Source organism: Equus quagga, chromosome 3, assembly GCF_021613505.1.
Source record: "Equus quagga isolate Etosha38 chromosome 3, UCLA_HA_Equagga_1.0, whole genome shotgun sequence".
Taxonomy (NCBI): Eukaryota; Metazoa; Chordata; class Mammalia; order Perissodactyla; family Equidae; genus Equus; species Equus quagga.
The window spans coordinates 101,399,901-101,527,999 of record NC_060269.1 but is presented as its reverse complement, the minus strand read 5'-3'; the positions used below and the strand labels follow the sequence as shown (position 1 = coordinate 101,527,999).

The 128,099-nt window shown below is 34.9% G+C and overlaps 2 protein-coding genes, 1 long non-coding RNA gene and 1 pseudogene across 5 annotated transcripts; 2 read left to right on the top strand and 2 right to left on the bottom strand.

The window, feature by feature from the left end:
- The first annotated feature begins 12,327 nt into the window (after positions 1–12,327).
- LOC124236810 (UDP-glucuronosyltransferase 2B31-like) lies at positions 12,328–28,751 on the top strand (annotated as a pseudogene).
- A 64-nt stretch (positions 28,752–28,815) lies between these two features.
- UGT2A3 (UDP glucuronosyltransferase family 2 member A3) lies at positions 28,816–38,409 on the bottom strand. Its single transcript, XM_046655759.1, is given in 7 exon segments — positions 28,816–29,122; positions 29,554–29,773; positions 30,402–30,489; positions 33,051–33,176; positions 34,929–35,074; positions 37,688–38,181; positions 38,183–38,409. Coding segments are annotated over 7 exon segments (1,608 nt in total).
- Positions 38,410–49,964: 11,555 nt separating this feature from the next.
- On the top strand, positions 49,965–98,860 carry LOC124237299 (uncharacterized). The gene is made up of 4 exons (XR_006887973.1): positions 49,965–50,220; positions 84,626–84,749; positions 97,626–97,726; positions 98,840–98,860. It is a non-coding gene; the product is annotated as an uncharacterized LOC124237299 (long non-coding RNA).
- LOC124237298 (UDP-glucuronosyltransferase 2A2) lies at positions 56,661–117,106 on the bottom strand. Of its 3 annotated transcripts, XM_046656781.1 has the most exons (8): positions 117,066–117,106; positions 112,768–113,539; positions 99,002–99,631; positions 67,767–67,915; positions 65,191–65,322; positions 63,484–63,571; positions 62,796–63,015; positions 56,661–58,127 (listed from the first exon to the last, which is right to left on the bottom strand). In XM_046656781.1, exons 2-8 carry the CDS (start codon positions 113,483–113,485, stop codon positions 57,848–57,850), a joined length of 2,217 nt encoding a protein of 738 aa, XP_046512737.1. In that variant the 5' UTR covers positions 113,486–113,539; positions 117,066–117,106; the 3' UTR covers positions 56,661–57,847. The 3 variants fall into 3 exon arrangements, with proteins under 3 accessions (XP_046512737.1, XP_046512739.1, XP_046512738.1); XM_046656783.1 differs by lacking the exon at positions 99,002–99,631; XM_046656782.1 differs by lacking the exon at positions 117,066–117,106 and having other exon boundaries at positions 99,002–99,755; positions 112,768–112,837.
- Positions 117,107–128,099: the final 10,993 nt, after the last annotated feature.

Below are 128,099 nucleotides of genomic sequence, written 5' to 3'. Positions count from 1 at the left end.
GGAGACTGTCAGGGTTTCTACTCTGCTGTGAAGTATGTTTTATGTCACCAATTTACTTTCATATTACACGTCTGACTTTGTCCTCCTTGGAATATAAAACATTATTTTTTGTCTTCGATTTGAAGATTGCCTTTGATTTGGAAACTAATAGTGACATTACTTGATTTGTATTGTAACACTTTGTGGCTCCAGAAAACTAGCTGATTTTGACAAGTTGGCATGATTGATGGTATGGTGGAACAAAAGGAAATTATTGAAATTCAATACATACCTTTTAAAGTCACTTAAATTTAAAAAAGAATTCTTTCCTACGTTAGTTTTACCTATGATATCCATATTTGGAAAGAAGAGACAAAACTCCTAACTATACTGCAGATACTTGGGTGGGAAAAATGCGTTTCTCAGAGATGCTATTTGTTATGGGGATGATTTGGTAAAACGCAGTGAGTTCCTGATTAGATGGAGAAATCATCTAATCAGGAACTCACTGAGTTTTACCATTTCTTCATCTTCCTTTCCTCTATCACTTCTGCTCCTCTCATGAACTCTACTGTGACCACTATACCAGGCACAAGTAATTAGGCTTCTTGTTAGCTAGCATTAGCAGAAATCTGCAGTCAACTTAGAGACATAAATTGAATTTTACTAGAAGTAAGGCTTTCTCTTCCTTTCTTTTCTAAAAAGACCCTCTTCAAATATATTTTCCAATTCTTCGCCCTTGAGTTCAAAGAATTATTCAATCTAGCTGTGATAGCATGATCTATTAAGCGAGTTCAGTAAGTGATTTACCACAGAGTTTAATATTTATAACCCAAAGCTTAGTAGACCTACAATTATAGCTCTGTCTTAGAGCAATATGAATTTATTAGGAGGATGCCTGTTTTTTACATGAATACTAGCAGAAATAAGAGGCAGATAAAAAATGTATTCTCAGGAAATTAAGTATAAAGAAATATAGGAGAAAAAAGATATTTTCTCAATTTATGAAGATTTGAAATAATTGAATAATTATAATGTTTTCAAGTATAGAGTTAAAAAGTTTAAACACTAATGTTGCTTGGTTTAATATCTAATTAATGTAATCAAAGCAATAACTTACAATGTTGCTGAAATATTAATTCTGGCAATAAGATAATGTTCTTTAATATAATAGTCTTTAAAATCATAGCTTAATCTTTAGTTATTTTATGTCAAAGTCTAGATATCCTTTCACTTTTTCATTACTTTAAAATAATGTAACATAAAAGAATTAAAGTAAACTCGAGATTTGATACTTTGTTAGCAATTTCTGAGTTTGTTCAAAAGAACTACCCTAAAAATAGATGATATACCTTATCTTGTAGAGACAAAAGCTTTTCTTAAAAACAAATATTTACCTATTTAATCATCTACGCATCATTATATTAAATATATTAACATTCTAGTAATAATTTTTGATATACCGAGGCTAAACCTTTGTAGTGTATTATATTTTATCCAGTTTAAGTTTTAATAAAAACACAATTTTCAGGAGTTTAATGACTTCTGACTTTCCTATTCAGTTAAAATAACATTTTAAATACTTTATCTTTGAACTACTTACAATTCCTATGTGACTGTATTATAAAATTCTACTCAAGTTTCTTCTGCATCATAAAGTAACTGAAAATATAACAAGTAGATGTAAATATTTTGTACACACTCACATGAAAATATATGTGAACAAAAAGTCATGTTCTGCATGTTATGAATAAAAACTGATTTGTATTGTTGTGTGTTTGGACTTTTTAACTTCCTTGGCTTTTACAATGAGGGAAATATTTGTTTCTGTCATGTGTTACATATTTTACCACAAATAATGATTCTCCTGTAGACCCAGATCTACCACACTCGCTAAATCAGTGGAGTGGTATCCATGATATTTAAAGTATTATACAGCTGGGACTGAGAGGAGTCTTCTGCCTATGGAACAGAGAACCTAAGTTCTGCAGTGGGCACTGAATCACTGCCTACCTTCTACTTCTCACTTTCATTTTCTCCCTGGGTTCTTTGCTTCTAAATCCCACTCCAGTTCTGCCATTGTTCTGGATTATGGCTATAAACCCAGCCAAAGAAGCTGAAATCCTAATCTCTCACTCTCAGTGCCTGCAAATCATTTCCCCCAAAGACGATCCTTTCATCCACTCTGATGAAATCCCCTCATAAATGATACCAGTAACCCATATGATATCATGAAATGAAGGCATCTTTCACCATTAAAGCAACTGTCAGATAATAAAATCATGATCATTCCATGAAGCAAAGCCACCCAACTGTCCTAGAGATACATTGTGCTAATTAAAATGCCTCATTGGAGCTCCTATCTCCTTTCGAGGAAACTCTAGACATAGGGTCTCAGCTGCAGGTAACGGTGGAGTCGGTGGGGGGAGTATTAAAAATCTCCTACAGAGTTGGAAGAAAGTAGATCTTTCTTCTTTTTTAATATAAAACTGATATTTTATGAGTAATTAGTATGAACTGGAGGAGGATTCACTTTCCAGGTGTCATGAGGGTGTTGCGAGAGAGGTAGAAGAAACAACCTCTGTTAGTATTCCTCCTGCACCATCACTTTCCAGTTAGTGGTGACTTTCCATTCCAGATGTTCATAAAACCCAATGCCAAACACCTGGAGAATCCTTAAACTTAAAATGTGATTTCATCCATGCCTTTATATGTTTAGAAGACTAGAAGAGGAGGACGCTGGTCCACAACTAGTTACTACTCTTAGGTCTCAAAGACATAAATTAAGCAGATTATCTGCCAGATTTTTTTACATAGCAATGACCCCACTACCAAATCATGTCAATCCTAAAAACGTTATGAATGCAGACCTGACCATGGACTTGTCCCTCATTCCTGAGTCCATATAACAGATTGCTATGAGGTGTTATTCATTTTTTCTTCTTACTGGAAAATACAATGCTTATGAACCACATGTTCCAAGTTCTTCCACTGAGCACGTCTTAAGACATTGCTCCTCTAATTGCTTAGCTGCTTTGTGATTTACTATTTTATATCAACATAGATCAGAATTTGATTCCAATTAGAATCCCAGATGAGATCTCTTTACTAGATTAAATTAAGCAGGGCCTATTAACGATTGTGCTTGCATTTGGGAGAAAGAAAAATATTTAGATCTTCTAAAGGTTATTTGATAATCACTTCAAATTGACTAATCTCTGTAGACCCAAAACACCACTATGGTACAAAAGAAAGAGTGAGAACTCATAAGGGTCAAACAAATAGTAAAGATTTCCCCTAAGTGCTTCTTACAATGGATTTAGTAGAACCATGAAATCATCTTATATTATTTCTCTGATCCCACAATGTAGATACACTTGATACCTGACAGAATGTCTTTTTGGATCACCTCACTTGCGTGGTAGCAGCCTCGTGGTTATCTTCGTGGAGGTCTAGAGTCTAGCACCAACTCTGGGCCAATATAAGGGTAGTGACTAACTAATGATTTATGATTTGTTGTTTAAGTTTGAAGGTCTTCCCTCTCTTTTCCCATTAGCCTCCAAGGCCAGTTTGTTTATTGATGGCTTACAGCAACTGATGCAACCTACGAGATGGGCTGGTTTGGTAAAAGGACTAGAGGAGCACAAAGGACCAAATTAGCCATTTTTTCTTGTACAATCAAGAAAATTCATCAAACAAATCTTGGTGGTTCATATCCTAATGCAAAGTGTGTCCTGTAAAAATAATAGAGAAGCCTGAAGATCTGTGCCTGGAAGTCCCTTCAACCCTTGGGTTCACCTTTACTCTCTTTCTCTAACTAACTCTATAAGCTCTAATTTTCCTGCATTTAAAGCATTACGTGAGTATTCTTTATAGAGTCCTGTGAGTCCTTTCAATTATCCAAGCTAGAGATCTTCATGAAAGGCCAAGTGGAGGCCACTGGAATATCCTGCCACTCACCTTCCATCAAGATAATAAATCACAAGCACTGGCATAAGTCTCAAGTGTTTTCAGCTATTCATGCTACTATCAAAGACTAGGAAGATACAGAGGATATGATCCCTGTCTTTTAACACACCTATTATGAGAACTAAAAGTTAGACAGGTCATGGAAACAACTATGATTTATTACAAACCTAATTAGTTAGTGATGCCAATCACAGGTGCAAGTTCAGATGTGATATTTTTAGTGAGGCAAATCAAAACAGCTCCTGGCATCAGGTATTTAGCTATTAATCTGGAAAACGCTTTTCTCACCTATACCTACCAACAAAGATAATCAATGCCTGTATTTACTGTGGCAATAGATACCAGTTTACAATATTCAAAGTGTGAAGATATTTTGGACCTACATAAATGCGTATCAGAGGTCATTCACTACAAAAGAAACACTTAGTCATCCGAAGGACATGACAGCCTATTCTGTGGATTTCAGTCAGCTTCTTCCTCTAGCCTACCTGCTTCTCACAATTACAAAATGGCCCTGGTAACATGGGCTACATAAATGTACATCCATTTTTAGAAGCAAATTTGCTTTTGCCACTGCGTGTGTTTAATATTCTAATAGATAAAGCCAATATTGAGCCCCCAATTGCCGAGCATCATTTCCTGAGGGGACCAGCCATGCTGTGAGTATTAAAGTGATACATTGGACCCTTTCCAGCCTGCATAGGGAGTTTTTGGTCCTCATAGGGTGATACACATATTCATAGTACAAATTTGCCCTTTCCTACCTTCAGTTTTTCTTCCAGGACCACTGCTCACTAACTTAGTGACTGCCTTTTCCCTTGTGATGGTATACCACACATCACCTCTGAATAGGGAGCACAGTTTACAACAAAGGAAGCATGAAAATAGACTAACTGGCCTTAATATTAGTGTTGTACTGAGTTTTTGATTTTAATTTTACTCAGATTGTAGCAAAACTCAATTAATTGAGAGGTAACATAAAGCAGTATATCTAAGAAATCACACAAACCACATATTAAGCACTTACAGTTAAAAATTTCTTGCCTTCAAATGATAAGTTGATAAACAAACAAAAAATATGGGACAAGGGTGTAAGACTCAAAAATCTCCAAGTTGGTCTCACTGCCATGAATGAGAACAGGTGTTTTCTGCTTACTGATGTTTCTTAGGGAGACACAGAGAGCCAAGCACCTGGACTGCTAGATGGGAATGGCTTCATGATGGTATGGCAGGTTGGGCTTTTGTACTAGTTAGGCACTATATGTTCTTGTATGTTCTTGTGACATTTCACATTCTTTGGTTCAAAATTTTTTAATTGAATTAGCTCATTAGAGTTTCTTCGTTATTCTTAAATGTGCTTGTCATATTCCTAACTGTTCAGTGAGAGGTAGTTACTTATTTATCAGGATATTCAGATTCACTTGGGGTAACATAAATCAGTAAATGAGCTTAAGGCCAAATTAAGTTTACTCCTAAGGAATATTCCACATAAGGCAATTATAAATAAGATCCTTTTGCTTGAAGAAGGAATGCATTCATCAGCAAACAGTCCTGTAGTTTTAGAAGTTGAACCTGGACTCTGTCCTCTACCTGAACCAACAGACAAAGAAAGAAATTTAGGATGTTGCTAAGCAATGAACAAAGAGCACTATTTTGGGAATCCAGGAGATTCATTTGGGATGTCTGTTAATAATACCATGCCCAATAGTACCAAACAATGGGAAGCCACAACACCCAAAAAGGCCAGTATCACTAAGAACTGGGCACTTATAACTGCTACCTTCTCTTGACTTTAGATTGGGTTGGTATCAGCTCTTTCAGTTGTGAGTCCAAAATTTCTGCACTATCCTTTGATGATTCCCCTAAATTCTGATTCCATGTACAGAAACAGCTACAGATTTGATATTAAATTTTGAAGTATGTTTGCAATGAAACTGCTGAAAAGAAGCAAATATTGAAGAAGACATTAAAATATTATGTGAGGCTGTGCCATTTACACAAAATATGTATCTGTAGTTAAAGGCACTACTACAGATAATCAGTGTGTTTAAAGAATAAATCTCCTCCTAAGAAAATTTATATTTTAAATTTTATTACAGTACATTTCTGCTGTTCACAACAAAATAATGCTATTTGGGAAAGTCACTTGTTTCACAACTTAACGTATTTTTTTGTAATGGCTTTAATGATGCCTTACTTAGATGTTCTCCCTCCATACGAAGCCTTTAATTATGCATGTTACCAATCTAGTTTATCCAATGAGATTAAAGTCTTTGAGTGTTTATTCTTTCAAAATATATATTTTACTTATATCTTCCCAAGTTGAAACAATAAAAATATCTAACTTCCTTTAAGAAATGTTGTGTTATTGAAAGAATTTTTGAAAGACAGTTGTATATGAAGCTATTATTCCACATAAAAAAAGATTTCTCATTCTTTCTATATTTTCTCAAATACCTTTCTTTCTTCTCTCTCATATCTTTAATGCATAAACATTGAGTCTTTCAGCAGAGGTGATATTAATAATATATTTTCCTCTACATTCAAGTTTAGAGAATATATTTTTGTAATCTATAACAAAATATAAAATTATAAATGTAGATGCTCTGTATTGGGAAGAATTAGAAATCATCTCACAAAGATTTAACAATTTCTCACAAAAATCATTTTATGCTAGGAAAGTTCTATAATGAGGAAACTGTAAATATCTCAATTGATCAAGAAGTTCATAATCTAAGATCTACAATGACAAAATAGTCTACTTCTAGCAGCCCAAATTTATTTCAAAATAAAACTCTAATGATATGTAACTGTCAGGAAAGTTTACAACAGGATTTGCATGAATTCATCTAAAAACTATGGAGCAATTTTAGACAAAAATAATATCTTTAAACTGAAACACATAAGTTTGATATATTTCCTAATTAAAATTATTAGTAAAAATTATTTCATTCAAACATAAACTATAATAAAATCCAGAAGATAGAGGACGGCTTTTTAATACTTCTTTGCAATATTTGTTAAATCTTTGTTAAAAATCTTTGTTAAAGATTTTTCCAATGATTATCCTTAAGCACATCTTTTTTTTTTTTTTATTAAAGATTGGCACCTGAGCTAACAACTGTTGCCAACCTTTTTTTTTTTTTTTTTTTGCTTTTTTTTCCCAACTCCCCTCCCGCCCGCCCCCCGTACATAGCTGTATATCTTAGTTGCGGGTCCTTCTAGTTGTGGCTCATGGGACGCCACCTCAACGTGGCCTGACGCGCAGTGCCACATCCATGCCCAGGATCCAAACCCTGGGCCGCGGCAGCAGAGCACGCGAACTTAGCCACTCGGCCACGGAGCCAGCCCCTAAGCACGTCTTCTAAACATCAATGTGTTATTAGGTTGTTTCTTTTTTTTTTTTTTTGAGGAAGATCAGCCCTGAGGTTAACATCTGCTGCCAATCCTCCTCTTTTTGCTGAGGAAGACTGGCCTTAACACCCATGCCCATCTTCCTCCACTTTATATATGGGACGCTTACCACAGCATTACCATGCTTTACTTGCCAAGTGGTGCCATGTCCGCACCCAGGATCCAAACCAGCAAACCCTGAACCGTAGAAGCAGAACATGGGAACTTAACTGCTGCGCCACCGGGACGGCCCCCATTAGGTTATTTCTCAACCAGTCATCCTTTAACATTTCTTGCCTCTCTAAAGTGGTGAGGAATTTGGCAAAATTCCATTCCATGCTGCAAGAGAGAGTTTTGAATGAGAAGTATATGTAAAATTACTGACCTTATTAAAGAATATAGAAGAACTAGCATATTTAATGAAAAAATGTACTTACACTTGAACATACCTCATATAAAATTTTCCATAGACAAAAAAACCCAACAAAATAGGCATAAAATCCAGAAAAAAATAAAGAACCCTACTTAGGTCTTTTCAACTACACACACACACACACATCACTACATGATATTGTGGTTTTGATTTCTTTCTCTTAATCAGATATTCTAAAGAGCTCTAGAGGACCATGACCATGTATGTGATTGACTAGCCACCATCTAACATACCGTACACTATTCCCTAAAACTGGGGTTAAAAATGTGAAACAATCATTACTCAAATAATCAAGTGAAGCATTTCAAATAATCTATTCTATTTTCCTACCTTTGTGCTTTTGCTCACATTATTTTTGTTGTTAGCAATTTTATTTCCCTGTTTATGTACAATATTGCCTCATCTCACAGGAAAAGATGCTAAAATCATTCAAGAAAAAAATCATCCTTTTCTTCTTTCACATTTATATGTCTCAGTTTGTACCATTTAAAACTGACACGTAATGAAGAAGAAAACAATGTATTTCTTTCTATGTTCTTTTTCCTTAAGATTTTAAATTAATGCTAGTATATTACTTTAAAAATTCCCTAAAACAATCATTCTTCTTAATCATATTTGTTATGAACCACAGAAGAGCTAAAGACATTTGACCTACAGCCAATGAATTCATCCGTTATCAATAATAGTCTCCCAATATTGTTGGGTGCTTCCTGGCCTAAATGTTAATCATTTTGTTCTTTGTTAGAAAAAAAAAAGTACTCATTTTGTTCTCTTAATTTTACTAAGTCTGGAAAAACAAGAGGGTGCATTTTTTCTAATATATATGTTCAATAAGTCACTAAATATCTATATTAAGATCCTCTTCTTGTTACAAAATTTCCTCAGATTCTGCTTTAATTTATCTACTCAAGAGTAGTCCAAGATGTTTGGACTGCTTAAGAATAGGTATTAACTTCCATTTCTGGCCCTCACTGTGTAACTGTGGCCAGGCTAACTCTCTACCATAAACAACTAGACAAGTGGACAAATTACATACAACAGCTATTTTCAGACATTGAACATTAGGCATCACAAAACATGATAACTAAGAGACAGGAAATTGATGAGGTGAACCTTAAGATCACTCCAGCTTTCTGAGTATAGTCACTTTCCAGATTACATTGTGAACAACAGCAGGATCTTCATCAGAAACTGGGGGGATCATGGCACGAGGAGAAAGAAAGTAGAGTTTGAGGAGACTAGACATCTGGAGTAGGATCTGGGTAATTTGGAAATTCAAAAACCCTGCACTATTTTCTACTGAAAATTAAGCTGCTCAGAGAGGACTTTGTTTTGACCTGCAAAAATCAATTTTCACATATGACCTTAAACTATCTGGATTTTTAACACCGATTTTACATCTCTCAGCCTCCTCAACTGTTTAAACTGCTAAAATTCCAGGTTAATGGAAAGTGACCTTTTCTTTCTTATCTGTATATCTGACTTATGCAGATAAGAAAGATAAAGAAATTCTCAGTATGCGTGGTTATTCTTGTCAGGGTAAATAGCTGGATGGAAGATATCCAGTTTTGGAAACTGGCCCTAACTGTCCAGACAATGGTGCCATATAAGGGACACAGTGTTTGATTCTATTGCTAGCAGATTTGAAAACTTGACATTCAGTTTAAGGAGTAGTTAGATCAGCTTTGTTAAACAACAGCACATACATTTGGGTCCATGCATAGTCTCACCCTTTGCCGCTATGGCCACTTGCTAAATTGCTCTTGGGGTTGAAACTGGGATGGTTGATGATAGAAGCTGGCTGAGGTCAACTGGCTGAATCATTTTGCCTACTTTATTGTTTAGCACCTGTTTCGTGGTGAATTCTCTCTGGTGAGCATTAGCATGGTGTCCCATGGTCAAGTGTTCCATCTCTAACAGGGCCCCACAGCATGTGAGGATTTGTTTTTCCAAATGCATGTAATTATTCAGTCTAGATGGCATCATCTTGCTGTGTTGTGGTTCTCCCATTAGGCTTGCCACAGACTCCACACAGCTAGTGTCGATCGTTCAATGCCCTTTTCATGGCCTATTTTGTCCCTAGGGCTGTGTGCTCTATTACTGTATCCATAGCTTTTCATTGGTTAGAGGTGCTGACTGCAAATCTGATCTTGTTGTTCACTGTGATCATTGTGACCACTTGAGTTCTGATGATTGAGTACTGTCACTTGGTCACTTGTATTTTTGGATTGGATTCTGATTAACATCAGTGAGCTCAGTTTTATCACTACCAAAAAGCCTGTGCCTCAGAGGACAGCCACACTGAGCGTTCCTGATAAAGTCTGTAGACAATCATCTGGTAGATTTTTCAGACTAACATAGCATACATATCTAATATATCAGACTGGGCCACTTCTGAGGACTCGAAGGGTTCAGGAGAATCTGGGATTACGAGATTCTCATGTACAATTAATGATTTATCAGACGCCTTAGGATTCTGCTCCTTCTCAACCAGAGTCTTGATCTTGGTAAGAGATGAAACTAGGTTGGGAATTTAAGTACAATTGGAAATGGTTTATCTTTAAATGATACAGCATTTCTGGGGGCCTTCTGTAAGAAATGAGAATCTCTTTATATGCTGCCAAGGGGGCTTCTATGACTTTCACATTTAGGCTTAGGTTGTTGGTTAATAGTTTTCATTTTTCCATTACACAAACGTCTCCAAACACGAACTCAGCAGAAACAATCATCTACCTCCATTTTCCTCATAATTTCTACTTTTCCCATATTTATCAAATACCTGATATATTACAACCACTAGTGATTTTCCTCCCAACAGTATATAGTCCCAATTCACTATCACTCAAAGTAGTAAAAATTTCATAGTTACCACAGTTCCAAGGCTAACTGTGTTCCACCTACTACCAGTGAGTCCTTACTACAACTTGTGGTTAATGATCCAGCTCCGAAATCTGATCTCAGTGTCTGCTTTCTTTTTTCACCCTTGATATTCATGATCAAAGTTTGAATGCCCTCAAGAAGCAGACTCTGAGCTGGAGAATAGCTTGTAGGGAGATTACTAAGGAGCGCTCTTGGAAACAAAGTCTGTCAGAGTGAAGGGTAGGAAGACTGACAGTGAAAAAAATTGGAACATAATAAAGTTTCGGCATAGGTCTCAACCAACACTCTGGGAGCTCTGAAGCTAAAGTCACCTTTAAGAGTTGGCCCAAAGTGAAATGAGGAAACCAGGCATCAGACATGAACTTCCCTAGGAAGGGGATATCGCTTTAGACTAGATAGTTCTCTTCAGCAGAGGCAGCCCTCAAGGACAGCTGGTAGATGAGGGACGCCAGCTGACAATCTTCTTATCAATTTGGGAATAATTTCTATATTCCAAAAAGGGGAATCTGGGTAACACATCAAAACATCCACCAAAAGACATTACCAAGATTGAAGAACATAGCAACTTTGCTGGCAATGTTCTGCTTAGAATCAATGATCAAATTCATTTTAAGAGACATTCCCTCTCATTTTAGGTCAACAGATTATTAACAGCATGAAAACAAATCTATCCCATGACATGCATCTATCCCTTCCTACTTCTAATTTGATGGGAGTTTCTGGTAAGATTTTTTGTAGATGAAATTTACCTGGATTACAAAGGCAATCTACAAAACAAAATTCAAAATAAGGTGCTTAGAGGATAAATACTTTCTAAGAGTAAGAGTCGAAGAAGGAAGAGTGACATAAGGAATATTGCAAATGTTCAGAAGAGAAAAAGATCATAATTTGGAGGCAATATCTTCAAATAAAGGAAAGAATCTAAAGTGGTACTCGACAGTCTCCGTTGCTTGGGTAAAAAGGAAAAAAGAGAAGGAGTGTATACAGTCAGAAAAACAAAGACTAGAGAAATGAAATAGAGTTAATATAACAGGTTTAAAAACATGGAGGAGTAAGTTCAGAAAGCTTGCTTGGAAATGCTCAAATAAATCAGAATAGACTTGTGCTGACACAATGCTGCTTTCTTATCTGGAGACTCTGTACTTGCAAGATAATGTCCTCTTAGCCTAGAGGCAGTAGAGTTTACAATGATGTAGGGATTTTTTATATGCAGATACAAGCTCAAGATCATTTACTCTTTTCTTTATTTGCTTTGCAAAACCTCTACTGTGAGCTCTTTTAATCATTGTGAACTTGATATGTACCAGTTATATTTTAACTACTTAATTGGTTCTTTCCCAGATGTAGATGAGAGCCACATTGAAGTTCTGAGACGTTTATAAAGAAAGAGTAAACTTTACCAGGATGTCTATGAAATGAGCCTCACTTTTTGCACTGTATTATTGTTTAACTTGTGGGTTCTGTGGAAAGGTGCTGGTGTGGCCAATGGAATATAGTCATTGGATCAATTTAAAGATGATCCTGGACAAAGTTGCTCAGAGGGGCCATGAGATGACTGTTCTGGTATGTTCAGCTTCTAGCCTCATGCATCCCAATAATCTACTCTTAAATTTTGAGCAAATTTACCAAAGGGGACATTGTGGGCCTATGATTCAAAGATGAAAAAATAAATTATGAATATTCTGATTATATTCAAAAGTTCTGTGAAGGATGCAGTTTTGAACAAGAAATTGCAAGAATCCAAATTTGATATTGTTCTTGGAGATGTCATTGCTCCCTGTGGTGAGCTGCTGTCTGAACTTCTTAACTTACCTTTGGTCTACTCTCTTCGATTTACCACTGGCGATACATATGAAAAAGTCTGTGGACAGCTTTCATTACCGCCTTCCTACATACTTGTCATATCAGAACTTAGTGACAAATGCCATGTATGGAGAGTGTGACAAATATGCTGTATTTCCTATTTGTCCACTTTACATTTGAGATCTTTAACAAGAAGCAGTGCGATAAATTTTGCAGTAAAATATTAGGTAAGTCAGTGGTTTCTTTACTACATTTTCCCTACAGTAGATGGAAAGGCACCTTACTTTCTTCGTGTGTGTAAGAGTGTATATGTGTATATTGTCGACGAAAATAATCCATAACCAATCTATAAATGAAAATTTGGGTGAGTTTATTCTGAGCTGAAAGCTGAGGACCATAGCCCAGGGCCTTCTTCCCAAAGGAAGAAAGGGCACCGAAGAAGTGAGGTGCACAGAGTGGTTATCTACCCCCAAACAGGGTGTTTCACATATGATTGAAATGTCCCTCCCACAATAGTCACAAGATTGCCCTGTCGGCACAGTACTTGATGGACACAGAAGGTAGTGGATCTGCTATCTTGGTGGGCATAGCAGGAGGCAAGTCTATTGTCTCAAGCTGGGCGGTCACAGGTGAGGGCAGCAATCAGCTTCTAGCCTAAGGAAAGATGCTTAATCCTTAAAGAAACGCCAACATTGGGAGGGTGAGGAAAGTTGCACCTTTATCTCAAGGGCCTTTGTTCTGGTCATAGGGAATATCTAAAGCAGATACACAATGCATGCTCAACAGCCACGGTCAGGCCCTTTTGGAAAGACCAGGTCAGGCAGAATTAGCTTTATACCAAATGGCTTCCTCATATTCTCCAATATATCCTATTGCTTGCCATTTTTATTTGTCTATATATATATATATATATATATATATATATACAAAATTAAAGCAAATTTATATTTTCTTAGTTTGAGCACCAAAAGGGACATGTAATAATTTTTCAGTCAAAATTTATCAATCATTGAAGAAAGCTTGTGCAAATTATTCTAGAATTCTGTAACACTGGAGATGTAACTCCAATTGACATTGACCTACTGTATTAATATTCTTAGGATTTGTTTATTTAAAGAGCTATACATGAACTATGTTTTTCACAAATCATAATCTCTCTGTTATTTGTTGTTGTATATCCATCCACCCTAAAATTTAGAGTTTGAAACGGTAACCATAGTTTTTGCTCATGAACCTGTGGACCAGCAATTTGGGCGGGGCTCAGTGAATTGTTGCTTCTTTGGGTCTTGCTTGGGCTCACTCATTAGGCTACAGGTAGCTATCAGTTTAGCTGGGTCAGAATGGTCTAAGAAAGTATCACTCAATTGGCTGGGGTTTGGCAGATTAGCAGGACACCTTGTCTCCTTCATGTGACCTCTCCTATAGTCAAGTTAGTGCTTTTTCAGATAATAGCAGAATTCCAAAACAGCTTGCACGAATGTTCTAGGCCTAGAACATGAATTTCACTTCTGTTACCTTCCACTGGGGAAACAGGTCATGAGACAAGTTAAAATTCAAAGGATGGAAAAATAGCCTCTGCCTCTTGATAGAAGAAGCTGCAAAGAATAGGGAGCCATTTTTAATACATTACAGTAAGAAACTTCATTAAATATATTTAAAAATTAAGAGAAGGTCAGTTGTGATGAAATACATTTTCCAATCTGGCTTTAGTAAAAAATATACTTTATGTATAAGAAACAATGACTAATTGTATAAACTTTATGTTTACTTGTCTTTAAAATTAAATATTTCTATGAACTTACAGCTAAGTACCTTTCACCTTTCAGAATCAAAGTCTCCGATACCCTTCTTCTAGATTCAATTTTTCTATTATTTTGTTTTTGAAGATTGGCACCTAAGCTAAAAACTGTTGCCAATCGTTTTTGTTTTCTCTGCTTTATCTCCCCAAATCCCCCCTGCATACAGTTGTATATCCTAGTTGCAGGTTCTTCCAGTTGTGGCATGTGGGATGCCACCTCAATGTGCCTGACAAGTGGTGTCATGTCTGCGCCCAGGATCCGAACCAGCAAAACCCTGGGCTGCCGCAGGTTGGGTTAGAGTGCATTAACCCAACCACTCGGCCACGGGGCCAGCCCCGACAATTTTTCTGTTATTATATCTGAATTGTTTCGTCTGTCTAATCATCTAATATCTCTATTAAAAGGGAAAATCCTTAGTTGTGGATGAGTCGTCCCTGAGCATTATCTAGCATTACTCCTCCCTTCTCAATGAATTAAAAATCATCTGCTAAGTAAACCTAAAACTTTGGGAATTACTTTAGAATTATCAATGTCTATTTTCTGATTCTACAATTAATATTTCCCCTCATCTCAAAAAATAAAACAAAATATGAGGGTATAGTATATTTTTCATATCTGAATGGTATCTAATCACGATTCTGTGAGCACATTAATTCAGTAACAAACATTTATTGAGCTTCTGCTATGACTTTGGTTTCCAGGAGTCAGAAGGAAATATGGCAACATTTACTGAGAATTTGCTCTTTTCCAGGAAATCTTCTACATCCTTTATATTTATTAACTCACAGAAGACACACATAGAAATTCTTTTAATAGGCACTACTGTTATCCTCATTTTACAGATGTGGAAACTGAAATATAGAAAGTTCAGGTAACTTATCCAAGTTCTCATGGGAAGAAGTGTTGGGGATGGGATTGAAACATAGCAGTCTGGCCCCTGGACCTAAATCCATTTGCATATTGCATTAATTGATAGAAAAGAAAGAGACTTCCTTTAAAAATTCACATGTTAATTGAAGAGACATTGTGCTAAGCATCAAGCATCCTACAATAAAAAGACCAAGAAAGTTAGTTTTTCTTGCTATGGATGGTCTTTTAATCATTTTCCATTGCCAGTGTATATCTTTCAACTACACAAACTTTGCTTTGCCTCGAGGGGTGCTCCATCATCACTATATACTCATATATATAAAGCATGTTTGTTGGGCCCTTTTGTAAAAAATTTGAAACCCAAAAAAAATCCCTTTAAAATGGAACTTAAATATACTTAGCATTAATGTAATAATTATTATCAATGAATAAGAAGGTATGAAAGGTTAATTTAAGATTACAGGGGAAATAAGGATCTGAGTTATAAAAACACTAACTTTTGACTATATATATATTGTATGAGGGTATGGAAGGCAGTGGCTTGGAGAATAAAACCAAAGAACAAAGTCTCAAAGTGAAATTTGCTAAAAATTAATCAAGGATCATGAGTCATAGAAAATACGCTCTTACATGATATCCCAGAGCAAAGGTATGCAAAGTTATGTGAAGGAAAACGAGGCATCAAATGGCAAAAGATCAAAGAAGAAAACTGGTTGGTAAGTGGAGTGAGAGGGTGGGTAGGTCTGCCCGCAATGAAAGACTAAACAAATAATCCAAAGACCAAAGTTTCTAAGATTAATCTGCTAAAAAGTAATCAGGAATCATAGGTCATAGAAAATAAGCTCTTAGATGAGGTTCCATAGTCAGGGCATGCACAGTAATGTGAAGGAAAACAGGGATCAAATGGCAAACAATCAAAGTAGAAAGCTGGGTGGTGGATGGGGCAGGTGAGTGGGTTGGAGGGTCTGTGGGAACGTAAGACCAAGCAAATAATCCAAAGCCACAAAGAAGCTCGGGGAACATTTTAGGTAAATAAGGGGACACTGGGGCAAGAGACTGATACAAATAAGCTTTTCCAACAAAGTCAGTTTTCCATCCTGACTTTTCAGAAGTTTTATGTCATTCCTTGAACAGGCACCACCACAGAAGTGCTGATTTACTGTAGAGATAGAACTTGACACAGGAGATCCCCTGGCCATAAACACTTAAAAGAGAATTTTTAGGTTTGGCTGGTGAATCTCCCTTACCACCCATTCCCACATGCTTGATAATGCTTACTTTAGTCTTTCCATATAAATAACTTTTCTGTATAACTTTTCTGTGTAGAGGCACGAATTAGGTATAGGAACACACTTGATAGACTGCATGATGGTATAGTGCCTCAGAGCCCCATTCTTTCCTTGTAGTTATCAAGCAGCCCTCCCTTTACATTAAATCACAAAAATCTATCCACGTCAGAATGTTTCAAGTTTCTTCAGAAATAAAATATAAATGACATGGAGATGGAGGTGAAAGACATCATTTCATTCAGTACATCTCATTCATCATGCACTTTCCTGATCACAGATGGTCCGGGACTTTGGTCCTGAAGGAAGCTTTCTTCCGCAAAACATACAAGGGAAAGTGAGTCTTTAAGCTGTGGAAGGGAAAGTTCATTGTTTCCTGGTGAGATCTGTATCATTAGGGAGAACACTTGAGACACTGGGGTTTCTCTGCTTTCCTTTCCGTATACCCCTAAAGGATACTCAGCTTCCCACGTGTAACCTGTTTATTCTCTGGTGCAACTGGAGACCAGATTGAGATGAGTGTGAACAACGCAAATCCTCACGCTGCAGATCCACATTTAATGTGGGAGATCATTATGATGTTTAGAAAGCGATTTCTTATTTAACCAATTTACTTCAATCCTAGGGGATTTCCTTACTTCAATGAGCAGCAAAGTGGATTCTTAGCTGGGCCCATGTCCCATGTGAAACTGTCACATGGGCCTTACCCAGAGACTCAGAATCATCAGTTAGTGAAGAAAATAAAACATTTTTAAGACACAGGATTCAGTAAAGCTGTCACAAATATCATAAAAGAGGTGCAAATCTAATGCTATGGACATGGAAAATGAGATGATGGTCATTTAGAACATAATATTCATCATATATACTTAATTACAGAGAAATATTGACTTTAGAATGTAATGTCTCAGTTATCTTGAATTTGTAATGCATGAAAAGGAATCAATCTTTAATGAATATTTGAACTTAGAAAGGCTGTAGAGATGAGAGTATATTAGCTATTCAGTCACTTACATGGTCTTCTTTTTGCTTTTTTTGGTTGTTTAAATATTTGTTCATATTTTAAATCACTGGCATATTTTGAACATCTTGACCTACAGAGACCTGAAACTTTATTCCTATATTTCCTAAACAAAAGGATATAAATTCACAGATATAAGTAATTTTCTTTCCCTATTTTCCAGGAAGATCCACTACATTGTGTGAACTGATGGGGAAAGCTGATATATGGCTGATAAGAAACTATTGGGATTTTGAATTTCCTCGTCCACTCTTACCTAATTTTGAGTTTGCTGGAGGACTCCAGTGCAAACGTGCCAAATCCTTGCCTAAGATAAAACATTGGTCTCTGGAAAAGAGCTTTTCTTTCCCATTCCAGATATTGTCTTATAGAAAAGACACGGGGCAATACATAAAATTGCTTCATCCCATTCCCTCACATATTATGCATTTCATTTTTCATTATCACGGAAGATTCTGGGCTACATAACAGTTGTTACAAGGATGAGAGAAATGCAGGATCATGTGGATAGAGCCACTATAAAGCAGTCTTTCAGTGTCCAACACATAAAAAAGGATAGCTTTTTCAACGAATGTATATTCTGTGTCTACATTAGATGCTAGATTCTGCACTCTGCACTGAAGAAGAGGCGAAAGACAGAGGCACAGTTAATCCCCACGTGAGCTTATAGACTGGTCAGAAAAACTATAAATTTTAAGCAATTATATGCAATTCATAATAAAGTACAAAATAAATGTTACAAGTAAGACTGAGGTGATATGGGAGCTCTTGTCGTATATTATTCATGTAAATCACAATCAGGTGTTTAAAAGAATCAAATTCTGATAATGTTAAATTAAAGGTGATGCTCTGCCTTGTTGTATGGTTCTCATACTGTAAACAAGTGTTCCTTTCCCAGTCTATTTAATGCCACATTTTTTAATTTGTGTGGTTTATTTGATGATTGCACTGTTTAGAATGGCCCCCAAGGATGGTGCTGAAGTGCTTTCTAGTGTTCCTCAGAGGAAGCAAGAAGACTACGATATGCTTTAGGGAGAAAATATGTTTGTTAGATAAGCTTCATGCAGTTCCATGAGTTATAGCACTATTTGCTAGGATCTCAATGCTATCAAATCAACAATATATATTAAATAAGGTGTCTTTAAGCAGAAACACACATAAAACAAGGTTATGTGTTGATCAGTTGATGAAAATGCTATAACAAGAGGCTTGCGGAACCTAGCCCTGTTTCCGCTGGGAGCAATGATTCAGTATTCACTAATGATGTGTTTGCAGCAACTTCACAGAAGATAACTGCTGGGAATAATAAGAATCTACTACATATGCAAAGCCCCTACACAGAGCCAAGCACACAGTGCTTAATAAATATTAGCTATTGTGATTTCAATTTGACTAGTGATCCTTTTAATAAAAAGAAATCATTTTACAAAACAAAGCAGATGAAAACGTTAAAACCTATTTGATACTTTAAGCAGTATCACCAGTATCTAGCCTGGAGTGTTTCCTTCTGAGATATATATTTGAATACGTACATATATGAGTGCGTACTGGCGAATTCCTGATGCTGTTTCCAAAAGCATTTCTGAATGCACTCCAGCATTTGATTTGGTCTTATATGAGATCAAATAACTTCATGGCTCAAAATAGAGCAGAGAAGATTGTAGGCTGCTAATACAGTTTGTGAAAATCAGCCTCTCTCCGGAAGTAGCCATAGTGGGGCATTCAGTAGTAGATAAATTACATATGATATAATTCCATTTCAAACATTTAAATTGCCTGATCTCACTAGCTGGCTTGGAAATAAATATAGTAAGTAAGATATCAGGGAGGAAATGCCTAGTGTAATATTAACCTGCACAATAGGTCACAGAGTTAGACATATAAATGGAAGTTTTCAATAATTTTATGTCATAGTCTCCAATTAGTTCATACACAACTGATTTTATGTCTCACCCATTTAAATCACACTCTCAAGGAGTAAAATCCACCTGAAATAAACAATATAGAAGCAAAATTTGTCACATTCCTTATCAGTATGGGTTTAGTTCCCTCGAAATATCTGAGCCAAGATCAGATAGAATCAAATATATACTCAAGATTGAAGCATTCTATATAAAAATAATATTAATACCTGTCGTTGCACCTTCATTAGGACTTTGAATGAAAATAGGAAGAAACAAACTGCAAGAAGTTTTGAAAAGCTGTCTCCTTACTATGAGATGAGATTAGTGTAACACGCCAATATTAGCAGAGCATGTGCCAGAAAGCAAAAGGATATGAGACATTAAGAAAAGGAAAATTATTTCATAAATTCATAAATCTTTGTGTCTTTCAGTTAATGTAATGTCACCAGAAAAAAAAGGTTAATAACATCAGTGTCTCATCTGAGGATTCATGTAGGGGATCTTTTGGTAGTAGGAATCTGAAACAGCTGGAAAGGTTGTGGCAAATAAATTGAAGGTCTTATTTATGTGCATATAGATGATTTAACAGGAACAATTTCCTTCTTTTACCAAAGCAAGTATATGTAGCCTGCAGAATCAGATCACATTACATGTAGCCTTTGTAATCTGGAAAGCCTACACACCAAAAGAGACTTCCTGAAAGACTGCCAAGGACAGTGGATCAATTCTGTAACAAATATATTGGACATGAAGCGACATATAAGTTCAAGAAGGCTTTTCACTTTATTCAAGGAATTCTGTTAGGAGTTTAGATCCTTTTAAATTCTTAAGTCAACTCTTTATTCCTCGAAAGAACATCAGGGCCAGGCCAGTGTTATAGTGGTTAAGTTCTCATGCTCCACTTCAGATGCCTGAGGTACGTGGGTTCAGATCCTGGCATGGACCCATACACTGCTCATCAAACCATGCTGTGGCAGTATCCCACATATAAAGTAGAGGAAGATTGGCACAGATGTTAGCTCAGCAACAATCTCCCTCAAGCAAAAAGAGGAAGATTGGCAACAGATGTTAGCTCAGGGCCAGTCTTCCTCACCAAAAAAAAGAAGAAAAAAAAAAGAACATCAAAAAAACCCCAACCTGTTGATTGAAGAAAGATAAGTTTATTTGACTTATTACAGGAAGGGGGAACAGCACCTTGACAGGGTTTCATTTCTGTTCCAGAAAAGGGAAGTCAGAGGAAGATAATTCTAAGATGTTGGGGCCTATGTTGGTGATATCAAGGAGGGCTTTGAAAGTAGGGAATGGTTATAACTGAGCAAAGTCTATGACATAAATTTGGATTGCTGGACACAGCAAGGTCAGGTCTGGAATCTTGTGTAGTGAGAAAGCTATGTGTTTTAATCAGTACACTATAAAATAGCTGATCACATCTTGTCATCCTGGGACTAATTACTAAGCTATTTTTGCTGGGTGTTATCTAATGCAGGACTAGGAAAAAAATTCCTAGTCCCAGTGTTTTTTGACACATGGAATGCTCTTTTATGCACTCATTTAAGAAAATTAACCATGTGTGCCACAATGGTCACCGTTTATTCAATGAAGTCTTTCTCTTTACTAACATCTCTTCTTGAGAATGGATAAATCATCATACTTATCAGGTGCTAATTATACCTCGCCTACAAATTTGCAATAGTTTCTTGATTAGTTTTCTCCCATTTTCCCCTATGTCAAACTACCTTCTTTGCTTCTCTGTCAGAGAGTTTTTTCCAAAGATGATATAGGAAATCCTCACTACTTTTCTTTGGTATAGTATCTATTTTATCAAATTGGGCTCTTTTTTAGGGCAACTATTTTTTATTCAAAATATCTAGGAATAATTATATAACAATGTTAATTAAAACTTTCAATAGTTGTAAAAATCTAAATTCTCATAATTCTTAACAGGTTTACTGTACTTTTAATGTCATATTTAGTGAATTTCATAGTAGCTTAATGACCTCTGGTGGCTTAATGGTATGAGTAATATTTGCGGTAATGTTGAGACATGACTATAAACACGTTTACAAGCCCTGTTGTGTCTCCTCCCCTTGAGTTTTGGCAGGCCTTACAGCTGTCTCAGCAAAAAGGATGGAGTTGAAGTGATGCAGCTTCAATTCCAAGCTTGGTTAGAAAATGTGATCCATTCTGCCACTGTCTCTTTCTCTCTCTGTCCACTCACTTTGGAGTGCTGTGCCACACCCAAAGTTTCTGGGTCTAAGAGATTATGTGATGGAGAGATTGCACAGAGATGCCTAAGGAGTCCGTTGTTGTTTCAGTCCCCAGCAGTCTGAGTCTTCTCAAACCAATCTTAAGGGATCTCTTGCACATACACAAAAAGAAAACTATGCAAGGTGATAGATTAATTAAATTGATTGTGCTCAATACTTAACAATATGTAATATATCAAATCATCACATCATACACTTTAAATATAGACCATTTTATTTGTCAACTACACCTCAATAAAGGTGGGGGAAGAAAGAAATTCTTCTCTCAGTTCCCTCCAACTGCTTTTTTCTCTTTCAACAGTAAATGGTTAAGTCAGCAGTACCTTGTTTTACTGTCGAGTGTCAGAGAAATACTTGATATCATTTGTTGGTTCCTGTAATTTTAAGTAAGTTACATGACAAAAAACTACCTACATAAATTTATCAATCTAACTACACATTTGTAGCTTTTACAGTAGTCCCAGCCCTTTCATAACTTTATCTCCTTGTGCCCTTTAAACCAGCCTTGCAAATTCGCCCAGAAAACAACCAATCCTCATTTTTCCTTTATAACACCATTCTTCCCCATTCCCAGAAATTAGATTAAGGGAATCTACATTCCTTGCTAGATTCTTGGCCTGAGTTTTTAATCCATCACCGGGAAAGGAACTACTGGCAAGTCTGCTTTAAACACTGTTTGACGTGGCTTGAAAGTCACTGTGATGAACCCATCATGGCAGTTGTATCTCAAATGTGCAAGCACTTACTTGAAGCAGGCACACTGAGGATAGTCCTAAGATAATTAAAAGTTCCTAGTGTTTTTGAGACCCACAATCACCTGTAATTTAGTAGTAAAATCTAAAACTTAAAAACACTAAAAAAGGCATTATCTTAACCTAGAATTAGTTAACTCATTAATATTCATAACATACAAAATGTTTTATTTCAATTTAGGAACTGCTCCTGTTATTAAGAACTCTGTTGTAAAGAAATATAAAAAAATAAATTAACTAACCCTAAAAAACTCAAAATATTTTCCACTAAATCCTGATATAAACATAACAAAGACTATAAAAAGTTATTCATTTAAATATATGACGACTTTTTAAACTCAAATCTTGTTTTAACACTCATCAAGAATTTAGATGAGATGAAGAAGGTACATTGAAAGAGCATATATTGCAATAGCCTAGACAGTGCTATTAACTCTATTATGCTGCATATGTTTTGTGATAAAAATGCCTTTTTCATTCCAATGTGGACAGAGATTTTGCTTATGGCCATCTGTAGCTAATTCTCAGCTGAACTCATTCTTTTGTATTTAATGAAGGCCATGCCATGTGTCCACATGTGAGTATTTAAGGCAACGCAGTTACAAAAGTTTTTGTGCACACTTTGCATTTTCTGTTTGACACATCATCAGATGAGTTGTCCTTGTGCCTGGGTTTGTTCTCATGCTCTTTATCTTCCCCAGACCCGTTCTGCTTGGGCACTGGCTGAGGTCCCTTCCTTCTGCTTGTGTACACTGAAGAGGTATCTGGACAGAGAGGCTTGGGACATATAACAGACAGAGGCCACATTTGGGCTCTGGCAGGAAGAACCATATGATTTGTGCTGCAGGATGTACTCATAGAACTGCGGGAGATCTTTTGTGGTGAAGCAGCACACAGCACATTCGTGAACCCTACAAACACTTCTCTTTGGCTTTTCCACTGATAGGGTAATGCTTCCTCTGGGAGATGTGAACTTTAAAACTCTTTCTTCCACCTTCCCATTTAGACTGGTAAGCTTGGCATCTTCTTTTGTTTCTGTTTTTTCATCATTTGTTGCTACTCTTGGTTATTATTTTTCAGAGTTTTTTGTTATTAGCTTTTAGAATACTTACCAAAATTTATAATTTTGTATTAGAATGATAATGCGTTTATTTTAAAATCTTCAACAGCAATTATTGATAATTGTTATACACTGTGTATGTTGCCCAAAATCAGAGAACTTTTCACATGCTGGGCCATCTGATTGGAGAGTGGAGGTGTGTGACCAAGATAATTAATCATTAGAGGTAATGGTTTTATAAAATTAGATTTATTCAGCATTTAATACTATTCTTACTTCAATCCTGCTCTATTTACTATGTACACTGGCTTCTCCACTTAAATTTCACATTCAAATGTACATGCATAATTGCCTTTGTATGTGTTTAATTTTCCCAAAATAAGTATTTAAAAAAACACTTCAATTCAGTCACGGTATTGAAATTATTCTGTTATCCAAAGATTATATTGTGAGTTACCCTCTAACAACTTGTATATGAAATAAAATGCAAAGGAGAGACTAGAAATCACGTATATGAGGAACGCATGCATGTGACAAGCAAAGAAAAAATATCAAAGCTACTACAGTCCTCATTTCTGTAAATTGGTCATGATGTCATTGTTGATATGTGTGGCTTCCTTCTTTAGTTTCCATCTAATATTTTCCCTTGCCTTCAACCAGAAATTTTTCTGGGTTCTTTATCTGGGGAGGTAACCCATATCTTCCTTCCTAAAAGGTCTGAGTCTTTAATCATCCTGACTTTCTGGTAGCTGTTGGTGTTCCATTAACATTTAAATTTGCATGGAAGTAAAAGAGGCATTCCAGAGAATCCCCTGGGTTCCAGACATAGTCCTACTTACCTCCACTGTGGAGCAACAACTAAGCTTTGCCTTAGTAATCAGAATGAATCATCCATACAGTATATTGACATAGATTAACTGATTTTTTTTTCTTTTTTGTCTATTGTTTCAGTGGCATAAAAAGCCCTAAATAGCTAAAAGGTGGCTTTATCTTTCAATTCAATGGAACCATTATTGTATCCTCTGGTGGAAGCATTCTACAGTGAAGATTAAGATGAGTTGCTGGAATGCGAAGGCCTAGAATAGTGTGTTCCAAGGACATTTGAGCCTACTAATGTCATCTTCACAAGGCAATAATGACACCCACCATGTGGAATTGCTGATAAGTACAAGTTAGTGTATGAAAATCATGTAATACGATTCTTGGTAAATTGCTGTGCATAGGAAATGGAAGATATTGTTATATCACTAATGCAGTATTAGTAGTATATTTGTTAATTAAATAGAAAAACAAATAATGATGTTAAATCATAAGTTATTTTCTTTTGCAGAAAGCAGAAATGGGGGAAAATAAAGATAGATGTTAAAGAGAAGATGGCCATTCATGAATAAGATTTTTGAGGTGGATACAAGACATACAGTGGAATATAAGGGCAAAGTAGGGAGCAAGACATTAACAATATTGTCTTCTTACCTCCACTTTATCACAGAAAACTGTTTCTGAGAAAGAGACATTAAATAAACTGGTTCCTGAACAGGCCAATAGATGACATCATTGGACTAGATAAGATTAACAAAATAAGGACCTGGTGAATGTAGAAACAGAGTGTGACTAAATTAATTTGCACTAGTTAATGACATGGAACCAAGGGATGCCACTCTTTTCATAGTATAAATATTTTGGAAGGAATCTTTTAAAATTTATTTATTTTGCACCAATTTAATTAAACTGTAAGTAGGTTTTAAAGACACAGATAGTTAACATTTAATTTAGACAATGAGTAACAGAATGGCTGATACTTAATATATGGATCTTGATGCCATGTCTTCTTCAGGCTCTGTGTTAACTCCCTTGCCCATTCACCATCAAACTGTTTACTTCCTAACCTGAATGCTACTTTTGGAGCATTGTCTACAGATTTTGTCTTAGTTCGTGTGTCGCATTTTATAATCTAGTCTCTGCCCTCATTATTTCACTGAAATAGCTCATACCAGGTTTAGCAATAAAATCTTAATTCAGATAAAAATGTATCAGTTGTTTTGCTTACATGACCTAGAATTTAATACTATTTTCCTTCCTCCACTGAATTTCTTACTTGGTTCCTGGTTTAGCATACCCTCCAGGTTTTTCGCCTACCTTCTATTTGCTTTACTCAGTGTTTTGTTGCCTTTTTTTTTTCTTTTATGGCAGCCTTTGTTGATCTAGTAAACGTGAGTATTCTTTACTTATTCACTAATTTATTTAGGAATTACCAGGCACCTTTTGTGTCTTTCACTGGTGTTAGTCTCTATATGCCTCATCATTTTTGTTGTTCCCTTCACTATCCACACATTTTGTAAGTATTCTCTTTGTTAAAATCTCCTTACTGGAATCATTTGGAGAGAATTTTATTATCCACAGGGAAACTGAGTTATTCTGAGTTGGAATAATCACTTCAGCGTGATTAACATTGAACTGACCGTCATGTTAAAAGAGGGTTCAAAGCTTACTAGGCTCTTCTTGAATATTGGGAGCATCAATTCCACATATGTGTATGTGACCATAACCTATTTAAGAAGTAACCTGTAAATTACCAATTTTTAGTGCATCTAGGGCATGAGTGCTCTCTACTATGTATCCAGGCTGCATTAGAAACTATTCTGTGACAATCCTTATGATTCAGAAAATATGATTTTATATACTGTATCTGTGGCAAATAGAAATGCTAAATCTCTGACAAACCTTAAAAAGGGAATTGTAGGATTTTGGAGCAAAACCATGCCATATTCTCCTGACTGCCCTTCTACATTTGGGAAACAGCTCTTGGGTTTTTACTGAGCTCTAGTAGAAATTGAATGAATGGTGATACAGATTAGTAGGGCTCCTTTTTAATACTCTGATGTCCAATCATAAAAGTCATCATAAAGGTATAATAAACCAGTAAAAACAGATCATCCCTTTGATCCTGAGTGAATAAACTTTTGGATCATACCGCTAATTGACAAACATTGAGCAATGGAGGAGCTGCCCAGGATAGAGAGCAAATGGAATTTTATGGACAAAAAAAAAAGTTAAATTATAAGCTTCAATCTGCTGAGCAACTCTAGGAGCTGGTACTGTCAAGGCTGTGCCAAAGTAATGAGGCTAATGGTGCCCAGTCTCTGCTTTGTTAGAGATGAGAGTTTCCTTCTCTGAACAACTATAAGAATGACTGCTAAGGGAAGTCCATTCTCAGCCTTTTTTACCTTAGTCTATTCTCCAAGGACTCTGACTAATGCAGTTTGCATCGCCCAGGAGTTTTACCAGCTGAGTTTGATGAGATTGAACCAAAGGTGAGACCTACAGATAATCATGGCAGGAGGAAAGTAATCAGGTATTATCTTACCTGCTCCTTCTCTGCTTTGGCCTCATCTCACTGTAGTAACTGTGTCCCTCTACAACACCAGGTCGGCGATGCGATCCTGCAACCACGCTCTATATTTCCTGGGGTATAATATTTCTCTTGTCCTTTCCACACTATGGTTAATAGAGAGTTTCTTCTGTACACTGATAATTCCTTGTTTATAACCTTGGCTATGCCAGAATTTCTGGAAGTTGTCAAATCTAAAGTCTCTAGAGTTGAATTGTCTTAAGTAAATACTGTTTTCTGTTGGGATCATAATCGATGTACAGACCTTCTTAATTTCTCTAAACATATGATTTCTTCCAGTCCCATGGAGGAATTTATCAAGGCTATATATTATGGATATGCAATTTGAGATTTCTGGACCAGAGTGCCTCCCTGAATTCTAGACGTGATCTATCTTCTTGGACTTCCAATAGGCATATAAAACTCAGTACATAGCAAAAGGAGTTCTTAAATACCTTCAATGGCAGATAGTTAATTTGGTGGAAAAAAGAGGGTACTACAAGCCTAAATCAAGTCTGATTAAAATACAAATAGTAATCTTTCACTAGAGCACTGCATTGATAAATATTTAATATACCATATCTTGATGAGGCAGTCTTCTAATATCCTGTATTCTTAAATAACAATTAATTGATGAATTAAAACTTGTAGAAAATGGCAACTGTAAAAATTATAATGATCTTAATTATAGAGTAAATATTTCTCTTTTGCTGTAGGAAACTATTTCTTTGATTATATAGAATTATTAGGTTATAAATACTGGTGATTTTTAAATACAATGAATTGACATTGAACTTTAAGGTTATCGATTGCACTGGTCTTTCAAAAATCTCATTAAAGTTACGAAATATTTTTTCTATATTTCTTACATTTATTCCTCTTAAAATAATCTGTTTACCTTTAGAACATTGCTATATCTTCACTTACTAATAGAAAGAAATCATTCCATTGATTCTCTTTATTGTTTTAAGTCAATGCTCAGAATTGTCCCTTATAAATAAAGGACACACAAGAAATATTTGTTGATTAAAGGCAGAAACAGGCCAAAGTTGTCTGGTAGAGCTTGTTAGGGACTGAATTGTGTACGCCCACAATTTATATGTTGATTCCAGCCCTAACCCCCAGTATGACTCCATTTAGAGACAGGGCCTTTAATAAGGAAATTAAGGTTAAATTAGGTCATGAGGGTGAGACTCTAATCCCACAAGATTGATGCCCTTATCAGTAGAGGAAGAAATACTAGATATCTTTTTCTGTCCATGAGCACACAGAGGAAAGACCAGGTGAGGACAAAGGGCAACAGTGGCCATACACAAGTCAGGAAGGGAGGCCTCACCAAAAACCAACCCTGCTGGCACCTTGATCTTGGACTTCTGGTCTCTAGATTTGTGAAAAAATAAGTTTCTGTTGTTTATGCCACTGAGTCTGCAGTATCTTGTTATGGCACTTAGAGTAATATGGAGCTCTATGGAAATTTTGTACACTTTCCCAAGTATGATGTCCCATTACCATTATTTTCAATTTTTGTCCTAATCCCAATAACATTGGGTAAGTAAAGAGGTTTATTTTTATTAAAAAAGGAAATTATATTTTTCATAGCAAGTTAAGCTCCAAAGATTCATATGGTCCATTGCAACTTGTGAATTATACTATTCTGAGCACCCTATATCCATGAAATTTAGTTCATATTTTATTCTCTCCAGCAATCAATGTACTGTGAATCAGCATGTTGTGAGTCAACACTTAAGGTTATAAAATGAAAATAATGATATCATGAATAGAACTTTTAGAGTTACTAGTGTCCCTGTGTCAGAAAGTAGGCAAAGAGAAAGAAGGTAAAGACATCTGGGACTAGAAAAAGGAAGAATGGGACATGTTCACTAGTTAATGATCTTGTTGAATTCTAGGCTTTCTCTGAAGGCTGAGGTAAAAGAAAGGAAAATTTGAAAATGTAAGGGAGTGCTGTGTTCTCACTAAGCTCTTTGTGGCTAGAATGAACGGAATCGTCCTCTCAGGCCTTTGCTGAACTTGGAAAGATCTGTTCCCTCTTTACCTTCTTTCCTGCTTTACCTAGTTTTTGACAAGAAAACAAAAAACATCTTGCGACCAAGAATACAGCAGTTGCTACACAGGCCAGCAGGAACCCAATCACATCCAAAGAGTGGTACTGAAACCAGGTGAGGTCGTGGGAGGCTGGCCGCAGGTGTTTGGCTCCTTTATGGCACATGACAAACTCGATCCAGAAGACTGCTCAATCCAGGGGCTTTACAGGCTGATCATGGTGAATCCTTCATAACTTCATAGCGTTCTCCTTACAACTGGATAGTAAATACAAAGAAAAATTAATGAAATTTTGTTTCTGTAAAAGCTCGTTATGTGATACATATTATAAAAATTAATCTAAGAGCCATAGAAATTATTATTATAAGAACTTTGTTCTCTCCGTAGGATTTTAACAGGCACAGTAGGGAGATTGAAAAAATATATATTTTTAGCAGAATGTGGTTAAATACAGACAAATAAAAAATTGGAATTAACTAGTTGTTAATTCAAGTCTAATTTTTCCTAGAAGGAAGTTTGACTCTATATGAACTACAGTTTCGAGGAGATGTCCAGCACCAAGATGGTGAATGACTCAGGACTGTGGGAAACGATCTATTAAAAGGTCCATAAGCATGATTTTTAACATTTTTCTCATATGGTGCATAACACAACCAGTGGTAATCCTTTAGAGAGCAGTAGTACTTACAAAGGATCATTAATGACTGCTCTCAAAGTGCTGAGCAAATCTGCACTTGTCATCGTGTTCATGTTCCACTCTACAGCTACTCCTTTGGCTTTCATGTGAATGATAGTGTCATCCTGATCACCAACCATGGCAATCCCTACCATAGGGACTCCATGATAAATAGCTTCATAGATTCCATTTATTCCACCATGAGTGAGAAAAGCGTTGGTTTGGGGATGACCTAGTTTGGGGATAGAATGAGAAGTAGGGTAAAGATTTCATTATAATATTGTAACAGAATTTCAGAGGCAGAAGAAGAAAATCTATGGGATAAGTCACTGAAGAAGGCAGTATTTTTGGGGCCAGCCAGGTGGTGCAGTGGTTAAATTCACACGTTCTGTTTCAGTGGCCTGGGATTGGCTTGTTTGGATCCCAGGTGGGGACCTACGCACCGCTTACCAAGCCATGCTGTGGCAGGCATCCACATATAAAAAGAATAGAGGAATATGGGCATAGATGTTAGCTTAGGGCCAATCTTCCTCAGCAAAAAGAGGAGGATTGTTGGCAGATGTTAGCTCAGGGCTAATCTTCCTCGAAGCTGACCACATCGGGTATGTCCACCATAGAAAATTGCTATCTCAGAAAAGGAGGCATTAATTCCTCCTGTGTTGCCTTAAACTCTTATCTGAATCATAACAACTATGCATCTATAAAATTAATGGTCAAATCTTTAGTTATATATTTTAAAATTGAAGGTTAAATGAGAAACATTTACAATTATTAAATATTTGTTGTATTTATTAGCTGTTAAACAATTATTCCACTTGTCCATAACCCAAATATACAGCTTTTCTTCCCCGTAGTCTTACCAAGAAGATCATTCTGGGGTATCCAATCCTAGAGGTGAGTATTGGCTCCTAATGTGGCTGGTTTCTTTCCTTTGTATTTCCATAAAACCTGTGCAAGATGGTACATATATTTCACAAGTAAAACCATAGGATAATAACATTTTAAGGTTGTAGAGTTATTTATAAATCATGAATTCACCTTACTGTAGGTGATAGTTGAAAGGGGAGTACATAGGTGTACTTTGTAAACATTGAAAGAAATAGTAGGACTATTTACAAACACCTTTCTAAATGGGCTTGTGCTAGTTGTCTATGAGGTTTACTATTATCATTTTGACTATTATCACTTACAAGCTTCTAGAAGTGAGATTACAGGTGAAGAATCAGAAAATAAAGCAGTACTAGTCTAATCAATCAGAGTGTCAGAGTTAAAAATTGTTATGGACCCATGATTTCTGTATAAATTTAAGTCACTGATCATCCTAGCTCTATCTTAAAATTAGTTTTTCTCAACAATGTAATTTGCTTTATATTTTATCTACTTGTCTTTGGATAATTGCTTATCTTTTCTTTCTTCTTTTCTTCCTACATCCTTCTTTCTTTCCTCAACTTCTTTCTTTTACTACTGTTCCTTTTTTTTTTAAAGTAAGAATGAGATAATGTGTTTCTTATAGGCCATTATTCAATGAAGTATCTTATTTGGTTTTGTTTTTGTAGTTAGCATATTTGCCTACATGGAATTTAACCAATATAAAAAGAGCTCTTGGGTATTTTATAAATAGCAATAAATAAAATCGCTAAAATTTGTATACAAAATCTATAATTGTGGTGATAAAATTAAAATTAATTAAATATCATAAATTAGGTCATGAAAATTGCCAGACTATCACATTAAAATTCCAATTATCTTTTAATTCTAGAAAATTCTAATTAATTAGAAAGACTAAATGAATCAAGGCTTGTAATTCTATGCTCAACTATAATGCATCAAGTCCTAATTCAACCAAAAATGTGGAGGGCATTCTTTAGCATGATCCATCTCTATCTTTTTTTATTTCAGTTCTCCTTTTTCCTGGTCCTTGGAGTGAATATGCTTAAGAACTACATCGAAAATAATCAGCATAGGCCTTAAGATTTCAAAAACTAAAATATGAGCAAAGGGCTTAATGTTTTCATCTCTATTTCATTAAAAACAAATGATTCCAAAAAGGTGTGTTTCCATAGTAATGGTAATGCCCAGTAGGCAAATGATCAAATGTGCCTAAACACACGATTGTAACGTTTTACAAGTTTTTGTTTAATACTGGTGCCTGTTATGTTAAGCATAAAATGAGATTCAGCTTTCAAATGGAAAGACAATTGGAAAATAACTGCCTACAAGATCAAAGGTTGTATAGTAGTCCCCCCATGCGCCCCATCCGTGGTTTCACTTTCTGAAGTTTCAGTTACCCAAATTCAACTGCAGTCTGAAATTATTAAATGGAAAATTCCAGAGATAAATAAATCGTAAGTTTTAAATTGCATGCTGTTTTAAGTAGCATGATAAAATCTCACTTCATTCTGCTCCATCCTGCCTGGATTGTGAATCATCACTTTGTTCAGGGTCTCCATACTGCATATGCTACCCACCTATTAGCCACTTAAAGTAGTACCCCCTTATCCATGAGGGGTACATTCTAAGACTCCTTGTGGATGTCTGAAACTGAGGACAATATTGAACCCTATATTTAGTATGTTTTTGCCTATACACACATACATATGATAAAGTTTAATTTATAAATTAGGCACTGTAAGAGATTAACAATAATAACTAATAACAAAATAGAATTACAGCAATATACTTTGATAAAAGTTATGTGAATGTGGTCTCTCTCTCTCAAAATCTTATTGTAAAGCACTCATCCTTCTTGTGATGATGTGAGATGATACAATGCCTATGTGATGAGATGAAGTGAGATGAAAGATGTGAGCATTGTGACAGGAGCATTAGGCTGCTACTGACTTTCTGATGATATGTCAAAAGGAGAATCGTTGAGTCTGATGATGTTGATGGTTGGATGTCAGGAGCAGATGATGTCAATTTTTTTTTCTTTCCTTATTAAGCTGAGAATTTTCACCTTTTCATTTAAATGAAGCACTTTACGGCTCCTCTTTGGCAGATCTGAATTGCCAGCAATCTCTACTCTTGCTCTTTGGAGCCCTTATTAAGTAAAATAATGGTTACTTGAACACAAGTACTTCAATACTGTGACAGTCAATCTGATAATTAAGAGGGCTACTGAGTGACTAACAGGTGGGTAGGGCACAGAGCATGCATAAGATGGACAAAGGGGCAATTCACATCCAGGGCTGGACAGAGCAGGAAGGTGTGAGATTTCACCAGGGTACCAAGAACAACAACAATTTAAAACTTATAAATTGTTTATTTCTGGAATTTTTTATTTAATATGTTTGGATGGCAGTTGATTGCAGGTAACTGAAGTAGCAGAAAGTGAAATTGAGGATAAGAGAGGACTACTGTAGTAGCTTTCTACCAGATAGACATAAATCGGTATGTATGTGTATTGGAAAAAACAGTATATATTGTGTTCGATACTATCTGTGGTTTCAGGCATCCGCTGGGAGTCTTGGAATGTATCTTCTACAAATAAGAAAATTTACTGGGCTTACTTCCTGTGGAATCTGGGCAAGGGCTGAGGCAATAAGATTGGTCTTTTCTTCTGTGAGATTTTGGATTATTGTACCCAAAGAAAACACTACAATACCATCCGAGTTTTGGACAAATTCTTCCATTTCCTGCAGAGAAAAAATCCCTCTGTTACAAAGGTGCAGCATCACGGGAAATAAAATAAAGCTTGCTTACACTACTAAAATGAAGATTCATGGGAATTGGAGGCATGGCTAGACCGTTTTTATCTTTTGACACCTAGAACCATCTAGTCTTTTTAGGAGTAAGTATGTGTCTAAAACATATGGCTTAAATACATAACCATTGATTTCTAAATAGTCATGGAACAAAACATTATACAAAAAGATAAGGTGATAAGAATACAATGTTTTCCATGGCTGATGGACATGGTTTCCTACCAGGTTTAATTTTGTTAAAAACTGAGTGGCTTGCAAACTCATCAAAGGATTTCTCAAAAGAAAGTCTCAAAGTGGGTCTGATTTATGCTTCTGAAATTATTATTATGACAGTTTACATCTAACAAATCATTACTGTGTTGATCTACCTTTTCTTTTAGATATGGCTTCCATGGTAATTTTCCCATGTTTAGGTCTTCCCTTATTAATAGGGCTAAGAAGATATCTGTTAGAATTGTGATATATAGTAATGTAGTGTAAAAGGAGAGAACATTTAAACTATCACTATAAATTACTTATAAGAGACAGTGATTATCTGGCATGCTGATGTATAAAAGTCCCACCTCAGCAAATGCTATCTGCATGTTCTTAACTTGAGCCCTAGCACAGAATTGGTATGTAGTTTCCTCTGTAAATTAAATCCCCTGCCTCACCATTTACCATTGTGCACCTTGGCCGTGGTAAACGCTGGGTTTTTGGGCTTAGTCACATCATATTGTATGAGAATGACATCCTCTAGACATGTGTCATGTATTTGTTGTGAAACCTTTTGTGGCACCTCTAGAATCACCATATTCTCCAACTAAATGTTGTTAAATGATCAGAGAAGAGACGATGTCAAAGTTGAAAGTAAACTTGTATTTTCAGCTTCATTAATGTAAGAAGAATGTCTCCCACGCCTCAGAAAATATCGTCTTATTTTGGTTTATCTCCCCAGACACAAGGAGTTTGAATAAAATTTATGTATGTATGTATGTATGTAAATATATGTGTACCTATGTATTTATATATGTGTATATATGTGTTCATATATCTGTGAATGTATGTATAGGCATATATACAGAACCATATATATATATACACACATATATACATATATACTAAATTCATTGGGTTCTTGATTGGAGAACCTCTAATTGCTTTTTAATCTGTGTATCCAGTGACTAGAATAATTCTTACATAACAGCCATAAGCTATGATTGTTACTCATACCATATAAACTTCTTATAGTAAATTGATGAACAGGTAAGTTGAATTTAGAAGCGGATAATTTCCCCCTTCTCTCATCATTTTATCTAAGATGATTTTGTGAACTTACATGACTTATTATTGTATATGTGTGAGTGTGTGTGTGTGTGTGTGTGTGTGTGTAAAAACGAGAATGTAAGGATAAAAAAAAATTTGGCATGGTAGGTTGTCTAGAGAATAGAATCTATCACTATCAAATAAATATTTAAAATGGAAATCCAGGAGTCTTCCTTAATTTTTTCTCTTCCCCCAGCTCTTACTTTCTCTCAATCACTAAATGCTGTTAAACTCACCCCAAAGTGTTTCCTGAAAGCATTTTTATCTCTCTACCATCATGATGAATGCCCTGTTCATGACCCCATCATGCTTGTAAGGAAGACTATAGCAGTCTGCTTAGTGACTTTTATGGTTTTAGTCACTTCAATTATTATCCACACGATAAAGGTTTGGTGGGTTTGCGTGCAATCCTCCAACAAATTCAAAATTAGGTAAGTATGGAAGAGGAAACTCAAAATCCCAATACGTTTGAATTAGCCAAATTTCAGCTTTACCCAGAGTTTCACATAATGTAGTGGGTCTTCCTGGAGAAAACAAAAGGGTTGGGTGGAGGGAATTAGCCTATAAGTTAAATGGGAAAATTGCAACACAAATTTACTGATAAACTGCAAGTGAAAAATGAGTTTAGATCCTCTGGAATAATATGGCTTCTAGCTGTGAAATGAAAAGGGGCATTAATGCAATAACGTGGATTAATAGAAAGAAAGAAGTAAAAATGAAAGAATGAATGAAAACAAAAAAGAAGAGTTAAATGTAAATTTATTTTCACAACATGAAATAAATAAAAAATTTAACCACAACTCCAAACTACAAATAAATGTACTACTCATTTTTCTCCAATTGAATGGCAGATTAGCCCCACAATACCTACACCAAATCACCTCAATGGTTTCTAGTCTTCCAGACAAGGATATGTCCATGCCACCCAACTTGTTGTAATCTCAATATTAATTATGTTATTTTAAGATCCATCAGTATCATTCCACCTTATCCTTGTAAGTTCTGTCTCATCACTTCAATTGATGGGCCATTATTTTATTAGTAAGGACTCCTGGAATAATTCATACTCATGATGATCCTCTTTTTGGGACATGAGGTACCCAAGTATATACTATGATTATCACATACTTACTTTATTGTTGTCTTTAAATGATGTGTTTTAAAGTGGACACATCCTAAGTAATCTTAGGATTTTTATGCAGAAGAATTGTTAATTGCAAATAGCCAAGTCAATCATTTCTATTTACAAAAAAAATGTTTTTTATGTTTAATGTTTGAAATTATGTCCGAGGTCATACAGTTCAATGCCTATCACATCCTGCCTTGATTAAAAACCCCTCAGTGATTTTTTTTAAATTAGTCATTCTCTTGTTTCATTTAATTGTTTTTTCTACCTAAGTAATTTTGTTTACATGACCTTAGGCTTCATTTTAGAAAGATAGAGCTTAACACAGTTAGAGAAATGATATATTTAAAGCAATGATTCATGATAACAAGTATAGAAGAGATGAAAGGAAAGAGAAAGAAAGTGAATTTAAGTACAAAAAGTAAATAATCTTGTGTTTTCTTTGAAATATTACACGAGGAATTACAGACATAAAATTGACCAATACCTCCTTTCCTTTAGTTATATCATTCACATACAATTGAGTTATAATCAGAATGGATAATTCTATAAAATATGTATAATTAATTTATTATTAAACTTCAGCTACCAAGTAGATATTATTATCAAATGCATCTATTATTTTAAGCTACCCAGTGAGTCAAGTGAAATGGTTTGTAATTTTAAAGAATTCTTAGGGGTTGCCTAAATGCATGGCCAGTATAGCTTTTGCTTAATAGAACATGCCCTTTTCGCCTTCTTCATTGATAATGTTTTTATTCTCTTGTTGTCAGCTGGAGACTTTCCAGTGGTCTTTACTCATAATCCTATTACAGCAAAGTGTGGGAGTGACCTATTATAGTTCTATCTCTTCAGTTTATCTCTGAGAGTAGGCTTGAGGCCAAGATTCTTGTCTTTTTTACCTAAATCTATAGAGCTTAGCATGTAGTCTGCATCCAGGCAATGCATACTGATTTTGAAATTAATTAATTATAGCAGATAAAGCCAAATCATGTCTGAATCAAAGGAATTTTCAAGTGGATTCCTTCGAACATTGGTTCTGTGAAAAATAAATGTATTCAGTGAATTAAATCAGACCATACTTTTAGTGTCTAACATGATCCTTTGTTAGTTCATGTCTGTGCATACGTCTCAAAGATAGCTCAAGTAGAAGACCATCTAAATCGACTGATTCAGATCACAGCCAAGTGTGTGAAATTGCAAAGCAAACTTTTTAGTAGAAAAGTCAAGGAATTAAAAATAGGTAGAATAAATGTATATCAGCAAAGTAAAAAATAAAAGTAAAATCTACTCTTTTACCGCTCAAGACACGAAGTCTTTTGGAATTTTCTAATTACTTTTTCAGGTTTTTGTGTAGCACTCCCCCAAGAAGTATAAAACAACCTAGTAATTTTTTCAGTGACCAAGCATGATGAATCTGGTTTCCGAAGTTTCATCTAAAATTGATGATAGGGATAATGGTGGGCACCCCGTTCCAAGAGCAATGACATAAGATTGAGAATAATCACAATCAATTATCAAACATTTTTTGAGCAGATTCAGGTGAATTAAATACATTTTCTTTGTTATTTCAGCTTACTACTGGTATCAGGCAAGTAGGTTATCTTACTCTTAGAATAAACCTTATCCTCTCTTTATCAGGAATAGCTACAACTTCCTCTAATATGGAAACTCATTGTACTGGACTTATATGTAATATCCAAATATAACAAATGAACTTCTAGAAGATTAATATTTTTTGTGTTTTGTATTATTTTGCATGAATCTAACAAGTATCAAGGTATCTTATGGGAAATGGTTTGACTACTGTAAAGAAAAAGTAACCATGGCAAGATATTTTTTGTCCCCATTTCCACTTAATTTTTGATAACTAATTCATTGCCATCACTTGTAGAGTTTAAATGGAAGACAGATATTTTAAAATGTTTTCCTTTCATTTACCTAGATTTCACTTAAATCTTTCTAAGTTTCATTTGATAACAAGTTTAAAATGAAAAGCAGAATCTCTTACCTAATGCTTCACTATAAAACTGGTCCCAAAGATGGATATCACAATCCCAGATCCAGAAGTCAAAGAAAACTGAAAGCATTGTATTTTTCACTCTTTCTAGAAAGGTCATTCTATCTGTTAGTCCCAGCATGTGAACAGGTGCATAAGAAGACGGAGCTGGCAGTTTCCCACAGTGTTTCTCCTTCATGCCTCCTACAGAGTCTCTCAGTGTGAGGACAAAAGGGACTGCTAGCAATTCAGCCACCCGCTCTCCACAGGGTATCACAGGATCTATAATCATGACACTAGAGTTGGTTTCCTGGAGCTTCTTCGTGAGTGTCTGATTGTAGACTACACACTCACACATGATTTTCAAACTTCCAGTTATTTCAAAGAAGTAGTCTGTCAGTTTTATAGCTGATTGCCAGGGTGCTATGCTTGGCAAAACATTCAAAATTAGGTCCAGAAATTTATCATTTAAGTTCTCAGATGATTCTTTGTCATATGGCAAATAATACCTCAAAGTTCAGTGCAGAAGGCTTCTTGTAGTCAATGAGTTTAGTATATGAATGAGTCAACACTGTTACCTCATGGCTTCTCTCTGTGAGTTCCTCCAGAATGGTCTTTACAGTAAGCCAATGGCTCATGTCACAGGGCCACACAAGAACTTTCCCACAGAATCCACAGCCAGTGCAACAGAGCTACAGCAGCACAACTGCCAGAGCCCACTTCTCAGACACCATGACGAGAGCTCCCTCACACACTGCTCTGCAGAAGTTTCAGCCGAGCACAAAGGTGAAATGGCAATGGAGACACAGGACAAATTAAACACTAATTTTTAAAGATAAGCTTTTCAGTTGCTAGCAAATTTATTGTTTGTTGAGTGAATAAAACAGAAATGCAAAAATATCTGGGGAAAAATATTCCAAACTTCTAGAACTTAAAAGTAAAATACATGAAATAGAGATGCATTCATTCTCTAGATTGACAATGAGGGCAATAATAAATAAAAATCCCCTAAGTTAATATTTCACACCCAGACACACCCACACCCATATACACAAACACACACTAACACTCATTCCACCCTATATTCAAAGGTTCCAGGTGATTTAAGTGAATACATATTCCACATCGTTTTCGCTATGTGGAATAGCAACTAAATTGCTTAAATACATTTGGATATCCATGGGGAATATTTTGATAAAAGTCATATGAATAGTACAAGGTGTTCAGAATTCTGGAGAAAAAAATACAATTACTCCTATATGGAATAATTAGGAACAGTTTTAGCAAGGCAGATAACAAACAAAGTGAGATGAAATCTTTGGTAGGATATAAGCAGAGTGTGGCAAAGGACATATTTCACAATAAATAGAAGAATGAGAAAAGTTCATGGATATATGGAAAGCATTTCAGTGTATATAAATCACAGAGAAGTCATGGGAAGTAGGTTGTAGAAGAAAGTTAGATTGAAATAGGAGAAATTAGGCAGTCTTGATTAATATATTATGGGCTTGGATTTTAATTTACAGGCAAAATTATTTACTCAAGTTTTAAAGAAAAGTAATCTAAAGATCAAAATTTTCCTTTAGCAAACAACTCTGGCAGTGAAACATAGACTGGCATACAAAGACAAGAGTTTAAAAAAAGGAGAAAATGGTTGAAAATGTGAATTAGTAAATTAAATGTAGGATCATGGCAGCCTGAAACAAGGACTGATAATAGTAAATGTGAGAAATACAGTTGAAATTTGTGATGACTGATTAAATATAAGACTGGGAAAAAAATGTATAAGAGTGAGGATATATGGCTTTGTACAAAGATGTAAGAAACGTGATTTTCGTGTAAATGAACAAAATGTTGATAATATAATTAGGTAAAATATGATACACAAAATTAGCAGCAGATTTAGCAGTTAATATGATCTATCTGAGATTTTTTTTTTCTGCAGCAATTGAATTAATAAAACAACGCTATGTAAATGTTTATATGCCCCTTGGATATTCAAATTTAGGCAGCTAGTAATGTTTCAGAATATGAAGTAGGTAATCATTCGTCTATCTGCTCATCTATCTACCCCTCTACATCAATAATTAATGAACATCAATGTAATTCTTTTTGCATTAACTCACTCAATAAACATATTCTACCCCCTACTAAATCTAAATTTTTACAGAAGAGTTATAAGCCGTGATGGATATTCACACCACACAAACTTTTACATTACTAGACAAATCTTTGTGGAAGAGAACAGTTTTTCCCATCTTATATCACTTACATGAGATGACTTTGTGAAAAATTTTGACTCATTGTGTGGTATGTGTGTGCACATGCACGTATGTGCATGTTTATGTGTGAAAAGTGGTATTAGAAGGATAAATACAATATTACAGAATGGAACATTATCTGGGGAGCCATGAAAAATGTCATATGTCATTCAGTATGTCTAAGAAATGTTGATTCATTATCCTCTATAATTACAACTCTCAAAAGAGATTGGATTGCAGCTATCTCTAGACTAGAAAAAAAAGAGGATGTTCTAAATCTTGAAGTGAAATTTCAAACTTCAATTTTCAAACACAATTTTCCATAAATAGAAATAAAGAGCTCTCCTGGAAAGCTATTTACCTTGCAACTTTCCTAAAGAGATTTTTCTCCTGTTCCTACAACCCAAGTAAAATGTACCCCCTTGCCTTAGTCCCTGTTAGATAAATACCGTATTTTTAATCACATTTATTTATTACTGTCTTTTCCTTCTCATTACTATTTCCTTCCAAAATCCCTAACACTCGACATTTCTTCTCTGAAGAATTGAAATGTGTTATACAATTTTCCTTTTTATTTAAAAAAATCTACCATTATGCTGGTAAAGAACCAACCCAACGTTTGTTTCGCTTATTTCCGTAAACTCTCCTTTATGCTATTGACCCTCAATCTATTTCTTTTTCTGTTTGCTGAGACTGAGAATTTGTGTTATCCAAATGACTTCTAAAAATCCCCACTTAAATATTGCTTTGACTCCTCAAAGTGAATAAATCCAAAAGAGAACACAACATATTAATCTCAAAGAAGTTATTCCTCCTATTGTTTACTATTCCAGTAAAAGCCATCACTATCCAAATAAACACACAATATAGAAATGCAGGATTCCACCTTAATTCCTTCTCTTCTCTGAACATTGAACTCCTTGAAATCTTTGAATTTACCCCATAGTGTCTCATGAACGTATCTTTATCTCTCTACCATAATAGTAAATACTCTTGTTCTGATCTCAATCTCACTTGTTAGGATTACTAAAGCAGTCTCTCTAGTGATTTATATGGTTCTACTTTCCTACACCTACAATCCAGTATCTACACTTTAATTCCACTGACATTTTAAGATGCCACTTCATTCATGCCATATTTCACCTAAAATTCTCAATGCTATTTCTAAAAGAGCTCATATCACTTATAAGATCTCCTGTGATGTGGAAAATGAATTAGGAGGCACGTCACCATTATTGAGGCGGTAAGTTTTAGGGAATGCCGGGTGTCGTATCATAAGGTATATAAAAACTCCACGATAATAGGCTTACCTTAAGTAAAATGTTGGTGGGTTTGCAGTGCAACCCTCCAACAAACTCAAAAGTAAGTATGGATGAGGAATTCAAAATCCCAATATGTTCAGATTAACTAAATTTCCACTTTCTCCAAGTCTTAACATAATGTACTGGGTCTTCCTGACAAAAATAAAGGGTTTGGTGGACCCAGTTAGCATATAAGTTAAAATGGGAAAATTGCACCAGTAATTTATTGATAAAGCTACTAAGGAAAACATAAGCTTAGGTCCTCTGGAATAATTATGGCTTATAGATATAAAAAGAAAGGGGATATCAAATCAATAATACAAAGGAAGGAAGTAAGGAGAGAGAGAGAGAATGAAAGAGAGAAAAAGAGAAAGGAAGAGAGAAAGGAAGATGGAGTAAGGTAGAGAAGGAACAGTTATATGGTAGCGTACTTTTGCTATAATGAAATCAACTAAAAATTTAACCACAACTCCAAACTATTGATGAATTTATGACTCATTATTTTCATCCAATTAAACTGAAAATGTTAAATTAGTTCCACCATATCTGCAACAAATCACTATCAATGATTTTCTAGGCTGCAGCCAGGGATGTATTCCTGTCCTCAGCTTGTTATTGTCTCTGGTTCTCTCAAATGCTCGAAGGATCTTTTGAATATCAGTCCATCTCAACTCCCTGAGTCTAATCTCACTATTTCTCTCTCTTTTTGGGGGGTGGGGGGGGGGGGGAAGATTGACCCTGAGCTGACTACTGCCAATCCTCCTCTTTTTGCTTTAGGAAGCCTGGCCCTGAGCTAACATCCGTGCCCATCTTCCTCTACTTTATATGTGGGACGCCTACCACAGCATGGCATGCCAAGTGGTGCCATGTCCGCACCCGGGATCCAAACCAGCTAACCCTGGGTCGCCAAGAAGCGGAACGTATGCACTTAACCACTGCACCACCAGGCCTGCCCCTCACTACTTCTGTTGATGGGCCACTATATTCATAACAAGAATTCCAAGAGTATTTTACAATTTTCCTTTTTACTTAAAAAGGAAAACCCACAACTACCAGCCTTTTTGGATTTGAGGAATTCATGTATGTCCTGAACTGCTGCACACTTGCTTTGATGTTGATTTCAATTGATGTTTTTTGAAGGAAGATCCAGATGAGGTATTAATTTTAGGATTAACGATGTTCAAATTACTGGGGAAATCATTTAGATGCAAAAAAATCCATGCTTTTCAACTGAACTAAAGAGAAAAATTCAAATGAGAGTACTTTTCTCTTTAGGATTCTAAAGAAAATTGGTGGTGATACACACCCCAAGGTGAAAGTCTCCTTTTAGAGTCATCACATTTTAGTGTCCAAAGTTAAGTCTGAGGTCGTACAGTTCAATGCCTTTAATTTAATGGTGGAGAAGTTTTTCCTGAGGACACTCAGAATGAAATCGCCAGAGGTTGATGAGAACTGCATCTCACAGCTTCTAAGCCAACGTGTTTATGTTTTCTAGATGCCTCATTCCACATGCCTCACATTCTGCCTTCACTACCAATTCCATTAGTGATTTTGGTTTGCAAGAACTCTAGGCCACATTTTGAGAATGACAGAGCTTATAACACTTACCAAAATTCTATATTTAAAGGGGTGACTCACAATTATAAATATAGAGCATATCTAATAAAATAATAAAATTGAGTGAAACTATACAAAAATTAGTTAATTTCATAAGGCTTATTTGAAATGTTACATGTGAGGTATTGTGGATCAAAAGAGTGAATTAGATGTGATTAATAATCTTTTTCCTTCAGTTATATTATGCACATACACTGAAGTTATAAACACAGTGTACTAATATAGAACATATTTAATAATCAGTAGTTTGTTAAATTTGAGCTACTAAGTATACATTTTTAGTTAACGACTATGTTTTCCAAGACCATATAGTAAATCAAATGAGATGGTTTTAATTTCAAAGAATTCTTGGAGATAGCCTGAACACAAGACCAAATGCTTTACTTTGGATGAGGCAAAAGGGAGCGGGTCTTCAGTGGTTAGCAACTACCAATATTTCAGATACAAGTCATATTAGGTAGGTAGATATCTAGGGACAACTTTTACTAGGCTGTTTATGTAGGATCAAGTTATTAAGTTCTTGCTAAACGCATGTGAGCAACCTGTGTACAATCTCTTGATTATGTGATTTAAACAGGAAAATATTTGTTCTTCACTTCCTTAATATCCCGAGTTCAGATTCTAGGTGTCCTTACCTAAGTATATGGGCAAGAACAGCAGCCCAAGTGATGAAGAGATGCCAAAGCAATGAGATGATCAGTGCCTTTATGCCTGGATGGATCCTTCAGTACAGCTTCCTTCCTTCCTTCAGACATTTATAGTAGAGAGAAATAAGCTTCTATGCAACATCAAGCATGATATTTTACCTCTCATTTTACTGAAGCTTGTAGTGCTGTGTCTATTATTTTAATCCAGATGAGAGACAATGGCACTTTGAATGAGGGAAAGCAAATGTAGGTGATGAGAATGGTGCAAATTCTAGATATACTGGGAGGTAATGCTGACAGATATTCCTGGCCAATTGTGAAAGAAAAAGAGAGAGATAAATAATGAGCCCAGTATTTTTCACCTGAGTACTTGAAGGGACTAAGTTGATTTTTACTGAAATAAGGAAGATTCCAGGATCTCTTGTTTGGGGCAGGGTAAAAGTAGGAGCTCAGTTTTAAATAGCAAATATGTAACACGCATGTGAACATTCAAAAGTAGTTGTGGAGATGGCAGTTGGACTTTAAGTCTGCAGTACAGGGTAGATAAACCATAAATTTCATAGTCAGTGACATACAAATAATAATAAAAACCAGATAGTTGGGTGAGACCATCAAAGGAGTTAGTAATATTAAAAACATAATGATTAAAAACAAAAAAGAAAACTGAGCCAATTCAAACTTAAGAGACACACAAACTTGAAATGTGGCATGGTCCTAATACACACTAATGTTCTTATATTATTAAGCAATGTGGTAAAGAAATTAATCATCTTCTTGATTTTTAAAAATATGTCACTAAAATAATACATGATTGAAGAAAAATAAATAAAAGAATTTCATGAAAAATAATAAAAACTTCAACTGTTCCTTAACAATGTAATAAAAAAACAAAAAAGAAAAAAGAATTGAAAAAATCAGAGAAATAGAAACACGTAAAATGATTGCAAAAATAAAATATATCAGTTATCTTAGCAAATGCAATTGGATGAAAATTTCCAAGTAAAACATGTAAAACCTAAATTAGATTATAAAAATTCAGTTACATAATTGTTCAAAGAGGCACACCTAAATATTAGTACAGTGTGTAATTTCCAAATAACTAGAAGAAAAAATTGGAAAAGTTCAGCAAAACAAAAACCAGTCTATCAGTTATAAAGACCAAAATAAAGATGGGGAAATATAAACACTAAACCAGAAAATCCATGAAAAGATATTGAACATGAAATACAGTGGTTTCCAAATAAATAAAACTAGTTGAAAATCTTGTGTTTAGAAAATACCCATAAATAGTAGATTTTAAAAAGACTAATTATATTCTGGATAAAAAGAATCTAAAACATTAAAGCATATAAACATTTAAAGTAAGTATATAAGAAATATATCACATAGATACTTGACAAAATAACACAGATGTTGTTATACTGATATTAAAAAATAATTGATTTTAGTTAAAAATCATTACCAAAATTAAAAGTCATTTAAAAATAAAATTTTCAATTCACTAGGAAATTATAATAATTCTATGTCAATGCATAGAATATCACCACCTTAAACTCTATAAAGCGAACATTGACAGAACTATAAGGAGAATTTAAAAACCCACCATCATGGGGAGAGCATTTATCACAGATCTTTCAGAAACTGACATAACAAGTGACATGTCAGCTGTAGAATATGATAGATTTGAGCAGCAAAGCTAACACATTTGATCTAATATGTATATATAGCATTTTGAATCAACAATCAGAGACTACACATTCTTAGGTAAAATATTATTGATTGGTTGCAAGTATAACTAACTCTCTTGCGTAATGAAAAAAATTCAAAAATATTTGAGAAAAATTGTTCCAGCCTTCTAGAACTTGAAACCTAAAATACACAAAATAGAGGTGCATTCAATATCCAGGTTGGTAATGAGGAAAATAAGAAATTAGAAACTTTGAAAGTTCATTTTCTTCACATACCAACACTCACACATGCACTCACACACACATTCTGCACAACCTAAGTTGGAATGTGTTAGGTGTTTAGGAGAATGTAAATCCCCAACTGTTTCTCCCAGGAGGACAATCAAATAGTTTAGTGATAACATCCCTGAACAATGTACTCTGAGCAATATTGTGATGGTCATATAAATGGTGCAATGTGCTCATAAATCCAGAGAAAAACACTATTATAGGAGCAATGAGGAAAAGCTAGTGCCACGGCTCATAAAGGCTGAGGCTTAGTTTGATAGTAGTAAATATGAAGAACAGAGTTGAAATTTGTAATTACTGACTACCTCTGAGACTGGAGAAATGCATAAGAGCAAAGGCACTGATGTGATTTCTACTTGAATGAGTAAGAGACTGATAATATCATTAGGTAAAATGTGATACACAGGATGAGCAGCAAGTTTGGAAAAAATATGCTCCATCTGTGATTTTTAGCCCTGCAGTGATTGATATAATGATAAGACTTCTCTATGGAAATGTTTGTATATTTATGGAGACTCCTTTTTAGGCAAAGTGATGGAGTTTCAAGGAACAGATTGGATAATTATAGATCAGCAAGGATATAATAGGATTTTTGGTGGAACTGGTAGGGAACGTGGTACTTCACAGAGAAAGGAAAAAAGTTGCCTAAAAAGATGATGAGAGAACCTAATTTCTCAGAAGAACGTGAAGCATTTTTCAAATCTTGGGTAGGAAACATTCTTTCCAAGTTGGATACAGCCCAGAAATGATAGGAATATAGACTATATCACTACTGGGAAAAACGTAATTGGATGAAAGCACCTTTAATAATACCAAAGACTGAAGTCAGGCTGGAAGATTACATCTGGAATATGTATGACAAATAAAGGGTTAATTTCTAATAATAATGTAAGAACTTGTAATAATGTGTAAGAAACTTGACCCTATCCAGGGAGGTCAAGCAGGCACTCACATATGATTTGGTGAGATAATACCATTTTTTTTCAAATTTTCTGGAGACTAGGTTGCCAATATAGACCAAATTTGAAAATGTGTTCTTTCCCAGGAAGTTACTGGAAGACACAGGAGAAAGAAAAACAAGAGGAAAATACCGGGCACCAAAAATTGTGCACCCAACCAAGAACAGTGGCAAAAATATATTGCAGGTTTAGAAATGTGTATAATGGCTAGAATGTAAAAATCCCAGATGGGAGATTGTACTTTGAGGATTCTAAGAAAAATAACTGTGGAAAATAGGGAATCTTATTGAATTGATCTACAGGTGCTCCTCGAAATAAAATAAGATTAAGGTACAGTGTATAAGTAAAAAGATAGGCAATAAGGAATTCAATGAAGAACAAGCAAAAAATAGTTAAAGTTGCAAGACAGAAGTGTAATCAAAATGAAATACTAGACTGCAGTGAAAAAAATTTGCAATGATTTGCTGACAGTGGAGATTTAAGATAATTTAAGGAATGAGTGGAAAATAGATGGAGAGATTTAAGGGAAGTAAAAGTCAGGTATGAAAATACAATATAATTGGCAATATGTGAACTTAATAAATCCAGAAAAACAGCTTATATTATGATTCATTATGGAAAATGGATATGACTCTATTTTAGAAGTCTGAGATATTTAATAGTGTTTGTCTCTGTGGATGAGTCCTTCAATACTCTTCAATTAAATTAACAGTCAACATGTATCACTATATTAAACAATAAGAACAAATTCTAACAATATTCAAATCTTTCAACTAGAAATCACACTGTCAGAAATGTACTCTAGAATTTATTTAAAAATATGTCCACCAGTGATGTTCACTGAACCATTATCATTGATAATACCCATGTCAAATGACTAATATGTCCATGAGGTGTTCCTGATTAAGAATATTATGATACAACTATATGGTGAAATGTTCTCCTTCATTAAATAATAACAGAGGAATCGTGCTTGTGCTCATATAGTCAAGGAGTCCATAGACAGTATTAAGAAAAATATTGAGGTGAATTTTTTGATTATATCTGCTGTGTTGTAGTAAAGAAAATTGGGTATTGAAATCCATTTTAGATTTACTATGCAGACATATGCACAAATTTGGGCAAATTATTGTGGTATATTGATGTAATGGGATGTTACAAAAGTAAAAATGAACAAAATACAGTTTTGTATGCAAAAATGTAAATAAATCAGGAAACATATTGAAGACGTTAGATGTGAGATATTTTATAATCAAATTGCTTTATTGACACGGTTGCAAAACCACACAGACTTTGCCTCATTAGCCAGAGGTGGGGAGAAGGGATCAGGGGTCACATCTGATGAGTAATTATATGGTTAATTATTCTCCAAATGAGTAACTCCAAAGCAAGATTTAAAGACTTCCAGTTTATAGTCTCTGATGTAGTGATATTTGTTCTTCTATGGCCTGTGCAAGTACTGAATTTGCTTTTCCAAAAGTGAATCGGTAGGACCAGCAGTTAATCCAAGAAAACAAACAGGATAGACAGCAGGTAGGACGAAGGACAATTAAGGTGTTAATGAAAGAGTTTTAGAAAGGTCATGTTAATTTTAAGAAAATTTCCCTGGATTAATACTGAAGCAAGTATGGAATTATATTGATATTTTAGGAAAATTATAGGAAATAGACAAGCTTATGTGAAAAGGACTTATTTTCTTTGCTTTGATAAGTATTTGGTATTTATCTCTGAAGCTGGAAATCAAGAATAATTCCCCTGCTGCTTAGGGTCACTACTCATTTGCCATGAATGATGACTGCAAGTTAAAGAAGTGTCTCCCCCGACCATGTGGGATGGCTGAACATGGAGAAAGAGAAGTGTTACCGCAGATGGAGAAGAGGGAATACAAAGTGGTTCACAAAGTCTGGACACACTCCTAGTAAAACAGGAGGGGAGTCACTGCCTAGAGCCGGGACAGGACGTGGAGTTCACCAGGAGTGCCAAAAGGTTTTTGAAGTGCCGCCAGGTGTAGTGTGGTGGCAGAAAAGATGAATCAAGTGTTTCTCAGTCTATGGAAGAACATGTGTGTAGCTTGAGTCTACAACACTTGAGTGCACATGAAACTTGAAGAAAATGTGAAAAAAAACATACTTTATCTTATCTTTGCAAGAAATCAAACTGTTTACTTCCTAAACTGAATACTACAAACTTGCCTACAAGAGTAACTTCCTTTCCTCCTCCTCCACTTTACATTGAATGAATGTCTATGATGAGACTCATTCCTGTTAAGGTTACGCTTCCTGACATCCTCACCTTGTCTACATTATCCCTCTCCTTTCCTATATCTTCAACTTGTCCTCCATAACGGCTTTTTTTTTTTTCATTGAAGAGCTATACATTCATAACTCAGAAATATCTAATGTAATATCTAATGTAATTTTTAACAGTATTGATTCTGGGCTCCAAGTGTTTATGCTAAACCCTCTCCAAACTCTAACCAGTAATATCACACTGGAAAAATTATTTAATCTATTTGTGCCTCAATTTCCTCATCTGTAAAAATGATATCATCTTCCTATAATGTTGTAAGAATTAATGAAGCTAATACGCTTAAAGCACTTAGAATAATGCCACGTGTTTACATGTTAACTTTTTTCAATCCACAGCTTTATTTTATGAAATTTGTCTATACATTTCCTCTTATTACCTTACTTTCTATTTTGTAATCCATTTTCTGTTTCTATTATTTCATGGAAATAGCTCATGCCCAGAATGAGCAACAAAATCCGTAAATCAGATAAACGAAACTTTTGGTGATTTTGTTTACATGACCTAGAATTCAGTACTATCTAATTTCATATACTGAAATTCTAATTTTGGCTTCTGATTCACCACTTCTCTAGGTTTTCTTTTATCTTGTATTTACCCTATCTCAATCTCTTTTTCTGATATGGCAGCCTCTGTCTACCAATAAACGGGAATGTTCTTTATTTATTCACTAAATCAGTTAATATTTACCAGATACCTTCTGTATACCCAGGTGACTGACCATGAGACACTGGGGATTTGGTTACAAACAAGATAGATGAAGGACCTTGCTTTTCATTACCTATATTTTATTGGTCAATACATATTTAAGAAAAAATAAACAAGATAAATAGAGTAGTTTTAGAAAGGAATTATATGTGGTGGGAAAAGATTACTTTAGGTAAGAGGAAATTTAAGCTGAAATTTGAATAATTAGACAAGAACTGGAAAAAGCATTCAAGAGAAAGGGGACAAAATGTGAAAAGAGCCTGAGTGTGAGCTTTTTTCTGGCTGGGCAGTACAGGAAGGGTCCATATATCAGGAGCACAGTGTGCCAGAGAAACAGTAGTGGGGCAAAAGGATGAGGTGGACCAGAGTTTCCTCATTCAGGAGGGTGCCTAAAGGACATGGTATTGAAGTGTAGTTAATGATTAAAGAGTTTGGAATTGAACAGCAACAAATTTGATTTAAGGTTTAAAAGATCACTCTGGTTGCTGGCTGAAGAACGGATTGTGGAAAAAGAGGGGCAAATGTGGTAGCAAGAAGTATAGTCAGGAGACTGAAGAAATCCACTTAAGAGTTGATGATGAATTCAAAGAATGCTGTTGAGAAGGAACCAAAAGGACTTGAGGCTGCTGGAATGCAGGTGCAAGCTTGAAGGAACAAATGGAAACCAGAGTCATCATAAAGTTTTGATGCTAACCTCTAATGGAATGTGCTGCCTTTTGGTATGAGAACTTCAAAGAATGGAAATGTTGATTACGTGACTTGCAGAGAGGTGAGAACTAGGCATCATGTTTTTGTTTCCATTATTAAATAAGTTAAAATCTCCAAAAAATGAAACAGACACCTATGTCCTTATGTAGTCACTGTCTGCTAAGTCTTGCATCCACTGTGTGGGTAAACTTATTCATCCTTAAAGATTTTAGTCAAGCGTTATGAAGCTGAAATGTCCTCCTTTAATTTTCTTTCCCTCCTCTCATCTCCATTCAACCTCCCCATCCTCCCACAGGGAAAAAAGTTTTATGAGCTTCCATAATATCACTTGCTTCACTGTATATTGCTTGTAATTTTCCTTGGTCTGAGCAAGTAAGCCCTTGTAAAATTTAAAGTCAGATTTGTGGATTCTAACAGCATTTCATGTATGCTATTTGATTGAATGTCTTCAAAATAAGAAATTAACACCTCAGGAAAAGTTTCCTGGGTTAGTAATAACTTCTACTTTTGCTAGTCTCTGGATGCCTCACCCTTTTTTTCAGTTCCCTTCACACTGTCCAGATATTTTCGAAGTATTCTTTCCATTAAAGTGTCCCTGTTTGAAACATCTGAGGTGAATTTTGTTATCTGAATGGAAACTGAGTTATTCTCAGTTTGATATAATCATCGCCCCAGGAAAGAGACTATGTAGTTAGACTCTGAGGTTGTTATCGTATTTGACTAATATGGATACCTTCCCTGACAGAACAAAATAAGATAATTGTAATGTTTTCGTACAGTGGTGTGTTAGTCTCCTCAGGCTGCCATAACAAAATACTGTAGACTGGATGGCTTAAACAGCAGGGATTTCTATTTTCTCACAGTTCTGGAATCTGGGATGTCCAAGCTCAAGATAGTGGCTGATTCTGTTTCTGGTGAGAGCTGTCTTTCTGGCTTGCAGACAGCCACCTTTTTGCTATGTCCTCACATAGTGTTGAGAGAGAGAGCTCTATGGTGCCTATTCTTATAAGGAAACTAATCCTATTGGATTAAGGCTCCACCTTTGTGACCTCATTTAACCTTAATTATCTCCAGATAGTCCCTGTCTCCAAATACAGTCATATAGTGGGTTACAGCTTCAATAAAGAAAATTTAGGGGTGCACAATTCAGTCCATAGCAAGTGGTATCATGACTCCTCAAATCATCTTAGATTGAAATGTGTTATGATTTGAAATCTGTTGAAATGTTTTTAGTGGGAAAGTTTTGTAAGTTCAAATTAGCTCAATATGATGTTAATGGAAGTTTCAGATGTTTCTGACTAAGTTTGAAAGCAAAAATAGAAAAACAGATTAGATTAGGCCGCTGAACTCACAACTCATTGATGGAGAAATAAAAACCTGTATGGAAGTTGTAAAATGATACCTATGTCATGTAGCTGAATTGAAATCATGACTATCAGGCCCCAAATCTAAACGTGGTGGTGAATTACAATGCCTGTTGTATTTGTTTTCAGGGACTGCCATAACAGAGTACCACAGATTGGGTGGGTTAAACCATAGAAATTTGTTTTTTCAGAGTTCTGAAGTCAAGAAGTCTAGGATCAAAGTGTTGCCATGGTTGGTTTCTTCTGAGGCCTCTCTTCTCAGCATTTATGTGGTTATCTTCCCGTTTACATGGTGTTCTTACTCTATATATGTTTGTATTGACTACATTTTCTTGTTTCATGTATACTTGATTCTCTGGTATTTGGGGCCTTGATCCTGAAGGGATCCTGGAGCTAGCCCTTCCAAGGTCCAGCTAATTTCTAGAGATAGCAAATGACTGCCTTATGAGTGTACCTTAGATATACAAACCAACAATTCCAGAGCCCACATAAGCAAACATCTCCTTATATCAAGTTTCCCCACACTAAGCCAATATTCTCCTGCCTTAAATTACTCCAGGGCCAGGTACCAGACAATTAGGGACCACCTCTATAGCCCAGAGCTTGCTGAAATTATTCAAATTATCCAGTCATAAACTCACACAGGCTACCTACCTCGCCTAGGCCATTCCTTCCTGAAAAACTCCAGTAAAGGCTCTGGGCCATGCTCTGCCCTCTCCTCCTCCTGCCTTCTGATCAATCCTGATCCTTTCCTATGTGGTGCTGCATGATGTATCATACCTCGTGTTTCTAGAGATCGGTAAGTGTAAGTACTTCCTTCATAACATTTCTATATGTTCTGTCTTACCACTTCTGATTAAAACAAATCCTGGATACATTTGAACACAAGTATGTGTTCAAATTTCTTTCTTAAAAGGAAACAAGTCATATTGTCAGCCCATAAAACGTGTTAAATGTGTAACCTCACAAATTTCCCTGATCTCATATCAGGGTACTGATTAGGAATGAATGAGATCCTGAGTTTTAGAAAGTGATATTTCATCAGTCACAGATATAACTGAGAAAACTGTTTTTTAAAAACACCTTGAGCTTCTCTTAATGGCACAAGTTTATTCTCCTTCCCTAGCTGAAGAAACTACCTTATAAAGACTTTTTATTGACTTCTCTTGGAATAGATACCCAACAAGAGCATCTATACTTTTCTCATGACCCAACTCTACCATTCCTTATTGCTTCAGCTCGGGTGGAGAATAATAAAGTTTGCTTTGAGAGAAGCTCACCTACACAGCAAAAAGAATCAATATTTTATCAGTTTGATGGAATGAACTAGAGGCCTATTTTTCAAGGTGTTAGATCAAAACAATAAAAAAAAAGTAAGACTGAATCATGCCAACTTCACATAAGTTTACTCTTATCCCTGAGTTTGAAGTTAATGTGTTGATCCAAGCAAATAGTGATGCCAAATCAGTCTGTTGGGTTGAATATTTGAAGCTGGGACATAATTGTGGCTTTTAGTGAATAAAATTGAAATGCCAGAACCTCTTTGATATACTATATGAGAAAGACTCTATAGGCTGAGGGAGATTGGAATGTTAGAGAGGCTCTATCAGGTAGAAGCTGCTCAGATGTCATTTCACTATACCACGGAAATGCATTGGTGAGAGGCACAGCAGCTTCCTTGAAAACCATTGTCATGGTTTTCTTTTGTAAAAGATGAACATGAGAAATGCAGCAATGGAATTGGAGTCCCCAGTTTCACTGGGAATTGCTGGAACTCATAATGGTGGAGGCTGAATGGATTTCTTTACCATCAAAGATATAATTCAGAAAAATTACCAAGTCTAGCCACAAGACCAAAATTGTAGAGTGATTTAACATTCAGGTAATTGTGACATTGACTAATTAATCATATTATCTTTGGCACAAATTATATGAGGCGGCTACTATGGTATTGCTTTACCCTTTATTAATATATAGGATATATCCTACGTATAAGCATATATATATGAAATAAGAAATGCCTATATGTAAGAAATAATAAATAGGTATATAGATAATATAACTTTAGATGAGATTTTCCATGGTCACTGTGTGATATTCATCTTATAACTCAGAAAATCCATAGGGATGCTGACCTCAGAAAGATAATAGGATAGGAAGCCCTGGACCCTCCTTCTCCAAATAGGTGCACTGACTCAACAACAATACACGGATGAATTCCCTTTGTGAGAAATTCAGAGACCAGCTGAGCTCTTACACTCTGGGAAATCCTGAGACCAACCACATTAAAGCTGGAAGAAAAGTATGTGGTGCCTTTTGCCATAATCTCTCTCTTGTGCTGGGGGGATTGGGGGGAGGACTGAATCATATGTCCAATGTTCTCAATTATCGGGTAGCTGCCGAAGGACTGGTTTTTGTCTTGCCTGAGTCTGAGCACTACAGGAAAAAACCCCAGGGTGGGACCTGCTGAAAGCAAAGGCAACGGTTTGGACTAATGTGCACTTCACATTTGACAATATTCAGACAAACAATCCTAGGATTTTGGAGAAAACTATAACCCATTTTCCTGACATCTCTTTCCATTAAAAAAAAAAAAAAAACAGTCCTGAGTTATTATTGAGTTCTCTTTGAGACCAAACACCTGACCATGGGCACCAAGTGCTACTTATGATGGTTGTTATGTTGTGATAATAACAGAATATGACTGAATGTTAGCAATAACATTCTATAATTAAATAGATATAGTGTATAGTACAGTAGATCAGAGCAAGTCCAGAAAAACGGGTAGGGATATTGTCTTTGCAGGTGGCTTATACTGTCATGGAACCTACTAATGTCTTTAAATAAATCTCAGTCAATCCCCAACTTCAGATTTATGGTGAAATTAGCAATTGAAAGCAGGAAACAGATCCTCAGTGGCAATTTATGTATGCTTATGCATGATATTCTTGCAGCAGTATGAAGTAGCCATTGTTATAACCTCAGTGAAAGGCATTTTTGAAAGATGGTGAAACAAACCCTTCCTAGGGGGAAGAATTTCAAGTAGTATATCTGGATAACTCCTTTCTATGGAGGAAAAAATGACCTGCTTTACAGATCTACAGATTCATGGGCATTAACTAATGGATTGATTGGTTGACCAAAGACATAGGAAGAATCAGAAGGAAGATTAAAGGCAAGAAGATCTAAGGTAGAATTATGTGGATATACCTCATGGAATTTGCATATATTGTGAAGATACTCATATTCTATGGGAATTCCCTCCAGAATTCAAGTGATGTTGACAACTGTCTCAATAATAAGGTGTTCTGCATTAGCAATTCTGTGGATGTCAGTGTCTTTTTCCAACCCTCCAGATTTTGATCGTAAAGCTTATATACAGAGGAGCAGTGGAGAATGGGATGGCTGCACAACATAGACTTCACCTCACCAAGGCTGTCTGGCTACTCCAACTGTTATATGGTCAATCTGTTAATAGAGGATATCTCCTCACCTCCTTCCCAATATGGCACAACTCCCTAGAGTTTTAGCCAGTCAGAAGGTAGAAGATTGCATTGGTCACCTTCCATCCTAGAGGATGCATTTGTTTTCCTTCATAGAAGTAGTTCTAATTTCCAAATAACAGATTTCCCCCTCCTAACCTCTCTGTAGTATTTCTGTCAGCATCACAAACCATGGACATGCAGTCTTAGTAAAAGTCACAGTATTGATATTAACATTGTGTATGACTAGGAAATGTATTTTACAGCTAAGGAAATGCAACAAAATCTAATGTCCGTGGAATATGCTGATTTTATCAAGTTTCCCAGTAGCTGTTAAAAGCTTTTTAGGGTTTTAGCTGGGAAACAATACCCTATATATTTCAAGTGCTGTCTTAATGGACGCAGTGTACGTTTTAAATCAAGATTTTAGTTTGAATACATGGGTTCAGATCTCAAGGGGTTGAAAGTGAGAATGGGTCCTCTAACAAGTGTGCTTCACTATTTCCTCAGACAAGTTTGTCTTCCGTTATTACAACTTGGAGTCAAGCAGTTTGGAAGGTGCATTTCTCAAGAGAAGAATATTTCCACCCAATGATACAGCCATAATTTACTTATATTGGAAACTGTGCATGCTTCTTGATTATTTAGAGCTCCTCTGCTTCAGAATTCAATCAGAGAAGGTGTTACTCACCTGGCTGTGGTAAATAGTCCAAAACACCAATGATAAACCAGGTTACTGACACATGATAAGTGTAGGCAAAATTATGTCTAGTATCTAGTAGACTACCAGGACACATCTTAATACTCTAATGCCCAATAGTAAAGGTCAGTGGAGAGCTGTGGTAAATGATTCAGACAGGGCATATTATCACATTCATTTGGAGTGGATGAAGATTTGGATCATTCTACCAGGTGAAGAACTCTGACTAGAGGAGATGCTGGCAAAGGATAAGGGGCACATGGAATGTTTATAAACAAAATAAGTAAAAGCATTAAGTTCAGCCTCCTGAGCATCTCTATGATCTGAGAATGTAAGAGCTGTGGAAAAATACCCTGGATGACGAGGCTTGATTTCTGCTTTTTAGGGATGAGAGTTTCCTCATCCGAACAGTTAAGAATAATTGCTAGGAAAGTCCATTCTCAGCTTACTTTTTAATCCAAGTATATGCTGCCGTTACACTAACTAACGCAGTTGGTATCACCCAGGAATTTTTGCCAGCTGGCTTCTGATAATATTCAGGCAAAGGAAGAAACCTATAGATAATCAGAGAGCAGTAGGTGAGAGACCAGGTGAGCAACAACTATTAAGCAGAAGCAAGTCTAGTGTGCAATGGGTGTCCAGTTTCAGAACCCAAATGGGTGCAGAACATAGGTAGTGTCCTGCCCCAGGGATGGCCAGCCCACCTCTCATTAGATCTTAGCCATTTCCTGCATTCTAACTGCAGAAATTTGGTGTAGAGCAAGCATAAACAGCTCTTCCGAAAACAAAATAAAATTACAAAAGTCAAAATACATCAACATGAATCACCTTTTAAAAATGTTAACATTTAACAAATACATTTTCAGCCTTCACAAAAAATTGTAGAATTTATTTGCGTTTTCAATAATATACATATTCAAAAGAAGCACTTGTATGTTTCCACTATACTGTCAAATTGGAAGTAATTTTTAATATACCAGAATGAAATGAATAAGAATTTCAAAATTTTCAATAAGCCAATGGATGTAATTTATTGCCTCAATTATATATCAAATATGAAATTAAAATTTTAGTTAGACATATGATTTATAAATAATAAAGCAAGAACAATCTTTAATCTACTTTTAAATTAGTTACATTAATGAAAGCTGATTCAAACATGATCATTTGCCTTTAATTAGTGCTTTGGGTAAATACTTACTATAACATATCCTTGACTGAGCAGATCTGTTAACATCTTATATCCATAACATAACAATTAATTGATGAATTTAAATTTGTAGAAGATACACACTGGAAAATAATATAATGATCTTATATTTTAGGTAAATATTTGTTTTTTGACAGAAAACTGAATTTGATTTTAAATAGTGATTATGGATTATGAGTATTAATGATTTTTAAATATAATGAATTGACATTTAACTTTAAGGTTATCAGTTGTACTGTTAATTAAAAATTTCATAAAAGTACTAAATTTTTTTCTATATTTCCTATTATTTCCTCTAAAAATGATTTCTTCACCTTTAACATATTGCTAACATTCTCTTTCCCTGAGAAAAAACAATGACTCAATCCATCTCTTTTGTTTGAAGGAAATGCCCAGACTCTTGCACTAAATGGCACTCGAGAACACTTGTTGACTGAAGGCAGGGGCGTAGGTCATGATTATCTATGAGTTCAATGGAAATTTATAGACCTTTCCTAGTGCGATGTGCCATCACAGTTATTATCAATTCATGCTCTGACCCCAGTAACATTAGGCAAGCAGAGAGCTTATTTTTATGAAATATCAAATCATTACTCTTTTTATAACATATTAATATCCCGTGATAATTTCCTAAGTTGCACGTTCTAGGAGAACTTATGAATTTTATTCTTCTGTGTTCTCTACATCCATCAGCTTCAGCATATATTTGTCAGGAAAGTTTGAGGAAGAAGGTAAAGCCACCTGGGAAAAGACAAAGGAAGAAAAGAGCATGCTCACTAGTTAATGATCTTGTTGAATTCCGGGCTTTATCTCTAAGCTAAGGTGGAGTGGGAATTTTGAAAACAGGATGGAGATGATGTGTTTTTATTAAGGTCATTGTGGCTAGAATGAACAGGATTGCCCTTTCAGGCCTTTACAAAACTTAGAAAGATCTATTCCTTCTTTTTCTTCTTTCCTGTTTTACCTAATTTTCGACAAGAAAACAAAAAACATTTTGCAACCAGGAATATAGCAGCTGCTGCACAGACCAGCAGGAACCCAATCACATCCAAAGAGTGGTACTGGAACCAAGTGAGGTCATGGGCGGCTGGCCGCAGGTGTTTGGCTCCTTTGTGGCGCATGACAAACTCGATCCAGAAGACCGCTCGATCCAGAGGCTTCATTGGCTGATCATGGTGAATTCTTGATAATCTCATAGCATTCTCTTTATAACTGGTAGACAAAAACATAGACAGAAATTAGAGCTTTTGTTTTCATTAAAGATAAGTATGTGATATACATTATATACGATGTAAGCCAAAAGCCATAGATGTGTTAAGGAAAAATTTAATTCTTTTTTTTTTTATTTCTTTAATTGCAGTAACATTGGATTATAACATTATATAGCTCTCAGATGTACATTGTAATATATTTCAGATTGTGTAGATTACATCATGTTCACCAACCAAAAACTAATTATAGAACATCTCCTCACATGTGAGCCTAATCACCACTTTTGCCCTCCCCTCCCTTCCCCTATGGTAACCACCAATCCAATCTCCATTGCTATGTGTTTGTTTGTCATTGTTTTTGTCTTCTACTTATGAGTGAGATCATACGGTATTTGACTTTCTCCCTCTGACTTATTTCACTTAGCATAATACCCTCAAGGACCATCCATGTTGTCACAAATGGCCGGATTTCATCATTTCTTATGGCTGAGTAGTATTCCATTGTGTATAAATACCACATCTTCTTTATCCATTCGTCCCTTGATGGGCACCTAGGTTGCTTCCAAGTCTTGGCTATTGTGAATAATGCTGCAATGAACACAGGGGTGCATGTATCTTTATGCCTTTGTGTAGGAAAAATTTAATTGTTGCTGTGACATGAACTTAGCTGGTTGCATAGCGTTTTAAGAGTTGTTAAGGGAAAAGCACGGAAGAAATATATTCTTAACAGCATGTGATCAAATGCAAGCAAAACAAAATGAAATAAGCCCAATTTTTCTATGAAGAAATTTTAATATTGTGTAAAGTTAATTTCCAAGATTGTTCCAAGACCAAGATTATGACTAACCCAATACTGTGGGAAAATATCCATTAAAAACTCCATAAGCATGGTTTCTAATGTCTGGCTAGTTAAGCACAGGAAATTGGTAGTCAATATCAGCAAGTCATTTTTGCAGCATCTGAGATCTTGGCACTGTGAGAATCCCTCCATTGCAGACACTTTTATGTTTGTGATGCAACAGACATTGTCTATATTGGCAATGTCAAAGTTGGATGGAGATGCTAGGGTAATTTTAGAAATGGCAAGAAGATGAACTTTAGGCTTTTAGGGTAAATAGAAATATCTCACTCGAATTAGAGCCCCTAATCAATGTGGCATCACAGTACCAAAAGTTATAGAGTTAATAGCTCTAATGGTCTCTGAAACAACAATGGGCATAAGTATGTATTTGAAAGACAAGTTATGTTTTCACTTGACATTTCTCAGTGGCTGAGCCAGAATCAGTGTGTTTCCCTTTGGTTTTGTGTTAAATACGATTTCCAACATGGAAACATGAAGATGACAGAAGGTAAGTGATTCGTGAATAAATGTCCTAGTGTGAGCAGGACATTATTGGAATTAGGGAAAGAGAAATGTGGCCATCAATCACCAGTGAACATGGTACAGTAGATCCAGCAGCAAGGGGTAATTTACTTGTGTTCTTTTTTGTTCATAGTGAGAAAGATTAATCATATACTCTTTCAAGTGTATTAAAATATAGTAGGGTCAAAAGTGTAATTTCATGGGGCCCATCCTGTGGCCGAGTGGTTAAGTTCATGCACTCCGCTTCGGCGGCCCAGGGATCATGAGTGCAGACATGGCACCACTCATTAGGCCATGTTGAGGTGGCATCCCACATGCCACAACTAGAAGAACCCACAGCTAAAATATACAACTATGTACTAGGGGGATTTGGGGAGAAAAAAGCAGGAAAGAAGAAAAAGTGTAATTTCACATGGTTCATCCTAATACTTTTTAGGCAAACTACAGTGGTGATAAACGCCTATCTCTTCAAATCACATTTTTGTTCAAGATTTTCTCCATTTATAGATAGAGATTTAAATTTGAAATACACCTACACTAGATCGATAAACTTGCGTATGTGAATCCAAATAAAAATAAAGTATGCTTTCCTATAAATGAGATAGGAAAATAAAGGACTATGCTCATAAATAAAATGATTATTTACTTTAGTCTGCACTAATGTGTTATGACTATCTTATAATATTATGAATAATTGAAATTATCATGACATGTATTTGAATGTAATATTTTGTGCTCTTTAATTCCTTTAAGAAATAGGAAAATGGAATACAAATACATCTACATGTAAAATCTACACTAGACTCTTTTTCTTCCCAGATAATTTCAGAATTAGTATTAGGTTTAGGGTTAATGTTAGGATATTTTTAGAATAAATAATTTTAGGTATTTTCTTGGAAAATTCTGAGTATTTATCATTCTATCTTTTGCATCAATCATTTCAAATCAACAATAAACTTTAATGAGCATTCTATGAAATGAATTAGAGCATTAAAAATAATTATAGACCCTAACTACTCTGATACTTAGTAAAATAAACCAAATTATCAGCAACCAACAAACTGATAACAATCTAATAGATTAGACATGAAAGTCATCATTTACGAGAAACAAAAGATCATGCTAAGCCTTGCTGAATCCTAACCCCCTACTCAGCTCCTGAGTTGATATCTATAATCTGAAAATTATGGCAAACATGCATATTAATAAAAGTCATTTAATTGGACTGTGAATGGGAAGGAAAATTAGGCAAACAGGGTTGACTTTTTAGGATGGATTCGAGGCAAATATTGAGTGTTGTCTCCCTTTTGGAAACTAATACACTGACTCCTTTGTCTGGAAAACCCAAGCACTAGGTCTTTGAACACTTGGTTTTACATCGACTAGGTGCACAAAATTCCATCTGAGTTTACCTTTTCCTCTACCTCCTTGTTTTAGTAATATGAATGGAACGTTACAACTAGCCTTCAAGTTTTGCCTCTGAATAAAAATAACTGACTCTGAGATAACCTGGAAATAAGTTTAAGTATAAGGCACTTATACAAAGTCAGAGCAAATCCTGAGAAGACGAAAAACATTCCTTGAAAAAATGTGTACAATATTGGAGAAAAAAACATAAAAACAACAAACTTAGAAGGCAATTAGGCATAGTACCTAATTCAAAAAAGAAGAGATTTTCAGTATAATAAGAACATGAGGATTATGAAATAAGATAAAAATCAGATTATAAAACAAGGAGATGCGATAAAGGATAAAGGTGAGCTGTTGAAATAAATTGTTAAAAATAGTGCTTTAAAGGATTATAACAGAATTAGAAACAGCAAGCAATGTTCATGGAGAAAAAGTGAATTCACTAATTTGTGAACTACTCGAGGAAATGTCAGGGAATTAATAAAAGTAAAAATTGATTAGAAGAATTAGGAAATAACAGAGAAAGAAAACAAATCAAAGTATTTTAACATAGAGTACATTGAAATCTGACATCCCTGAAACGGAGAAAAAAAGTGGCACTAAAAGACAAAAAATTAATTTCTGAAAAGAAAAATTGAATAATGTTTATCCTAGATTAATGGTGTTCAAAGGATACACTATAACCCAGGGAAATTGTAGGGAATGATTTATAAAGATACATCACAATTAAGTTTCTAAATTAAAAAAAAAAAAATTCTTTTCCAGACTGAAAAAGAAACATTTCAAAAGAAAAAATAATCAGCTAGGCCTCAAAATCCTAGAGCAGCATTTAATGCTAGAAGACCATGAATTGTACTTACAGAGTTCTGAAGAAAAGAAAGTGAGAGCTAAGTATATTATATTCAGATAGGTGTCATTTTCATATCAGGGCAATGAGCAAATATGGCTAAACATGATCTCAGGGAAGTCAATATCCATGAGTCTTTATTGAAAGAAAATTCTATATAATATATTCAGTTAAGAATGAATCCAAATATTTTGGAATAAAAAATCTCTATTTCAATGGTGATTACTGATTCCCTTAAAATATAGCAAAAAAGACTAAATAAATGTGAAGAAAATAAGTGCCATAAATATTTACAAATTAAAATTTTAAGTAATACATATTTGAAATAAGATTACTCCCGTAGCATAAGTTCAACTGTTACTGGCTAAAATTAAAACACATAGTTAAAAATAAACACTCAAAACTAAATATACGTACATTATATTACTCCTAACCTTGGTGTGATTTTCAGAGAAAAAATTGAGATATAATGATATATTGTATCTAAAGCTCAACATAGTTTATAGATTCATTTCAATTTATCTTAAGCTAAATCAAATAAAATTTAAAATTTTGTTTAAAAATCCACACACTGTACCAATCTATATTTAAAAAATTATTAACTATTCTAATCTCTTCTCTCTCTATATATGTACATACTGATGAAGGGTATATGTCAGTTTTAACAATGATTATTTTTGAATAATTAATATGGGGCAAATTATCACTTCCAATTTTGTACTTACTGAATGGCTATAATATTTAAATAAGCATATATATTTATAAAAATAAGCATATTATCCAGAAAAAGATGTGAACATTTATGTAATCATTAACATTATTTATTTTGAAAAACATTGAAAGAATATTTGAAATCTTAGCTTTTTTCCCCAATTTTAGCAAATTACTTCAGCAATTTGGGAAACAAAATAATCAAGTAGTTTTTGTATTGGTCATATTACAGCTGTTATTTGAAAATCGACCAATTACAAAGGCATGAAACATTGTACATTTTACACTATGAAGGGTAATATAATCAATGGTAAGCCTTTGAAAGCAGTAGTACTTACGAAGGATCATTAGTTACTGTTCTCAAGGCATTGAGCAAATCTTCACTTGTCATTGTGTTTATGTCCACCTCCACAGCCGCTCCTTTGGCCTTCATGTGAGCAATGTTATCAGGCTGATCAGCAAACATAGGAACTCCCACCATGGGGACCCCATGATAGATAGCTTCATAGATACCATTGGTTCCACCATGAGTGATAAAAGCTTTTGCTTTGGGATGACCTAGTTTGGGAATTGGGGGAGAACAAGGTGAGGATTTCATTATAACATATTAAAAGAACTTCAGGGAGAGAGGAGGAAAATCTACAGGATAACTCAATAAAGAAGGTGGTGTTTTCTACAAAAGCGGAGCACATGGGGTCTTGTTATTTCATAAAGCTGTGACCCCAGGAAAAGGCAGAATTAATTCCCTCTGTGTAGTCTGGAAAGACTTTACTGAGGAGGTGATATCTGAACTGAGGTTGAAACTGGAAGAGTAACGAGAGTCTTAACTGAAGATGCTTTTTTGTGAACCAGAGGAAGCATGAATTTGTAAAATTAATGGCCAATTCTTTAATTATATCTGCTTTAAAACTGAAAGTAAAATGTGCAAACTTTAAATTATCAAATATTTGTTAAATTTATTTGTTGTTAAAGTTACTTAACTTATCCATCATTCAACTACACAGCTTTTTTTTCTCTCAGTCTTACCAAGAAGATCATTCTGTGGCATCCAGTCATAGAGCCGAGTATTGGCTCCTAATGTGGCTGGTTTCTTTCCTGTGTACCTCCATAAAACCTGTGGAAGACAGTGTTTTAATTTTGCAAGTAAAAACACACAATTAAGGCATTTTAAAGCTTTAGTGTTACTTAGAAATCATGTAGCCGGCTCTACTTTATTTGACAATTGAAAGGAATATAAAAAAGGTGTAGTCTGCACACTTTGAAAGACATAGTAGGACTAGGGGCCGGCCCCATGGCTAGTGGTTAAGGTAGGCTCTCTCCACTTCAGTGGCCCAGTTTCAGTTTCCCAGCATGGACCTACACCTCTTGGTGGCCATGAGGTGGCAGCAGCCCACATAGAAAATAGAGGAAAATTGGCAACAGATGTTTGCTCAGGGCGATCTTCCTCAGAAAAAAAAAAAAAAAGTTATAGTAGGACTATTTATATCTACTTTTTTGAAAGGGTTTGTACTAATAGTCTATTTAGTATTGTCACTTTAAAATGATATTTATCACTTAAAAGCTTTTGGGAGTGAGATTGTGAGTGAAGAAATAGAAAACAAACCTGACTAATTTAGTCAATGAGAGTATGGGGTTAAAAAGTATTAAAAGAAACATGAATACTATGTAAATTTGTTTATGTCGTGAGGCCATCCTAGCTCTCAAGTTTCAAATGTAATGTTTTCCAAAAATATAATTAACTTTAGATTTTCATTGCCTAGTTTTTGGATAATTGATTGTCTTTTCTTCCTCCCTCCTTCCTTCCCTCTTCCTTTCTCGCTCTCTTTCTTTCTTTCTTTGTTTTTTGTAGTTTTTGAGGGAGGCTGAGATAAAGGTTTGCTTATATTCCATTCTTTAAAGAATTGTCTGGTTAGGATGTTAACCTTTTGTTGCGTACTTTTTTTTGGGGGGCACTCTGTAAGACAAATTTCAGGTTAAATACTGAAAGGTGGCAAACTCTTTAACAGAATAGTTTAGAAATAAAAATCTAAAGTTTTAACAGGCCTAATTAGTATACTTGCCGTTAAAGAATTTTATGTACTTTAACTAATATGTAAATATAAAGCGTCCTAGGATATTTCATGAATGAGTATTTAAAGAGTAGAAATCTAGATTTGAAATAACAACAAAATAAAAATTAATTTAGTATCATAAATTTAAAAAATATAATGTGACAATAATTTTGGATTTTTAAATATTTTTAACCATAGAAAATCCAATTTGGAAAGGTTAGACTTCTACTTCTAAACCAACTACACTTTGATAGAGTTCTAATAAAACCTAGAGATCTGATGTATATTCTTGAGCATGATTCCTCTCTACTCTACATGTAACCTCTTCTTTACCTGGATTAGGGAAGTAACACACTTGAGAACTTTTGGGAGTAGTCAGTACGGGTCATAAGATTTCAAATAGTAGAAAGTTATTGGGATCTTAACATTTTCATCTTTATTTCACTGAAAAAAAGACTTCATAAAAAGATGTATTTTCATAGTAATGCAAAGGCTCAGCAGGCAAATAAACAAATGTGCCCAAATACAATACGTTAATGTTTTGTGAAATTTTCCTTATAGGTGGTGCCAGTTATCTCAGTGTATAATGAGTTTCAACTTGCATCTGGAAAGAGTGCTATTAGCCACACTCTCTCTTCGACTGGCAAAGCAGCTGCTCACTAGAATTGGAGGTTGTACTGACCTTCTGTGGAATTTGGGCGAGGGCTGAGGCAATGAGATTGGCTTTTTCTTCTGTGAGATTTTTGACCATTGACCCCAGAGAAAACACCACAACACCATCTTCACCTGAACTTTGGACAAATTCTTCCATTTCCTGCAGAGATAAAATTATTTCTCTTATAAAAGGGCAGGGGAAAAAAATTTCACCTGCACTTTAAATAAGCAGAGTCAAGAGAAATGTCAGAGACATCCTTAGACTGGTTCTGTCTTCTGCCACATAGAATCATCTAGTCTCTTTAAGAGGAAATATGTCTCTAAAAACTATGGCTTAAGAATATAATGAGTGATTACAAATTAAGTCATGGAACCTAACTGTTATACAAAATGAGTAGGTGATATAGACAGCTCTTCTCATGGTATGTGGAACTATTACTCCCAGGGCTTAATTTTATGAACCCACAGAGTTGTTTGAAAACTCATAAAATATTCCTTGGGAGGAATATTCCCCAAAAAGTTGCTTGAGCTAGGCTTTTAAAACTTTTAGCATGCCAGTTTATAGCCAATAAATTATTAATAAATTGACCTAACTTCCTCTTAGGCATTCAAGATATTTTTCTCTTGTTTATTCTTTTCCTGATTAATAGGGCTAAAAAAGAATTTTTTAGACATGAGATATACAGTAATATGTTTAAAAAGTGATAACACAAACTCCTGCTATAACATTTAAGAGACAGTGTTTCTCTGCCTTCTCATAAGAGTGTGACACTAGCTGCATGCCCTTAATTTGAGTCCTAGTACAGACGCAAAACATAAATTTCTCTGCAAATAAAATTCTGTTGGTCACCACTTACAGTTATGCAAATTGGGCACTGCAAAGTCTGGTATTGGGGTCTTTCACATCGTAATCTATGTGAATGTCCCCCTCTAGAGATGTGTCAGGCTCTCCCTCTGTAACTATTTGTGGTTGCCCTGCAATCACTCTCCCTTAATGTAAGGCTAGTAGAATTACTAGGGGAAGGATGATGCCATAAATAAAAGTAGATTTCTATTTTAGTTGATGTTAGGAGGTTATCTCTGAAGCCCCAGGAATTGGTGTTTTACCATTTTAATTTGTCTATGTAAACAGATGGTTACTGAATTAAAAAAACTGTATACTTACACACATGTACACACACACATATATTGACTTACACACCTACTGTTTAATTTGGATTCTTGATTTGACTGTCTCTCATTGTTTTTTAATGCATGTATCCACGACTGGCATAATTCTTTCATCAGAGATATAAGCCATAGTTGGTATTCATATTGCCCAATGTCTATATTAAAAATTGGGTTTGAAATGCAATGATTTTATCCCTCTTGCAAAACATGTCTGAGTCATTTTTGTGAAACTCTATGTGTGTGAGAAGAGGGGATTGGAAAATAAACATAATAGTGTGGCAAGGTATTATCTAACAAGCCATGAAATATGCCATGTCTCTTTCTGTACCTTTATTTAGATATTGCTTTATTATCTCCTGTAATAACACTCAATAGAGCTTGCTTGCAGCAATAACTTGACTGGTAAAAAAAAAAGCATATTCAGAATCCTGAAATGAAATTATAAACTTAAATATGCACCTTACCCTAGACAGAAATCAAGAACTCTCCCCAGATTACCATTTAACCTGCAATCTTCCACAGAAATTATGCTCATTTACCTACAATCCAAGCAAATGACTATCGGCCTCCTCACTCCTTATTAATACAGATAGTTAAACACGTTTACCTATTATTCTTTTCTGCTCCTCAATATTGTTTTCTTCCAGCATTTCTGTCAGTCCACATTTGTTCTTTGATAACTTTGGAATGTGGTATATGATTTTCATTTTCATTCCCAAAAAACCTAACATCATAGTCATAAAAAACATTTCAACATTTAGGTCTCTCAATTATATGACTTCTACTTTATGTTGATTCCCAATCCTTTTCTAATGTTCTCTGCTGAGACTGAGACCTTGTATTACCCAGATGATTCCTAAAAATCCCCACTTGAAAAGTCACTTTGATTCCTTAAAGTGAATTTGAACTCGAACTCATAATTGTTATCTCAAAAAAGTTTTTCCATTAATTGCTTCCTATCTCAGTAAAGATCATTGCTATCCAGAAGTCCTAACAGGTTCTATGTCTTCAGTCAACACTTACTTCTTCTTACTGACCAAAGCCTGTGGAATCTACCCCAGAGTTTTCATGAAAGCATCTTTATCACTCAAGCAATTATAGTAAGTGTCCCTGTTCATAAGTCCATCATGCTTGTTGGGAAGACTACAGTAGTCACCTTAGTGATTTTCAAGGTTCTAGCTTCCCATCCCTTCCACCCAGTACCCATACTATAGGCACAATGACACTTAAATTACTTCATTCTTCAGCTTAAATATCAAAGTCCAAAATAAAGTAACATCACTTGTGAAAGACTCCTATGACTTGGAGGATAGATTTGGAGCAGCAAACTGAAGATATCCAGTAGTATATCTCTTTTATTGAGGCTGTAAACTTTAAAGGAAAATCAGGATCTTATCATAAGATAGAAACTATCCTCTACTGTAATAAACCTACCTTAGGTAACGGTTTGGCAGGTTTACAATGCAATCCTCCTACAAACTCAAAATTAGGTAAGTATGGACGAGGAAATTCAAAATCCCAATATGTCCGTATTAGCCAAATTTCTGCTTTCCCCATAGTCTCACATAATGTAGTGGGTCTTCCTAGAGAAAGAGGAAAAAGTTGGGTGGAGATTGTTAGCATATATGTTTGCTGAGGAAAAAATGTACCATTAATATTCTGATGCATTATTAAGGAAAAAATAAATGTAGGTCTTCCAGATTACTTACCATGTCTAGATGTTAAAAGAAAGAGGAATTTAAAGTAATAAGGAAGGAAGGAGAGAGGCAAGGAAGAAAGGAAAGTAGGATGGAAGAAAGCGAGGTAAGAAGGAGGGAGGGAGAGAGAATGTTTGGGTAGTGAAGGAACAGTAATGTGTAAAATAAAAATAAATTCAATAAAAACAAATTCACAATAATAAATTCTTTATAAAAAAGTTCAATTAAGAATTTAACCACAACTCCAAGTACTGTTGAATTTAATACTAACTGTTTCTCTCCAATTAAGTGACAGATTATAGATTATTTCCATCATATCAGCACCAAATCACCTCTCAATGGTTTTCTAATTTCCATTCAGGAGTGTATTTCTACCTTCCAGCTTATTATAGTTTCTGGTTCACTCATCTTGTTGAATCCAACTAATATCAGTTTACCTTATTTTCCTAAATTAAATCCCATCACTTCAATCAATTTGCCATCATTTTCTCAGTAGGAATTCCCTGAGTAATTCATACCCAAAACAACTCCCTTTGTAATGTGAAGCACCCATATATACATGGCAAGTATCACACACTTATTTTAGGGTTACTTTTAAATGATTTTTGAAAGGGACAGATTCTAAGTATTAATATTAGGAGATTTGTAGAGAAGAACAGTTATTTGCAAAGGGCCGAGTCAACCATTTTTACACACAGAAAACATGTTTTGCACCTAAGTAAATAAAAACTCAGATGAGAATCCTTCTTTCTTAACGGTTCTAATCAAAATTGATGATCATAAACATAACAAGGTGGATAGCCTCCTTTTAGAGTCATTATGTCGTAGCATTTGAGTATATGTCTGAGGTTACCTAGTCAAATGCCTTAATTTGATAATAACGAAGCATTTCCCAAGGACACTCAGCTTGAAATTACCAGAGGTTGGATGAGAACAGTACTTCACAGCTTCCATGCCAGTATGGTTATATCCTTTAGATATCTTGTTCCATGTGTTTGACATCCTGCCTTGATTACCAATTCCCTAGGTGAAATTATTGTGCATAACCTGTAGAGCACTTTGTAAGAAAGATAGCTTAAAGTAGTCACTAAAATTCTATATTTGAAGCAGTGATGCACAATATGAAATATAAAGCCAATCAAAAGTGAAGAGAGTGAAATTTAACAAACGCATACAAAGTTTACGTATCAATAATTTCATACATTTTAAATGCTATACTGAGGAGTTAAGAAAAATATGGAACTAAAACTTTTTCCTATAATTATTATACAATATGAGTCATGAACACTGTGGAGAATTATATAAATAATATATAATTAATAAATGGGCTATTAAATCTGAGTTACTATATAAATATTGTTTTAATCTTACATTATGTCTACTGAGATGGCTTTTAATTTCAAAGAATTCTTAGAGGTAGCTTGAATTTACAACAAAGTGCTTTAATGTAAGTAAGATAGACAGGAGGGAATTTCAGTGGGGGACAGCTACCAATCTCTTAGAAGTAAGTCATGTTATCTGGTTATCTAGAGACAACTTTTGTAGACTTCCTGGCTTATTAACGTCTTTCCAAAGGCATGTGGGAAAACTAATATGTACAGTTTCTGGGTAATTTTATTTTTTTAGAGCAATCTTTAGATCACAGCAAAGTTGTTGGGAAGGTGGAGATACTTCCCACATACCCTTGTTCTCTAAAAAATCCTCTGGGCTCTGCCTAGTCATCCCTCTTCCCACCCCACCTTGACAACCACTGAATTTTGTTGTCTCCATAGTTTTGCCTTTTCCCCGAATGTCATACAGTCTGTAGCCTTTTGAATTGAATTCTTTCACTTAGTATATGCATTTAAGGTTTTTTGATGTCTTTTCATGGTTTGATAACTCATTTCTTTTTAACACTGAATAATATTCCCTTGTCTGGATGTACCACGGTTTATCTTATTCAACTACTGAAGGGCGTCTTGGTTGCTTCCAAGTTTTGGTAATTACGAATAAAGCTTTTATAAATACCCATGTGCAAGTGTTTGTGTGAACATAGATATTTGAGTAATTTGAGTAATTTGAGTAAATACGAAGGTGTGAGATAGTATGGTAAGATTATGTTCAGTTTTGTAAGAAACCACCAAAGTGTCTTCCAAAGCAGCCGCACCATTTTACATTCCCACCAGCAATAAATGAGAATTACTGTTGCACAACTCACCAGCATTTGGTGTTGTAGGTGTTCCACATTTGGGCCTTTCTAATAATAGATGTGTAGTGGCATCTAATTGTCATTTTAATTTGCATTTCCCTCATGACAAATGACATGGAGCATCTTTTTATATGCTTATCTGTCATCTGTATATCTTCCTTAGTGAGGTGTCTGTTAATATCTTTGACCCATTTTTCAATCGGGTTTCATGTTTTCTTATCGTTGAGTTTTAAGAGTTCTTTTAATATTTTACATAATAATCCTTTATCAGACATGTCTTTAGCAAATATTATCTCCCCTTCTGTGTCTTGTCTTTTCATTCTCTTGACATTGTCTTTCACAGAGAAGTTTTTAATTTTATTTTTTATTATTTACTGATTTATTTATTCTTTCATTCATTCCTTCATTTGTTCATTCACTCATTCATTTTTGGTGAGGACAACTCACCTTGAGCTAACATCTCTTACCAATCTTCCTCTTTTTTTTACTTGAGGAAGATTAGCCCTGAGGTAACAGATGGAATAGGTCTGCACCAGGATCCAAACCCACAAAGTGGGGCAGCTGAAGTGAAGCATGCAGAAATTTAAACACTTGGCCATGGGGCTGTCCCCTGAGAATTTTCTAGTTTTAACAAATTCCAGCTTATCTATGTTGTTTTTCATGGATTGTGCCTTTGGTATTGTATGTAAAAGTCATTGCCTTACCCAAGGTCATCTAGGTTCTCCCCTATGCTATATTCTAGGAGTTTTATACTTTTGCATTTTATGTTTAGATCAATGATACATTTTGAGTTAATCAATGTGAATGATATAAGGTCTGGTATAGATTCATTTTTCGCATGTAGATGTCCACTTGTTCCAGCACCATTTGTTGAAAAGACTATCTTATCCATTGTGTTGCCTTTGTTTCTCTGTCAAAGATTAGTTAACTATATTGTGTGAGTCTATTTCTGGGCTCTCTATTCTGTTCCATTGACCTATGTGTCTATTATTTTACTAATACCACACTGTCTTGATTACTCTAGCTTTATAGTATAGATGATTTGAAATCAGACAGTGTCAGTCCTCCAACTTTCTTCTTCTCCTTAAATATTGTACTGACTATTTTGAATTTTTTGCCTCTGCATGTAAAATTTAGAATCAGTTTGTCAATATCCATCTTTCAATCCAACTTGCTGGGATTTTTATTAGGATTGCATTGAGTCTTGGATCAAGTTGGGAAGAACTGACATCTTGATAATATTGTGTCTTCCTATCCATGAACATGGAATATTTGTCCATTTATTTAGTTCTTTGATTTGCTTATCAGAGATTTTATCAAATGCTTTTCCTGCATTTATTGATATGAACATGAGATCTTTCTTTTTTAGCCTTTTCTTGTGATGGATTACATTAACTGATTTTTGAATATTGTATCAATGAGGATAAATTCCACTCTTTTGTGGTGTATAATACTTTTTATACATTATTAGATTCACTTTTCTAACATTTTCTTGAGGACTTTTGCATTTATATTTATGAGAAATATTGATCTGTAGCTTTCTTTTCTTGTAATGTCTTTGTCTGGTTTTGATATTTGATATTTGTTTGGATTTGATAATGCTGGCCTCATAGAATGAATTAGGAAATATTCTCTCTGCTTCTATCCTTTCTTAGGATTTCACCTCTTTGCTTGCACAGCCCATATTTTCTTGCATGCTGACCACTTCATCCATTAGAGCTCTAAGGATATTAATCAGAGTTGTTTTAAACGAATCTTGGGTGACATGTACTAAGTGAAATAAGTCAGATGGAGAAAAACAAATATTATCTCATTTACATGTAGAGTCGAAAATAAAGCCAAACTTATAGAAACAGAGTAGAATGGTGGTTGACAGGGGTGGGGGAAATAGGGAGATGTTGATCAAAGGGTACAAACTTCCAGTTATAAGATGAATAAATTCTGGGGATTTGATGTACAGTATGGTTACTGTAGTTAACAATAGTGTATTACATACTTAAAAGCTGTTAAGAGACTAGTTATTAAATGCTATCACTACAGAAAAAAGTAATTGTGTGAGGTGATGGATGTGTTAACTAACGTTATTGTGGTAAACATTTTGCAATATATATATGCGTTAAGTCATCATGTCGTATACTTTAATCTTACACAATGTTATATGCCAATTATTTCTCACTAAAGCTAGAAAGAAAGAACTATTACAGAATAAAGCAAGTAAGATGATAAATAGAATCAAAGCCAGTTAAGTAACAAAATTTCTGAATGACAAAGCAAACATGGCAGATAAGTAAAGAAAAGAAGGGACCTTGAGTAAATGGTGATGGTACAACTCCTTATCGCTGTGCAAGAGTAGGAAGAAAGAAAGAGAAAAGTAGAGAGAGAAGAATACAAGGAAGAAGGAAGAAGGAAGAACAGTAAAGGAAGAATAGAAAAAAGAAAACTAATTGACCCCAATCTACAAAACACACAAAAATAAAATACTAAGTAGATCAAAACATTCAAAGGAAAAGCAAAACCATAACTCTCTGAAGACAATATAAAAGGAAACCTTTATGTTTTCACAGTAAGAAAGAATTTCCTCAAGTGCATAAAGAAAAACACATAAAGAAAATGGTTAATTAATTCAACTCCATTACATTTAAAACATAAAAGTCATCATATGATATTTAAGAGAATGAGAAACACATCATAAACTGTGAGAAGATATCTGTAGTACCTAAAACTGATAAAGGCTTATTTAGAATACATAAAGAATTTGTTGAGTCAATAATGAAAACACAAGCAAACTCATTAGACAAAATAAACAAAAGACATGAGCAGGATATCTACTGAAAAAAAAATGGAAATGGCCCTTAAAATATGAAAAGTTACTCAATCTCAGTAATAATCAAGGACATCTAAATAAAACATAAGATATAATTTCAGACGAAGCAGATTGAAAAGATTTAAAAAATCATTTGTTTTCAGGATTATAAAATTAGAACATAGTGACAGTTGCAGAACTTTCTGTAAATATACTACATATTTACAAAAGTGTACACATGGCACACTTAAAATGTGTCAGTTTTATGGTATATTAATGGTATATTAATTATATTTCAATGCAACTGTGAATGAAAGTCATTCAGTGATACATTAAGGATGTGGAGCAATGGGGACTAAAATACACTGTTGGTTAAAGTTTAAATTTTATAATCTCAGTTAAGTATAAATTTTTGAGAAAAGTCTGAATAATTACTTTCAGACCGAAGGGGAAAAATATAGGTAGTTTATACTCCATTGATACTATCGCTTTTACACAACAGGATACACATAGAAGAATGTTCATACATTATACAAAAAACTGTAAACAACCAGTTGTCCATCCATAAAATGCCCTGGTATAGTCACACAATGGAATGCTATCCAGAGCTTAAACAAAAAAGAAAATGCATGATTGCATCTCGAAAACAGTATTGAGCATAAGTAGCAAATCTATGCTTTCATTTGTATGATATTCAAAAAACGAAACAATAAAGTGCTGAGAGAATCCCATATAGATAGTAGACTTAAAATTTCTAAAAGAATGTTCACCAAAGTCAGGCTTGTGGTTTACATTGGAAGAACAGCATTTCTAAGATACTGACAACAATCTATTTATTACCTTGGCTATAGGGCATACAGAAATTTATTTAATTTTTCTTTCAATTGTACACTTACATTTTATACACTTTTTTGTTGGTATGATACTTTCTAAAATCTGAAAGTACATGCATAATATTTTAAAATATATAAAAAATATTTTTTGTATCTGTATAAATTAGTTTAAAATTCCTAAGTGAATTGATGGGCTTAAAAATATATTTGTAAAGCATATCATAGAAAAAAAGCTTAAATTCCCTAAAATGCCAGAAAAGTTATAGACCAATAAGATAAACAGTCCAAAAGAAAATGGAATAATTGCTGCCCACCTTAGAAGAGGTCTGAGGATAAAGCCTAAATGGTTCAGCAATTTTAGAGGATATTGTGGCAGAGATATAAATACAGTAAGTATAGGGCAATATTTTATGTAATACGAGAATTGGAACAACCCAAGCAGCACTCAGCACTAGACTAGCTCAGTGATTCATTGCCTCCATTCAAATGGACACTAAGTCAATATAAAGAATAATGTAGATTTTAAAACATTTTGTGGAAATATGTCAAAACTACATCAGGTGAAAAGTAGAGGCAAAAATGAATATTTAGTAATTGCTCCTATTGGTGCAAAGAAAAAAAACACGTATATGCATACTTATGTTTAATGCATAGAGAATATCTTGATGCAAAGAAGTAGAGTTAATAGTGCTTACATAGGAGAAATATGAAACCAATTATCATTCATTATATATATATATATATTTGTTCCATTTGAATTGTTGTTTTTTTTTTTCCTGGGGAAGACACCCTGAGCTAACATCTGTTGCCATTCTTCCTCTTTTTGGTTGAAGATGATTCACCCTGAGCCTACATTTGTGCCAATCTTCCTCTATTTTGCATGTGGGTCACCACTACAGCATGACTGCTAATGAGTGGTATAGGTCCACACCTGGGAACTGAACCTGGGCTGCTGAAGCAGAGCACAGGAACTTAAACCCGAGGCCACAGGGCCAGCTCTCATTTGAATTTTTGACCATTTGTATTAGTTATTTTTACTATGACATCAAAAATGAAATTATACTTATGGTGCATTCAAAATTGCCTAAAGAACATGAGAGAATACAAGAATGAAAATAAATCAAAGTACTTACAACAAAAGAAAAACTTGTTAAAGATGATAGAGTTAAAAATTTGCCATTGTTTCTAAGGACTACATTCATTCCAGTGTTTATACATGAAGAGTTCTATACCTTTTGTCTATTTATGCGGAATGTGACAAATGTCCTAGAAAATTATTGATCGGAACCAGGGAAACATTCCCAATTATCAAAATATATTTATAGTTCTATGTCTTACATTTATTTCTGAGAGTAGAATTGAGGCCAAGATCCTGGTCTTATTTACTTTAAATCTGTAAAGCCTAATGCACTGCCTATACCCAGGTAGTGCTTGCAAATTGTTAAATCACTTACTGTGAAATCAATGCAGGTATAAATTCAAATCATGTATAATGCTAACAATTTTTAAAGTGGGTTCCTTTGAACATTAGTTCTGTGAAACAATATCTATCAGAAAATCATTGTTATAGACTGAATTGTGTTCCTTTAGTTTTCATACGTTGAAGTCTGACTGTGTTTGCAGATAGGTCCCTTAAAGAAGTAATTAAGGTTAAATGAGGTCATGGAGGGGCCCTCATTCAATATGACTGGTCTCCTTATAAGAGGAAGAGACACTAGATATGTGCACCCTCAGAGGAAAGACCATGAGAGGGCATAGTGAGAAGGTGGCCATCTACAAGCCAGGGAGACAAGCCTCAAGAGAAACCAGCCTTGATGACACCTTGATCTTGGACTTCTAGCTTCCAGAACTGTGAGAAAATAAATTTCTGTTGTTTATGCCACTTAGTCTGGGGTATTTAGCTATGGAGATCCAGCAAACTAATATAATCAGGGAGTTAAATTAGTTAATATTTCTAATACCCAATTTGATCTTTTGTTTGTTAATTCATGCTGCTTCATGATTCTCAAAAATGGTTGAAGTGAAAGCCAGCCTCAGCTGATGAAGTCAAATGAGAGTTACATCTGTGAAAATTGCAAAGTAAAACCATTCCTTATTCCAGGGGCTGGCCTGGTTGCATAGTGGTTAAGTTCATGTGCTCTGCTTTGGCAGTCTGGGATTCACAGGTTCAGATCCTGGGTGCAGACCTATGCACCACTCATGGAGCCATGCTGTGGCGGTGTCCCACATACAAAATAGAGGAAGATTGCCACAGATATTGGCTCAGGGGCAGTCTTCCTCACCAAAAAAAAACCAAACAAAAAAACCAAAATCCTTATTAGAAAAAGTGAGCAATTAAAAATAGATAGAATAGATATAATTAGTGAAGTAAAAAAAAATATGCTATCTTTCAACCCCAAGCTATAAACTCTTCTAGAGTTTCTATTTAATTTTTCAGGTTTCTGTATAATACTACTCCAAGAAGTATAAAGCATCCTAGAAACTTTTCAGTATGACCAGCCATGATGAAATAGTTCACATAGGACTTACTGAAGTTTCATTCCATATTTATGAGAGAGATAAGAACGGCAGGTACTCTAGCTCAACAGGAGAATGGTATAAATTTGAAATGTAATAATCCATGATTCTCAAAATTGGTGGAGCAAAATTCAGACACATTAAATTGTATACCAAATTTTTTCTTTTTTGAGGAAGATTAGCCCTGAGCTCACTACGACCAGTCCTCCTCTTTTTGCTGAGGAAGCCTGGCCCTGAGCTAACATCGTGCCCATCTTCCTCTACTTTATATGTGGGATGCCTACCACAGCATGGTGTGCCAAGCAGTGCCATGTCCATACCCGGGATCCGAACCAGCAAACCCCGGGCTGCCAAGAAGCAGAACGTGCAAACTTAACTGCTGTGCCACCGGGCCAGCCCCTATTATATACCAAGTTTAATCCCATTGTTAATATAGCTCAGGGTTCAGTTTATTCCTGGAATCAGGGAAGAAGATTATCTTATTCTTACTACAAACATTACACTCTGTCAATAAGAAGTCAAACCTTCTCCATTATGAAAATTCACCGTACCAGACTTATTTGTGATATTCTATATCTGATAAAATATACATCTTCCATTGGATCAACATTTATTAGTGTGTTTTATGTTTTGTTTCTTTTGATAACAACCTATTAAGTATCAAGGTATCTTACAAAATGGTTAGATGACTATAAAGAAAGAGTAACCATGGCAAGATATTTCTTGCCTCCTTTTCCCAATTAGTTAGTGATAACAGTTCATTGCTATCATTTGTAGAGTTTCATGTGGCAGGGAAAGTTTTAAAAATATATTCCTTTTATGTTCCTAAACTTTTCTTAAACCTTCTGTTTCTTTTAATAACTACTTTAGAATAAAAAGCAGAGTCTCTTACCTAATACTTCACTGTAAAACTGGTCCCAAAGCTGAAAGTCATATTGGTGGAGGAAAAAGTCAAATAAAATAGAAAACAATAAATTTTTTACCCTTTGCAAAAAGGTCATTTTGTCTGCTAGTTTTCCCATGGCAACAGGCACGTAGGAAGGTGGAGCTGGAATTTTCCCACAGTATCTCTCAATAATGCCACCCAGAGAGAACCTTAGCGTGTACACAAAAGGGACTTCCAGCAACTCAGCAATCAGCTCTCCACAGGGCATGACAGGGTCTATAACCACTACATTGTAGTTGGTTTCCTGGAGTTTCTTCATGAATGTCTGGTTGTAGACTACACTCTCACACAGAAGTTTTAAATGTCCAGTAATTTGAAGAAAGAACTCTTGCAGTTTTCTTGCAGACTGCCAGAGTGACAATGTTGGTATGACATTGGTAGCCAAGTCTAAAAAGTCATTTAGTGAATTTGCAGCAGTCTCTCCCTCCTGTGGCACAGGAATCACCTCGAAATTCAGTGCGGAAGGCTTGCTGTAGTCAATGATGAAATTATATGGAGAAACCAACACAGTCACCTCGTGGCCCCTTTCCGTAAGTTCCTCCAGAATAACCTTTAGATTGAGCCAATGGCTCATGTCACAGGGCCACACCAGGACCTTCCCACAGAATCCATGGCCAGTGAAGCAGAGCTGCATCAGCAGAGTTGCCAAAACCCATTTCTCAGACGCCATGGCAGCAGCTCCCTCGTGCTGCTTTGCAGAGGTTGTATATTGCTGGGCACAGAAGTGAATTGGCAATTTAGACATAGATCAAGTTAAAAATTAATTTCTAGAGTTAGGAAATGACACATATGCAGAGAACCTTGTCAGTGTTGGTGACTCAGCACAGTATTATATGATATTTTTTTCAGGAGGAGATATGAAATGTTTAAATATTTTGCAGGAAATGGTTGCAGCATTCTAGAAGTTTATTTTAAATATGTTAAAATAAAAAATTATATTTTTTAATTTACAATTTTTAAATATGAAAGAAAAACATTTAAATAAGTCTAGTAAATAATATGGTATACCTTATGGAGCATGGCGATTGATAATTTGGGGAAACATAAGAACATAGGTCTTGCCATAAGACTGGTTTCAAGATAATATGTGGATAACACACATACATCAAGTAATAACGGGAGGAATACACTAAATATGATACAAAGGTACAGCATTTAAGGGCCACAGAAGACGCTGCCACTCCAATGTGAGGAAAATCAGATGAAGCTTCAGGATGGAGGAGGCATTTCAGCTGAACCCAGAAGCAAAAGGAGGATTCTGAAGGTGAATGGAAGAAATAGAGAAAAAGAAGGATGATATGGAAATCATGGTCATTAAGTATATAGTTATCAGTTCAGATTATGTACAGAGCAAAGGCTAACACAGAACAGTGCCGAAAAGGAAAATATTGCTTAAAATAGGACACTTTGGAGAGCCTTAATCTGCATAAAAATTTGTCTACTAAAATTTTCAAATCAAGTTCAGAAAATGATCAAATTTATCCTTTAATGAAACTATTCTGGCATCTACATAGGATTTGAGCCGTAGAGAAAAGAGAATGTATAAGGGGTTAAAAATAAATATTAAGAAAGAAAGATTTGATGAGATTGTCAGGGAGAATACAATTTTAGTTTATGAATGGAAAGCACAGAATGAGTCTTATGGTTAATGAAAAGTGAGAGATGACTGGCATTTAAAAAAACAAAGAAAGTGCTCAGTTTATAGTTTGAGCAACCAGAGTATGATAATGACAAGTAAAATCATGAAACACTGAAAGAAGAGTAGCTTTGTGAATATTTTTTGACCTGCAGTGTGTGAGTTAATGATAGGACGTGTCTGTGGAGATATTGATTTGACCCATGAACACTTGCATATCAAGGGAGGGGTCAAATTTAGAAACATAGAATTTGTGCCCAATCATCCGTCTATATTTTAATCCTATTCCAATTCCAATTCTTATCCAGTCCTTTAATATGTCATACCTTAGACAAGTAATGTTGAGCACTTAGTATATGCCAAGTTCTATGCTGTGCACAGGGGATAAAGAGACAAGCAAGATCAGTTCCAATTCAAAATGAGTTTACAGATTATTGCAGAAAATAAATCAGTTAAACCAAATGGTCAAATTTAAGGGAGATGCATCTTAGATGGTGGGGATGAATTGAGGAGAGGCAAAGCCCATGAAAGATGTTGCTTGGTGGAAGAAAGGAATGACGAAAGAATGCTTTAGCTAAGTCGTTAAGAATGGCATTTAGCAGACTGAAAATAATCATTTGAAATTAAAAGACACTATTAATGTATCTGTGTTTTAAGAAGTGTGACATTGTTATATCAAGGATTACATTCAGTTGCAAAATTATCTTCAGTTCAATAATTTGAAAGAGACATATTGAAATTTAAAATCCCTTGAGAGTTTTTCTGTTTTCCTAAAAAGAAGCCCCAAAGTACATTTGTTTAGAAGGTATAAAGATAAATCTAGGGTCAAGGGTTGGAGAGTTGTACTGTGTTGCATAATTAGGCTTTGCATAAAATTCTAGTGATAACCGGTAGACAACAGAGGCTGAAAAAGAGTCAGAAACAGGAAGCTAGGACAAGACCATAAATCTACTAGACGAAAACTGGGACAGTAGAGTTGTAATCTTAGAGGATGAAAGTCCTTTCATACAGGATAAACAACCCAAAAGTGATAAGGAAAAGAGACCCATAAGTTCATCTACTCACTATGGCAAGACTGCTGAGCTGCTAACACAGTTTAAATAAAGCCAAGGAAAGAGCAATGATATATAATACAGCTCAGAAATTCACCTCAAAACGTACGTGTTATTAGAGAAATATCTCTAAGTTATTTTATTCTATGAAATACCTAAGGTAGAGTTCAGGTTAGGTAGAAGGATTCACTTGGATAAATTTAAAAGTACATGCACATTTTTGCTTATGTCAAATGAAACACTTAAAATTATGTATAAAATTTCCCCTTTGAAATTCATTTTTGACTTGACCAGAAAGAAAAAAATCAGCAGACACCCTAAACAAAAGTAAAAACAGGAATTCTGAGGTACAAGCTTTCACCAAACTTGAGTCGTTTCTTTGAAGGATACACAGGATGTGGCAGGAGTAGGGGAACAGGAAATTCTGAAATCTTGCCCAAGACCCCCCACCCCAGACATACATTCACATACTGCTATATTCCCAAGATGCATCCTCAGTTTTACAAATGAATTCCATTACACAGAAGTTTTCAGTAAGGAAAATTGCTGGTTTTGACTTGGCACTGTGAATTAAAAAAAAATCTTCCCTTAGAATTCTTAACACAATTAGCTTTTATATGGGTTTCCAGTTCAAATTCCAACTAGAAAAACTCTTTGAAGAAACTTTGACCCAATCTTCAAAGACTTCCCACACACAAAACTTCAAGGTAAACAAGCAGCTCCCTTTTTCAAGGAAACAAAGCTTCATAACTGAGAATCAGCAAAAGCAACAGAGACCAGAAATAGAAACACAATGATTTGAAATAGTATGATTATTTGAAATAAAATCTAAAGTTATTTTGTACAATATGTTTGAGTATGAAAGCAAAGCCTGAAAATATGAGCAAAGAACAAGAAATTAAAAGGAATAATTGTGAAAATTTGCTAAAGAATCCAGAATTTTTAGAAATTAAATCAACAAATGAAATTTAAAACTCAATGGATAGATTGGAAAGTGGATTAGACACAGTTGTAGAAATACACAGTGACCCAGAAGAGAAATCAAAAGATATTATTTAGAGTTGAGTTCTGAAGAAAAAAACATGTAATAGGAAATATGATAGAACAGTTAAGAGTCATGGAGAATAGACTAAGATGTTTGAATCAAGTTGTTGGTTTTGCTTACTTGGTACCTTCTCTCTCAATTCTTTTTCTACTCTTTGAAGCTTGCCCTTTTTTAAGTGCAACCAGTCTGCACAACTAAACCCTACACTTATGTTCTTTTAACCAAATCTTTCCATTAATTTTAATTTTTTAATAAAGAATCATTTTAGACATAGAAAGTTGCAGATGAAGCTTAGAGATCTCTGTATACTCTGCAGTAATTATTACTATGGGTATTTGCCTAATGGTCATTTTCTATTTCCATTTTTCCTTCTATAGTTAGTAATTGGAATTTTACTATAAAATATAGCAAAAATGTGTTCAAACAAACTATTAGTATAGTTTGCATAGACTCACATATCTCCCTACAAGATACTTATTAAATACAAAGGGTAAAATAGGGAGAATCCTGATAGACACCATCTCAACTAAACGATCAAAATTTTTGTCTCCAATAATAACCTATCTATTTAAGTACCTCCTGATATGCCACACCGTGGAGGACAAAAGATCACTTCTGTAATATTCTTACCAAAAATGTATAATCTCTCTCTAATCATGAGAAAATATCAGAAAAACTCAAACTGAAGGATCTTCTAAAAAATAACTAGCCAGGAAGAAGAAACACTGTGGGAATTATCACAAATTGGAGAAAAGTAGGCGGCTAAATAAGCCAATGCAAGGGGGAACCTAGATTGTATATTGGAAAGAAGGACATTAGCAGGATAAGTGTCAACCTGTTAACAAGAATTCCTAGTTTTGATGAATTTATTATGGTTATATAAAATGTTAATATTAAAAACCTGATTGATTTAAATTTTTCCATTATTATTTATTTTCGTTGAAGTATTATTGGCATACAATATCCTATTGGCTTCAAGTGTACATCATAGTGATTTGGTATGTATATACAGGAAAAAATCACCACGATAAGTCTAGTTACCCTCTGCCACCATACAAAGTTATTACAATATTATTGACTAAATTCCCTATGCTGTACGTTACATCCCCATGACTTATTTATTTTATAACTGGAAGTTTGTACCTCTTAATCTCCATCACTTATTTCACCCACTCCCCAACACACCCCTCTTCTGGTTACCACCAGTTTGTTTCCTGTATCTATGAGTCTATTTCTGTTTTGTTTTGTTTGTTCATTTGTTTTGTTTCTTAGATTCTACATGTAAGTGAAATCATATGGTATTTGTCTTTCTCTGTTTGACTTATTTCACTTAACAAAATACCCTCTAGGCCCATCCATGTTACTGCAAATGGCAAGATATCATTCCTTTTTATGGTGAATATTCTATCGTATATATATATATATATATATATATATATATGTGATATATATATATATATCACATCTTCTCTATCCATTCATCTATCAATGGACACTTAGGGTGCTTGAATAGCTTGGCTATTGTAAATAATGCTGCAAAGAACATAGTAGTGTATATATCTCTTCATATTGGTGTTTTCATCTTCTTTGGATAAATACCCAGAAGTGAAATTGCTTGATCATATGGTAGTTCTATTTTTAATTTCTTGAGAAACCTCCATACTGTTATCCAAAGAGGCTGCATTAATTCACATTCACACCAAAAGTGTACCAGGGTACTCTTTTCTCCACATCCATGTCAACCCTTGTTATTTTTTGTCTTTTTGATAACAGCCATTCTGACAGGCGTGAGGTGATATCTCACTGTGATTTTGATTTGCATTTCCTTGATGATTAGTGATATGGAGCATCTTTTTATGTGCCTGTTGGGCATCTGTATGTCTTCTTTGGAGAAATTTATATTCAAGTCTTCCGCCCATTTCTCAATCAGGTTGTTTGTTTGTTTTGATATTGAGTTGTCTAAGTTCTTTATATATTTTGGATATTAATCCCTTATCAGATATATGATTTGCAAACATCTTATCCTATCCATTTGGTTGCCTTTTTGTTTTGTTAATGGTTTGCTTCACTGTGCAAAAGTCTTAGTTCAATGTTATCCCATTTGTTTATTTTTGCCCTTGTTGCCCTTGCCTGAGGTGACTGGTCCAAAAAAGAAAACAATGTTGCTAAGGCTGATGTCAAAGAGCTAACTACCTATGCTTTCTTCTAGGAGTTTTATGGTTTCAGGTCTAAATTCAAGTCTCTAATCCATTTTGAGTTTATTTTGGTATATGGTTTAAGATAGTGATCCAGTTTCATTATTTTGCACATATCTGTTGGGTTTTCCCAACATTGTTCATTGAAGAGCCTATCTTTTCTCCATTGCGTATCCATCCTTGCTTCCCTTGTCATAGATTAATTGAACATATATGCATGAGTTTATTTCTGAGTTCTCTATTCTATTCCATTAATCTCAGTGTCTGTTTTAATGCCAGTGCCATACTGTTATGATTACCATAGCTTTGTAGTATAATTTGAAATCAGGGAGCATGATACCTCTGGCTTTGTTTTTCTTTCTCAAGATTGTTTTAGCTATTCTCTTCTATATTTATTAATTAGAATTTAAGAATTTCCTGTTTATTAAATTATTTATTTACTTTTATCAGTATAACTCATATAAATTTATTTTATTTGATAGATTGTATTCAGTTGTTATCATCGTAAATTTTATTGCTCAAATTGTCAGAGATTTTTGGAAATTTTTTTTATATTCGATCCTACATCCTTTCGATATGGTGCCATCATTTTTAAACATTTTTTTTACTTTCTGATGTTTCAGGCTCATCAACTATTTTCACTGCCCCAACCTTAAAAATGAAGCATTTCTCCAAGGAACGCTGGCTCATTTTATTAGAAAATGGTATTTTATTTAGAAATCAATATGAGCATGTTAGGTACATTCATTGCTACTGGGTTTTAGTCTTATTCAGCAGATAAAACTAGTAAATATATGTATGCATAGTAATACATAAATGGCTATCTATAGTTACTTCCATATCTAGCCTTCTCTGTTTATTTCTAAGACATTTCTTCAATAGTGAGAAACCTGTCTCCCAATATCACTATATGTTTACTTCTTTTTTTTTTTTCACTGAGGAAGATTGTCCTGAGCTAACATCCATTGCCAATACTCCTCTTTTTTCACTTTCATTAGCCCTGAGCTTACATGTGTGCCAATCTTCCTCTATTTTTTTGTATGTGGGATACCTCCATAGTGTGGCTGATGAGCGGAGTAAGTCCATGCCTGGGATACGAACCTGCAAACCCAGGCCACCAAAGTGGAATGTGCGGAAATTTCACCACTCAGCAACTGAGCTGGGCCCAATGTTTACTTATTTGATCAATCTTAGTAAATACATGGAATAGTTTCAGAATTGCTAGCCCATAGACCTGTGATAAACAATTTGCAAATCAGAGTACAATATTTCCTTTATAAATTTAGAATTAAGGTGGTGGTTAAATACGTTTGCACAAAGAAAATAGGATTTTACAGGCATATTCTAAGTAAATCACAAGTAATAAATTTTTCTTCCATAGGCTAAGAAGAACAAAAGAAGAAAGAAATATTCATTTAACTCGTCCAAAAAAGCAATGCAACCTTATCAGAAAAGGACTGAAGGAGAACCATATTCAAGGTGCATAATCACTCATGAATACAAAGGTGACTATCTCTATCAAAGTATGAGCAAATGGACTCAGTAATGAACAAGAAAACATAAAATATCAGTATTGCATTGAAAGTTCAAGGGTATAAGGAGGGCTTAATAGGAAATCTTTCAATATCATATACAATATTAGCAGATTAACAAAAGGAGAGAAAAATTATTAATATCTCAATGTATATTAAAAAAATGCTGAAGGACATATAGCCCCAGGATATTCACCCAGAAAGTTATGAGCAGACAACTGCAAAACATGCAAGGGGTGGCCTCTAAGATCAACTAGCCCCCTGCTGACCCATATTCACATAAGCATCAAGAAGACCAATCCAGAACAGTTCTGCCTGGCCTAGATCAGAACTGTGAGCAGATTCGTGAGCTAAATAGAAAGTTGTTGTTTTAAGACCCTAAAGCTTTGGGTAGTTTGTCATGCACTAAGGCAAAACTAATAATAAGTCTTCCAGCTTTGCTTTACTCCATTTTTTAAATCCCAGAACTCTAGTTTGCTTTCACTCTAGATATTCACTCTCTTTTCTGCACTTCAATGTCCAGTGGTATGCTATGAATGCTTAAGAACTGGCTTTCTGTGGTAAAAGAAAAGGAATAAAACCATGCTTATAGCATTTACCTGTAGCTGTGGTGTAAATTCATCCTCCTTGACTAATTTCAACTCACTGGTTATATAGCAACCAGCTTGTTATGTAGGAAAAACTCCTAACGTTAACACTTAACTTTCATGAACGTGTGATAGGTCCAGATAACTTCTGGCAGATCCATTTATGACACCAGCCTTGATTCATTCATGTGCCCAAAGTCCATCGACACAAGTTTTATTATACAGAAAAATGTTGTTCTCCCTAACACATGCTGCAGACTAATATTTGAGCTTATAGATATTAGGCCTAAATATTTTTTTCATATAACAAATATAAAGCATATAGAAATTCTTTGCTTGGCAATGCAGAAACTTTCCTTAGAGAAACCTATTCCTCAGGAGAAATCTTGGAGAATAAATAAATGACTTCGTCTGTGGTTCATTTTTATAGCTACATCACTCCCCATCTCCACTTAGGTATATTATCAATATATGCATTTTTGTTATACAGCATTTTTCACTCTTCAGGAAAATTGTTGCTTTTGTTATATTTCTGAAAGGCCAAATGGGTAGAATCTCTCTTCTTTCTCAACATCTTGGAAAGTGCTATTTAAAAGATTACCTTGGAAAGATTATTTTTCTAGAAAAAGCTATACAATCTAACTCTGATAAAGAACTACTTCAACAATCGACTGTTCTTGAACACTGCAACACAATACTTGACATTTCAATAAAATGTCTCCAAGCCACTGGATATCTATAGAAAAAGAAGAAAAGAAAATTAAAAGCGATTTTTTTAATCTCATATAATATTATTAATTTCTTTTATTTAAAGATTAGTAATTCCTTTTAGGATTCAGTATTTTTGAATCAGCCCAAGTATTCTGCCTGTCGCATGCCTTTTACTGCCTATGTATTTCACTGATAGTGTAAATGGGGACTAAACCTGAAAATGCAGACCATTTGGACACTATTAAAAATGGGAAACATGAAGACCAGCATGCTTCTTATTAACATTTGACAATGGGGCCTCCAAAGAAATATTGGATCCATGATGCTTCACATGTTTATAGCCCTTAGTAAAGATAATAGAAACTAGATACTTGGCCATGCTCTATACTTCATAAAGGTAATATTCCAAACAGAAGTGTGAAAACATATTTTGATTCATATGGTAATTTAATGGTGCACCATTAGAATGATCCTGTTTATAGATTAAAAAGGAATTTTTTCCAGAAATTTTAGAAAAAATTTTACTACACATTAAATGCATGTGCTTCATTAACCTGACAAACTCAGTTCTTTCCAACTTCGTAAAATTATGCTATGTCTTCTCTCTCAGACACAATCTATGAAAGAAATAATTTTTAAGCTGGACTTCATTAAAATTAAAAACTTTGGCTCTATGAAAGACAATATCAAGATAATGATAAGACAAGCCACAGACTGAGAGAAAATATTTGCAAAAGACATAATTGATAAATGACCATTATCCAAAATATAAAAAGGACTCTTAAAACTCAACAGTAAGAAAATATATAATCAACTTAAAATATAGATCAAAGACGTTAACAGATGCCTTACCAAAGAAGATACACAGATGGCAAGTAAGCATATTAAAAGATGCTCTACATAATTTGTCACCAGGGAAATGCAAATTAATACATCAATGAGACACTACTACACACATATTAGAATGGCCTAAATCTGGAACACTGATACCACCAAATCCTGGTGAGGATATGGAGGAACTGGTGCTCTCATTCATTGTTGGGGGGAATGCAAAATGGTACAGACACTTTGGAAGACACTTCAGCAGTATCTTACAAAAACATACTCTTACTATATGATCCAGCAATTCTGCTCCTTGGTATTTCCACAAGGGAGTTTAAAACTTATGTCCACACAAAAACCTGCATAGGATGTCTCTAGCAACTTTATGCATGATTTCCAAAACTTGGAATAGCTGAAAACTTCCCTAACCTAAGGGAGGAAACAGACATCCAGGTACAGGAAGCACAAAGATCACCAAACAAGATAAACCCAAAGAGGCCCACACCAAGATACATTATAATTTAAATGTCAAGAATTAAAGATAAAGAGAGAATCCTAAAAGCTGCAAGATAAAGGCAACAAGGGACATACAAAGGAAACTCCATAAGGCTATCAGTTGACTTCTCAGCCAAAACCCTACAGGCAAGAAGAGAGTGGCATGATATATTTAAAGTGCTAAAAGGAAAAAGATACTCCATCCAAATGTCAAGGAAAATAAAGCTGGGGTAGTGATACTTATATCAGAAAAAAATAGACTTTAAAACAAAACCTGTAACAAGAGACAAAGAAGGACACTACATGATGATAACAAGAACAATCCAACAAGAGGCTATAACACTTGTAAATATCTCTGCAACCAACATAGGAGCACCTAAATATATAAAGTAACTATTAACAGACAAAAGAGGAGAAATATATGCAAACACAATAATAGTAGAGGACTTTAACACTCCACTTACACCAGTGGATAGGTCATCTAAACAGAAAATCAATAAGAAAATGTTGGTGTTAAATCACACATTAGACCAAACGGACTTAGTAGATATACACAGAATATTCCATCCAAAAACTGAAGAATACATATTCTTTTTGAATGCACATGGAACATTTTCCAGGATAGATCACATATTAGGCCACAAAACAAGTCTCAGATCATTTTGAATAACTTTAAGAAGATTGAAGTAATACCAACCATCTTTTCTGAGCACAACAGTATGAAATGAGAAATCAACTCTAGGAAGAAAATCAGAAAAGTCAAAAATATGGGGAAATTAAACAACATGCTACCAAACAATGATTGGGTCAATGAAGAAATCAAAGGAGAAATAAAAAATACCTGGAGAAAAATTAAAATGAAAATAAAACATCAAAATTTATAGGATACAGCAAAAACAGCTCTAAGAGGGAAGTTTATAGCAATACAGGCCTACCTCAACAAACGAGAAAAATCTCAAATGAACAAGCTAAGAGACCACCTAAAGGAACTGGAAAAAGAAGAACAAATGCAGCCCAAAATCAGTAGAAGGAAGGAAATAATAAAAAATTAAAGCAGAAATAAGTAAAATAGAGGCTAAAAAGCAATAGAAAAAAATCAATGAAATGAAGAGCTGGTTCTTTGAAAAGATAAACAAAATTGACAAACCTTTAGCGAGACTCATCAAGAAAAAAAGAGAGAAGGCTCAAATAAGTAATATCAGAAATGAAAGAGGAGAAATTACAATGGACAACTCAGAAATACAAAAGATGATAAGAGAATACTACAAAAAGCGTTACAACAAGAAATTGTATGATCTAGAAGAAACTGATAAATTCTTAGAATCATACAAACTTTCAAAACAGAATAAAGAAGAAATGGAGAATTTAAATAGATCAATCAACAGGAAGGAGATTGAAACAGTAATCAAAAATCTCCAAAAATGTAAGAGTCCAGGACCAGATGGCTTCCGTGGTGAATTCTACCAAACATTCAAAGAAGACTTAATACTTATCCTTCTCAAACTCTTCCAAAAAACTGAAGAGGCAGGGAACCTTCCTAGTTCATTCTATGAAGCCAACATTATCCTGATATCAAAACCAGACAAGGACAACACAAAAAAAGAAAACTATAGCCCAATATCACTGATGAACATCAATGCAAAAATCCTCAACAAAATAGTAGCAAATCGAATACAACAATGTATTAAAAAGCTCATACACCATGATCAAGTGGGATTTATTCTAGGCACGCAGGGATGTTTCAACATCCACAAATCAATCAATGTGCTACACCACATTAACAAAATAAAGAATAAAAATCACATGATCATCTCAGTAGATGCAGAGAAAGCATTTGCCAAGACACAGCATTCATTTATAATAAAAACTCTGAATAAAATAGGTATAGAAGGAAAGTACCTCAAGATAATAAAGATCCTGTATGATAAACCCACAGCTAATATTCTCAATGGAGGAAAACTGAAAGCTATCCCTCTAAGAACAAGAACCAGACAAGGATGCCCACTGTCACCACTCTTATTTAACAAAGTGTTGGAAGCCCTAGCTGGAACAATCATGCAAGAAAAAGAAATAAAAGGGATCCAAATTGGAAAAAAAAAGCAAGTGAAACTGTCACTATTTGCAGATGATATGATTTTATATATTAAAAAACCCTAAAGAATAAACCAAAAAAGTTTTAGAAATAATAAATGAATACAGTAAATTTGCATGATACAAAATCAACATACAAACATCAGTTGCATTTCTATACCCTAACAATGAAGTAGCAGAAAAAGAAATCAAAAATACGATCCCATTTACAATTGCAAGAAAAAGAATAAAATATCTAAGAATGAATTTAACCAAAGAGGTGAAAGACCTATACACTGAAAACTATAAAATGTTGAAAGAAATTGAAGTAGACACAAAGAAATGGAAAGATGTTCCCTGCTCTTGGATTGGAAGAATTACCATAGTTAAAATGCCCATACTTCCTAAAGCAATCTACAGATTGAATGCAATCACTATCAAATTTCCAATGACATTTTTCACAGAAATAGAACAAAGAATCCTAAAATTTATATGGATCAACAAAAGACCCGGAAGAGCAAAAGCAATCTCGAGAAAAAAGAACAAAACTGGAGGTATCACACTCCCTGGTTTTGAAATATACTACAAAGCAATAGAAATCAAAACAGCATGGTACTGACACAAAAATAGGCACAAAGATCAATGGAACAGAATTGAGAGCCCAGAAGTAAACCTACATATCTATGGACAGCTAATTTTCTATTAGGGAGCCAAGAACATACACTGTAGAAAGGAAAGTCTCTTCGATAAATGGTGTTGGGAAAACTGGACAGCCACATGCAAAAGAAGGAAAGTAAACAATTGTCTTACAACATAGACAAAAATTAACTCAAAATGGATTAAAGACTTGAATGTAAGACCTAAAACCATGAAACTTCTTTAAGAAAACATAGGCAGTACACCCTTCAACATCAGTCTTAGCAGCATATTTTCAAGAACGATGTCTGACTAGACAAGGAAAAAAATAGAAAAAAAACCCAAACAGGACTACATCAAATTAGAAGGCTTCTGCACAGCAAAGGAGATCATCACAAAATGAAAAGACAACCTAACAATTTGGAGAAGATATTTGCAAACCATATATCTGGTAAGAGGTTAACACCCAAAATATATAAAGAGCTCATACATCTCAATGATAAAAGAACTAACAACCTAATTAAAAAATGGTTAAAAGATCTGAACAGACGTTTCTCTAAAGGAGATATACAGATGGCCAATAGGCACATGAAAAGATGTGCAACATCAACAATTATCAGGAAAATGCAAATCAAAACTATAATGAGAGGTCACCTCACACCTTTCAGAATGGGTACAATTATCAAAACAGGAAATAACAAGTGTTGGAGAGGATGTGGGAGAAAACGGAACTCACATACACTGCTGGTAGGAGTGCAAACTAGTGCGACCACTATGGGAAACAGTATGGAGGTTCCTCAAAAATTTAAGAATAGAACTACCATATAATCTAGCTATTCCACCGTTCAGTATTTATCTAAAGAACATGAAAACACGAATGTGTAAAGACACACACACCCATATGTTCATTGCAGCATTATTCACAATAGCCAAGACTTGGAAGCAACGTAGGTGCCCATCAAGGGACAAATGGATAAAGAAGATGAGGTATATATAAACAATGGAATACTACTCACCCATAAAAAAGGATAAAATCTTGCTATTTGGGACAACAAGGATGGACCTTGAGGGTATTATGCAAAGCAAAATAAGTCAGAGTGAGAAAGTCAATTACTATACGATCTCACTCATAAATAGAAGATAAAAACAACAAATAATCCCATAGAGACAGAGATTGGATCGGTGTTTCCCAGAGGGGAAAGTGGAAGGAGGAGGGCAAAAGGAGTGATTAGGCACATGTGTATAGTGATAGATTGTAACTAGTCTTTGGGTAGTGAACATTATGTAATCTACACAGAAATTGAAATATAATGATGCACAGCTGAAAAATTTATATACTGTTATAAACCAATGTTACTGCAATAAAAAAAATTAACTCAAAATGCATCGAAGACAAATATACGACCTGAAATCATAAAACTAGAAGAAAACATAGACAAAAAATCTCCTTGATATTGGTCATGGCAATGGTTTTATGGATATGACACCTAAAGCACAAACAACAAAAGCAAGAATAAATAAGTGGGACTACATCAAACTAAAAATCTACTGTAAGCAAAGGAAATAATCAACAAAATGAAAAGGCAATGTACAAATGGGAGAGCATATTTGAAAACTATATATCTGATAAGCAGTTAATATTCAAAATACCTAAAGAATTCATATAACTCAACAGCACAAAAACAAATAATTGAATTAAAAAATAGAGGACCTGAATAGATATTTTTCTGAAAAACACATACAAACAACCAAGAGGCACATGAAAAGGTGCTCAAAATCACTAATCATCAAAGAAATGCAAATCTAAACCACAATGAGATACCACCTCACACCTGCTAAAATAGTTATTAAAAAGACAAGAGATAATTTTGGAAAGAATGTGGAGAAAATGGAACCCTTGTACACTGTTGGTGGGAATGTAAATTGGTGCAGTCACTATGTAAAAAAGTATGGTATTTTCTCAAAAAATTAAAAGTAGAACCAACATACGATCCAGCAATCTTAGTCCTGAGTATATATCCAAAGGATAAAACCATTATCACAAAGAGATATCTGTACTTCCATGTTCATTGCATCATTATTCATCATAGCCAAGACACAGAAGCAAACTAAGTGTCCACTGATGGATGAGTGCATAAAGAAGATGTGGCATATATATGTGTGCGTCTATATACACATATATGTATACACACAGACAATGGAATATAAATCAGCCATGAAAAAGAAGGTAATTCTGCCATTTGCAACAACATGGATGAAACTTGAGGGCATTACACTAAGTGAAATAAGTGAAACAGAGAAAGGCAAATAGTGAATGACCTCACTTACATGTCGAAGCTAAAAAAAAAGCCAAACTCATAGAAGCAAAGAGCAGAATGGTGGTTGCCAGGGGCTGGGTGTGGGGGAAACAGGGAGATGTTGGTCAAAGTGTGTAAGTTTCCATTTATAAGATGAATAAGTTTTGGGGATCTAATATTCAGCATGGTGACTCCAGTTAAAAATACTTTACATTATATTTAAAAGTTGCTAAAAGAGTAGCTTTTAAAAGTCCTCACCGCATACACAAGATAACTGTAACTACATGAGACGATGGATGTGCTAACTAACCTTATTGTGGTAATCATTTTGCAATATATTCATATATCAAATCATTACTTTGTACATCTTAAACTTGCACGATATTATATGTCCACTTTATCTCAATAAATCTAGAGAAAAAAGAAAATTATACTAAACCTTAAAATATCAGACAATAACAAAGCTTTTAAAGTCTTACAAGTGTGGGAAAAGAAGGAAAACTTAAGGATTATTTTCATAAAATGTCTATGATATGATTCCAAAACATTAAAGAGATTGCACACAAGTGAATTTTTTTCTACTTCTATCCCATATTTCATCCATCAATGCAAATATAATCAGTAAAATATTAGCAATATGTACAAAAATGATTGTAAAATCATTCCAGTAGTAATTCAGTAATGAGATATCCATTTATATAATTCATCTATTAACCCAACTAGAAAATTATATAACTCTTACTACTGGTAGAAAAAAAAAGTGACAAAATTTGACACAATTCTGATTTACAAAAGAAAACACTACGTGTATTAGGAATGAATTGATATTTTCTTAACATGACTCATAAATGAGCAAGTTAATTGAGTAAAATTTAGAATCATTTCAACTGAATTTAAAAATAAAGGCGACTCTCTTCACTAGTATCAAATAAGTCTTTGAATTTATCAGAAATAAAATTAGGCAAGAGAAGTGACATAAGAATTAAAAAATGAGATATAATCTATTTCTAGTAGCAGTTTTATGAATGTGTATCTGGAAAACTACTGGAAATCACAAGAAAATAAAAACAAACGTAGGATACAAAATTAAAATTAAGTGATAATTAGGATTAATGCGTACAAATGATGATCTGTAAAAGAGAAATTAAAGAGAAAAACCATTTATAATGCCAACAACAACAAAACAAGTTAAATCATTTGACTAAAATTTAACAACAAATATGCAAAAGGTGAAATGAGAAACACAGGTAAACACTCCAGAAGACACCAAAGATGCTCTTTAAAAGTTAAAAGAAATAATATATTCTTGAAATGGAGACTCAATAAAAATGTCATTTTAAACTAAATAATTGCACTTAATTATACTAAATGTTAAAGTTAAATATTTGCACTTAACTGTAGTAAAGACAGTAATAGTTCTTTTCCTCCTCAGGAGCAGATTGAGAGTCTTTCTAAATTCCTCTGGCAATGTGAACAGGCAGGAAGGGCCGAGGACACTGGGGCCTGGCATGCTCTTCCCTGAGGATGCAGCCTTGTACACGGGAGAGCAAAGTTCTGCAAACTTAGAACCATACACTCCTCTATGACAACACAGAGAGTTTGTAACAAAATAGTCAGCCTTTCAACTTGCAAAAAGAACTGTGTCAAGTTAAAAGGATGTCATGGTAGTGACTTCAGGAAAGTTGGATGAGAGAATGCTCATAGGAAATACCAAATCACCAAACAAAGGATGGGAGGGAGTTGAGCAGACCTGTCTCTTTTTCTTCCCTATTTATTACTTCTAAAATTAAAATTCTGTAGTCATAGAGTGGCTTATTCCTTGGAACCAGGATCTTAGGATCTTATCTGGTTACATATTTTGTGAGCTCAGCAAGGTTACTAAATCTTTCTGAGTCTTGATGCCTCATGTGTAAAAGATAATGATCATTCTTGGTTGTTTCTTTGTGTGTATGGATTAGGAATAATTTCTTCAATGGATTTATCAAAGCTCTTGGTACCAAGTAGGTGTTTAGTAAAAGCAGCTATTTATTAAGTTAATGATGAAGATGGTACAATTAGCAAAGGCATTAGCTGTAGAATCACTAAGTAGAGAACTAGAGCAGAGATGCTTGATGGATCACAAATTGAACACTAGTGACAATATAATCATATTACTTTACAGTTAAAATAATTAGAGGATGCATTAAAAGCCCCATAAAAGAAAAATGAAAGTGAATCAGAATGAAGAAGAAAACTAATTGGAAGGAGTTATCAACTCTAAGTGTCTGAAAAGGTCTTGGAGAGCAGCTTTGTTAGAAAGCGATCCCAGAGATTGATTGATGTATTAGTTACAAAGGTGCATATATTTGAAAAAACATACCATATTGCATATTTTATGTATTTTTTTACCATATGAAAATCAGCCCTTAAAAGAAAAATAATGAATAACAGTACACATCAATAGCATGGTTACAATTAAAAAAAAGTGTTGGTAAGAATGGAGGATAATTGGAATCTTAGTAAATGACTAGTGAGATTATTAATGGCATGAGTGCTTGAGAAACTAGATTTTAGCAGTATCTACTAAAGCTGAACATATGCACACCCTATGACCTAGCAATTCCAATCTTACATGTATACCCAACAGTATGGTGTATGTAATTCTCCAAAAGACATGCGCAAGAATGTTCATAGCAGTGTTTATCATAAATAGCCAAAATCAAGATAGTCTACATGTTTATCAACAGCAAAATGGATAGATAAAATGTGGCATATATAGATTCCATTGAATCTATATAGCTATGAGAATGAACAGACTACCCACATGCAACACCTTGGATGAATATAAAAACAATGTTAAGCAAAAGAGCAAAATACAAAAGAGTACATAATGTGTGGCTCATTTATACAAAATTTAAAACCAGGTAAAATTCATCTATGGCATTGGAAATCAACAAAGTGGTTACCCTTAGATGGAATTTGCAGGGATTGATATGAGAAAGGAGGAGGAGTCAAAGGTGTAACAATGTTTTCTTTCTTGATTTGGGTGTTGGTTGCATAGGTGGGTTTACATTGTGAAACTTCAGTGAGCTGTAACCTTTATGGCTATGTTTGACTTCAGAAGAAAGGTTACACAGAATTTTAAAAACCTCACAACACTGACCGTAGGAAAGCCGCACGTGAGAAGGAATTAGAAGCCTTATATGAGGGAAGATTAACAGAGAGATCCAGGCTTTCCAGGGAAAGGATGGGAGGTGAGCAATGAGGATTAGAATGGGAGTGGGATGCAGAAAAACAGACAAACGAAAACTCTCTCAGAAAGAGAGTCAGAGATCAGATATAAAAAGTGTTAAGATTAATCTAGCTCAGTTCCAGGCAAGTGGGGTAGAAGTGAAATGTTGAGGCTTGTTTGTTTTTTTCAAGGGGTGGGGAAAGGTAGCATTATTTCTAGGGAATCCATCTAACATTTAGCAGCAGGGAAAGAGGGACCAACATGGAACCAACATGGTACTGACAGGTAAAAGTAGGCTACACTGGCCAAGTGTTATATAAATTAGTCCTGAGCTTTCTGCTGTCTTGATCTGCAGCACACTGGGAAAGATGAAGACAGATCAGGAAACCAAAAGACACAGACAAAATGGGGACAGCAGGTTGCCTTACTTGTTTAACTATTTTTACTACAGCGTTCAAGCCCTCAGCCTTCCCAAAGCTGCAGCAGAGACTAGAGCCAAATCCTACCCCCATGAGAACTACCTACGTCCTGTACATCAGATCTCTTAGAGGTTAGGAGACAGATCAGTTTACGTGCAATTTCAAGGTGTTCAGCAGAACACTTGGCCTGGGCAAGATTTATTAATAGATTCTCTCCGGGATGTGAATAGCAATGATTGTCATATTCTCAGGTACGCCTGTTCCATTAGGTGTTTAGAAGCAAATTTAAAATTGAATTAATGATCATTTTTATTTGCTTGATCCATAAGATTTAAGATCTCCTTACTGAAAAATAAAACAGGGTTTTTAGTCAGTGCAGTTAGATATTTCCTTGTTACTTACTTCTATTTCCGCCCTCATAAATATTTGGGGCTTTTCTTTACCACAGTTAAACATGTTATTGTTCTAGTCTATTTTTCCCACAGAACTGAAGAACAGCCATGAAATAGACACTCCACAGAAACTTGACATATTACTAAACCGTTTGTGTTCTTCTGTATTTGATAATGCTATCAAATATGAGGTACCTGACCTATTTCAGTGTCAGTTTACAGTTACCAGGTGTCCTTAATACTTTAAGAATGTAATTGCAAACAAAGACAAACTGGATTATACCAGTTCTTCCTATAGATGAACAAAATATTCATTGTAGTTATTTGTTGTTCAAATACCTTTAGTAACATGAGGAGCATAAAGGATTTAGGTAAACAAGATATTCAGTTCTTCAAAAGGTGAGATCTGGAAATTAGATTGTTATGCTGTGAAAATGAGAAGTCAGGAACATTCTGTTTTACAAAGGCTTTTCCACACATTATATAATTTGTCTTGGTTTCCTTTGAGAACGCAGATTTAGTACACCCCAGAGGCCATCTGTTTTCTGCAGATGTTCATTGTCTGTGTGCAGAGCCCCATGGTCGTGTAATTAGGGATTTGTCATTGCGGCGTTCTTGTGTAGTTAGGTGTAAATAATATTCAAAGTAAATATAATTCTTTATAGTTGACATAGCATATCCACATATATGGTGTTATATGATCATACTCAAGAGTCCAGTGAAATAATTACCTCATTTTAAAGAGGAGGAAGTGCTGTGATGCAGAATTTAAGTTACTTTCCTGATACCACACAGTCAGCAACTGAAACTTGAACCCAGAACCTCGTGTGCTTTCCAAGACCCTTCACCATCTTAGTTTTTCTAATTCCCTTATTTAAGGAATGTAGATTATTTCATTCAATACCTGCAATAGTTGGTATGTGATACATATATGGGCAGAGATAATTATCATAGAGCACATTTAAAATGTCTTGGGAAATAATCATATAAATAACATCTAAATTTAAAGCAAAATATGTTTTTGAGACATATGAAATTTAGAATCCAGAGAAAAAGGAAATATGGTTACGTTGCATTATAATGAATATAAAAATACAGAATTTTACTTTCAAAATTCTACTTACCATATCATCAAAAGTATATACAAATTTTAAATACACTGTGTATATTTTATTTATATGTATGATATGTTCAATATCTTCCCTCTAGACCAATTCTATAAAGAAGTTTATAAGTTTAAGTGATGGAAAATTAGATGAAGAACATTCCAAAATCCAGGAAAAAAATTACACGATTTCTACTTGTGAGAGGTAAGGTTAAGGTCAAGTTACAGGAAAGATACTCCTGCATCTATGACTTGCCACTGATCTTTGAATCTGTTCTTATCTATGCCTGGAATGCTTTTCCTCCAGCGATCCTATCCGTTCTCACCCTCACTCCCCTCAGATCTTTGTTTGAATGTCACTCTTTCATTTGAGACCTTCCCTGGACACCTTATTTAAAAGTGTAACCCTACTCTCAGAAATATTTATTCTTCTTATTTTACTATATAGCATATATCGCAGTCTAACATCCTATACATTTCATTTATTGTCTGCATCCTCTTACTAGAATGTACGCTTCATGGTGGTAGAGTATATTTTGGTCTGTTTTGCTAACTGTTGTATTCCTAGTACCTAGAAAAGTGGCAGGTACTGAGTTGGTATTGAATAAATAGCTTATTACACAAAAGAAGGAAGAAAGGATGAAAGGAATGAAGGGAGGAAGGCAGAAAGATGTGGAAAAGGACAATATTTTGCATATTACCTTTGTAAGAAAGTAGCATTGGTAGCATCAACTGTTAATTCCTGCTGTTAATTAATATCGCTGGTACTACTCATAGGTCTAAAGAAAAAGCATTCAGGAGAGAAAAAAATAGAGAAAGAAATGAAGGAAGGCTCATGAAGGTCATAAAGGAAAGTAATATAAATGACCAACCAGAACTGGCCTTGACAGTTTTCATTATTTTGTTTGATCCTCATAAGGAATCTTCAAGGCAAGGAAACTTGAGGATTGCCAAAGGATACTGAGAAATTTAAGCTGGAGACAGTGCTAGCCCAAGCACCCAGAAGAGCCTAAGGATGGAGACAGAGTGAGACGCAAAGGAGAGTATAAAGTCAGGTTTCCAATGCTCAATCCTAGGCTTTTTGAAGTTTTCTGGAGACAAAGAAAAGAATGAAGAATGAAGGAAGGAAAGTAAATCATATATCACTTCGAAATGTTTGCCAGGGTATTTTTTGGCCGTGTCATAATTTATTCTTGCAAAGATACTTTCATTTCTATTTGAAGATTGATGTACACATTGATAAACTATGACCTAAATAAGCACAAGATTATTTGCATTGAAACAATAGCATACATATTATTACCATTTCATTTTTTAGAAATTTTTCCAAAGAGAAGGATCAGAGACTCGTATGAAGACATAGTAAGTACATTTACTTCAGCTTGGCATATGCAGTGGGATGTAAATATTTTGCTCTATTACCAATAAGAATAAATAAGCTATGTAGAGTCATTAATAAGAGATTATTTTAGAGACTTACCTAGAACTTTGCTGTAGTATGAATTCCATTCTCCCCAGTAGGATTGAAATATATAATCTTGCAGAGAATAAGATATGGTATTTTTGACCCTTTCACCAAAGGTCATCTGATCAGTGAGCTCTGACAGAGCTGCAGGTACATAGGAGGCAGGTGCTGGATTTTTCCCACAGTGTCTCTCCACTGTTGAGGCTGGAGAGAACCTCAATGTGTACATAAATGGAATTCCTAATTTCAGAGCAACCAAGTCCCCACAGATTGTTACTGGGTCTGAGACCAATACATCAAAACCACCTTTCTGAAGTCTTGCCATTAACTTGGGGTTGTTTAATATTCCATCACAGATTTGTATATTAATTTGAAAAAAAGTATCTAGGAGTTTTCCTAGTTCTTTGTAGAAGGTCCAGAGTGTGAGAGGAGTTGGTCTATGGTCTATCCACAGCATTATCATATGTTCAATTAAGGAATCTATATTGCTCTTCTTGTAGGAAATAGGTATCTCCTCAAAATTCACAGGAAGTTCAGAACTGGATTTGATGAATAGAGTTGCTGATGAAGCCAGTACAGTCACATTGTGATTTCTTTGAATCAACTCTTCCAAAATGATCTTAATATTTAACCAATGACTACCATCTGTTGGCCAAATTAACACATTCCCACTTAGAACAATTTCAGTCACAATCAAATTAAAAACCAGCAGCTGGAAAAACTTCTTAGGCATGGTGATATCCATTATGGAAACCATCCTATTGTAGACCTTTTAAGATGAAAAGAAACTTTCAAAGTATACTTAGGTAGATTTTTCTCAAATAAAATAATATTTACTATGATGGCCACACATTCATAGGTCTATTGATCTATAGATTAAAAATAAAACAATGTAATTCAAATTTATATATACATTAATATGATTATTCTAAAAACAGCAATGAAATCTGGTCCTATTTTAAACACAAAGAAGCAGGTAGGTTATAAGCTTGGTATCTATGTACTCTGTGATAATAATTATGATTTATAAAGTGTCTTCAGTTTAATGTATATTTCCAAAACTTAGGTTAAAAAAAACAATTCTTACTGCTAACGCCACTTTTTCAATACTTATACTGACTTCAAGTTGGATATCTTCTTTATACGGCATTTTTACATGCATTTTCTAATTCACTGTTTTTCACAAAATCTTGTGTGACAGAAGTTATTTACTCCATTTCACAGATGATGAAATTAATGTTGAGTTGCATGCCCAAAAACATATGACAAAGTAGTACAATTGGGACTATAATCATAACATCATTTGACTCCTTGTTGGATTTCTACAGTATTATGCCTCATCTTTGTTGTTTTAGGAACTTCGGCAATGCACAATGACCAGCATTATCGTCGCTTTTCCATGGCTAATATTTTGGAAGAAAAATTAAAATAACCTTCACTTAGAGGAGCCTTGCTCAAATATTTCAAGATGTTTTAGAGTAATTGGTTGATAGAGTAAATTACTACACAATTGATAGAGGATAGTTTTCTTTTCTGATCAAGCAAATTGATCATTGCCTCCTTGTTCAGGGAATTTTTCACTTTCTTCCACATGACATCTTCACACACAAATCAAGGAGATACGCCCTGGCACTACAAGGAACCACATGATTTTTTACTCACAGCTGTATAGTAGCTTAAGTTAGGTGGACTCTAGAGTTCAATAGCCCCAGATTCAAAAACTGTCTTTTTATAAGCTTTGTGACCTGGGCAATTACCTAGACTCTCAGCCTTGGTTTTCTCATGAGTAAATGAGACATAATGATGTCAGTTATATTACTTTGTGGATTTAGCAAAATTGCTTTGCAAACTGCTTGGTTTACAGTAAGAGTTTAGTAATGTTAGTAGTTTAATAAATAAACCTAAAGATTCATCAGTAAATCAGTGGGCTAGCTACAGAATGAATGGCTTGATATGGCTATAATAATACCTATCAGTTGGGATTCTTAGTGAAAGCCAAACTGAACAAGAGCATCTATAAATTGATGCTATTTTAAAAGTTAAAATTATTTGAAGCTGCCATTAAAAAGAGAAAATAAGAACAAATAAAGTGATTAAAAGAATAGAAACCAGGAAATAAGAATGGAAACTAAGTGGTGGGTGTTCTTTTCACTCTGTTGCCTTCGAATTGTGTAATTTCAGGCCCTTGAATAACAAAAGGAACAGGAAGACAGAGAAAGGGAAAAAGAGGAGAGAGAAGAGAAGCTTTTAGAATTATTGTATTTGTCTCCTTTCAAGAGTCAGCATCAATTTGGGTATCGTGGCAGTACCTTTAAAATTAATTAGATTTTGAAACAAAACAGCAAAGAAAAGAGCATGGATAATCTTGAGCGTCATTAAAAGAGGCCTAGTGAAAAGAATTTGAAACATCTTCATAAAGAAATCTGTTGTTACCATGATCTTCCAATAAACAGGAGACAAAACACAACAGCATACAAGGCATGACAGAAAGTCTATCTATAAAATACTTAGATTTGTCCAATTATTGAGGTCCATGTAAGTAGAATATAATAATTAATTGGCAACTATTCACTAGTGATAGCTATGCTAGCACTTAGAAGCTTATTAAAGTATATCCTAGAATCTCAAACACATGTGAGTACCCCTAAATTATCCTGAATAAAAACAAAATTGAAGAGTTTGTCAAAATTGACCATAGTGGAGCCATTTTAAAATGGAATCAGAGCTGCCTTTCCAGAGAAAATATCTTACAGTCTTTTTTTTTTTTTTGAGGAAGATTAGCCCAGAGCTAACATCTGCCACCAATCCTCCTCTTTTTTGCTGAGAAAGATTGTCCCTGAGCTAGCATACATGCTGATCTTCCTCTATTTTATGTGGCACACCTGCCACAGCATGGCATGCCAAGCTGTGCATAGGTCCACCCCCAGGATCCAAACCAGCGAACCTCGGGCCTCCAAAGAGGAACATGTGAACTTAACCACTGTACCACCAACCACTCCCTATCTTGCTATCTTGATCCTTGGACTGGACCAAACCTTTGGACTGGGCCAAAATAGCAATTGTTTTACAGGCAATTCTTTTTTCTTTTTTAAAATTGGCACCTGAGCTAATGTCTGTTGCCAATCTTTTTTTTCTTTTATTTATTCTTCTTCTCTGCAAAGCCCCTCATTACATAGTTGTATATTCTAGTTGTAGATCCTTCTGGTTGTGCTATGTGGGATGCTGCCTCAGCATGGCCTGATGAGCAGTGCCGACTCGGCTCCCAGGATCCAAATCAGTGAAATCTCAAGCTGCCAAAGTGGAACGCACGAACTTAACCACTCAGCCACGGGGTTGGCCCCTGAGCAATTATTTGAGAAGTTAACAAACAAATGGACATTCTGATCTGAAAAACTCGTGGTTATGGATTTTCTGAAGATAGAATCAATAGTCATTCAATGTTTAGCCAAGACTAGCTCTCTGCCTCCAGCTCCAATTAAAATTTTGGAATACAACCTCCCTTCTGTGCCTTTAAAAGCCTCTGACTTTTACTCCCTAGTGGGACACTGTTTGAGTTTCTGCCTGAATCTGTGCTCCCTGAATTGCAATTCTTGTATCCCAAATAAACACTTTGCTTCTGGTGTCTATTTTTGCAGATTGACAAATTCAAGGAGTTAACTTGCCACTGTTAAGTGGTTTCTTCAGGACAGTAAAATAAGTGTCTAATTTAGTGAAGAATAATAGGAGAAAAAAGAACTAAATAACAGCTGACTTTTTTTTTTGTTTTCAGATTATACTTAGATTTTAAAGTGTTTAATCTCATTGGCATCAATGTAGATGTCTGTTACATTTATTCTCTGGTTTCTTGTATGCCTAAAATGCTTCATAATTGCATATTCAAAAAATTATAAAAAGATAAAAAATAAATTATATTTGGGGATGTATGTAGGTATAACCTTAGATTTAAATTTCCATCAAAGGAAAAAATAATAATTCTTGCCAACTATGTCTGATTTCATGACAAAAATGAGTTTCAGTAATATAAAATTATCACATATTTGTTTTCTTTATGGATTCATTTATAGTTATGCTGAATTAGAGTTGAATAATAGCACAGTAGGATTATCATTCTGGAGACAGTGTTGGTTCAGCTCGTTCAACCCCATCATTTTATATGTAAGAAAATTGATCGAGGGAAGTTTAAATAATCTCAAAGTCACAATGCTAGTCAGTGGCAGATTAGACAAATGCGTAAGTACTCTAGCTCACAGTCTGATATTCTTCCTTCTATATTCTACTTTTTATGTATTTATTTGTTTTGGTAAGGAAGATTGGCCCTGAGCTAACATCTGTGCCAATCTTCCTCTTTTCCTTGAGGAAGATTGTTCCTGAGCTAACATCTGTGCCAATCTTCCTCTATTTCGTATGTGAGACTCTCCCATAGCATGGCTCAATGATTAGTGTGTAGGTCCATGCCCAGGATCCAAACCCACAAACCTTGGGCCACCAAAGTGTAGTCCACCACCTTAAACTCTATGTTACCAGGTGGGCCCCAATATATTCTACATTTTAAATCCAATAATTAGGATATATTTTATAACACTAAAAGTTAGAAAAAAGTTACATTTCATTATTGTGAATATTTGAAAATATGACATCTTAAACATAACTAATGAGCCCAGAAAATAATATTAAAAAATTCCTATGAAACATCAATAAATGAGTATCATGAGTGATAAAAAAGTCAGCTATAGAGAAGTTGCACCAATTAGAATATTGTCCTTGTACTTTAAATCAAATTCTCATTTTTATTCCAATCTCTGCCTACTTTGAAAGGGAGGGCTCCAAACAGTAATAAAAGAGATGTAAAATTCTCAGAATCATATTTAATAAGATTCGTGCATAACACTTGCTGGAGAATGTTTAGTCCAACTGTATAAAATTAATTTAGAATTAAAGTTTCTTAAAATATGTATAATGCTATGAGTTTGAAATGAGAATCCTTAAAACCGACATTTTTGTTTGAAAGTTCTTTCTTCCAATTTTTCCCCCCAAAGACATGCCTTGGCTTGAAAGTCTCTTCTTTCTGTGTGCTCTATGAGCATTAGAATGGACACCTAGAATTTAATTGCTCTGATTCATTTCTCATTGTCTCTCAGACTTAGAGACGGCCCAGTGGCAACAAAAGTATAGAAACCAGCCTTCCCACTGTTTTAGGAACTTAAGTAATCAACTCTTGGTAACCTTAACCTTTTAGCCTCACAATAGTGCTTTAATTTTATTTGAGTTCTTTGACTGGCATTTACTTAATTCTTTTAAAAGCTTAAATTTATATGTGCTTTCTTTTTTCCCTTTATTTTGTTGTATATTAACTGAGTATCTTTCTAGATCTTTCTTTTTAACTGAATGTCTCTGTCAAATTCTTCACCACTTTCTTGATTGCAATCTCAGGCAAATTACTCAGTCTCTTCATTAAAAAATGGGGGAGATTCTTTGGAGTTTTCTGTATATAGAATCATGTCATCTGCAAATCATGATGGTTTTAGTTCTTACTTTCCAATTTGAATACTTTTTGTTTCTTTGTCTTTCCTAATTGCTCTGGGTAAAACTTTGAATACTATGTTGAATAAGAGTGGTGAGAGTGGGCATTAGAGGAATACCTTTCAGTGTTTTACTGTTGGGTATTATTATGTTAGCTGTGAGTTTGTCAATTATGGTCTTTATTACATTGAGATACTACCCCTCTATACCCATTTTACTGAAAATTTTTATCATAAATGGATGCTGAATCTTGTCAAATGCTTTCTTTGCATCTATTGAGATGATCATGTGATTTTTATTCTTCATTTTCTTAATGTGAGGTATCACATTGATTAATACACAGATATTGAGTCATTCCTTCATCCCTGGAATAAATTCCACTTGATTGTGGTTTGTGATCCTTTTTAATGTATTGTTGCATTTAATTTGCTGATACTTTGTTGAGGATTTTTGCATCTATGTTCATCAATGATACTGGTCTGTAATTATCCTTTCTTTTTTGTGTTGTCCTTGTCTGATTTTAGTATCAGGGTAATATTAGCCTGGTAAAATGAGTTATGAAGTGAAAACTCTAAAGAATCCACCAAAAAACCATCATAAATAATTAACGAATATAGTAAAGTTGTGAGGATTAAAATCAATGTACAAAAATCAGTTGTGTTTCTATACACTAACAACAAACTAGCAGAGAAATCAAGAATACAATCCCATTTACAATCATAACAAAAAGAATAAAATACCTAGGAATAAATTTAGTCAGGGAGTTGAAGGACCTATACATTGAAAACTATAAGACATTGAAAAAATTGAAGAAAACCTAAAGAAATGGAAAGATATTTCATGTTCATGTATTGGAAGAATTAATATAGTTAAAATATCCATATTACCCACATCAATCTACAGATTCAATACAATCCCAATTAGAATTTCAATGAAATTTTTCATGGAAATAGAACAAAGAATCTTAAAATTTATATGGAACAAGAAAATACCCCAGATGGCCAAGGCAATCTTGAGAAAAAAGGACAAAGCTGGAGGTGTCACACTCCCTGATTTCAGCATGGTACTGGCAGAAAAATAGACACACAGATCAATGGAACACAACTGAGAGCCCAGAAATAAAACCACATATCTATGGACAGCTGATTTTCAACAAAGGAGCCAAGAACATACAATGGAGAAAGAAAACTTTATGCAGTAAAAAGTTTTGGGAAAACTGGACAGCCACATGCAACGGATGAAAGTACACCATTATCTTAAATCATACAGAAAAAATAACTCAGAATGGATTAAAGACTTGAATGTAAGTCTCCCAGAAGAAAAGATAGACAGTACACCCTTTGACATCAACCTTAGCAGTAAGTATCTTTTTGACTGTCTCCACAGTCAAGGGAAACAAAATAAAAAATTAAAAAATGAGACTATATCAAACGAAAAATCTTTTGCATGGCAAAGGAAACCATCAACAAAATAAAAAGACAACCTACCAATTGGAAGAAGATAATGGCAAACCATATATCAGGCAAGGAGTTAATATTAAAAATAAATAAGGAACTGATACAATTCAACCACAAAAAAATAAACAACACACAAAATGAGCAACGGATTTGAACAGACATTTTTCTAAGAAGATATACAGATTGCCAACATGTCCATGAAAAGATGTTCAACATCACAAATGCAAATCAAATGCAAATGTTCAGTTTGCATTTGTTCAGTTCAATTTGTTGAACTGCAAATGTTGAACATGCAAATGTTCAGTTCAATTTGCATTGATTTGCATCAAATGCAAATCAAAACTACAATGAGATATCACAATACCCTCATTAGAATAGCTATTATTAAAAAAACAATAAAAATTGTTAGAGAGGATGGGGAGAAAAGGGAACCCTCATACACTGCTGGTAAGAATGTAAATTCATGCAGCCACTATAGAAAACAGTATGGAGATTCATCAAAAAATTAAAAATAGAAATGCCATATGGGGGCTGGCCCCATGGCTGAGTGGTTAAGTTTGCATGCTCTACTTTGATGGCCCAGGGTTTCACCAGTTCAAATCCTGGGCATGGACATGGCACTGCTTATCAAGCCATGCTGAGATGGCATCCCACATCCACAACTAGAAGGACCCACAACTAAAAATGCACAATTATGTACCAGGGGGCTTTGGGAGAAAAAGGAAAAATAAAATCTTTAAAAAAAAAGGAAAGAAATGCCATATGATTCAGCTCTTACACTTTTGGGTATTTATCCAAAGAACACAAAAACACTAATTTGAAAAAATAAAGGCACCTCTGTGTTCATTGCAGCATTATTTACAATATCTAAGACTTGGAAACAACCTAAATACCCATCATCAAATGAATGGATGAGTACAATGGAATACTACTCAGCCATAAAAAAGATGAAATCTTACCATTTCCAACAACATGGATGGATTTTGAGGGTATTATGCTAAGCAAATACGTCAGAGAAAAACAATTACCATATGACTTCACTCATATGTGGAAGATAAACAAACACTTAGATACAAAGATTACATTGTTGTTTACCAGTGGAGAAAGGTGTGGGGGGAGGACAAAAGGCATAAAGGGGCATGTGTGTACAGTGACCAGTAGCAACTAGACTTTTGGTGGTAAATGCAATGTAGTCTTTACAGAAGTCAAAATATAATTATGTACCTCTTAAATTTATATGTCATAAGCCAGTGTTACCTCAAAAAAAGTGGGGAGAGGGGCCAGCCCAGTGACACACCAGTTAAGTTTGCACGTTCTGCTTCGGCAGCCTGGGGTTCACTGGTTTGGATCCCAGGCACGGACCTATGCACTGCTTAGCAAGCCATGCTGTAGCAGGCATCCTACATATAAAGTAGAGGAAGATGGGCATTGATATTAGCTCAGGGCCAATCTTCCCCAGCAAAAATAGGAGTATGGGTGACAGATGTTAGCTCAGGGCTAATCTTCCTCAAAAAAAAATAATGGGGGAGAGGGGCTGGCACAGTGGCATGGAAGTTAAGTTCATGGACTCTGCTTTGGCAGCCTGGGGTCCAGATCCTGGGCATGGACCTGCACACTGCTCATCAAACATGCTGTCATGGCATCCCACAAACGAGATAGAGGAGGATTGGCACAGATGTTAGCTCGGCAACAATCTTCCTCAAGCAAAAAGAGGAAGATTGGCAACAGATGTTAGCTCAGGGCCAATCTTCCACAGCAAATACAAAACAAAAGTGAGAGAGAATAATGGTGCCTATTTCCTAGAGTTGTGAGAATAGAATGAAAAAATGCATGTAAATTATTCACAATAACATCTCTGCTCAGTAAGTGTTAGCTATATATAGCATTGTATGGAGAGAATCTTACTTTAAAGATGACCAGTGCAAGCAGATCTCCTCACCTAGACCCACGTCCTCTCTTCCACGCCTCGAACCATGGGCTGTAGGGCAGCTGAGCTTTGGCGCAGATGTACCCAAACACTGCAAGTTCCTCCACAAGTGTCAGTCACGTTCAGTCTCGGGGTATGTCACAAATGATCTTTTGCTAATAAGATATTCAGTACCAAAGTTCACAAATGACTAAGAAATACACGGATATAAAACTCAAGATTATACCCCTAAAAATTATAGTCTCCATTCTCCTTCATTGAGTAGGAGCAAAAAAGAATGATAGCTCTCTGGGAATTATGCGTGCCCCACATCAAATTCTACCTCGGATGCCATGCCTATGGCTGTCATCTGGCTCATGGGTCATTGTGAAAAAGGGAATCCTACCAGAGGCATTTGAAAGATTCTAACCCATCAAGATTAATTTACATTAAAAAAAATAGAGGAAGAAAGGAAGGAAAGGGAGAGCGAAGCAAGGGAAAGACTAGGAAGAAAAAACCAATCCAAATGGAAAAGTATTACTCTTCAAGGAAAGGTCTCCAATGCATTTTTTTCTTCTATAAAATGACTTCTGGAAGTCAAGCACTATGAAGATATACACATTCAAATTTCTTTCATTTCTAGTACTTTATTTTACATTTATTACCTGTGCTCTGTGAATAGTTCATGTAAAGATATGAATATTATAGTCATAATTTTCTTTGAAGATCTGTTCTTTTTCCAGTTTAATTTAATATATGTGTAAGATAGTCTATTGTTATCATAGATGACATTAGTTAGAAATTACTCACTTAATTATTCATATATAATAAAATTGTGTATTTATATAAATCTAATGTATGAAGATTATTCACACACACAATAAAAGGTATTTTTTGTTATAGGCTATCAACTTTTTTTTTGTGGCTATCAACTTTTAACAAACATATTTCAAATCTGTAGAAGCCTTTTCTTTTATGTAAGTTAAAGGTTGCTTATGAAACTCTCGTAGGACCAGAAAGCTATCCTCAAGCATATCATCCCAGGCAGCAGAGTCACCTGAGGACCTAGGCTTAAAGCAATAGCAAGTTCCCTAGTGACAATATGGCCCGATTAAACTGCATTCAGCAAATTAAAAATGGGCGAGAAATATAATAGCAGATTTCAAAAGTTAAATCTATTAGAAGAAAGAAAAAAGGTCCCCAAGAAAGTTTAAATCTAAAATATTCAAATAATTGATGGATTTGCACCTGAAATCTTAAAAGCAGAAAAATTTTCCTAGAAGCTTTGGTGTCAGAAAGACTTTAGTTTGAAAACTATTTTCTCAAACTATTAGCTATATGATTTTATTTTAACATGTTTGATATTTCCAAGCCTCAGTATTGTGATGGTTTTTCCTTCACAAATTCATTGCAAGGATTAAGAGATATAATACGTGAGAAGCACTTATTATAGCATCTAGTGCATAGGAAGAGGGAACAAATGTTAGCTGGTATTATTATAATGATATCCATGAGTTTGACACAAATACCCATCACTTGAAATAAAAGAAGTAATTTTGAAATTATAATATCCAATTCCTAGCAATTAGCAGAGATTAAGGGCTCAGTGCATTTCACTACAGAAAAGTAATCTTACAGAAAGTTGTCCTATTTATTTACTCAGTTGTAGCAATTTGAGACTTGAATAGATATGGATTCACTGCAATGACTTTAGAGTATTCAAGCTAAAGTAAAAGATACATTCAAATTACACATTGGAAAGAAGATATTTTTATAAGTCAGTTCCATCTACCATTCTCATTTATCATAGTATATATATAAATTCTTACACAAAAATACTCTGTCATGTCAGTACCTTTTCTTCTTACCTGGTCTTTTGACTATGAGTGCTGATGTCCCTGGGCATCAGTAAGAATATGGCATTTTAGTAAAAGCAAACTTAAGTAGTTATTTTAAGCTGGAAGAGTGTAATTTGATAAGAAATATGATCAAAAACAGGATAAGAACATTTTTAGAAATCTTCATTACATTACCATGAACACATTGTTAAGAAAGATTAGTCTCATGTATTAAGACTGGGAGAATAGTGTGGTTTTATTACCAGCACTAACTTACAAGCAATATACAATGGAGCATGTGATTCTGAGACTGCCAGCATGGGAAGGTTTATCTCTATCTCGGGATAATCTCACCAATATGAATAAGGAGCATCATAATCATGATAATTATCGTTTCAAGGTTGAGAACGAGTAGGTGATAAAAACATAAGTGATGAAATAAAAATGCAAATGTATTGTGAACAAGGAACATTCCATGTACATTCTTCTATTCATAACTGAGATGCACATCTTTAGTTGTCACTATTAATTTACTGCATGCATGAGGAGATTAAAGGGTTTTTCCAGATCTTGACACCTTCATTGCCTCATAAAATTGAAATCTCTTTATTCTCTTTCTCCATTTTGAAGATTCACTTTTAGCCCTATAATGTTGACCATTCACTTCTATCTTCATAGGATAGTTTATAATCATCGTAGTAGCTATGCTTATTCTCTCTGAATGACAGAACAACAAAGTCTTTGTTTACATTCCATAAGATAAACATCTATTTTTGAATTTCGGAGCAGGTATTTAACATATCCAGAGGAGACGATGACTTTTGCTGATTATCAGTTGGCTCCCCAGGTTTGGTCATACTCATCCACCTTTAGTAACTCCCTGTCATTCTACACTAACCTATGCATAGCTATTTTGATTGCTATAGATCAATTTTACAACTATTTTAGAATAGAGGTTTGTAGAAAAGAAGCCAGTGTGTCAATAGCTATCACTACAGAGGAACATCAAATTTTCTCATTTCATGCAACTCACTGTTTTGTACATTGGACTTTGTCATCTTTAAATAATTTTAATACCATTTAGAATTTTCCTTCAGTAGCTGGTAAACATCTCTAGACCTCACAAATTCTGCTTAGCAGACAACACTGCAGTTTCTGCAGTATATGCAAAATAATGTTCAATTGTTTGAATATTCTTTGAATTATGGTTTTATTATTATGTTAAAAAAATGAAGGCACGAAAATTAATTTATTGGTGTTAATGAAGAGAAGTTAAAGCCTCAAAACTTAGTAGCAATCAGAGAAACACAGCTTGTCAAAAGTGGGAAACATTCCACCTCTATCTGAGTATCACTGGGGTTAAATGTTTGTGAGGTTTATCATAAAAGCAAAGTAAAATATTGAATATATAACATCTAAGACTACGTACAAAATACAGGTGTAATTATGTATGGTGAAATGAAGAAAATAATAATATTTACAATCTTTAAGTCCACTGCTTGACTTTAAATCATTTGATTTTTTACACTTCTTGAAATATGTATGAATGCCATGCATGTAAGAGGAAAGCAGAAAATGTGGAAATGAGGTTACTGTCAGAGAGAAAAACTTATATGCATACCATCCTTATGTAGATGGCACTTAAATCTCTAACCCATGACACTCCCTCTGAGATCTCACCACATATATCCTACTGCTTACTGGACTTCTCCACCAGATATTCCCCAAAGCACCTCATATGTAACATGCCTAAAGTTGAATACATTATTCCAATTCCCAAATTTGCTCTCTCCCATATTTGCTATCAGTTTACTGTACCATTTATCATTTACTGAAGTCCGAAATCTTGATACCATTTTAATCTCTTCTTTACCCCCCTTAACACTCCTCACCAATAAACCCACACATACATAGTCAATTAATTTACAGCAAGGGACCAAGAATATGCTATGGAGAAAGGACAGTCTTTTCAATAAATGGTGTTGGGAAAACTGGGTGGTCACATGCAAAAGAATGAAACTAGACCCCTATCTCACACCATACACAAAAGTTAACTCAAAATGGGTTAAAAACGTGAATGTTAGACCTGAAGCCATAGAATTCATAGAATAAAAGAAGACATAGGCAGTAATTTCCTTGACATCTCTCTTGTCCACGATTTTTCGGATTTGACACCAAAAACAAAGGCAGCAAAGTAAAAATAAACAAGTGTGACTACATCAAAATGAAAAGCTTCCACATAGCAAAGGAAACCATCAACAAAATGAAAAGCAACCTACAGAATGAGAGAAAATATCTGCAAATCACATACCTGATAAAAGATTAATATCCAAAATATATAAAGAACTCAACAATTCAATATCAAAAAACAGTCTATTTTTTTAATTTTTATTTTTCAGAATACCACTGTCTCCTGTCACATACATACAGTCGATTTTCTTTATACTATCTCTGTACTTCATACTTATTCCATTACTCATTTCATTCATATTAAAAAATTCCCTTTTTTGTCTGACTTCTTTGCTTGTCTATGAAATGACAATGACGTGAAATGACATTGAAACCAGGAACTTCATCTTAGTCTTTATTGTAACCTCCCTGTTTTAGGAAATGCCTAGTAAACAGTAGGAAACCTGTGAGCAATGATCAGAGATTGTCCATATACATAATGTTTTTAAACACACACACAAAGGTCTGTATTAATAATGGACTTGTTGAAAGCTTAATCTCTCTCAGCTTTCCCCAAATACTATTGAAGATTCTAGGCAATTTCTATTTTCAGTGTAATATCTAAATGAGTATCCAGTCCCACTTTTAAGCTAAGGTATTTATCACTATATCTTATCCATAAAAAAGCTTAATTGGTATCTTCAAATCTATAAAGTTAGAAAACAACACACTGTAGTTACAAAGCATATTGTGTTTTATCTTCTTTCCTGCTATCATATGATCATGATCAATATGTAGAACTAAAAAGAATAACCATAGGGAAATAAAGAAGAGGTGATAGAAAGCTCTGTTTTTTCAATTTCAAATAATAATAAAAATATTATTACATACCCAAGGCTTTACTGTAGTAGGAATCCCATGATTTCCAAAGAGTATCAAACATGTAGTCCTGTAGATGGTAGGAGATGAAATTTCTTATTCTGTCAGTAAAAGACATCTGGTCGTTGAGTTCTGATAAGATAGCAGGAACATAGGAAGGAGGGTATGGTACCTTCCCACAGTGCTTTTCTACTGTTGAGGCAGGAGAAAACCTCAAAGAGTACATAAATGGAATTCCCAGTTTTAAAGCTATTATATCACCACAAGGAATTACTGGATCTGATACCAGGACCTCAAATTTGCTTTTCTTCAGCTTTTCCATCAGCTTTTCATTTTTGAGAACACCATCACAGATTTCTTGACATACCATGTGGAAGTCCTCAAGGACTTTGGCTATCTCCTGATAGAATCTCCAAATGGTTGAAGGAGAGGGTCTATTTTCCATCCATGTCAAAACAAAGTCCTTGATAACGCTTTCTATTCTTTCTTTGCTAAAGGGTACCTTATATGTTTCAAATGTTGGAGATGAGTTTGAGGTTGGCACGATGAAAAGTGCACCAGAGGCAACTAGGACAGTCACATTATGTTCTTTTTTAATCAATTCATCGATAATTATCTTAACATTTAGCCAATGACTACCTTCCATTGGCCAAATGAGAACATTCCCACCAAGAGTGATTCCTAGGAGACTTATCTGAAGAGACAGCAGCAGAATGCTCTTGTTTAACATGATGTGGCTTGATGGAGAAGATTTGATGAGATGCGTCACAAATGAATTTCTCTGCTTTTCAAAGTAAAAAGGAAAGACAAATTATTTTTCAATTTTGATTCAAACCATTGATACCCTTAAGAGCCTTCTCTTTACTAAAGATATTAGCCATGATAGCTCCATATTTTATGATAATTTTAGGTTTAGGGGTAACATGTCTCTTAACTTTCAACCTGTTTTTTTAGCTTTGATTATGATTCTTGCTCTCTGATTCTTTTCTTGAACCTGATCCTACAACCCTTTCTTTACATCTCATAATTGTTAAATTCGTACTATGAAATTGCATGAAGCCACTGTATATCTCAATTCTAAACTCAGGCCTGGGTACTGAAACCTCAGATAGGATCTGAACTCCCTCAGAAATGTAGAGATGCTAATACTACATGTTTTCCAATGTGTAATAGATTTTATATAGTCATTAGCAACAATTAAACATTATTATAGTAGTTAGTTGTGAACAGATAAGATTATCGCAAAAAGAATACTTACAAAAAGTTGAAGTACAAACAATAGAGTAAGCATAATATTTACTACTACTTTAATAATATGTTTAGGAAAGTACTTTGTGTTAATAAATTACTGAGAAAAATTACAAGTAAATGAAAAGAGTAGGTACAAGTAATATTTACAAGAGATTTGGGTAATGTTACTGGAATAGGAGCTATTTGAAGAGAATTGCTAATTTAAGCATGACTTCTATGGAAAGTGCTGCTCATAAGCTAGCTAGCCTATGGGTAAAAGGACTACTTTATATCTAGACTCAGCCTTTAATAATTGCTAGCGCTTATTAAGTACTTGCGGTATGTCAAGCATTGTGCAAAGCGTTTTACATATATTAATTTCATCTACTTCTCACTAAAAAAAGATCCAATGAGGTAGGTACTATAATTATTCCCACGTCAAAGATCATTACTCAGAGAAGTTGAGTAACTCGCCGAGTTGATACAGCAAAATAAGAAAGGAACTGGAAGTAGCAGCCTTAAGGCTCTTTGGTTTCCAGAGTGTATTGTATACACCATTAGTACAGATTGTCCTATCAGAGTGCACCACATCCCCTTATCAACTAAAAGGTGCCTATATATATGAACCATAAACTGACTAAAACATGTCGACATGATATAAAATGCACAATATAAATTTGTGTAATACACAGGATATTGTAGGATCCTGTCATCCATGTGAAATGACCTCTAAGAAAACTGTGCTTATGTGTGCATGTGTCTGTGAATAAGCAGAGATGACTCTTTTTGTGTTAATAACCCTGTTGAAGCTAGATATGCTATATCTTTTAATGATGTCTCTTCTGAGGTCCCCTGTCACCAAAGATGATGTTGTGAAAAACATTTATTTGTTCATTAAAACAATTACTAACTTTACAAAGTACTATTCAAAGCTCAGCAGATTAATCATACAGTTAGTTGAGAAGGTGGATTTCAATTAGAAGCTCTGTATAGTAAGATTTTATGGTATGTACAAAATTTATGCCTGCTGTTGTCAACCTGGTCCATAGTTATTTGCCAGGAGATTTTAAAATAGTAGTCATGATCCACTAGAATGAACAATTAGTCACAATTCACTATTTTGTTCATTTTATTCACTAGCAGGGAATCAGATCCAGTTTTAAACAATTGAAATATATCTTTTATTCAGTTTATATATTTTTATTGGTAGCTTGTAGGCACAAAACTCCCTTCTAGGTGAAAGATGAATCAAAGAGATACTTCTCATATCCATTTTATAGTCTACCAGTGGAAGATAAGAAAATTGGATATGTAACCCTAGCAAAAATCAGCATAATATATCAGAGTCAACATGAAATCACAAAAAGAATTTAGATTTTAGAATCAATTAGGCCAAAGAATCCTAGATTAACATTACGCTGCTTGATATTTATGAGATTCAGTTTTCTCATCTGTGAAATGGAAATTAAAAACAATTGAAGAGACTTTGTGAGTATCAAATAATACAAAATAAATGAAATATTTATTTATATATAATAAATGAATAACTATGCATTAAACATTATAAAATGTGTAATAATATGGACTATATATAAGATAAATAAATATTTAAATAAACAAAATAATATTGAGTAAGCAACAAGTGTAATTTCTGGAGTAAAAGACACGCTTAAAATCTGGTATATTTCCCATTTAATTCCGTCTCCATTTCCTAACTAGAGAAAGCGACAAGTGCCTTCAGATAAAATGATATGGGAAGAATGTTTCAGAGCTCTATAGAGATTGCTTCCAGGTTTTTTTTGTTTGTTTTTTTTTTTTCCCAGTGAGAGGATCCAGGGCTAAGAATAGGAAAGTCTTCATTAGAGATATGGTATTTGATAGTCGTCTTGAAGTCTGAAGTATCCGGACATGAGTGATGAGCAATGTACACAAAGGAAACCCGTGTTATTTCATAAATAATATTTTTTTATTTTAAAAATACATCACAGTAATGTGACCAGTGTTAAGACATTTCTCAAACTATTGAGGTTAAATTTTTGATTTGTTTGTATTCTTAAATTTAATAGGAAACTAAATGAAGAAATTATATGGACCACAAAGGTTTAAAGAGGTTAAAAAAAAGTTTTTTTCAAAAATGGCTATCTAAAGTTGTTCTAATTATTCTGACCTTAAGACTACTGAAAAACTAGTCTAGTCTTTCCAGAAAATTTTTGAGAGATTGTAGCTAAAATTATGACATATATTTGTGAAATCAGGTTAGTTTAAAGAAAAAGCTAACATATTTGAAAAGAAGGTAGAATATTGTTAAAAACAAGACAACAGGCTCAAAATGGAGTCACTCATGCTAAGCCCCACAACACCAAACTGAAACAATTAAGTTTCAGTTTAATTAAAGTCTAATTAAAGAGTTTTGGCCTCTCCCAGAAACAGAATCTTAAACCAATCAATTGGAAATTACTTGATCAGCAGACTCCTGCCATCCCCTAAAAGAAAGTGACCTTCTCACAACCAACCCACTTTTTGCTAGTATAACTTCCTTGTCCTGCTCCCTTCTGCCTGTAATTGTCATTTTTTTACAGCTCCTCAGAGCTCCTTGATATCTGCTAGATGAGATGCTGCCTGATTCATGAATCATTGAATAAAGCCAATAAGATTGTTAAAATTTTCTCAAATTTTGTTTTTTAACACCAAGCATTAGTATAAATCTTATTTGTTATTTTACGTATGCCTAATGAAGGAACAAACAAACTCTCCACTGAGAGGAACTAGAGGTAAGAGACGAATTTTTAAAGAAAACAATGAGCTCACACTTAGATAGAACTCTCAATTTATTGCTTTACAATATAATTCTTTCAATATTTACAAAACTATTCTGAAGTGTAACACCTGGGAGGAAAAAAACCCCTCGAATTACTTCAAAACTGAAAACGTTTTCAAAGGAAAGTAACAAAACACACCAAAAGTTAACCCACAACCTTATAATGGTTATTTCTTTTAGAAGAAAATATTATAAAATAAGTCCAAATGTACATTATACATTGCTTGTATGCTGCTTGCCATGAGTTTTTAAAATTTCTTACCTGAAGTTGCTAGCTGGAACTTTAATAATGCTCCTTTGCCATTAGGAAGTTGAATTTAAATAAATCCCAGTTAGGTAAGTGTAACATGATGAGAAATGTGATCTTAAATGAAAAAAAGATTATACAGATTTGTTTACTCTTAGCATTCCTTACTCATTACATTATTAAGCAGATTAACCTCTTGTTAAAAGTTTATCTCTTTATTAGTTCCCTGGAAATTATTTGCACTGAATATTGCCCTTCCTATCATGGTCTCCACTGCCTTAACCCCCACCATCAAAGTGTGTCTGGATGTATTCTTAGCGGAGTCAGCTCTACTCAATCTCTGTCTGAAGTACACAGTCAAGAGAAGAAAATAAAATTTAACTTTGTTGCTTCCTTTCCAATTCCAGACCCATTGGTTACTGATCCTTTTCTACCCAAAGGACACCAATACTTTCTTGTTTGTCTTGTTTTATGTCCCAAGAACTTGGCTTGTCTTTCTGCCTTCCTGGGGCATAAAGGTTATTATCTCCTGCATATACAGCAGCTCAACCGTCACATTGGTGGACCAAAAATATGACCAGGCAGAAATGTGGGTTGCACTTCATTTACAGCTGGTGTTCTGCCATTTACTAGCTCTCAGGGGAATTGTCTAAGTCCTCCTTTCTCGTTGGCCATATTTTGGGAGTGGTTCTGGATCTTGGGAGGGTAGTATCCTTTGCACCCTCTTTGGGGATGCCCCTTTCATCTGATGAACAAATGACAAGCCATAGGACATATTGGAGTATATGGGGAAGCCATTTGGGTTAAAACTAATTTGGCCTGACCTTGTTTTTCCAAAAGTGCTTGATTTGGCCAGTTGAGCATGCATTATTCATCTGCTTTAAACACTTATTATGCCCCCAAAACAAGAATGATGCCTCTAAAGATAGGGATGTAGCCTCGCCCATATCAGCATTTCCTTTAGGATAAGCATCTCCCTCTAAAAAGCAAGGATTAATTACTGACCTGCTATGCTCACCTTGTGACCACTGACCTGCTGACCACTTATTTGCTGTGCCAGCCAAGCATCTCGTGATCATTGTAAAAGGGGTATTCCTACCATATGGAGTGTATGTTCTTTGTTCCAAGATGGTGTACAACCACTCTGTACACCCCACTTCTTTAGTGCCCTTCCTTCCTTGGGGAAGGAAGACCCCAGGCTACTCCTCAGATCTGGCTCATAACAAACCCACTCCAATTTTGATTTATAGATTGATTATGGATTATTTGCATTGACATTTCTTGGTGTAGTTGCGGCAGAATTTCAGAGAAACCGAATGGAGACCACATGGAATCTATACTGAACTGGCATTCAGTACCAATAAGGGCCCATTGAACCCCTCCCCAGATCACTGCATTCTTCAGGTGACTCCAGTGAGTTCTCCTGAAACCCAGATCTCCTTATTTTAAGTTATGGTCCAGAATTTATATGAGTAGTGTCAAGCCTTAAGACTAGGTGTCTTAAGGGGGTCCCAGTAAGTACCCTAGGTAAGAGAAACCTAGAAGAATTTCCTAGACCAGGGGAGCCTACTGGGAACTTTGGAGTGAATGGGGCTGGCTTAACTTTTTAATTTGGCTTTAAATTGGAAAGGATTTGTTTATAAAGTCTGAATAAACTTCTTGATAGAGAAATGAGAGTCTGAACTTGTTCAGCTCTAAAGAAAAGGGAAACCAGCTCTTCCCAGCTGTAAGGCATTCTCAGGCAAATAAGAACCTAGTGGGAGTGTCTGAGGTTTAGCCTCAAGAGGCATAGCAGTCCCATAGTGAATTCCATTGTGAACTTTCACTTTAAGTAATTGACAGCTCATCCAGGGATGCACATATGAGGGTTGGTCACCCACTCACTCCAAGCCCCGATGGCAGTTTTAGACTTCTGGTGGGAGAAACTGAGGCACTTTTATGACCTTTCTCTAGGAAGTAAGACTCACAAGCAGCACATTTTTGACTCACTACACTGTCCCTAGAAATTGCTCAGACTTTACAGTAAGACAAAGTTAAAAGAAAAATGGGAAATCAAGCTTCTAAAAGCTGACCAGTCCTGAATGGGTAGCCTTCCCTCACAACTCCAACTGGCTTCACGCTGAAACTTACAAGCGCTTAACAAAATGGCGGTAGCTGTAAATGTCTGGGAAGGTCACTTGGGATAAATTAAAATTACAGTGGCCACTGTCAGGCTCTTTTTTAAAAGCCAGATAATAGAGAAATTTTTAAAGAGGTGAGCTCACCAACTTCTAGCACAATTGCTAAACTAAAAGTTCTGGAAGCTGTAAATATTTACAAAGAACAGCAAAAAAAAAAAAAAAAAAAAAAACCTCTTACTAAGTTTATTACATGTCCTGAGGGCTTGGTTTAGTCATCATCAGGTTGGAGTCCCAAAATATGGTCAAAATGCAGCTTCACCCCATTTTGCAGTCAGAGATGGTCAGACAGAAATGTGGTTTGCTCTCCATTCACAGCTAAGGGTCCTACCAAACTGCTGCCACCCTCAGGGGGATTATATTGGCCATTAGAAGGAACATTCCAATTAGATAAGATCATCTAAGAAGAGCAAATAAAAGTAAAGACTTCAAAATTCCAAAAGAACTTTATTGAAAGATTTTTTGCAAAAAGCTAATAAAAATTAAGTTACGAAAGGTAACTGAAGGAAAATATATTAGGCCGTGGCTTTACAGACATCCCCAGTAGTCTACTCCCAGATTTAATGAGACTCGGAGATTTTCTGGAAACTGCTATGTTAAAGATTATCAGAAGTATTCAATACCACCAGGTAGTTGCAGTTTGTCCTGGTTGAAGCCTACGATATTTTAAAAGATTTAGCAATTTATCATCAAAAATTCAGCCAAACTGGAAGCTGATATTCAGAGTTTTATAAGAATCTTTTTAGGCCTTATTCCCTAAACTAAAATAAAACTAAGAAGCCAGAGGGCAAGAAGCAAATTAGGGATGATGTCTTTGGACAGATAGATTAGCCTATAATGTCATTTAAGTTACAAACCAAATCTGAGAGCAACTGTCTTCAAATGACAAACCCTGGCAAAATTGGAAAGCAGCTCTATAGGCAGTTCAGATTCCACCCATCTCCTTTATCTCAAAAAGGCTTACCGCCTTGCCTCTCCAGGAACTGTAATTTAGCCCATCACCAATTCCTAAGACTAAAGAGAAAAAAAAAGGGAAAAAGGAAAGAAAATGGCCATAAGAGTGCCCTCACCAAAAATCTAGCATTTTGAGTGTCTTCTCCACAAATGTTAGTAAAAAATAGACTTAAAACAAAATTTGGATTCATAACTAGAGGGCCTTGTATTAGTGTACCTGATTCATGGCAGTAATTTTAAAACAATAGCTAGGGAGTCTCGGTGTTTGTGTGTGTATGTGTGTGTATGTGTGTGTGTGTGTGCTATCTTACCTCCAGATGGTATAAACTCTAAAGAGCTCTTTTCAGTTGGCTTAAAGTAAGCACTTATATAAGTTATTTCTTATTGTAATAGCAACTAACCCAAATGACTTTCAAGTTAACATAATAAAATTAATCTTTGGCAAGTGAAAGCTTATTTAAGATTGTTGGTTTGATTAAAATGGACATGTGTTTAGAGTTACCAGCACTGGATATGATATAGACATGCAGCTTTCATTCTACATTTATTGGTCAAATAAGCTGATTTTATCTCTACTGCAAAACTGATTAGCAAAAATAATAGCTTAAAATGATAGCTAATTTAGTCTAATGTATCATGAATATTTATAAGCAATCTAAATAATTTTTTCTTTCTTTTTTTTTTTTTGAGGAAGATTAGCCCTGAGCTAACATCTGCTGCCAATCCTCCTCTTTTTGCTGAGGAAGACTGGCCCTGAGCTAACATTCATGCCCATCTTCCTCTACTTTATTTATGGGATGACTACCAGAGCATGACTTGCCAAGTGGTGCCATATCCACACCTGGGATCTGAACCTGCCAACCCTGGGCAGCTGAAGCAGAATTTGCGAACTTAATTGCTGCGCCACCAGGCCCAATTATTGGGAATGAGTAAACTAAATAAATGTGAAAAAATAAAAGTGTTGGGGGAACTTTTTAAAATAATTATGTGTTATGGCATGTATATTTGAGATAACTTCCAAAATCTCCCCAATAACTTGAAACTTTGAAGCTTTGCTAGGTGAAGTTAAATGATAAAAAATTCACTGAATATCTGGGTCATTTTCAAATAAGATAAAGTACTGAAATATTGTTGCTAAACATGTATAAGTTTGTCTATTCTTGGCTTCTTATTATAGAGAAAGTAAAAAATATTAGGGTCTATTAATAAATATGTCTTATTTTATTAAAATTGAACTATGAAGTAGCATATTTCTAAAAATTATAAAAAGTATTTATAAATTCACCAAGTCACAGAATGCTAATGTAAAAGACAGTTTATAATTGTTTATGTCTTAGTTTTTGCTAAAAATTAAGGTCTGTAAGCATTAAAAATTCTAATTAATACATGTGATTAAATCTACTAAAGTTTAACAAGGAAAACATCTTTTTATTCAAGGAAAGTAAGATGTATGTTTTCAGTAAAGAAAAGTATAAAGAATGGAAACATTTTTGTTTGTTTTGTTGAGAAAGATAAACTTGTCCTAAAGTACTAGGAGGCAATAGAGAAGGCATGATATAAATTCTGAATGTAAAAAGAAACTTATAGAAAGTTTGTGGAAAAAGAACCCTGAAGAAATAATTTTGTCCATGGTCAAGGTGGCTAAGATTAAAATGAATTTAATTGAGTGAATAAGTTTTACTATCAGAAGTAAGATGGTTCAAAGATTAGAATTTGATTTTCTTTTTCTTAAAAGGATAATTTTCTTGGACTTTTAGTTTGCTCTTGATAAAGAGATTATAAAAGGTTTTCTTTACTTTTGAATGAGTCTCACTTTGGTTAAATAGCTAGCTAAGGGAGCTGGCTCTGTGGCTGAGTGGTTAAGTTTGCATGCTCCACTGTGGTGGCCCAGGGTTCGGATCCTGGACGTGGACATGGCACCACTCATCAGGCCACATTGAGGCGGCGTCCCACATCCCACAACTAGAGGGACGTGCAACTAGGATATACAACTGTGTACAGGGAGGTTTGGGGAGATAAAGCAGAAAAAAAAAAAAGATTGGCAACAGTTGTTAGCCCAGGTGCGAATCTTAAAAAAAAAAAAAAAAAGATAGCTAAGCATTGTTTCACAGAGACAAAAGATCAGCAAATGCTTGTTCTTATTTGACAAGGTGTTTTAAAACTTTTTTATATTTTTGATAATCTCCCCAAAATTCAGATCCTAAAGGAAGTATTTCTTTGGGCTCAAAAAATAATTTATCTGAGAATTTTCAGAGGCGCCCTGGCATTTCTCAAAGAAATTTGTTCTTTCTTCCTGTAAAGAGGGAGATACTAAACTAATTAGGCTTCTTTGGTATGCTAAATTGCATGGGAAATGTTGTCAAGTAAATGATGATAAACCTTCTTAGGTTATATTGTGTAGGTAAATATTATTCGCTATCTTAACCCTGGTACTTTGCTTACATCGCCACAAGAGGAAAAGACCACATCTGTATTTTATTATCTAATATGGTTTACAGATGGGTCTTGCTTAAACCATAATCAAGGACATTATCAAGCTGGATATGCTCTCCAGCCTTGAAAATGCCCACTACTTTCTTTTAACTCTGTTAACCCAGTAAGAGGTTTCCTTCTACAGGTTCAAAACCTTGCCATGGAAGAAGAGAAACAAAAGTGGCAACAAAAGGGGCAATTTTTGACACCACCACGCAGATTTGGCTTGGGTCCTAATAACAAACCATAGTGCCTACTGGAGCACAATTGCGACTGCTCTAGCATATACACCAATTAACCCACTGGTCACCTGAAAAGATTATTTCATGGGGAAAACAATACTTTTGGAAACTTTCTCCCACAGTGGCTCATAAAGCCTATACTCAGTGTGCTATATGCCCAAAATACAATCTAGGGAAACTATTTCATGGATCACAAGGCCACTTTCCCCATCCTAAGGAATCCATTAAAGCATGGCAATTGAACTTTGTTCAAATGTCACCGTCTCAAGGATAAATATGTCTTGTAATGATCTGTATGTTCTGACATTGGATTGACACCTTTCCTTGTAGAAGGTTGATGACTTTAGGTAAATTGTTATTGCAAAGGATAATTCCTGTTTGAGGAATTCCTACTGAGTTACATAGTGATCAAGGAACTCATTTTACTAGCCAAATGATTAAATCTGTTTGTGACATTTGGCCAATAATGCAGCACGTTAACTAATGACACAATCAAAACTCAATTGGAAAAGCTTTCAGAAGAATTTGATCTCTCATGTCCAAAAGCTCTTCCACTACTGTCTCTCAATCTTAGATACATACCCTTTGGTAAACATCAGCTGTCACCTTTTGAGATTATAATTGGACAGACTATGCAATTAGACAAAGGAATGTATGAACCAATTTTACTTAAAGGAGATCTTAATTATTTCAAGGTCTCATTGAAACACTTTAAAGAAATGAGAGGTTGGTAGACGATTCTTTTCACAGTGAGCTCCTAGGAGAAGAAAACCTTTAGGATCATGAACAACAATCTTGGATTTTGTTTATTGGAAAAGACACCTGATAAAAGACTCTGTGTAGCCCTGTTGGAAAGGACCATATCAGGGACTTTTAACCAATTCATGTGCTGCAGAATCAAAAGGCATAGACTCATGGATTCACATTTCTGATTTAAAAGAAAAAAGCTTCTCCACCACAGTGGGTTTTAGTTCCTATTTCTGATACCCTACTTCAACCAACCAATGTGAACATCTCCAAACCAGGATGAAAAGATGGCATCTGTTGTAGACAGCTGTCCCAAGACTCCAACCAGTCCTGTATTACCAACCTTATATCTTCTCACTTAAACCTTTGTAATTCTTAAACCATATACCTGTTTTATAACTGTTCCATTTAAGGATTTCAGAATACTATCATACTTAAAGAAAGTGATTGGTTTACAACAGACTGGTCTTGAATGCCAGGCATTTATCAGGAGGCTCCTAATAGAACTCAATGGTTATGTGGAACAAAGCTCTAGCTTTGGCTACTGCCTGCATGGCTAAAACACTGTACCCCTAGCTTCCCTTGGATGCAGTGCACTGAACTAACACTATTGCCAAGATTCCTTTCTTTAAAGTCAGAGGAGCTCATTCAGTGTTCCACTGGTATGGCTGCCTAGTAGCTATATTTTTTCCCTCCTTGGGGCTAGAAGATGTCCTATCATATATAGAAGCTCTGACTACATTTACTCAACAAGCCCTTAACAATAGTCAAGCAGGAATAGACTTATAACTACTAAAATACCTTTAATGTAGAAAGGTAGTCCTTCAAAAAAGAATAGCACTAAATATTTTAACTGCATTCCAATGTAGTATGTGTGCAGTAATTCTAACTGAATGCTGTGTTTTTAAAGTAGATGAATCTTCCAATGTGTTTTCTCAGGTAAAGCACATTAAAAAAATAGGTGAATACCTTAAGCAATTCTATACCCAGTCTTTATTTGTTTGGTTGGCCCTCTTGAGATGGTTGTTCCTTTTTTTGATATGCAAAAAAACTCATTTTAAAATTAATCTTCAAACACTGAATTGTCATCATTGTTACTGTACCAATTCTGAAATTGTAAACAACGTGAGAAAGGAGAATCAAATGTACAATGTTTGAGCAGAAATCTAAAATTAATTGAAAAATTATATAACCTATGAAATGTTTCTTCTGTTAATACATACCTCTATGCTTGTCTATTTCCCCAAAACATGGATAACTGGGCAAATAAATGAGATAAAAGCCTAGCACCAAGGGACATGATGGACACATGTTAGGCAGCGACCAGTCTGGCACTAAGGGACAATATTTTGATCATCAAAGCTTTCTGTCAAATGTTTATTGATCAAAAGGGATAAAAATGAATAAATGACAAGCAATAGGGTATATTGGAGTATCTGAGGAAGCCATTTGAGTTAAACTAATTTGGCCTGAACTTGTTTTTCCAAAAAGGCCTGTTGAGCACACATTATACATCTGCTTTAAACATTTACTATACCCCAAAAACAGGAATGGTGCCCCTAAAGATAGGGACATAGCCCCCCCGATATCAGCATTTCCTTTAGGATAAGGATCACCCCCTAAAATCTGAGGATTACTTCTGACCTGCTGTGCTCACCTTGTGACCACGGGTCTGCTGACCACTGATTTGCTGTGCCAGTTAAGCATCTCTTCAAATTGCAAAAAGGACTTTCCTATGATATGTAATGTATGCTCTTTGTCCCAAGATGGTATATAACCACTCTGTACACCACATTTCACGGTGCCCTTCCTTCCTTGGGAAAGGAAGGCCCCAGGCTAGTCTTCAGATTTGGCTCATAATAAACCCACCCTAATTTTGATTTATAGATTGATCATGGGTTATTTGTATTGACACATCCAAAGGGGGATTTTGCAACACTGCCAGGACTATTTACTGTTTGTCTCTGATGAAACTTGACAAGATATTTGACAGGAGTTTTTTCAAAGTAGTTCTATTGTTCAAAGTTGGAAGCCAAATTGGAATCTGATATTCAAAGCCTGATAGGAACTGTTTTTTAGGTCTTCTCTAAGCTAAACCTACAAGAGGGAAAAAAACATTCCAAAGACAAAGGTCTAAATCTAAAACATTAAAATCCTTTTTGATTCCCATCTTCGTTGAAAATCTTTTCTCTGATCTAAAGAAGCAAATTGAAGATATAAGGTAGGAAATATTTTTCCTTTATCCTTCTAAGTTCTTACTGCTGGTCTATTAATTAAATTGGCATAATATAGATTAACAGGATAAAAAATTATTTTGTATGTATGGGGGCCTTACATAGACATGAGAGATTTAAAGATAGACAGTCATTTGAGGCTTATACTCCATACTGTGCCAAGGAGAAGGGGGTAGATGTCTGAGATTCCAAAGGGAAAGAAGACAATCCACAGGAAGTTGAGAAGAGAAAATGTTTGGTAAATAAATGTTTATCATGCTGTACAGAGACGATGGGACACAGAGAGAAATTTGAACAAACAGGCCTTGTTGAGCCCCCCACAGCTTATCCCACCTAGCCCATAGACTTTGTAGTTATCTCTGGTGATAGCTCTCTTCTTGGACCAGGTCCCTTATCTGATTATTTTAGGCAATTAAGGGAGAGGTAAAAAGCTCTTCCTGAATTTTGGGGGCCTTGATCATCTTCAACTCAAAATAATCTGCATGCCAAAGTGGCACATTCTGGGGACACTTGTTTTAAACCCCTTCAGTTCCCTCACCTAAAACTTACCTGGAAATTTCCCACATTAAAGACTGAGCTGGTGTCTATGGAGAGAAGAATGAGGTTAGTAGCTGGGTGGTAAGAGCTCTTCAAAGGGAAAAAAGAATATAGATTAGAATGAGGATGAGCAAACAGAAAAGAACAAAGCAAAGCACATTTCCCCATGACCTAGTAAATCAGTCTCCCAATCCTGAGAATAGATCAGCCCAGTGAAATGGTTGGGCTTCATTTATTTCATGGAAAGTGTTAGTCTTCTCTTTTAATAGATGTAAGTTAAACACTTTTTTGTACTGTTTGATTTACATAGAGGCAACATTTTTTACCAATGATTGCACAAGCTCCTCCTTACTGGGCATTCAGTGTGTGTAGAACATGATGATTTTGGAGGACAACAGAGGTTAAGCCGTCAACTTTTAACTGGAGTATTTCCAAAGTTTGCATAATAGTATTGAACTGTTGTTCTAGTACCATGGAAAGATTTAAGATCACCCTTTCCAATTCATAAGATCAAAGCTTGGGAACAAAGTACTTAACACTGAAAAGAAGTTGGAGTGATGATACATAAGTAGATTACTGAGACTTCTCATCCAATACGTTTATGTTGCATTGCTTTGTGAACAAAGGAGATCAAGGGTGTAATTTGGTTAGAATTTAAGTTGGAGTATCTGGGGACAGAATGAGCAAGCTATTGAAGTCCATATCATCCTGACCCTTTAGGTGGGGACACTTTATATACCTTGTCACCACACAAGGCAAAAAGTCCAATGTGATTCAAAAATAAAGTCAAAGTGCAATGCGTAATTTCCCAGCTCTAGGACATTCCATGATCTTTGCTACTAATGAAGTTAACATCCATACATCTCCACTTTCCATGTAATCCTGTCAGTTTGTAAGAGCAAAACAGGTTGTGAAATATCTAATATAGTAGGCCTGCATATGGCTTTGGCTGCCTTAAAGCTTAGTTTTGTCGCCTGGCCAAGTTAATCCAGATTTTTGGTGCATCCATATATACTTTGGGGTATTGGGCAGTTTGGTTAGAGGAGCACCTGAGATACTTCAAGTCATGCAAGAATAGACTGTGAACCATCCAAAGCTTTTGGAGATTTAGCAAACATCTGTGCCATAGAAGGTACTTCTAGAGTGACTTTTAATTTCCTTGGCAGGTTTAAAGATGCCATTTATGGAATCATGCCACAAGGTTTGCTTGCAATATTGTCCAGGTATATCATGCAGGAAAGGTGTAGTGGCTAACTCTTTTCAATACAAAGGGAAAAATTTGTACCTATTGTCTTTATCTGGGCAAAGGGCAGACATCAAGCTTATATAGAGGTTTTCCTGGACACAAATAACTCACCATAATAAGAAGCAGAATAATAATTTTCTAGTCATTCCTCCCTCCAGTCATTCCTCCATCTTCCATGCTTAGTCCACCAAGTATTCATGTCAGCAGAAATGAAAATTATTTCAGATTTTTTTGTAATATCTAGATGTTGGCATGACCAACAATAAGACTGATTAGTTAATGTGGTCAGGGTTTGGTAAACTGGCATAAGAGGGTGTTTGTTCTACACATGATTTGTTTAAAAAGTAAAGGATAATAAAAGCAAAACACAGATAAAAAGAGAGTCCATAGAGGAAACTCTGAGGGGGGAAGTAGGGTAGACAGAGACCTCCACTCTCCAG

Excerpts from the sequence above, each read along its gene's own strand:
- LOC124237298 (XM_046656781.1), bottom strand. The coding sequence starts at position 113,485 with ATGTTAAACAAGAGCATTCTGCTGCTGTCTCTTCAGATAAGTCTCCTA. Across the intron at positions 65,323-67,766 it reads CTGCCAAACCGTTACCTAAG|GAAATGGAAGAATTTGTCCA; the intron begins GTAGGTTTATTA and ends TTATCTCTGCAG. Across the intron at positions 63,572-65,190 it reads TCGCCCAAATTCCACAGAAG|GTTTTATGGAGGTACACAGG; the intron begins GTCAGTACAACC and ends TGTCTTCCACAG.